Genomic DNA, 144,179 nt, shown 5'->3' with positions numbered 1-144,179 from the left:
GCAATAATAACTGACAAGGGTTCTAATACGTCTCCACTCAATCCAAAACTAAAAAAAAGTTTTGCCTTTAGTTATACTAACATTTTTCAGCTCCTAGAAATTTCCCAGGTTTTCAAGAAAAATAAACTATATCATGACTTCAATTCAATTCTTATAATATTTAAAGTGATTTGAGCTTTGGGTTTTGAATTATTATAGCATTGCTTAATTCCAAAATAGATGAAGAAAATAAAAAAAATGAAAGGGTCAAACCACCCAAAATGTCTATTTTAATAGGAGGTAGACCTTGCTGGACTAGCCCCAAGTATCATATTTTATATATTGAGATATCCCTGTCATAATTTATGTTGCTGTCCACCTTAGCATTTGAGTGTTCTTGCCCACCTTTGATGGTTCCTACATTTCCTGTTGCATTCTTCATTGGAATAAGCTCAGCTGTGTTCAGATCCTAGTTGAACCAACATGAAGAAGCTGTCACCAAACTGGGCCACAGCCACGCGTATAAAAGGGGCATGTATATGTGCAGCTGTGGGGCGAGGCGTGCCTTGGCCACTTATGATTAACCCAGTATAGGTGACAGCTTCTTGGCGGGCTCACACAGGTGGGTTCAGATTAGGATCTGAGCACTCTCAAGCTCATTTTCATTCCTTAAAGGGACACTAAAGGTTCATGTTTTTTCACCTTAATGCCCGAGCCCCCGTTTTACTTACCTGAGCCCTCAAAAGTCCCGCGCTCGCCCACGACATCTTCTTCGCCGCTGAGCCTGGCCGTTGATTGGCTAGAGTGGATGGATTCAAAGCAGCGCAGCCATAGGCTCACGCTGCTGTCAATCACATCCAATGACGAGGCGCGCTGGGGTGCAGGACCGAGTGATACAGTGAGTGACAATAGCCGCCGGCTGTATCAGGGGAGAGCGCCCGCAGGAACTCCACACCATGCGAGCTCGCTCGCATGAAGGTGTTGAGTTCTTGCGGGGAGAAGCCGAGACAGCCGCCGAGGGACCCCAGAAGACCAGGTTCAGGGGCCACTCTGTGCAAAACGAGCTGCACAGTGGAGGTAAGTATAACATGTTTGTTATTTTTTATTTTTATTTCTCTTTAGTGATCCTTTAAGCTAAAAAAAATTAAATCCAGCAGGAAGAACAGTTTTGGGAACTCAAATGCAGGAAACCAATAAAGTCCTTGTGGAATAAAAAAAAAAAAGCTGTCAGATGGTTTCATTCTCCAGTATCTACTAAAGGAAGAGTATGAATTTTGGTTGTAATGACACTTTAAAATGTTCCACTTGTGTATACAGGGCCTACGGTTCACCAAAGCAGTATGGTCACAATGAGCTTAAAAACAGCAATTTAGCAATAGTGTCCCTAGAAGTTGAACATTGTTGGCAGCCATGTAATTCCAATGTAATGTGTGCATTTCCTGTGTCTAACCTTCACTGGCTGACTTGGAGACTCTAATCCATCTCACATTCTCATTATCATAACATTTAATAGTTTCTTCCTAGTATGTTATTTTATTACCCCAATGTCCCCACAAAATAGACAACATTATCGAACAGCAGACTTCCAAGAGAAAATGAACGATGTGTGGGCAGATAGTTTGAGATGATCTATTTACTAAAGGCAGCCTCTTCATTCTTTGACATGGGTTCTCCCACACCTATACACTAAATACAGCCATTTTGTGGGTTAAATGAATTTGCAGTCTGTTCTTTCACCGTGAACTATGGACAAGTTCTCAGTGAACATACAGGCTAAAATTTCTAAAGTATAATTATAAAATATTGTGCCGCGCTGTCTCCCTATTATTCTGCTAATAGCAACAGTAATAATAACGTGCCAATAGTGCAATGATGAAAAATATAATACAAAAACTAAAATGAGGTGTACAAAAAATTATTACAGTGGCATATCCCGTGACACTTGTTACACCAACAAAAATCCACACACCTCAAATACATAGAATTATATCAACAAATGCTTGTAAATATAAGTATAATAATACTGTTATATAACATATAATGACTATCAATGAAGCCACTATTATATGTTTATGCCATATAAGTTGAACTGCCCCTATATGAATAGAATATTCACAATTTGTATGCACTATAGCACTTTATGTTTCATGTTTGAGTCACTATATATTATATAACAGTATTATTAAACTTATATTTACAAGCATTTGTTGATAAAATTCTATGTATTTGAGGTGTGTCATGGGATAATAATTTTTTGTACACCTCAATTTCGTTTTAGTTTTTGTATTTTATTTTTCATCGTTGCACTATTGGCACTTTATTATTACTGCTGCTATTAGCAGAATAGTAGAGAGACAGCGCGGCACAATATTTTATATTTATATGTTAATCACATGAGGTGTGATTAGTGCCAGCAGCTACCATTTTCACGTTATATTTATTTGATTTTTAGCAGGTAGCTCTCAAGATCCTCACAGTTTGTTAAAGGTTCTAAAGTGTAAAAATTGTCCCATTGTGCACTTGAGACATGTATATTGTCATATAAGTAGGTTCCCACAAAATGGTTGCTTCCACCATGTTTAAGCTTGCACTATAATGCTACCTCAGAGCTTGCAGTAGTCACACACATACTGCAACAAGATCATATATGGTGTAATGGAAAAGTGGAAATGTGGGGGGTGTGCGTTTTGTGTGGGAATGTTTGGTTCATGTCCCCCACCCTGTTTTTCCCCTTGTGCTGTTCAGACACAAATAACTGTATGGAGTATCTCAGTGGGAAGCTCTCAAAATGTGGTAAGGACCCTCCAGCTGTGTGCTCATACCTCTGCTGCTATTGCTATCGCTCCCCCCCTTTGCTACCCACGCAGACTCCCCTGCTCATAACAATTCCTTACCTCAGATTCCCACCCTTTCCTTAAACTACACGCCAACCAATGCAGACTGATATACATCTCTTACTATACATACATATCACTACACAAGAGGGGCTTAACTTCGCTATAGGAATGTCAAAGAATTCTGTCCATATCCAGATTTCACCCATGTTTCTCAAAATTAAGGGGCTGTGTGGCTTCGTAGATACTGTAAATACAGACGATGGTTGCACAATATTACACAAGCTTGTAAACATGTTTTTTCTTCCACATACAACACGATGTAATGTTTAAACACAGTAAGAATATAGCTTCTTTAAAACAGAGAACCCGTGGATCATCAATTGACAATTTTCAGCTGAATTAATCCCTAAGTAACCATTTTTGTACCCCTTCCAAAATAGTATCTAAATTCTATGAAATCTGTTGGATGATTGGCATCTAATATGCGTAGTTTATACCTATGCCTTCATTGGTAATACACTATATTAACAAAGTATGTGGACACCTCTCCAAACTATTAAATTCTTGTGCAAGAAGTAAAGTCCATAATAAAATGGTTTCATAAGTATGTGTGGGGGAACTCAAGTGGCCTGCACAAAGCCCGGATCTCAGTCCTCTTGAACACCCTTTGAGAAGAATTGGCCCATCGATTGTAAGTCAAATGAACCTGTCCAATATCAGTATCCTGCCTCCAAAATACCCTCTAGGCTGAATTGGCATAAATTCCCACAGGCACCCTCCATAATCTTGTGGAAAGCCTTTACAGAAGAGTGGGGGTTGTTAACAATGCCAAGAAAAGGGGGGCTCTCATATTACATTTTTTAAAGCCAAAACAGTTGTTTTGTTTTGGATAGAGTGGAGAAGGGTTAACCTTTTATTTATTTTTTAATCTATGTCTCATTAGAGAAATTTACCTTTACTTTCTAAAATAATATTTTTGCAATATGAGCGATACAGTATCCACTCTTAGACAGTTGCCACAGGAACCAGTATAGCCATTGGAGGATTACCCTTGTTCTTTGACAGCTAAAACATTTAGAATTTACCCTCACTTTTAATCTCAGTGACATTTTTTCTCAGGACAATTAAAAATAAACAATTAAACAAATTTGAATTTCCCTAATAGAGACACAAAGCAATACAAACTTGACAGCGGTTCTAACTTTTAACCAATGTATCGAAATCTAAAATAAGTTTTGCCTTAAGTTACATTTTAAAGTGGTTGTAAACCTCAGACATTAAATATGAACAAAGCATATTCTTCTATAGTGTGTACTTGTCTTAATTAAAAGTACTAATGCCGCGTACACACGGTAGGAATTTAACGATGGAAAAAGTCCGATGGGAGCTTTCCATCGGATATTTCAACCGTGTGTATGACCCATCTGACTTTTTCCATCAGAATTTCCAACGGACTTTAGTTTTGCCCGGTCAAAAGTCCGACCGCGTGTATGCGGCATAAGTGTAATTTCTGTCTGCTGCTTCATTCCTCTGCCATCAGCATGAATTACTTCTGACAAATTTTCCTGACACCAAGAGAAAAACGGTGACGAGGAGGGAGCTCCAGCTGATTAACAGCCCCAGTTTTGTTCATGTGTAAAGAGGGGTGTCTCTTGCCTCCAATCAGCTCTCAGAGCTCTCCTCCCCCTCGCAGAGTGTAAATTAGGCTCTCCTCCCCCTTTTTCTGAACTCTTAGCCAAGCTTAAAAATTTAGGACTTTAAATGAATGTTTGTAGAGAAGACTGCAGATAGACAGATACAACTTGTGTAGGAGGATTTGTTTAATCTCTGTGTATCACCTGAGGATAGTCCCTTCACTGGGTATATGGAAAGGTTTACAACCACTTTAATGTCCATGAATATGGTCTGGTGCCCACAAACTTTGTCCATGTAGTGTAAGTACAGCCGTGAGTAAATGTTGCTGAACCTTAGGAAACATCAGAATTTTTTCACAAATGGTTTTATTGTGATCAGATCTGTATTTGTCAATACAATTTTACTAAACTAACAACTTTCACAAGATTTTACATTATGATATCTATGTTAAAAAATGCTTTTAATAATCAAGGTCATTGATGAAAAAAGTAGATGAACCTTGGGGAGAATGAGAGATTGACAACAATGTATTGAGAGTCAAGTATTTCAATCAATGGGTAAGGTGTTCTAGTCGACTAAGGTGTAGAATTGGCCTGCTCTGCTGTAAAAATAAAAAAATATATTTACCTGTTTATTTTTACAACATGGTTCTACTGATGTGCAGTACGGTCTGATTGAATTTTTTTTTTTAGAAGATCTCAGAAGAATTACTGAAACTCATAGGATTGGAAAGGATTACAAATGATTTTTTAAAGGTGTGAGACTCCATATATCTACGGTCAGCAAGGCAGAGTATAAATAAGGGAAATTCAGCACAATGCTGCTCTTTCTAGGAGGAGGCTGTGTACAACGTTTAGTGTGGGGGTGTGAGGTACACTTCTGAGACAGATGACAAAGAACTTTAGTGTGGCTGCTTAGAATCTGGAGGCATATCTTACACTTTAAAACACATGTATACATGACATGAGTATACAATCAGCATTAGGTTTGGAGAATACAATACACCACATTCCAGTACAAAAGCAATATACCAACTGTGAAGAATGGTGGGATGTTATGGGGCTGCTTTAGAGGCTGGATAGCTTGCAAAAACATAAGGATCAATACATTTCAATTTGTAGTATGATATTTTCTAGTAAAATGTCAGGGCCAAATCCACAAAAGGGATACGACGGCGTAACTGCTGTTACACCGTCGTATCCCTGTTCCTAACTATGGAACTGATCCACAGAATCAGTTTTCCATAGTTAGGCAGAAGATCCGGCATGTGTAACTGAATTACACTGCCGGATCTTAGGATGCAGTACCGCATCCGCCGCTGGGGGCATTTCGTGTCGAAATGCCGCCTCGGGTATGCAAATTAGCACTTACGGAGATCCATGAAGCTTTTCAGCTTCGTTTTTTCTCCGTAAGTTTTAGTTTGCATACGCAAAATTAGGGCTGCTTTTACAAGGTGTAAAGTTAGTACACCATGTAAAAGCAGACCTTTCTGTCCAGCGACGCAATTTTTTTTTAATTTTTAATTATTTTTTTCCCGCCGTATCTTTTTTTTTCCCGACACAACTTTATTGACCCGTCGCAATCCACAAAGCTCGACGTAACGTAATTTCGCGCTATGCACGTCGGGAAAATGACGTCACAAGCATGCGCAGTACGGCCGGCACGGGAGCGTGCCTAATTTAAATGGGAATCGCCCCCATTACAATAGGAACGCCTTGCGCCGGCGGAATTTAAGTTACACAGCCCAAAATTTCTAGGTAAGTGCTTTGTGGATCGGGCACTTAGGTAGAAATTTTAAGGCAGTGTAACGTAAATGGAAAAATTTACGTTAGGCACGATCTTTGTGGATTTGGCCCTCAGGTTTTGAGTTTGTGATCTGGAACTCAGAAAGTTGGATCACATAAACACAGGAGTAAATCGAAAGCAAAATGGCTCAAAAGTTAGAATACTGACTACATTCCAACTGGAATTCCATAATAATATCTGAAGGAGGCTTTCAAGCAAGTCTTCCCAAGAATACATATTTTTGATACAGGAATGTCTCCTAGATCCGGCACAGGTCTGATTAACAGATATGGAAAGTGATTGATCAAGGATGTCGTAACTAGCTGGCTAACATACTTTATCCATCGGTGACCTTGCCTTTGAAAAAAAACATTTCTTTAACATAGAGATGGTAATTTCCAATGTTTTATGATGTTTTCTAAAACTAACTTTAGAAGTTACCTTTTTTATGACTTAGATAAAGATAGGATCACATTTTAAGAGTTTTAAAAACTTCCAATGGCTTGATGGCTTTTTTTCTTATAGCTATATTTAGATTTGGATGCCTATATGTCCATTTTCTTTATTAAATGATATTATGACATTAATCGATTCCCACAATTACAGACTGAAACCAGCTGTGATGGAAAGTGGCTCAACCGCGCTCATCCTCTTCCCCTACTTGTCAGTACAGTTGCTTGCAACTTTTTGGCTTGCTTGGCTGCCATATTTTTCCAGCTTCAGCTGGTAGCACAGAAAATCTTGTATCCAAGAAACATGCAATGCCCAGCCCAGTTTTGCTGGGGTAAGACTGCTTTCTCAGCAGATGCCTAATCTAATCGGGGAACATTAAATTTAGTAGTCAGTAATTTTCTTCTTAACACATGCGGCTGTCCTATTGTGCCCACCCCTGTCTCTCTGTCTCTTCTCTCTTTCACTCTTCCTCATAAGGTTCCAGGTTTTCTTTTTGTGTCTTTTTATCATCCACTTAGTGTTCCCTTCTGTTAATGTTGCGCCTTCATTTTCATTCCCTTGTCATCTTTTTGCTTCTACATGATGACTTTAGTCTTCTCCATTTTGGTCACTCCACTGGTCATGGCTTCTAGCCCTCATTTCATTTCCTTCAAAAAACATGTCAGCAGTGAGTTCCATCACATAACACTTACATTGTCCTTACAGTTTATGTGGACACAAAGTATTACTGTTTTGGCCCAGCACTTGAAACATGAATGCGAAGATAGTCTTCCCCAAAAGGGCTCCTTGTATAAAACTGGAGGAGAGGAAAAATGGAAGTATGACGAGCAGTAGAAAAACCCATCAGAAATCTGATTGGTTGTTGTGGATAGCAATGCTCTTTCATTTTCCTCCATTTTTTATAAATGAGGCCTAATGGATAATTGAAATAAGTGTTCTTTATACTTCTGCTATGGAAGCAGCAATCTGAATCCTTCTCATGTTGCTTGTCCTGGGCAACAAAGTCATTTCATAATCACATGTTTTATCAACACATGCAAATTTCACATATTCATAAAAATTGTAGCTGGGCCTGATTATATAGTATGGCCCAGTGTTTAGGACTACAAACAAAGTGACCCGTATTTGTATAAAGTGTATCTTTTGCCTGTGTCTTTGTGCTTGCAACTGTTTTAGGCCCCGTACACACGACCGAGTTTCTCGGCAGAATTCAGCCAGAAACTCGATCGGAGCTGAATTCTGCCGAGAAACCCGGCCGTGTGTACACTTTCGGCCGAGGAAGCCGACGAGTTCCTCGTCGAGCCAAATAGAGAACATGTTCTCTATTTTCTCGTTGTTCAATGAGGAAAGTTGGCTCGCCGAGATCTTTGGCGGCTTCACACAGAACCTGACGAGCAAAACGATGAGTTTTGCCCTTCGAGTTCCTCGGTCGTGTGTACGGGGCCTTACACATTCAGTGGTTTCCAGTAAAACTCTTTATCGTCTAAACCAGGGGTCTCCAAACTACGGCCCTCCAGTTGTTCAGAAACAACAATTCCCATCATGCCTAGTCATGTCTGTGAATGTCAGAGTTTTACAATGCCTCACTGGAAGTGTAGTTCCACAACCGCTGGAGGGCCATAGTTTGGAGATCCTTGGTCTAAACTTTGCTTGCACTGCATGTAGGTTATAGATACACTTCAGCACAATAATGTGAACTGGAACAGAAAAACGATAGAGGATTTAGTCTGTTCTGTAAGTTTTGATACAACAAAGGTGGACAATTCAATTACATATCATATTCACTCTTACACATTGGCCATTTGTGACTGCAGAATTTACTGCATTCTCAAAATATCTTTGAAGTTAGTTCACCTGCAAATAACATTCCTTTATTGTTGCGTTTGGGCCATAGTTTTTATTTTAAGAACACACATGCCATCCGTATAGAAAGATGAGTTAAAACAGATGTTATAGTTTAATACTCATGAGTCCCTTCCTATCCAGATACAAAGATAATACGCAGAACAAAGCATTACACATTTATGTGTGCAACAGAAACATTACTTTGCCCTTCTACCCATATGATTTGCTGGCTTTGGAACCTTTTTGTTTTAAAGATATTAATTTGATTTCCTCACATAAGTTGGCCACATACATTACAATCTAATTGCACAAACTCATTTAGGGCTGGTTCACACAAGGCCGGTTGGGTAGGGTTGACCAATGCATTCCCAACAGACAAGGGAAAAAGTCCTGCTTTGTATAGGGATCTTCATACCAACATGCTGCAAGTTTATCACAGCGCTATACAGTGCACTGTAACATATCACAGTGCACTGCAGCAGTACATATAAATTGAGAAAAGAAAAAACTAGGCCTGCAATGCATTCCAACACTCTGCAAAGCAGTGCACAGTGTTATGTGCTATGCACTGCTGGGCGGTATGGTGTGAATCAGCCCTTACATCAACCAATATCTTTATAGCACAAGGGCTTAAATACATACAAATTGGATTGTATTTGTAGGCCATATTATAGCATAGTTTTAACTAAGTACAGAGGTAGATAGACCATCACAAGACAGTTTTATCAAAGTACAGAGATTGCACAATCAGACTGTAAAGTGTATGGCCAGGTTTACACTGCACACTTGTTACTCTACCTTTGAATCCACAAATGCCACATATCCCAGAATCCTTTGCAGGCTTGAACAAGACACACTATATAATCGGCTCCTGCTCTGCTTTCTTCACCCCATTTGCTGCTTTTTTCATTGCCAACACTCTAATGTAAGTCTTTCCTTCTCTCACGCCTCTAATCGCTTCATGTGTCCACCTGTCATTCAGCTCAATGCCTTTAAACACTACAGCATATTGCAGCTTTCTATGACAACGAAGCTGATAGATTGCTTGTAAAATGTTCCATGCACAGAATACTCTGAATGATTTGTCTTCATCTGTAACTGTCATATTGTCTCATATCTGTCTTTGGCTGTCTCTTCATATCAGTGCCTCTTGCGCAAGCAACATCTATCTCTCTTACTGCTCCTCTCCTATGTCTTCTAACCTTTCTTTTGTCCTCCTCACTTTACCATATTCCTTATGTTTTACTGAGCTGTGCTGGTGCAGCTGCTTTCTGTTTTCTAGAAGTACTTGTCGCCTGGCTATTCTGGATATGACAGCTTTATAGAATGAACCAAGATTGATCATACCAATATGGTGAAGAACCAGTGCTATTACTGCTGTGCAACCAATTCACAATACCAAACCTAATTTAAATGAATGGGACACCCATAGCAGAGAGTTTGTTTTTGTAATTTCCTTGGCGCAGGTTAGAAAATGAAAGCAAACATGAAAGCTATGAGCAACGCTGCCCAATAAGAATTTGCTCAATCTAAGTGCAAATGCTCTTATGACCTTGCACTGTGTAGGTCTCTCTCATACTCCAATAGGTATGGGTGAGGCTGCACTGGACAAACATCTTAAAAATAATAAAGCATAGATGTGGAGTCAGTATTTAAAAAAGAAAAAATTATTTCTTAAAATGGCTAGTTTATCGCCACTTCAAATAGTTCCATTCTCTGCGTTCTTCAATAGACAGCTAATAGAACCTCACAATTATCACCATACAGCTAGTGAGGGACAGTGTGATAATATTTGTGAATAGACCCTACTACATTGTATACCAGTTCAGGCTGAGACTAATGCCTTGTACACACGATCGGAATTTCCAATGGAAAAAGTTTGACAGACTTTTTCCATCGGATATTCCGATCGTGTGTAGCCCCATCAGAGTTTTTTCATCGTAAATTCCGATGAATTCCATCGGAGTTTAGATATAGAACATGTTCTATTTTTCTCAGATGAAATTCCGTCGGAATTCCGATGAGATTTGGCTGGGCAAAAGTGTGTATGCGGCATTAGGAGCTCATTTAAAACCCATCAGTATAGTCCACCCCTGCTGCTACTACTACAAAAAAAAAACTATATTAAAAATCAGTGATATGGCTGCACTGCCTCTGTAAAAAAAAAACAAAAAAAACACAAAAAAACTAAGAAAAATACATGTTTGCATGTGAATCAGAGGTATGGCCAGACTGCTGCTGTAAAAAAGAATACACATTATATTAAGAAGCAGTGGTACGATCGAGCTGCTGGGGTACAAATATCACCAAAAAGTTAATTTATTTCAGTGATTGAATTAAAAAAGTGGAACTTATATATTATATACATTCATTACACACAGAGTGATATATTTCAAGCATGCCTGTCTGCTGGTGTTGGTTCACTGTGTTTTATCAAGTCCAAAGTCAGCACAGCCCTCTACCAGGAAAATCTAGAGCACTTCATGTTTCCCTCTGCTGACCAGCTTTATAGAGATGCGGATTTCATTTTCCAGCAGGACTTGGCACCTGCCCACACTGCCAAAAGTACCAATACCTGGTTTAATGATCATGGTATCACTATGCTTGTTTGGCCATCAAATTCGCCTGACCTAATCCCCATAGAGAATCTGCGGGTATTATCAAGTGGAAGATAAGAGACATCAGACCCAACAATGCAGACGAGCTGAAGGCCAATATCAAAGCAACCTGGACTTTCATAACACCTCAGCAGTGCCACAGGCTGATCATGCCACACTGCCAACATTTCTGTATTAAAAATCCTTTTTTTATTGGTTTTATGTAATATTAAAATTTTCGGAGATAGTGAATTTTGAGTTTTTAAAAGCTGTAAGCCCTACTTATCAAAATTAAAAGAAAGAAATGTTTGAAATATATCACTCTATATATCATTCTGTGTGTAATAAATATATATATGAGTTTCACTTTTTGAATTGAATCTAAGAAATAAATTAACTTTTTCATGATATATGATAATTTTACAAGATGCATCTACATCTATATATATATATATATATATATATATATATATACATGTGTGTGTGTGTGTCTGTGTATATATATATATATTTATGTGTGTGCATATATATATATTATATAAATAAATATAAAACCAGTGGTATAAAAAACTATAAATGTGTGGTTTTCTTTTGGAGAAGCAGTGGTATGGCTGGACTGCTGCTGTAAAAAAATAAAACATTATATTAATAAGCAGAAAAAAAATGATAAAGAACAAATGGAAAAACAGCAATTAAACTAAGACCCGGTTCACACTGGGGCGACTCGTCAGGCGACGCAGCCGCCTGACAAGTCGCGTCCCATTCTAGTGAATAGAACCGTTCTAATAGGAGCGACGCAAGTCGCTCCGACTTAGAAAAAGGTTCTTGTACTACTTCGGGGGCGACTCGGGGCGACCTGCATTGACTTCTATACAGAAGTCATTTTGCAAGTCGCCTTAGATGTCGTCTTCATGGTGCCTGGCCGAGTCGCCCCCGAAGTCGTGCCGCCCCAGTGTGAACCGGCTCTAAAACTTGCTATTTAAACCCAAAAAAAAAAAAAATAGCAGTGTGCTTTACAAATGTGCTCTTCTGCTGACTTTGGGACTAAGTTCAACAGAACTGGAAAAAGTCAGGAGTAGAGCCTGGACATGAGACTTGTCAAAAGCCAACTACACAAGGTGAGCAATTGGGTGAAATATTGAATCAAACTGGCATGCAAAACACTCTAGACAACTAGAGTGTATATGTTTAATTATATTTTTACAAGCACTGGTTCATCCTACAAAAATGTCATCTCCAAGTGAATAGTAGGAAACAAATTTACATTAGCAGGAGCTTTATATACTATCTGTAATTTGTGTTTTTATGTTTATTTTCTTTATAATTTCTATTATGTAAATATCAGCACAGATAAACTAAAGATCACTGCAGATAATATTGATCAGATGACAGGACACAACTTCATGGAAACCAGAAGCTATTCCATAGCTCATTAATATGTTAATATTTAGTGTAGTTACATACAACCGTGAAAAAACTGTCTGAATTCTGAAAATTTTAAGTCCGCTAAAATGACTTCTAAACTTCATCTAACTCCTAGTTATAAATAAAGACAGCCTTGTATAACAAAAACACATGGGGCTTGATTTATCAATACTGGCTCTCAGCAAAGCAGAGCAAAACATAGTTAAGGAGACATTATTGAAAGGACTGATAACGGCCTTTTTCTGCCTCTTAGAAATAGAACTAGAACACCAGTAGAAAAACAGGTTTAAACAATCAATTTCATTTATAAATAACAATAAAACAAGCAAATGCTTTTTCTACCTGCGGGTCAGACTTACACACGATTAGGCATTTTGGCCTATTCCTGTATACAGATCTGTTCATATTTTAGTTTTTTTGTATGCTTCGATTAAGTAATCTACTTCAGATCATGCCACAGCAGGAAGAATATTAATAGTATTATTCCATCTGAACACAGTGTTCCTGATTGGAGACTGATGGGGGTCCCACATCTCTAAAAAAATCTTTATTCAATTCTCTGCAGTGCGACAAGCATCAGAAAACAACATCCAAAAGCCTAATGTCCCAAAGAAAAGGCTAAATCATGGAAAACCAAAAAACAATTTGTTCAAAATATATCAATACTGAAACATCAAAAAAAGCTTTATGCAGTATGTATATCAAAATGTAAGCTTTATAATATTTTGTATTATTATAAATTATAATTTATTTTTGTTTTGTTCTAATATAAAAACTGGGTAAAGCTTTGATTTTTCAGTAATGATATATTTAAAAAATAAATAAAAAATTCCACCCATGATCAGTTCCTTTCTTTGGGGTCTTTGTATGTTGTATATTTGAAAGTCGATCCATTATTAGACTTTGACAAAGTATAATTTTTTTATGTATACACCTTAGCCCCAAAAATCTGCTCTAGCCTTTAAATGACAACTTTTAGTGAAGTTACCTTCCCAGACACCTTCCTTATGCCGCGTACACACGATCGGTCAAACCGATGAGAACGGTCTGATGGACCGTTTTCATCGGACCAAACCAATCGTGTGTGGGCGCCATCGGTTATTTATCCATAGGTTAAAAAAAAGCAATCTTGTTTTAAATTTAACTGATGGATACCTAACCAATAGAAAAAAAACGATCGTTAGTAGGCACGACCATCGGTTAAAAATCCATGCATGCTCAGAATCAAGTCGACGCATGCTTGGAAGCATTGAACTTAGTTTTTTTCAGCACGTCGTTGTGTTTTACGTCACCGCGTTCTGACACGATCGTTTTTTTAACCGATGGTGTGTAGGCACGACTGACCATCAGTCAGCTTCATCGGTTAACTGTACACACGACCGAGGAACTCATCGTAAATGAAACATCATTTTCCTCGACGAGTTCCTTGTCAGGCTTGTGGAGAAACTTGACAAGACTATTTTGCGTACACACTGTCAAGACAAAATCTCCTCGTTCTCAAACGCGGTGACGTACAACACATACAACGGCAGGGGAAGTTCGATTCCACTGGCACAACCCTTGGGGCTGCTTTTGCTAATCTCATGTTACTGCGTGTTAAGTAAAGGTTTGGTAAGAGATGATTTGTTACAACGTGACAAATGTGCTATCTCCATTACAAACGCTACTTTTACCGAAGGTGCGCTCCCACCTCATACTTTATTCTGAGCATGCGCGGGTTTCTTAGCATACACATGAACGTGTTTCTCGTCGAAAACCAGCCCGATGAGGAACACGACGAGGAAATTGAGACTCCCGTTGAGGAAAAAGAGAACTTTTTTTCTCGTCGAGTTCCTCGACAGTTTTCTCGATGAAAAACATAAACACGACCGTTTTCCTCTGCAAAAAAGCTCTGCCACCAAGTTTCTTGATGGATTCTGTCAAGGAAAACAGTCGTGTGTACGAGGCCTGATAAATTGATGGACGTGTGAACACATGCGAATTAAGAGGACCCAGGGGAAAACTTAAAGGACAACTTTACTAAACCTAAAATTATCCTGAAATGTCCTCTGAAATTCTGGTATGAAGAGAAGGTATTCAAAATGATTATTTTCATATAAAGCAGAACATGGAAAGCCCACCCCTGAACTGATTAAGTAATGCCAATTACCTTTTTTCAAGATGTCATTACCCTAAAGGGTTCATACACTAGTTTTCCTGAATGACCTTTTTTTTTTTTTTAAAGGTACATTTTCCTGAATGACCTTGATTGTTTAAACCATCTATTTAATAAAGATATAGTAATGAAAAATGTTGGGATTGTTGCTTGTTGAGTAAGACATTTTTTTTTCATTACCCTAATTTAGATCTTAGAAGCCATCCAAGCAGCAATCCAAACTTTTTCTTACATCTGTATACAGTAATACGACATGAATTGATTAAAAAGTAATTATTTGCAACAGTAATAATTTAAAAATAAAATTAATTACAAAATCGAAATATATTAAAAAGCTACAAAATGTTATATAATGGTAGTTTAGTAAAACTGAACCCTAGGCAACCAGCTAAACATAGTTAAAACTACATATCTGTGAACTCTTACCTCCCAAATGATTAGTCATTTTGTTCAGCCATTCTTAGGATATAGACACCCATGTCATGTCAGTGACAATAGTTTTCCCCATTGTAGTTCAGTAATACCCTTTGCTAACTGAACAATGACCATCATGGTGGAATTATCACTCTTCTCACTCCATTTACTTTAGTGTTAAACTGACTGGGCACTGCAACACAACCTCCATCTCATCCAAGTTAAGTTCCACTGTGCTGGAATTTAAAATCAGCTAATATAAAAAAAAAACGGATTAATTTTATATATATATATATACACACACACGCGCACAGTATCTCACAAAAGTGAGTACACCCCTCATATTTTTGTAAATATTTTATTATATCTTTTCATGTGACAACACTGAAGAAATTACACTTTGCTACAATGTAAAGTAGTGAGTGTACAGCTTGTATAACAGGGTAAATTTGCTGTCCCCTCAAAATAACTCAACACACAGCCATTAATGTCTTAACTGCTGGCAACAAAAGTGAGTACACCCCCAAGTGAAAATGTCCCAATTGGTGCCAAGGTGTTAATATTTTGTGTGGTCACCATTATTTTCCAGCACTGCCTTAACATTTTTGGGAATAGAGTTCATCAGAGCTTCATAGGTTGTTGTTCTCTTCCACTCCTCCATGACGACATCACGGAGCTGGTAGATGTTGGAGACCTTGCGCTCCTCCACCTTCTATTTGAGGATGCCCCACAGATGCTCAATAGGGTTTAGGTCTAGAGACATGCTTGGCCAATCCATCACCTTTACCCTCAGCTTCTTTAGCAAGGCAGTGGTCATCTTGAAGGTATGTTTGGAGTCGTTATGTTGGAATATTGCCCTGTGGCCCAATCTCTGAAGGGAGAGGATCATGCTCTGCTTCAGTATGTCACAGTACATGTTGACATTCATGGTTCCCTCAATGAACTGAAGCTTCCCAGTGCCGGCAGCACTCATGCACTCATACACTCCCACCACCATGCTTGACTGTAGGCAAGACACACTTGTCTTTGAACGCCTCACCTAGTTGCCGCCACACACGCTTGATACCATCTGAACAAAATAAGTTTATGTTGGTCTCATCAGACCACAGGACATGGTTCCAGTAATCCATGTCCTTAGTCTGCTTGTCTTTACAAAACTGTGGGCTTTCTTGTGCATCCTCTTTAGAAGAGGCTTCCTTCTGGGATGACAGCCATGCAGCCCAAGTTGATGCAGTGAACAGCATATGGTCTGAGCACTGATAGGCTTACCCCCCAACCCTTCAAGCAATGCTGGCAGTACTTATACGTCCATTTCTCAAAGACAACCTCTGGATATGATGCTGAGCACGTGCACTAAACTTTTTTGTTTTTTTGGAACCTGTCCTATAAAACAGCCGTATAGTCTTGGCCACCATGCTGCAGCTCAGTTTCAGGGTATTGGCAATCTTATAGGCTAGGCCATCTTTTTGTAGAGAAACAGATCCTCAGAGAGTTCTTCGCCATGAGGTGCCATGTTGAACATCCAGTGAACAGAATGAGAGAGTGAGCACGATAACACCAAATTTAACACACCTGCTCCCCATTCACACCTAAGACCTTGTAACACTAATACGTCACATGACACCAGGGAGGGAAAATCGCTACTTGGGCCCTATTTGGACATTTTCACTTAGGGGTGTACTCACTTTTGTTGCCAGCGGTTTAGACTTTAATGGCTGTGTGTTGAGTTATTTTGAGGGGACAACAAATGTACACTGTTGTTATACAAGCTGTACACTCACTACAGTACATTGTAGCAAAGTGTCATTTCTTCAGTGTTGTCACATGAAAAGGTATAATCAAATATGTGAGGGGTGTACTCATCTTTTTGAGATACTGTGTGTGTATATATATATATCATCATTTAACAAAAAACTAAATTAAATAGCAGCCTCTCTGGTAACAAAAATAAATACAATTAAATAGCAGTACCTGCTCAGTTCTAAAAAAAAAAGTAAATCATTTCCTAATTACAGTCACCATTTTCAATGCTGTAAATAAAGTAGGACAATTCAGCTGTTATATAAAGACTTATGAAATAAAAATGTTAATGGAATATTCCCAAAGCAATAATGTTAGTAAAATACTCTTCTGTGAGCGTTAATGGTTATTTATTTTGAAAGTGAATAACTTATTTAAAATTGATTATATAGAATTAAACCTATACTTGTCAGGCTAGTCTTAAAAGATGTAGCTCCCTCCCTATACATTATTATGTTCTAATGTACAGTAAAACCTTGGTTTGTGAGCATAATTCGTTCCAGAAACATGCTTGTAATCCAAAGCACTTGTAAATCAAAGCATTTTTTTACAGGGCATAAAAGAGAAGAGAGGCGCCTCTAAGTGTGGCAATAAGTTGCTAAATGTTGTACCTTCATTAAATGTAACCATATTGCTACACTTAGAGGCTCCTCTCTTCTTTTTTTATACTCAGTTGTGACATGACGTTAATCTTATATCAAGACATCGCTTGTATATCAAGGCAAAATGTATTAAAACATTTTGCTTGTCTTGCAAAACGCTCTCAAACCAAGTTACTCTCAAACCAAGGTTTTACTGTACATTCACATCTAAAATATGACCACTATTTACTATTGTGCTGCCTTTCAACTTACTATATTTTATAGAGCAGAATATTATGTTCCCTTACCTTTTTTGCTTACACCAATCCAGTATTTAAATTATTTTAATTTATTTTAATTTGCTTGCTCCTCGTCACTCTTGCTCGCACCACTTCCTCTGCATCTCACCCACCCCTCACACAATTTCTTCTTCATCCCTTCTGTAAAGTGCACCTGTCATTACATGGAGGCAGCCATGGTCCTGAAAAAGAAACCTGTTCAATTTTTCAGAATCTGGTGACATCATTAGGAATGCAATCAAGGAACCCAGCGAAAAGCAAGGATGTCACATTGAAAAGAATGGCTGCTTTCATTTAAGTGATGGGCATACTTTAATTCTCCCCAACTCTCTTCCATTCTGTCTTTCTTCCTTTCTCTCTCTCTCTCTCTCTCTCTCTCTCTCTCTCTCTCTGCCTGTCTCTTACCCTTCCCCTCCTCTCTCCCTTCCCTGTTTTTCTCTCTATCTCTAGGCCGCCCAATCAGTAACTTCTTTGACGTACTTAAACAACTTTTTTCAGACGAGAAGAATGGTCACGCTTCTCCCGCCCCTGGGCCCCACAGCAAGCAGCGTTCGACTGATAATAAGGAACAGGGGCCCCTGGGAGCCAGCGGGAAGGAAAAAAGCAGGAAAACCAGCCCCGTCATCACTCAGGAGACCCCTGTCACTGCTTCTCCTAGCAAACAGGGCACATAACAGAGGAATATTCCTGCTGTGACCTCAAGATGTCACTAAAGCCCAATGATACCACAGGGAGTATGCCCTGCAATATACTCAGTGAACACAAGATGGCAGTGTCACAGAGTGATACGATAGGATTTTGGCCTGTAAAATACACTCTTGTGACATTTTTTTTTTTTTGTGCTGGTTGAACATACCCAACATAACCCATTAAGGACTTTCAGAAAAACAAAAAAAACATGGAGAACTTTTACTGTCACAGTTCAGTGGTTTACAGGTGGTAGTAGTATTATAGTGACAGGAAGGTGCGATTTTCCTATGTATGTCTTCAGAAAACATGTACGCTAGAAATCTGTAGCTTTTCCAACAATTGAGGAGCTACAGATCTCAGCATGATTATTTGTTATGGAACATATTTCAGCAATGACATTGATCACTGGGACTGTATTTCCATCGCCATTTCAAAATCAACAGATAATTGATGAACATACAATGAGGTGCAATTGTCTTGATAATTATTTATCTCACAGCCTTGGGATGAGACCATCACCTTGTCAATTGCAAATCATTTTTTGTACCATCATCTCCATTTTGGAGCCAAATGCACAAATAAGCTCTGAGATTTGGGTTCTCGTTCACCCTCCATGTCATGCCAGATTGTAGATATTACCACACTATGAATTATGGATTTATCTTACATATACATATATATATATATTTATTCTGCCATGTAAATACATATATACGTGTGTATATATTCTTGCACACCCTTGTACCTGCAGTATTAGTACTAAAGATAGAAGTGCATCATTTGATAGCCGGAATACTGAATGTTTATGTATATAAAGCTATAAATATGTATATAGAGAGCTCGGAGCACAATCGTTATTGGATGCTGCCTGCTTGGTTCCAGCTTCCTAAACTAATGGTTCTCCTTTCCTGTTCTATATGTTTGTTTGCCATTTCACCTCTCTAATACATCTTCTTATGACCTCACTTCTGTTTTTCTTCCCTTTTTTTCTTTTATCACATGGTTTTTTATATTGCCTCTTTTTATTTGCACTCTTTCTCTCTCTTTCTCGCATGTGTCTTCTCCCTCACTTTGCCCCCCCAGGAATTATCCCAAAAAGCTAACCAGCCGCCCTTCTTCTTTCCTTGTCTGCCTGGCCAGAAGATGACCCTGACTCCACCCTGCGCCTGCCACCCAGTATGGAGCCTGCAGCAGGGACATCTCTCTCTCCGAGATGGGAAATAAAGCACACAGGAGTTGGGTTACCATCAAATAATAGTACAGCTGACAATGATGTTGGGAGTTTACATTGGTCCTTGCGGGACATTGCAAGACATAACAGTTGTTATTAGCTTAATGATAACCCTACTCCTGAAATCCTGCTTAGCTGCACCACCCAAGAATCGTAGACCCGTACTTGAATGCCTAGGGTTGTGTGTAGCTTCCTGGGCAGGAAAGAGTTCCATAGAAATATATTAAGGGTTTTTAATGCTGAATGTATTTAAGGGGTTAAATATGTTTACACACAAACACACGCATACAGCACACACACTACAGACTGCTACATGAAGAGAGGGTTGAAAAGAGGAGCTGCGTTCTGTACTGAACCCCTATTTAGGGCAGTGCCCTATTATTCGGCTCTTGGGGGGTTGGAATGATTTCTGAGGGATGTACACAGGGTGGGTAGGAGGGGGTTGGCATGTCCTGTTGCATAATGTGAAATATCGGGGCTATTTTTATAAGGTTTGTAAGTTCGGGGGTTGGGTGTTAATCCTTTGTGTTTAAATTATTAACTGCTAACTGCAAGATTGGCCTGTGGATCAGTGTTGTGCACGGTGGGTAGAGACACAAGAGTGCCCAGCAGCACAAGTGCATTGCGCCAGTGTTTACATATGTTCTTGCCTGTATATATAGAAGCACACAGCGCTCTGCAGAGTGCCTAAATGTCAGAGCTAAAAAATAATGCCCCCAAATGTGGATAAAGAAAGCAAAAAATAAGGCAAAAAAAAAGATGGAGGCTGGATAGTTTCGAGTTCTCACAATACTTTTATAATACAATCAGCCATATTGCAAGAAAAAGATGGAGACTAGATGGTTCAGAGTTCTCACAATATCATTGATAAAAGCAGCCATATTGAAAGAAAAAGACGGAGACTAGATGGTTTGGATTTCTCACAATACCGTTGATAAAAGCAGCCATTTTGCGAGGTAAATCACCTTTCAAGGTTAAAGTTTGACTTCTATGATGTGTCTTCGGTTGTTTTACCATACCATTCTTTACAGTCACTAATGTGCATTACCACACAGTTCTACAGTGTGATCGAACATTCTGTTCCTGATTTTCTTCGCCCCCGAATAAAGAAGAAATGAGATAAGAATATAAAGTAATGGGAAAAAGCTGTGCTTCTCCTATAACCGTGCCACCTTTTGGCCTGGTCTGATTTAGCCTTCCATAAATCCATGCCATTTCCAAGATTTTGGTGCGCAACTTCCCCTTCCCAGTTCATCCTCCTAATGTGTTCACAGTTAAGATTAAGAATATACCACAAACGCAGGCACAAAATATCTGCAATTAGGAGATCACATTTATTGTGATTTTACAAGCTAGATTATTATTAGTGTTGGCAAAATTTAAATGTAATGACTGCCTCCAAGCATTGAACACATTACAAAGATCATTGACAAGACGAAGATCGTTTTAAAATACTGATCATTTTATGACAAACGTCCTTGATGTACATTTTACAAATCAAATTTGTTGATGGCTACAAATAGAAATTGCATTAAAGTAAATGATTACATTCCATATTAAATTTTAACCGTAAATGTAGACATGAATTGACTTATACATCATGGATTTTGTGCATGTTCATGTTCCTTTTAAGTTATTCCAGAAAGTATACACAACCAGCATTTCTGGAGGTCTAGTTCACTCATTCATACATTTTAGGCCCTGTAAACACGATCGGACAAAACCGATGAAAACGGACTGAATTTCAGTTTCATCGGTCCAAACCGACCGTGTGTGGACCCCATCGGTCAGTTATCCTTCAGTCCAAAAATTTAGAACTTGCTTTAAAATTCAACCGATGGACACCTAACCGATAGGTCAAAACCGATGGTTAGTACGCAAAAGCATCGGTTCAAAACCCGCGCATGCTCAGAATCAAGTCGACGCATGCTTGGAAGCATTGAACTTCATTTTTCTCTGCACGTCGTTGTGTTTTACGTCACCGCATTGGACTCGATCGGTTTTTGAACTGATAGTGTGTAGGCACATCAGACCATCAGTCTGCTACATCGGATGGACCGACCGTGTGTACGCGGCCTTAAAGTTTTTTTGAGGCTGGTCTTGTTTAACAATACTCACTTTTCCTACTCTAGCCTACACGTGGGATGGCAATAGCAGAACCACTGAAGCCCTGTACACACGATCGTACCTTTGTCTGACCAAACTCACATCTGAATTCCGACGGAACTCCATCGGAGTAAAAGAGAACATGTTCTCTATCTAAACTCTGAATTCCTCGGAAAAAAAGTTCGATGGGGCATACACACGGTCGGAATTTCCGATGGAAAAAGTAAGTCGGACCTTTTCCATCGAAAATTCTGATCGTGTGTACAGGGCTTTACTGTTTAGTGACTGATAACCTTTTAGTTCAGAGCTGAAGCAGCATTTCCCACATTTCAGTTTTAGCTGTACATACCTCCCAGGATGTTCAAAACCTGAGTATTTGGATTTGCAGCCTAATCAGAATGCACTAGAATTAAAATCTTTCATAGTAGGTGAGGTTGAAAAAAGACACATCAATGCCAACCTATGTACCCTTTCTTTTGAGTAAACCACCCTTTCTTATTTTTGATAGAACCCTTAAATTGATATAAAAGTTCTGATTGCCTTACCATAGTATAACAATTATCTAAACATGGTATGTGGTCAAATGTATGCGTAACCCTTCAAAATGATTGCGTGCACATGTTTTAACCACAGCCATTGTTAAATCACATAACCATGCAAGGTTATAGTTAATGCTACAGCATTCAAAGTCATTTTAGATGATTCCTTGCTTCCAGCCTTGTGGCAACAGTTTGGCAAAGTCCCTTCTTTGTTTCAGTATGACTGTGCCCCTGTGCACATCATCAGATCCATAGAGACATGGCTTGAAGAGTTTGGGTTGACCTACACAAAGTTTAAATCTCATCACCTTTGGGTTGAATTGGAACACTGACTGGGAGCCTGGTCTTCTCATCCAATATCAGTACCAGGCGTCAAAAATACTCTTTAGCTGATTGACGACAAATTCCTATAGACAGACTCCAAAACAGGTGTCATTGGCAGGTGTCCACAAGCATTTGGCCATATAGTGTAAAGAATAAATGACTCTCTACCTTGATTCCCAAGTTGATAGGCCTGGATATGGATAGTGGAAGAATAGTCTGAAGCTGGAACACTGTTGCCAAAACAACTACCGATACTCCATCTACAAATGAGGGTAGAAGTCAATAACCTATCTTCCCATAACCTTCAGGGCTCTGCAAAGTGCATGTATGTACTAAAAATTCTGCAATGCTTGAAGAGGTACTGTATACAAAAGCATGCCATAGTCTGCGAGTTGTATGCGTACCACACTGCACTCACTGTCCTCTTGGCGTCTGTACGTGGCACAACGTTCCACAGGCCTTTCGCACAGTGCGTGGTGTGAAAGTCTCTGTTATTTATAAATACAATATAAATATATATATTTAAGCTATTAGCTGTACAAGGATCAAGTTTGAGATGAATGATTTCGTTGGTATGTAAATAAACAGTTTTACTGAGCATATGTCCTGTGAATGGGAGACAGCACAATACATATTTATGGTTCAGCAGGAGAAAACACATCTTACCGCCATCTAAATGCAACTTAAGGTTCTTCATGAAAAACAAGGCCTCAGTCTCTTTATCCTCCTAACTCCTTCCCTGTTCTCTCTTGTCCCCATGGTTTTAAATTCCATCCCATTTGTTGTATATACGTCTGAAGCAAATGACGATCAGAGGGTATTATGTACTGGTGCTGAATTTCTGGGGCAGGAGAGATGTAAGGGCAGGGCTTGTGACTTCCGGTAACCCTTTCAATGTTACCGGTTCCCTGAAAGGGTTCATGTCAATGTTCTGTTGAACTCCTGTCTTTTTACACTTGCACATTTTACAGTATTACGCCCCACTCAACTGCCGAAAAACCAGGCGTACCCAGCTCTGTGGCAGGAGTGACGGTGGTAGGCATATGGACAGCAATATTCTCCTTGTGTGTTTTGTAAAGCCAGCGGGCGCACACAGCGGCATGTTACCCACCCGCATTGGCGTTCAAAAAAAACAAAACAAAACAAAAAATGAACGTCAGAAAACAACCAATAAAATTGTTCAGTATGTACACAAACTGTTCTGGTGTCATTATTACACAATGTATTCTTATAAATGTTTTGCATCTCAAAGAACAAAGGCTGGATAATGGGAAATTTTACGGAGGAGGCATGCAGGACACATTGCTGATCTCTTACTTTTGAAAAGAAGAATTCCCTAACTGATAATCAGATTTTTTTATAGCCAGCAGATCAATGTTGTGCTTCAGTCTGTCTTATTCACACGCTTGTCCTGGGTGTCTGAAAGTTAGCATTGAAAGTTCCATTCATCTCCAGCTCGTAAAAGTTGAACACAGATGCTAATGTGCTGATTGCCACTTCAAACAAGCTGCTAGCAGGCTTCAGCACTACATGACGCTTGTTGAAAGCCTGCTGAGGCTGGCATTTACAAGCTGGAGCTGAAGGATGTTGTCACTGCTTTAATACCGGGCACTTTTACCCCCTTCCTGCCCAGGCCAATTTTTAGCGCTGTCGCACTTTAAATGACAGTTGCACAGTTATGCAACACTGTACCCATATTATTTTTTCCACATTAATAGAGCTTTCTTTTGGCAGTATTTAAGTACCACTGTTTTTTTTTTATTTGTTATAAGTAAACAAAAAAAAAGACTGAAAATGTTGGAATAAAATGAATTTTCTTTATTTCTGTTATAATATTTTACAAATAAATAATCTTTCTTCATAAATTGAGGCCAAACCTTATTCTGGTAAAAATAACCCAAATCAGTGTATATTACTAATGCCATGTACACACGGTTGGAATTTCCGTCAAGAAAAGTTAAATGTGAGCTTTTGGTCGGAAATTCGACCATGTGTAGGCTCCATCTGACTTTTCCTGTCGAAGTTTTCGACAGGAAAAAATTTGAGCTGGTTCTCAATTTTTCCCACAAGAAAAGTTCTTGTTGGAAATTCCGATTGTCTGTCTAAAATTCCGACGCGTAAAATAAATAAATAATCCTCGGAATCAATTTGACGCATGTTTGGAATCATTAAACTTAATTTTTCTCGGCCCATTGTATTGTTGTACGTCACCGCGTTCTTGACGGTTGGAATTTTGTGTAACCGTGTGTATGCAACACAAGTTTAAGCCAACATTCTGTCGGAAAAAAAATCCACAGTTTACTTGTTGAAATTTCCGATCGTGTGTACACGACATTAGTCTGTAGGAAAGTTATAGAGTCCACAAACTGGTATATATCTGAAAATCGATCAACCCTGATGTAATTTCTTAAAACCTGAAAACACCAGGACAGTACAAACATCCCCCAAATCACCACAAATAGAAAGTCCAAAGTATTTAGTATGAGGCATGGCAAGTTTTTTGTCACAATTTTGTGGAAAATAAAGTAATAAAAAAATATATATATATACTGTATATAAGATATATATATATTTCATATTGTCGCCACCATCATGTAACGGGTGTGGCGGTGATCAGGGACACTGATTGGTGAGAGTATGTAAAAGGAAAAAAAAAAAAAAGTTTTACATTTTGTTTTATTTTTTATTATTTTTATTTGTTTACATAGTGCCCAGAGCAAAAGTTGTTACCATAGTAGGTAGTCGCTAAGCTCATTATAGATGAGTACACACTGAGCACTTCTTTTTAAATGTGGTTTTGGACGACATTCATTACAAAGGAAAGGGAACCCTGGCTGGAAGGTAGGTTGATCACACAGGTTATATATATATATACACACACGGTTTCACTTTTCAAGGGAATTATCCCCAAGGCTTAGTGAATGTTTTACTATTTGTTTTCTTCCTTGCACATGGTTGGGTATTCTTTGCAAAGCGAAATGTCACCACATTCACTATGCTCTGTGAAAAATGTCCTTGCAAAGTGGAACAGTCTATTGGCATTTAGTAAATCAATCACATGGTGTCTGTATTTATAAAGAAAATAATAATTTTTCCTCCTAATGCTATTCAGCAAACACGACAACTGCCACTCAGTTTACTTTAATCCACCACAGCCAGGTGATTGGAGGTCCTCACATATGGTATGGTTGCGTCCGCTTACTGTACTCTGTACCCTCCTCTTTTGTACCTCCAATCACATTCAAACGGCCAAAGCAACCAGTGGCTTTCAGGAATGTCGGAACACTGACTGTGCAAGTAGCAGTTTGAGGTTTGAGAATTTCCTACATTATACTCAGGTAAGCAAAATGGGTCACAAATCACCCAATTACCGATATGAGGGAATCATTGAGCACTACAGTAATGTCTGGATGAAAAAGTCAACCAAGAGAAATTAGAAGCACTGCACCGTCTACCAGCGAGAGACCAGGAATTTGGAGCACCCAAGCTGGACCTCACTCTACATCATTCCATTGTGGCGCAAGGTATCCCACGGCTGCTTTTCAGTTTGAACATTTTATTCAAATAGATACTTTTAGCCCGTTTAAACAACTATTCCTATGGTCAGTTTATTGATTGCTAGCATGACTTTTACTATGTATACCCCAGGAGAACATCCTGAATGTACATTATCAAGATGTGGTAAACTTGGGAAGACAGTTGAGTTATGTACGAGTTGATTAATATTTCATGTATTTTGAAAAACTGTTTGCACCTTACAGGTTATATAGATCATTTACTAAATGTTTTATTTTGTAGCTGAAGGTTTAAAGCAGTATTTTAAATTAAGGTTAAAACTTACCAGCTTTCTCCATTAAGATTTATGAATGTACACGATGTTTGATCACAGTTCTCCTTGACAATCTATGCTCACTTTACTCTATGGTATAGGCACCAAAGCTGGCCATAGATGGATCGAAATTTGGCCAGTTCAGAATGGACAGTTGAATTTCGGTCCATGTGTGGCCGCTTCCGCTTAATAGAGATCGATCCAACTATCGACTTCTGTTGAGAGGGCTTGTTGGTACATTGTTCTTGATCTGCAGCTGTGAATCAGTGTATTCTGACAGCGGAGGAGTCCTGCAATCAGAATACAATGAGTGTTATTTACTAAAGACAAATTCACTACAGGTACAAACTACAAGTGGAAAGTACACTTGAAATTGCAGTCGCTGTAGATCCGAAGGGGGACATGCAAGGAAAATAAAAAACAGCATTTTAGCTTGCACATGATTGGATGACAAAATCAGCAGAGCTTCCCCTCATTTCAGATCTACCCCTCAGATCTACAGCGACTGCACTTCCAGTGCAATTTGCACTTGTAGTGCAAAGTGGATTTTCCTTTCATAAATAACCCCCAATGCCTCAGCGGGGAGAATTCCACTATCCACCTTGACTGAGTGGATGGAGGAATCCGTCTGTTTTTTTCCCCCCCATTTAGTTCTCTGGCTGAATGAAAAACAATTATAATCCATCTATGGCCAGCCTAAGATGAGCGACTGAACCTCATTATTAGATTTTTCCTGAGCTTTTATGGTTGTTAGACCCCCAAAAAGGTTTTGGAAATGGGAACTACACAGTTTTTCATAAGATTACGAGATTTCATTACCCACATTAGAAAAGCAGGGTATTCTAACAGTGATTCAGCCTTTTTAGAGATCATTTGCTTCAAGAGACTAGTCTGTTAAAATGGTTCTAAAGGCAAAAGGTCTTTTATCTTAACACATTCTCTGCACTGGGGTAAACAAAACATCTGCATGCAGCTCTCCCCTATACTTACATGAGCCTGATCTCGACCCAGCGATGTGCACAAAAGCAGCGGCTCCATTGGCTCTCTCCCTCCTCATTGGCTCCTGCCAATCACAGCCAATGAGGGGAGATTAGGGGCTTGGAAGCAACCACGCATGAATGCCAACAGAGCCTGTGGTTTACTACCAGGGCACTCAGCAGGGGACAATGAGCCAGGATCGCCAGCGGGGGATACAAGAATAGGTGGATTTGGGGCTGCTCTGTGCAAAACTATTGCATAAAGCTGGTAAGTATGACATGTTTTTATTTTAATAATAATAAAAAAAATCATACCTTTATTACTCTCTTTAAAAACCTCCTTATTCCACTCTAGACATTTTCCACAATTTTATCATGACTGAAATGATGATAAAAGAAGAGGAATAATAACTGCATTTAAGACCTTACCTATAACAATTATTTTGTTAAACTATATGTAGAGATTTTCTTTTACAATGAACCTGGTTTCACTCTTTGGTACCTCTAATTTTCCAAATGCACACTGGTCTAATTTATTCTCCCACTTTTTTTTTTTAATTGCAAAACAAGCCAAAGGGCATTGAGGTAGTTTCTGCCATCTAATCCTGGATCTCCAAAAATTAGACATCTGAAAACCTTCCATGTTCCTCTAAAACAGCAGTCTCCAAACTGGCCAGTAGGCCAGATGCAGGCCTTTGTTTGCTTTTATCCAGCCCTTGAGGTCCTGTTCCTTCCACTGACACCAATGATGGGGCAAAAATCCTTCCACTGGCACTTACAGTGGGGCATAATTCCGCCCAATGTTATAAACAACTAGCTGAATACCCGGCGTTGCCCGGTCTTCCTATCTTAACCTTTTGGGGAGGAAAATCATAGTAATATAAATATACCCATCTTTTATATAAGGGTGTAAGTAAGGGTTAATTTAACTACTTACCCCCCGGACCATATTGCTGGTCAAAGACCAGAGCACTTTTTGCGATTCGGGACTGCGACGCTTTAACTGACGTGGCTCCCAAACAAAATTGGCGTCCTTTTTTTCCCACAAATAGAGCTTTCTTTTGGTGGTATTTGATCACCTCTGCGGTTTTTATTTTTTGCGCCATAAACAAAAATAGAGCGACAATTTTGAAAAAAAATAATATTTTTTACATTTTGCTGTAATAAATATCCCCCAAAAATATATAAAAATTTTTTTTTTTCCTTAGTTTAGGCCGATACGTATTCTTCTACATATTTTTCGTAAAAAAAATCGCAATAAGCGTTTATTGATTGGTTTGCGCAAAAGTTATAGCGTTTACAAAATAGGGGGTATTTTTATGGCATTTTTATTAATATATTTTTTTTACTAGTAATGGCGGCGATCAGCGATTTTTTTTCGTTACTGCGACATTATGGCGGACACTTCGGACACTTTTGACAAATTTTTGGGACCATTGGCATTTTTATAGCGATCAGTGCTATAAAAATGCATTAGATTACTATAAAAATGCCACTGGCAGTGAAGGGGTTAACACTAGGGGGCGGGGAAGGGGTTAAGTATGCCTGGGTGTGTTCTTACTGTGGGGGGGGGGGGTGGCCTCACTAGGGGAAACACTGATCTTCTGTTCATACATTGTATGAACAGAAGATCAGCATTTCCCCTGCTGACAGGACCGAGAGCTGTGTGTTTACACACACAGCTCCCGGTCCCCGCTCTGTAACGAGCGATCGCGCGTGCCCGGCGGCGATCGCGCCCGCCGGGCACACGCACGGGAGTCGGGGGCGAGCGGGGGGCGCGCGCACGCGCCCCCTAGTGGCGGCTATACGATAGGACGTATAGCTACGGGCTTTCGCCCAGGAGAGCCGACCTGCCGCCGTATAATGACGGTGGCTGGTCGGCTAGTGGTTAACTGTCATATATTTTTATTTGGCATATAAGTAATATGTGTACCAGGTATTATTGAAATATCTCCAGGCGTACAGAAGTTATGTGGGAACATACATTTCCCATTGATTTGCATGGGACTTTAAACAAAAACCCTGACCCTCACAAATGGGGGTAGTTAAGGGATAAATTAACTATCATATAGTTTAAGTGGACATATAAGTAACATGTGACCAAGTGTTATCGAAATATGTACCGCCGTTTGGAAGTTATGAAGTAACATGTATTTCCCATAGAGTTGAATGGGACTTTAAAGGAAAACCCCGACCATGGCAAATGGGGGTGGGTAAGGGTTAAACCACCTATCCTATGTTTGTTGCTGACATATAAGTAACATGTGTGCCAAGTTTCATGTTAATATCTTTAGCCGTTTGGACGTGATGCTGGAACATACATACATACATACACACACACACACACACACGTTGAGTTTTATATATATAGATGGTGCGCTATTCCTCCCATAAAACAACAACAAAGTGGCACCATTCCTCCCGCTGACCCCAAGAAAGGGGAACTATTCCTCGTATTGACACCAATGATGGGGCACTATTCCTACCACTGACACCAACAGTGTAGCATAATTCCACCCACTGAAACCAACCATGAGACATATATCCTCAAACTGACACCAATGAGACACTGTTACTCCTACTCACACAAATGATGGGGCATGATCTCTCCCCACTGATACAAGAGATGGGACACTATTCCTCCCCCTGCTGACTACAGGTGCTAAGTAATTTTTCTACTTCCACTGACTACCAAGCCTGAAGGTCATTGTTTACTTCCACCGAGTATATTTTTGTGTGTTAGTTTTCCTCCCCTGTTCACAGGAAGACTCACAATGCTGCGACTAGAGGCCACATTATAGCAGGAAACAAACAGCCGCAGCAGGTTTTGGAGCCAACAAAACAGAGCCTAATTTTCTCTTGTATGATCATGATAAAAAACAAAAATAGGCACAAAAGTATATGCCTGAGCTACAAAATCAGACTGTGCTGGAGAATTGATTACATGGGCACTAAGGCCTGGTTCACACCTATGCAGGCTGCAGTTTGCATTATCCATTTTTCAAGTCTACGGAACCACAAACAGGAAAAAAGTCCCTGGTCCTTGCCATAAAATGCACAGATGTGAACTACATCCATAGGAAACCATGTTAAATGGACTGAAGTGCGTTTCTGCAAAGCTGAAAATGCACTAAAAAATGCATAGGTGTGAACCTGGCCTAAAAAAAAAAAAAATGTGCACATTTTCACATGTTTTGTCTCTAAATAAAAACTGCAGAAAATTACCTGATGAGCCCAATTTCCTGTAGTGTGCAGACAACATCGTCTCTGCTGCTCTGTAATCCTAAAGAGTTGTTAGCACTACCCAAGTTCCTCTCTATTGGACTATACCATTTTTTTCCCAATATTATGGAGATATAGGGGGATTGTTCAGAAGATAAAATATCAACACCCATAACTGAAAGTTAACAGCTCACTAGATTTCTGGCACATCAACAGGTATTTTTCTTTACTTAGAGTATGTAAAGGGATACAGCTTTGGTAAATGTATTGTCGAGATGCATTGATTTTTTTCCACCTGCATTATATAAACATGTATCTGTTATAAAAAACACTACTGGCTAGGAAATTAGCTGACCGTACCCTTACATCTACCCTGCACCAAACTAAGAATAAGTTAGGCTGCTCACTATTAGAGATGGCCTGGTGGTTCGCCCGGCGGTCGTTCCGCGGTGAACTTTGCTCGTTCGTGGTCTGCCGAACAGGCTGACATCTGGCGATATTCACGGCGGTCCATCATTTTACATTGAGAAGAACTTTGACCCATGACACATCCATCAGGTGGTACAGGACAGCCAATTGAGAAATTTCAGCACATGGACATTCCCCCTACCTTATAAATAGACCTGATCTGGTGGCCATTTTAGATTCTGCTTTTTGTCAGTGTAGGGAGAGGTTGCTGTTTGGAGCAGGAACAGGCTGTATTGAAACAAATAGCTATCTAAAAGGTCCACAAAAGTCCTTTAAGGACTGGTATAGGTGTACTACTTTATGTGCAGTATATAGGGGTGTAATACACTTATATACTTTTTGTCATTGTAGGGACAGGTTGCTGTGTGCAGAGCAGGGACAGACTGTAGTGACACAAATCGTTACCCAACAGGTCCACAAAAGTCTTTTCAAGGACTGGTACAGGTGTACTATTGTTTGGTGTGCAGTATATAGGGGTGTAATACACTTATAATATACTTTCGAATATAGAAAGCATATTATAGTGGATTTGTATTGTGCAGCATTGTGACTGGTGGTGTATTTGGGTACTCCAGAATTTTTGCCTCTTTCGCTGCGTTACCTCAGCTACACACATTGACAACATTTCATGAAAAAAATGTTTCATAACTTGTGCGATAAACCAGTGGCCCCCCCAAAATGACAGATTGAAGCAGGGTGTTATCTAAAAATATACTTTCATAATAGTGTATTTGGGTACTGCAGAATTTTTGTTGCTTTCGCTGCATTACCTCTGCTACACACAGTGACAAAATTTCCTGAAAAAAAAGTTTCATAACTGGTGTGATAAACCAGTGCCCCCCAAAACGGCAGATTGAAGCAGGGTGTTATATACCTTCTTCCACATATACTGCGCTTCTCTAGAGACTTGTCACAGGGTCATTTAAAAAATGACAGGCAGAGGAAGAGGCAGGTCCTTCCGCAGGGGTGGTAGGGGTAGGGCAGGAGGACCAGGCCGGAGCCAAAGTGGGAAGTGGCACAATGTTCGTCCGATTACGTCAAAGGATGCACCAGACTTGGTTGAGTGGCTCGCCACCAACACCACCACCATATACCCTCTGCTTGAGTCACAAGAATTATTTTCTGATCCATCAGAAGACATTTCCGATGCGCAGCCATTCTTGGCATTGGATCAGGAAGAGGAGGTAGCAACAGCCGGCACTCAGCAGTCTGATGACAGTACCCAGATCAGTCCAAGGAGGTTGGTGCCCGCTGTTGCTGCTGCTACCTACTCCGAGATCTCTATTGCTAGTGACGGGGAAGGTGACGTCGATGATGACGTGTCTGCAGAGGTCACATGGGTGCCCACAAGAGAGGAAGAGGAGGGGAGTTCAGAGGGAGAGATGGACCAGCAGATAGGGAGGAGAAGCAGGCTGAACTTGCACAGGAGGGACAAAACAGACTTCTAATGTATCAGGAGCGAGCCATCAACCATGTACAGTCACATTTGGCGCTCCCAGGACTCCGGCCCAAGGCTCCGCAGTGTGGGCTTTTTTTAACGTGTCCGCTGCAGACTATAGTTTTGCCATCTGCAGCCTTTGCAGTCAATGCATAAGTCGCGGTAAGCCCAACACTCACCTAGGGACGACCGCCACCTGGCCTCCCATCACCGAGCCCAGTGGGAGCAACACCATCAGAACCCACAAAGCCACACTCCAGGCTCTCACCGTCCAGCCTCTTCTCCTCTATGCTCACAATTGTCCTCCACGCCACCTTCCATCATGCCGTCCTCACGTTTTTCTGCAAAAAGGCAGGCTTCCGTGGCCCAAATGTTCGATCGTAAAAAAAAACAATGACGCCGGATAACCCTCTTGCCCAACGGTTGACCTCTGGCTTGTCGGAACCGATAGCACGCCAACTACTGCCATATAAACTGGTGAAGTCGGAGGCCTTTAGAAAATTTGTGGCCATTGGAACACCACAATGGAAGGTCCCAGGAAGGAAATATTTTTTACAGAAGGACATCCCAGAGCTATATGGCCATGTTCAGCGGCAAGTGAATGTATCCCTGGCACACAGTGTGGGTGCCAAGATACATCTGACCACAGACACATGGACTAGCAAACACGGGCAGGGAAGGTATATAACTTTTACTGCCCACTGGGTGAACCTTCTGACGGCGTCAAGCATGTAACCCGTGGCACCCATGTAGATTTGGTTTTACCGCCACGGATTGCATGCAGGCCTGCCTCTTCTTCTCCTCCTCCTCCATCCTCCCTCTCCTCCTCGGCTGACTCCTCCTTTTTCGATGCTACCGTCTCTTCCGCTGCACCGCCCAAGATCCCCAGAACCTTTTTGACATGCCAGGTGAGACGTTGCCATGCTGTGCTGCGTCTGTTGTGCCTGGAAGACAAGAGCCACACTGGTCCTGCACTCCTTTCATCTTTGCGTTCACAGGCAGATCAGTGGCCAACACCGCTCAATTTGACAGTTGGTAAAGTGGTGTGCGACAACCGTGCCAATCTGCTGAGCACGCTGAAACAGGGCAAAATTACACACGTGCCATGCATTGCACACATCCTGAACTTGGTCGTGCAGCGATTCGTTGCCAAATACCCTGGGCTCCAGGACGTCTTGCGGCAGGCCAGGAAAATCTCGGCCCATTTCAGAAGATCTTACACGGCCATGGCTCGCCTTGCGGACATTCAGCGGCGACACAACCTGCCCGTCAGACGTCTTATTTGTGACTGCCCGACGCGATAGAACTCAACCTTGTATATGCTTGATAACTGCACGTTTCTACTGGAGCAGCCTAACGACTACCTGTACGAACTCTTCGGCAGGACAGGTTCTGGGGAGGTTGGTTTTTGTTCACCGTGCCAGTGGCTGCTCATGCAGACTTCTGCGGCCATTTGATAAGATCACCAAACTGGTCAGTCGCAGCCAGGGCGTCATCAGTGACATCGTACCCTACGCCTTCTTTCTGAAGCATGCAATGCACTGCGTCATTGATCAAGCCATTGAGGAGCAGGAAGACGAGGAAGTCGCAATGCTGGATGAATTCCCAGGGGGGCTACTCCACCTGAGACAAGTCAACAACGAGAGTCTGAAAAGGAGTCAGAGGAGGATGGTGCCGGGGCGGAGGAGGAGGAGCAGCAAAAAGAGCATGCTTTAAATCCTTTCTGGGATCCCTGGTGTTGTCCGTGGATGGGGGGAGGAGAACGAGGACGACATTATCCTGGATGATGAGCAGGAGCCAGGCCACTACAGCACTTCCACTTTAGTGCAAATGGGGGCCTTCATGCTCCAGTGTTTTAAGAAGAACCCCCGTATAAAAAGCATAAAGGTCAAGGACCAGTACTGGGTGGCAACGTATTTAGACCCCCGGTACAAACAAAACATGGCGGAAATGTTACCACTATCAGAGGGTACTTCTGTATCCGGTGAATGCCTAATGTACCACCAGCCACAGAATACAAAGTTGTTTGCCGTCGGGTAAACGCCTGTGGCCGTGGGCTAATTTTTGGGGCCTGTAATGGTCGACACTTACTTCTGTATCCGGTGAATGCCTATTGTACCACCAGCCACAGAATACAAAGTTGTTTGCTGTCAGGTGAACGCCTGTGGGCTAATTTTTGGAGCATGTAATGGGCGACACTTACTTCTGTATCTGGTGAATGCCTATTGTACCACCAGCCACAGAATACAAAGTTGTTTGCCGTCAGGTGAAAGCCTGTCGGCTAATTTTTGGGGCCTGTAATGGCCGACACTTACTTCTGTATCCGGTGAATAGCTTAATGTACCTCCAGCCACAGAATACAAAGTTGTTTGCTGTCAGGTAAACGCCTGTCGGCTACTTTTTGGGGCCTGTAATGGCCAGCACTTACTTCTGTATCTGTTTTTTCGCTTAATACTTCTGGTAGGTCAGTGTCCATGTTGTGGGACTATTTGTGCACAGCTAGTAAGTATTTTGTGGCTGCAATAATGACCTGCAGGTTTTTAATGTTAGCTTGCCAAGTCAATGGGGCCCGCCGCGAAATGAAATGAACTATTAAATTTCTCGATTAATCTTTAATTTTTTTGATCGATCAAAATTCTTTTTATTAGTACTCACCTCTCCGTCGGTGACCGGGTCTTTAGGGAGTTCCGTCGGATATCCGGTGATGACAGGCACCGGCGGGGCTTTCCGTGTCCATCTGAAGGGCTCCTTTGATGTGCCTTCATATCTGCATGCCGGCGGGACCTTGCTATCTGCCACAAGCAAGGGCTGTTGCACTTCCCTCTATCAACCTGGGATTCTACAGCCATCCACTGGGAGTTATGATACTTCCCTTCACGGGACATCTACATGCCGACAGACTGATTTTAACCCCTCATCTGGATTCAGCAGTGGTATCGTACACATTTTTATACCAGTATCATACTTGGCTACATGTTTTTATGACTGCTTTTGCTCGCACCATTTTTACAGGTTATATAGCTACATCGATTTTATCTCCAGTGCAATATTTATTTTGTTACCTATTTGAAGACTATAAAAGTTTAAATGCTATTCCCACCGAGCGCTGCCTTTGTGTGTTTTTTGTATCCTGCTATCCATTTTTCCAGTGGTTGGTAGCTTCACTGGGAATCAGCCTGCAAGGAGATCAGCTAAAAGTAGTTGGGTCTGTATGTGCATTTTAATTACTTGATTAAAAAAAAATCGATTAATCGAATACGAAAATTTTAATCAATAACAGGTACAACATCTTTACACCAACCCCACGTTACAAGTAAAGACCCCTTTTTCCCTGCTCGTCCTCCTTTCCAGTCACTAATGGTACTCGCCAGGGCTGTCCGCTCTCCCCTTTGCTATTTGCTTTATGTGTAGAGCCCCTGGCAGCGACAATTTGTGGGAATCTGGACGTTAGGGGTATATCAGTTAGGGGAAAAGAATTAAAATTCTGTATTGGAGACTCCGTTTTGAGTCAGAGCATCTGTATGCAGCACTGCAACCTTTTTACCATTAAAGCTCATCTTAAAAGGGAATACTGCACCATTGGAGTTTCTTTATTTTTTGCATATTTGCACTTTTCGTTACTGGGGGTATCTGCTCTGATCTGACCATCACCTGGTCTACGGCGACTTCCAGCAGGAGACGCCCAGAACATCCAGTTACCCCCCCTATTGGAGTATCGACCCAACTAGCGCTTCCGGTAAGCCTTCTACCTCACTGTGGTGACAGGTATCACAAGGTCAAGCACTCGATCCAAGGAATTTTTTTCTCTCATCCAATTTCTATGAAATTTTTTCACAGTTTTTTGGCACTTTACACGTCATTGCACTCTATAATATTTAATACTATTCTGTATAGTGATGCTCATTTGTATCACATGGCAATCAAATTTGCACTATTGCACTTTGATAGCTTATTTACATATGTAATATAATTTTGAACTGAGCGCAGATATTATTTTACATTTATTAATGAATTCAAAATCTCACTGTTTGCGGTCAACATCATCCTCACATTGACCCAGCCCAGGATCTCCCTACTTAAATATGGGGCGATTTTGGGTTACAAAACAAATGCCATAGCCCTCCCAGAAGATGAAATCCACCACCTATGGTCTGGTTTTCCCTATAATTGGGAACATACTTCTTTCAGATATGTCCTTCACACACTATACCAAGCTAATTTCCCCCGCTTATACAGGTCAATTAGGGAACTAGTCCACAATGGAAAACCCATCATATCTCTCTCCTGGGGCAAATCACATTTGTCCTGATTGCAGTGCGTGCTGGTGGGGGCCTTCCCCAACCAAGTTAAATACTACCAGGTGGTCCAGCTACGAGCAATAGTCTCCTGGCTTTCCCAAAGTTCCGACAATAAATGTACAGAAATAGAGAAGATTTGGTTGGCACCTGTACACCCAAACATCCTTCTCTGGAATGTGAAAGGGGAAACCAATCGGCTATTAGGGTCAATGTCCCAGCTTTGGCGGCTATGGCGTAAGCTATCTCACAAACATAAGCTAAAATCTGAAAGATCACTGCTGACCTCCTTTCTCTGCAACCCTAAAGTGCCTGCCAGCCTTACCCGACAGATGTCATGGCCCTGGGCGTCACGGAAACCTGTTCCATTTTGGACACCTAGTAGATCCTAGATCCCGTAAATTGATACCATTTTCTGAACTCCAAGATAAACACGACCTACCCCACCAGGTAGTCTACAGCTACTTGCAGATTCAACACTATGCTCAATTAGAGGGTTCTGCACGTTGAGGATTGATCTCAGATATGTATCAGATCCTTAATACATACTCCATATCAGATCAGGGCAAACATGCTTACATGCTATGCTGGGAAAGAGCGGGGAGAAGAAATCCTTGTGGAAGCCTGGCAGGCAATGGAGTCAGGCTTCCAAGAGTTTTATATACTCTCTTACAAGATTCTCTACTTTTGGTACCTGACTCCGGACGTGCTCTATGTCATCTACCCCTCCAGCTCTGACCGCTGCTGGTGCTGCCAGCGGGACAGAGGCACTCTTCTCCACATCTACTGGACATGCCCTCAAATAGCCCCATTCTGGCGTTCGACACAACTACTGGACTCGCCTCTTTGAGGTGCCGATCCCCATGACACTGAAATTCTACCTGTTAGGCCTCTCCCCACTGAAAATAGCCAAACCCCATAAGAAATTACTCAGACAAATCCTCACAGCTGCACGATGCCTAGTTGCCCTTAACTGGAAGGAACGCTCACCACCTTCCGCAGAAGCCTTGTACTCTAGGGTTAAGGATGTTGAGCTTATGGAGAAGATGACCGCTAGGATACGGGACAAGCTAGACAACCACAATAAGGTCTGGGAGCGGTGGCACCTTTGGGAGGACCAACCCTGAGTCGGTAAAAAAAAAGCCAATGCGGTAACCCTCTGCTTTCTTCCTTTTCTCCTCTCCTACTTACTCTATTCTTTTTTTTATTTTTTATTTCTCCCCTCTTGGATATTCTCCATGCAAAGTTTTGTATGATACCAGTTTTTAGGTACTGCTCACTATTGTTATAAAGAAATGTCACCATTAAAGTTGAAATGTATAATGCAAAAATATGAGGACGGTGCCTCCCTTCTCAACGGTATTGCGTTTTCTCACGCATTGTCCTTTTTCATTTTCACACTTGTATCTGTGTAATGTTTCTTTTATTGAGACTAATAAAATCGTTATTTGGAAAAAAAAATATTTATTGTATTGCAAACAACATGGTGTTGGACAGCAAAATCCACTTCTTGCTTGATCGACACTGGGACGAGAAAAAGCTTCTTCTACTTCCTCTTGATACCATTTGAAATGGGCGTTGACTGCCTGACCAACAGTGCAAATTTTGAACCATAAGGAGTATACCATAAGTGTTTAGAGGGTTCTAGTACTAAGTCCAGGAGCTGGACTGATCAGCTGCTGAAATTCTGATCCTCCTACAAAGTTCTCCAGTGGATCACTCTTCTTCCACATGGGAGAATGGGACCACAATGACTTACTTAAAGCAAACGTAAACCCATCCATAAAACAGTTTATTTTCCAGTATGTGTTGGAAATGTAACACTCCCATTGGTTGTGCTCTCAACCAAACTGTCAAACCATCCAATGGCTGGTGTCAGAACTGATCACATGTGCAGCATCATGGCAGTTGTAGATTAAACAGAGGCAAAGATGGCAGCTTAATTGGCTGAAAACGATAAGGGGGATTTATTAACACTTTAACATTTACAGTTGAATTTTAGATCTGGACTTGTTGCTAGTCAGTTCAGTACTCTCCGGTGCTTTGCCTTAAACCACTTCTGTGTGCTTTGGGTCATAGCCCTGCTGTAAGACCCCCCGTGATCTCTGACAGAGACCCAACTTTCTGACACTGGGCCCTACATTGCATCCAGAATTCTTTGATAGTCTTCAGATTTCATAATGCCATGCACACGGTCAAGACATCCAGCGCCTGAAGCAGCAAAGCAACCCCAAGACATAAGTGAACCTCCACCATGTTGGACTGTACTATTTTCTTTAAAGGCCTCATTTCTTTTTCTGAAAACAGTAGGATGATGGGCTTTACCAAAAAGCTGTTTTTGTTTGGTCTGTCCACAGCATATTCTCCAAAAAGGATTTTGGCTTCCTCAGGTAAGTTTGGGCAAACTTCAATCTGTCTTTTTTTAGGTTTGTGTCAGCAGTGGGGTCCTCCTGGGTCTCCTACAACAGCATGCCTTTTGATTCAGATGGTGACGTATACTGCAAGCTGACACAGTTGTACCCTGTGCCTGAAGGTCAGTTTGAATTTGTCTGGAAGTTGATCAAAGTTTTTTATCCTGTTATATAGATCCTACTTCACACCATGCTTACTGTTCAAACTGAGCAGAATCCCCTCAGCGCTATGCTCCCGATGCGGCGCGGCCGATGGCACGTTCTTTCATATGATGTGGGAGTGTGCTCCGATTAGGAAGTTCTGGTCGGAGGTCACGGCCTTCATTAGCTCGCTGACTGAGATACCCAATATATGTAATCCTCTGAGGTGTTTACTGGGCCACATTGATGACGAGACTATATCTAAGAATGTGCAAACCTTCCTGCGGATAGTACTGTTCTATGCTAAGAAGTCTATAACCTTCCATTGGAAGTCTCCATCCTTACCTACCATTGTCTTCTGGCTCACCACCATCAATCGTGCTATACCGCTGTATAAGATGACATATGAGGCCAGAGGGTGTCCAAAAAAATTCTTGAAGGTCTGGGGCTCTTGGGTTGATTCCGAGAGCACCATACCTCCTGCTCCTTGAACTTTGACTGATACCTCTGCCCGTTGAATAGATCTAAGTGAGTAAATTAACGATTCTGTTGTTTTTCTCCCACCTTTCTCTGTGTGTTTTTATGAAAATGCTCAATGTGTACCAGCTACCAAAGTTTTGTAAAATGATGTACCGGGCGATGTTCGCCTAGGATGTGTGTTTGTTGTATTGTCTGTTTTGTATGTACAAAAATTTCAAAATAAAAATTTACCTTTAAAAAAAAAAAAAGTTTTTTATCCACCATTCGAACAATCCTTTGTTACATTCTTCGATCAATTCTTCTATTTCATCCACGTCCAGGGAGATAAGCTACAGTGCCATGGGTTGTAAACTTCTTGACAATGTTGCGCACAGTGGACGCAGGAACATTACGATCTCTGGAGCTGGGACTTTTTTGCTGCGTTTTCTCTTCTCCATGCGCCGTATGGCACACAGACACACAGCAGAAAGGCTGAGTAAATTTTCAACATTTTAACTGGTTGTCGGTGTGATTTCTATATTGTCAGCACCTGTTAATACAGGTGAGCTTAATTACAAATTACAGGAGCATCGCCCAGAGGCGATTCAGTTTGCATGTGTTGCGCTATATAAGTCTCTCACTCACAAACTTTTTTTTTCTTACTGTGAAAAAGTTTTAGGCAGGTGTGAAAAAAAATGCTGTAAATTAAAAATGCTTTCTCCTGGGCGATCTGAGCGGAGGTGGGAGTGGGTACCTGTCGGAAACTAAAATTATGGAACTATGCAAACCTCAGGAGCCCTTTTTGGTTGTTCGTGAAGGGGGTTTTATGCACCAGTTTTAAAAAAAAAGTCTTTATAATGTCTGTATTAAAATAAAAAATAACACAGAAAAAAAAAAACCCATCAAATATGTTTTATTAAATCATGCTGTACAATCCCAGTTTAGTTCTTTATTTGCTGAATTCAAATGTGTTCTCTTAAAGAAAGTTCTAAGTAGTTCAGACTTGACAAAAAAGTGGTGACAAGCCTCTAAGGCCACTAGCAACTATCCTAGCTGAATGTTTTTGCTTTAGAATCTCCAACAAATTGCTCCAAGCATTTGCCATCTCTGATGTCAATATCTTGGGATAAAGTAGAAGACACATTGGTTGCGGATGTTATAAGTGTGGCATATAACCTAGCACAATTTAAATATATCCATTGCTTTTAATATACACCAGACCTAGTTTAAATGAGACTGCAAACTAAATGCTTCAAGTATGTCTTTCTACCTGTACATTTCTTTAATTGTACAGTGGATGTGTCCTGTTATATAAAAGTACTGAAATAAAGTGCATAACTCACCTGTTTGCAAACTTATTATTGCTGCTCCTAACAACCAGAGTTTTACTTTCCCAACGTGCAACTGATGACAACGGATTCAGATTACATCAGTTTGCACATCTGTCTTCGGTTCATATCAGTTCAGTTTATCGTTTTTTGTTTTTGTATCAGAGACCCTCTAAGGGCCCTTTCACACCAGCGGACGAACGGTCCGCTTTTCATAAGTCCGTTTACGGACTTACAATGGTTCCCTATGGGATCACGGCCGTTAGCGGATGGAGTATCCGCTAACGTCCGTAATCACCCGCCTCCGTCAGGATCTGTTTTTTTTTAGACGGAAGAAAACCCTATTTTTCTTCTGCCTGACGGATCGGATGAATACGGACAGACGGTCCGTATTCATCCGATTCCCCATAGGGGAGAGCGGAGGAAAGACAGGGTGGTCTCTGCACTGTGTGCGGGGACCGCCCTGTCAGCCGACAGCTCAGCGGGGATTAACGGAGGAATCCCCGCTGAGCCAAACGGGCTAACGGAGCGGACCAATACGGATCCGCTCCGTGTGAAAGAGCCCTTAGAGATAAACGTAATGGATGTAAATGGATGGCATCGGTTTTCATCAGTTCCATTCCGTTTCAATAAATCTGGACATTGGATATTCAGTTAAAAAAAAAAAACAGCACTGAACAGGTGCGAATGTAAACAGATGATCTGTTTACATCCATTTGTCCAAAGAAATGAATTGCTGACAGAAGGCCCTTGGCAAAGGGGCCTTAATCTAGAAGTTTAGCGTGACACATACTCAGAAATCCTACTCTGATCTTATTTTAAAGAGTCACGTTTCCTATGGAGGCCAAAGTGACAGTGTGTTTGCAAAGAGCCCCCCCCCCCCCCCCCCCAACTCTAGTTATACTTCCCTTACCAGCGCTCCCTCGCTGTTTCAGTCTCCATCACAGCCAGGTGCAATACTTTGTGTGGGGAGAAAGTGACCCCCCCCCCCATTCCCTGTGACAATGTTTAGATCTGAGCAGTCACATGACTTGAGGGATGAGAGGTCATGGCTCCTCTTAGCCTCCACCTCAGGTTTCAGGGTCCGCTGTGGAGGAGGAAGGAGCTGTGAGGATGTTGAGGAAAAAGGCGTATAACTGCAGTGGGGTTAAACAAGCACTTGCCCTGTAGGGGCAAAAGATAACAGGATTTCTTTAAAGTGAAGCACTGAAAGGCTTGTATATAGACACATCAATTTCCAGGTAATTCCAACCACAAAATGTGCAAACCACAGAGCAGATAAATTCAATATAAAAAGCAGGTGATGAAAACTGTCTGGTAATTTCCTTATGCATGGTCAGTATTAACAATGACTCAAGACCAATCCAACACCAATTGTTATTTTAAGGATTCCAAGGGCATATTTTCTGTTTCCATACAAAACAGAAACTCGACTCCACAATCTGATAGAATCTGTTTTATTATTAATATTATTATCATCATTATTTAACAGATAAACTAAAAGAAGCCGACATTATTATTCCACCCCACCGAGGGGTGAGCACCCAGCATTCCTCCAAAAGAGCGAGGGAGGGGGAGAGCCGATAACCATATTGGATGGTGACACAGGAGTCTCAATTCATTCCAGAGCAAGGGACGACACGTGACCGCTTCTCCACTCTTACAGTCCATCCTACCCTTGTCGTCTCACCCCCCGCCCACTGAGGTGCTTCAAACATTCCTCCAAAGCCACGGCAAAATAAAATAAAAACGCAAATATTTTCTCTCATTAGGATAATAGAATTAAGCCAGTAACGGCAGTGCCACCCATAAAAAGAAAAAGGAAGGGAGGAGTCAGAAAAGAAGGAAAATAAAAAGGAGAGGAAAAGAAAAGAATGGGAGGGGGGAGGGGTCATAAAAGAAACAAGGAAGGAAAAAAAAAAACTCAAGACACAAATAAAAATAAGGTGATACTCGGTGCAACGTCCTGCTAAAGATAAGAGCGAGGTCTGCTCCCCTTCAGGCTGGGGTAATGCAGGCAGGGCCCTCCCCCACCTCCAAAACTGGCAGCGCAGTTCCTATAACCCCGTTTCCCCTGTGCTTTGAGCTGGGAGCTTAGCCAGCGCTTTATAGGGGTTAGGGCACGCTGGGAGGGGGCAGTGGAAGGAAAGGAAGCGGGACATTGTGGTGGAGAACTCATCTCTCCTTCACATGGTTCTGTTCCCCTCCTGTGGCCCCTGCTGCCTCCCTGCTGTCCTCCGAGAAGAGCATTTCAGACAGGTCGTCCAGGATGGCGGTCTCCTTGGTGTCCAGTAGATTAAACTCCCTCACAAACAGGAGGAAATGAATAAACAGAGAGTTTAAATGTCCGTGTAGCTCCATGGCGACGATCTCTTTGAAATGAGCTGAATAAATGTGAGCAACAACATGGAATAGGTATCTGCAGATCTTTTTCACCAATGAGTCAAAAGAGCTTGGAAAATCCCTGCCTGCAAAATAAAAAGACCAACTGTGAAACAAAATGGAGAAAGTACTACAAAACAACATAATGCAAAACACAATCACATATTAGTGCTGCACTTCAGCACTTTTACCTTACTAATTCTTTTAAATGGATTAAGGCCTCAAAATGGAACCAAAGTGTGGTCAGCAGAGGCGCCCATTCAAAAAAAGGTGCTTCCAAGTGGATTCTTCAGGAAGGTTGGCGTTTATTAAATTATGAAAACAAGGTAAAACACCAGCAACGTGTTTCGTGCTCTTTAGTTGCCACTTCATCAGGAAAAGATGTATAGTACACTTTAGGCTGGATTTACACTGGTGTGATGCAAGGAAAACCCTCTGAGAATCCTGTGTGGGTTCCGCATAGCACCTGAATCGCAGACGGTTTACACCGGTGTGAACACCCATGTGATCCGATTCCAGTGCGGAACAAAAAAAAGATCCTGTACCATTTTGTTCTGAAAGGGATGCAAATACAGCCATACAAACTGTATGGCTGAATTTGCATCACACAGACATCACATGTGATCTGCACAACAATGTGAACCCAGCCTAAGTGCGTGGGATCTGTGTGCATACCTTCAGCCCAGAGCATGCTTTTTTTTTATCTGCAACTTGGAAGCACCTTTTTATTAAATGGGCGCCTCTGCTGGCCACACACGGGTTCCATTTTGGGACCTTATTTCATCTACCATTGTTCATCACAACTGATAACATCCTACCGTGGTGCAAGAATTTCCAGAAAATCCTGACAAACATCAAGTGTGACCGCTTATACTCTGCATGGAGACAGTCATATTGTCCACAAGTGCCAAACTGGCTCTTTGACCGAAGAACGGGTATCCAGCAACCTTATAAATGCAAGTATAAGCTTACTGTACTTTTTGACTTGCATTTCTCATACAATCAACTGATTAGTACCCTTAAAAGCCCTCTCTCTCATGGCTTTTAACCCCCCCCCCCCCTGTTTTTGTCTTCCTCCTCGTCTCTGCTCACCTGGAGCAACACTGTTACCAAATCATTTTAAAGCTAAACTCCAGGAATTCAGCCACTGTAAAAAATGTGCAGGCAAACTCTGGGTTAAGCCTGTGGTGCATGCCACCTTGTGGACTAAGCTTTAATTTCTGATCATTTTATGGAGGTTTTCTGAAGAAAAGTTATCACTATAGTTCTAGAGCTCCAACACTGGACCTTCTGTTCTCAGCTCTATTAGCAACAGTCATATGCAGCAGCTGTGCCTGTCTTTCCCCTCTGCTGCCCATTCACAGAAGCCTTTGTATTCTGTAAACTCATTCACAAAACACAAAAACTTCTGTGAATTGGCAGAGGAGAGGGGTTGGCAGAGAGGCTGTGTGTGAAAATACAGTGTCTCTACTCTCAGAGTGAATCCTCTAGGTCGGAGAGCCATAAAACTAGCAGATCTAAATTTAAGAAATAAGTTAATGAGGTGGTATGCACTTTGTTAGACTTAATAGTGTGCCTATTATCAAAGTAGCTGAATTCCTGGAGTTCAATTTTAAAGAATAATTCTAGGCATGACAATTTTTTACATAGTTACAAGGATCCAGCTTGGACCAGCATAACTATGTATATACCATACCTCACTGAAGCCCCTGGAACCTGGAGATTACTGTAGTAGACACGGGTACTTCAGTGATCTCCACTTACTTCTATGTCCTGTGTTGAGCGGCTGGCCTGATGCATTGTGAACACAGGAGCTCAGGCTTTCAGCTGGACATAAGGAAATAAAAATATACCATACCTAGAATTCATCTTTATTCAAAAAGTGGCAGTCTTGTCTTTTTGTTTTAGATGAAGCTCAGATTAAAGATAATCTCAAATACAAAGATTGGATACATATATGGGAGTGGCTTTAAATGCTAAAGGGTTTGCATTTTTGTCAATCCATATATGCGCAGTAGGGAACTAGGAAGTGAAGCCGCAAGGCTTCCCATACCGAGGATGGCAGCAGGAGCAGCCCAGAGCCGACTGACAGATCCGCTTTAGCTGCCGACATAGCGGGCGCCCTGGACAAGCAAGTGTCCATATATTAAAAGTCAGCAGCTGCAGTATTTGTAGCTGCTGGCTTTAAATATATTTTTTCCGGCGGACCTCGGCTTTAAAGAAACACTTTTTTTTAGGGCCTGTCCTTCCCAAAGACTGGACAATGAAAATAGAAGTAGCAGATTGATGAACTACTCTCACTGTTACTCCACTCGCTTCTCTTATCAGTAAAGCTCCTTGTTAGCCAATGCATACCGCAGCATAACTTATTAGATCCTTATGCTCCTTCTCCTTCCCCTAGTTTGAAATCTACTGGCTCTATTACTAAGTGGGCAAAAGGTTTCCCACATGAAAAAAATCCAATATGTATCTATGGGAATTGCGTTTGCATTTCTTACTTGGAACTTTTCAAATGGCTTCACACCATAGTTCACCCCTTGTGTAATCACTCACCGTATTTGGTGGGGAAGATATCCTCGTCCGTCACCAATTTCTGTACAGAACTCATAACAAAGTCAATGTACTGAGGAGCTGTACATTTTATCTTCTTCCCCCGCTCGTCATACCAGTAGTACTGTCTGTAATGAGGAATACGTTTCATTTACAAATTAGCACGCTTGTCTTTACATATATCAGTGTGTGACTGCTGCCAGCATTCAGTAAACCCAGTTTGCCTTCTGCTAGTCAGTAATTATCCAGCTCATCTGAAAACATACCCTGTTTCCCTATCGTGATTTTCGAGGATGGCTGCAATATAAGCCCTACCCCAAAAATAAGCCCTCGTTAAAGTCCTTGTAAAAACATGTAATCCGTTTTGTAAAAAGATTTTATAATATGCAGTGTCTCCTTTTGTAACTATTGTGGAAAATACCTTATTTACAGCACTGCTGGGTGCTTACGTGACCCCCTGGAGATCTTCTCTTCTCCTCCCTCTGCAGTGCTTGGAGTGAGGCTCACATCAGTGGGGATCTTGGCCCCTTTCTCTGCAGTATTCTGAGCAGGAAGGAAGATCTCCAGCGGGTCACGTGAGCACCCAGCGGCGCTGTAAATAAGGTATTTTCCACAAGGAGACACTCTGCACATTATATAATCTTTTTACAAAGCAGATTACATCATTTTACAATGACTTTAACCAAGGTAATAAAATCCAGCATCTCGTGTTATGCGGTGAATAATCCCGCCACCAGGCTCAACCTCTACGCGTTACATCACCAACGCACATGGCTTCATGGAGATAGGCACTTTTCAGTTATCACCTCACCATATTATTGAGGCAGCGCAACCACACATTTCATTAGTGATTGTACTGTGGATGTGGGAGCATATTTGGTGATTGCAGCAGCTGTAATTTGTATGTATTGTGGCCACTAGGTGACAGGATGTGTGGATGTGTGTGCAGTGGTGGTCCAGGCACAGGTATCTTACTTTACCCAGTTTTATGTCTATTATTTGGAGTGCAGCAGCATTCTTTTTGTTTGTTTTAAAGTACAGTAAAACCTTGGATTGCGAGCATAATTCATTCCAAAAACATGCTTGTAATCCAAAGCACTTTTCCCCATAAGAAATAATGGAAACTCAAATGATTCGTTCCACAACCATTTATTCCATAAGTCCTTCAGTTTATGGTCCATATAAAAAGATAACAGCAATGTGACCAGGTTGTGTAACCATAACATGTCCATCCACAAATGGAAGCCTCCACAAGGGGATTAGATGCAAAATCCAGCAGGAGATACAGAGTATAAAAGACAAAAGGCACCTCTAAGTTTAGCAATATGTTGCTAAATGTCGTACCTTCATTAAAATGTAACCATATTGCTACACTTAGAGGTGCCTCTCTTCTCTTTTATACTCAGTTGTGACATGATGCTACTTGTATATCAAGACATCTTGCATGTCTTGCAAAACACTCTCAAACCAAGGTTTTACAGTAAATGATTGCATGTGACATATGGGAGATTTTATTAGAGAAGCTAAACACAAAATATTAATGTTGGGCTTTTGTCTGGGCAATGTAGATCATTGCAACCAGTCTACGTATGTAAGCATGTATGTATGATGTGGTCAAATACTGCCTGAGCTTGCTGGTGAGAAGAACATACAGAGCAGTAAAGAGCCCCCAAGGCAGACAGACATACCCTCTCTATAGCTGTAAACTTACGTGTTGCAGGCAGCCATAGTCTGGCAAGTCTCCCCTGTGCAGAACTCTGAGATGGTGCTGTACTGAAGGTTGATGTGGTTAAAGAAAGTGGTAACTGAAAAGGAAAAACAGCTACATTATAAACTGAAAACAAACAAGAACTATAAAAATACTAGATCATCTACATCAGGGCTCAAAAATTCTGAGCTACTAGTCAGGCCTCAAGGGTTACTCGCCACCAGTTGTCCCACTCAGCCATGAGCCCAGCCATGTGCCCAGTGTCTACCATGCAGCCGTGTGCTCACCAATACAGTCTTGTGTCCACCATGCAGCCGTGTGCCCAGTGCACACCAATGCAGCCTTGTGTCCACCAATACAGCCGAGTGCCCACCAATGCAGCCGTGTGCCCACCAATGCAGCCGTGTGCCCACCAATGCAGCAGTGTGCCCAGTGACCACCAATGTAGTCTTGTGTCCACCTTGCAGCAGTGTGCCCAGTGCCCACCATGGAGCCTTGTGTCCACATTGCAGCCTACCTGTGCAGCCGAGGAGAGGAACAGGAGAGTCGCCCAGGTGTTCAGAGCGCAGCGGGGGGGGGGGGGGGGGGGGGGGGGTTGACGACACAGTGATAACAGCTTTAATTTCAATAGCTGTGCTACTGCCACGCAACGTCATATACAGCCCCGCCCCCTGGCTGGGGAATTTTGATAGACAGATCACCCGTCCAATCCCAGTGACGGGTGATCTGTCAATCAAAGTCCCGGTCCAGGGGGCGGGGCTGTATCTGACAGCGAGTGGCGGGGAACACGGCTATTGAAATGAAAGCTGTCATCACTGTTCCCCCTGCTGCGCTCTGAACACCTGGGCGGCTCTCTCCTTCCCCCCCGTGATCACTGGGAGGAGAAGGACTCCCATTTGACACAAGCCGACGGCTCGCCCCCCCCCCCCCCCCCCCGACTCCCAGGCAGCCCTTCCTTGCCAGCCCTCAAAATCCATTCGCAAAATGCAAGCAGGCAAGTGGATTTTTTGAGGGCTGATCTACATTGCAAGAAAGCTTTTGTGAACCCTTGTTTAAAGTGGATGTAAACCCACTCTCATCCTTAAACTACTGCTATAGTGGTTATCTATAAGCCCTCTTCCACATAGACGGACTCCGTTGCTACGGAGTGCACCTGCTCCAGCCGGCTCAGTAGGAGATCTCTCCGCTGAGCCGGCGGATGACAAGTCCCTCTCTGCTCACTGAGTGGGGAGGGGCTTGTGCAGCACCGCTGTCTCCTATGGGGAGATCTGATGAAAACGGACAGCATGTCCGTTTTCATCAGATCTTACCCGATACGATATGGACGGATGGGGATGTATCACCATCCGTCCGATTTTGGCGGATCGGATCGGGTTGGATGTCAGCGGACATGTCTCCGCTGACATCCGACGCTCCATAGGACTGCATAGAGCACCCATTCAGGTTCACCGTCAAAACTGACAGGCAGACCTGAACGGTCCGATCGTGTGGAAAGTGCCTAAGGATATACATGCCTCCTGCCTTGTTAAAAAAAAAAAATCAATATCACAATTTTTGGTTTTCTGCTCTCAGCTATGTAACCTCCAAAGCTGCAAGCTTAACATTACTACAGGAAAGGTATACAGTATAAGGCTGCATCTACACTAGGGCAGTGTGGCAACGAGTGCAACAATTGCAAGATTTTTTTATTTTATTTTTTGTTTGTTTGTTTTTTTAAGTGTATTTTGTGCGTGTACTCGAGAGAGGAGCCAGACTGCAGGAGTTGGGAGTAGGCAGGCCTCCCCCAGAGGCAATCTGCCACCTTTCTCCATGCCCCGGGTGGCAATGGCGGGTGTGTGAGGGGGTCCTCCCACACAGCCCGCCCTACCTGCTCCGCTTTGAAGCCCAACGGGGCAGAGGGACTCCCCTATAAGGGAGTGAGAGGATTTGCCCGCTCAACCAGCCCCGTTAGTCCTTCGCCTCTCTTTTTTAGAGACCACGTGGTCAAAGTGCGTGCATGTTAATCCAATTTCGAGTGCGTGTAAGTGTGGTGGTTTTTGTGGGAGGGGGGTGGGCGTACTAAGCGCAGGCTTACCTCGCATAGCACACCCACCGGGAGCCGGGGTAAGACCACCAAACTCAATTCACATGTAGCCGAGAGCGTGATCCGAACCCCTAGCTGCAGAGGTGAATGGCTTGTCAGCGCAGTGCCAATCGCGTTGAGCCACCGCAGCTCCACAATTGCAAGATTTGCATGTGTTCACATAACAAGAAAAAAGGAGGAACATTGTGTGTGATCACCGGGGGTAAAAACAAGCAAGAAATCCAAGCTGGCCATACATGGATGAAAATACCAGCAGTCCAGCAGGGACCAGACAAATTCTGATTCGTGGGTGGACTCCCCGACTCAACAGTAGTCAATTGTTTAATCACCCTCTGTCAAGGGGACATTTAAAAAATATTCTGTCAATCTGCAGCCACTGATCAGCCCTGAGCGGGTAAGGGAAAGGGGGAGGGGAGATTTCACTATTAATCTTGCTTATGTGGATGGAGGAATCAGTTAGCCAACTTGTTGAAAAAGAAAAAAAAGAGCAATGTATGGCCAAGCTTTACACTAGTGCTGAGATGTGGCAGGAGTTGCTCTTTTCTTTCTAGAGCCAGTCTCCGTCTCCCTATATATTTAACAGCGTCACAAATATATTAATACACATGTGTCAAACACAAGGCCCGCGGGCTGAATCCGGCCCCCCAGGCCATTTCATGTGGCCCTCGCACCTCTCCTGCAGGTGCAGGAAAGCTCCAGCCCTCCTCTGGTCCTCCGCCAGACCCTTACTTTCTGCTTTCAAGCAATGCATTCAGCTTCTTCTCAGCAGCAGCATAAGGAAAGGGGGTGCACTGTGATGTAAGGGAGAGGGGGGGAACTCAACTTCTGATGGTGGGGTGGCTCTTGACATCTAATGTAAGGGGAGGGGATGCACTGGACATCCAACCTCGCCTGTAAGCGAAACCTTAGCCAAACGCCACACTGACTTGTTCCTAACCATTACTATAAATACCCAGCATTCCAAAAAGTACTGGCGCATATAATGGTCAAGGGTTTTGTTTTTAACATATAGGGCGTATTTATTTAAAAAAAAAAAGCTTAGCTTATTGATTCAGGGAAACTACTAGTACATTCAGTGGAAATGGGACAAAACTGTATGTTCTCAGCATATATTCTCTACAGGTTGAATGTTATTTATGAAAAAAAAAAAAAGTGGTTCAAGAAACGTTTGCATTGGGCCACTAGATGGAGATGGTAATCATAGGTCTTTTTCCTGAACCTCTTTTTTTTTTTTTTTTTAATGACGAACAATCAACCTGTAGAGAAAATACAAAAAAACATTATTGTGTCTCATTTAAACATTTTCACAGCAGTTTTGTTGGACAGTTCGCTTTGCAAATCTAATCAGAAACACGCCCCTTATAGCTACTGTGGGCATTTATGATTATGTTACGGAAAACCGTTTTATTGCTTATTGTTTTTCTTGCCGTTTCACACCAAAGTCCACCTGGCAATTCTCCAGTTTCCCACAGTGCTCCTCTATGGGACTGACCGGCTATCTGATCAACCTCTGTGTGTTATTCCTTCGTACACGCATGGAAACCCCGCTTATGAAAATGAAACCTACTGTTGCTGGCCATCCACTCGTTGAGGTCAATCTCTTGCGGTAATGAGACTAGTTGCTTAAATTCAAAGTCTGTGACTCGGACACGAGTGTATTCGGGCTCCAGGTACAGCTTCTTCTCTTCGGAGGCTGGTTTCTTACCATTGGGCTTCGCCTTTGATTTTCTGCAGGAAAGACAGAAAGCAGGTTAACAATTTTACTAACTAGAGGCAATATTAACCCCTTATGACCAGAGAAAATGCAGCCTTCAAATGATGTAAATTCAACACCTAAATCGTTCTGTATAACAAAAATGACGTCACTTTACCAAAGACAGGTTTGGCCTTCTAGAATATAAAAAGTCACATTTTAATGCATCGTTATGTAAAAAGACGCAATTTTTTGAATACACGGATCCCATAGTATGGACGAGTCACTTTTTATTTACTACTTGGTCCCTAAATAAGCATGAATGTTTTATATAATAATAATACAAAAAAAATACTCTGCATTTTGGCACTGAGCCAAGCGCGTTTTGCAATAGCCATTTTTTGTGCATTTAGGAAATACGCAAAAATGGCTATTGCAAACAGCGCTTGGCGCAGTGCCAAAATTTGGTACAAGAGCTTCTTTAGTGCCCTTTTGGAAGGAGGGAGGCCCGTTCTAAAAGAATGGTGCCTCTCCAAAAGCATGCTATAAAGACACACTTGGGTGTGAATGGAGCCTCAACGCATTTCAATTCCAATAGTGGATATTTACGGCCAATTCATACTGCAATGCAGAGCACCAATGATCCCTCCAATGAAGTAACCGGTGCTTCTGCTTCATGTCAGTATGTTGTATTGGAAAAGAGCTGAAGACAGACATATGTTGCGGCAAAATCACAATAAAAACGAGCGACTTTCTGCCTAAAAACGAAACGCTCAGGTGTGAATGCAGCCTTACACATCTCTGCCACACAGCCTAGCCCTGTCTAGTAGGGCAGAAGACCTGATTTTTCTCTTCTGCAGTGTTCCAGCAACACTTACAGGTCTCTTCCCCACCCCCTGCCACACACAGGATAGTGAAAAGAGGAGCCGCAGACTGAGGTGCTCATTTGTCACTCTGCTCTCTTCTCCTATCAGAATGTTCTATGTTAGCATATATGAGCCTTGCGTTGCTTCTCCCTCCCCCCAGTTGGAATTCTGTATGCCAGGGGTCTCCAAACTTTTCAAATTAGTTCATTTACTGTCCTTTAGACTTTGGGGGGCCGGATTAAGGCTAGTGGGGGTAAAAAATGTCCCGGGCCCAGAATAAACATGCCTCAGGGTTGGTGGTCAGGAGGAGGAGGAGGAGTGGTCCCCCAGCACCTGTATTAGTGGGAGTGATACAGGGTTTGACAAATTTGCTTGGAATCTAGGAGCCAGCTAAAAAAGTTAGGAGCCAGAAAACGCGCCCCGTCCCGACGAGCTTGCGCGCAGAAGCAAACACATACGTGAGATTTTAAAGGGTAAAAAGGGATTTTAAAGGGTAAAAGTTTGTCGGCATTCCACAAGCGGACGCAATTTTGAAGCGTGACATGTTGGGTATGAATTTACTCGGCGTAACATTATCTTTCATAATATTAAAAAAAATGGGGATAACTTTACTGTTGTCTTATTTTTTAATTTAAAAAAGTGTAATTTTTTCCCAAAAAAAAGTGCGCTTGTAAGATCGCTGCGCAAATACGGCGTGACAGAAAGTATTGCAACGATTGCCATTTTATTCTCTAGGGTGTTAGGATAAAAAATATAAAAAATATATATAATGTTTGGGGGTTCTAATTAGAGGGAAGAAGATGGCAGTGAAAAATAGTGAAAAATTACATTAGAATTGCTGTTTAACTTGTAATGCTTAACTTGTAATAACAACGGCCACCACCAGATGGAGCCAGCCACCCTTCCTAACCAAGTCGTCGGGACCCTATTTCTAGTCGCCATGGCGACCGGGATTTGTCGATCCCTGGAGTAATAGTACCCCAAATCTGGTGTCAGTGAAAGAAACAGTGCCCAATTGTTGGTGTCAGTGGGAGGAATAGTGCCTCGCATCATAGGGCCCCACGGGTCAGATAAAGGCTAGCAAAGGGCCGCCGTTTGGAGGCCACTGCTGATGAAGATGGCTCTGATGAAGTACTCCATAAAAAGAAGACAAATACAGGTTGTCTCTTTCGGAATGTCTAAAAGGTTCCAAGTCTTTGGGTATGTCCTTCATAAGCACACCGATTGGCTCCCTGTGCTGCTTCTCCCTCCTCCAGTCTGATCTCTGCTGTGCAGTGGACCACATGAGGCCGATGACGAGCTCAATTCAGGCACTTGCATTGCTTCCATTAAGAAATATACACGCAATGATGATGTATTGATAAACAGAGCTGCATTCATTTGTGTCGTTTAAATCTTCCTGAAGTTCTGCTTTACAGATTATACTTGGGAATTCAGTTCCAATTTTAGTCCTGCTGAAGCGAAGGACGACTTCAGTATTTCAACAGCTCTTCTACATAAAAACAGTCTGCCGATTTTCCAATACAAGGGAGTTTATGTTGAAAAAGGACCTGTCACTAGCCTAAGTGTTTCAATGCATCATAATGGGCGACTGGTAAGCAGTGCCAAGCGTCAGCCATACCTCCTCCTCCTCCTACACCCCGGGCGGCAGCACCCAGCAATGGTCCTTACGGTTCTACAATGCTGCAAGGTGAAATGTGACTTGTTGCTGGGGGTTACTGAATGTTAGGAAAACCCTGTATGTAAAGCTGATCTGGAGGGGGAGGGGGGGGGGGGGTATGATGCAATCAAAACGGCATGGCAGGGAATGAACTTTTATCAAGACTTCAAGTCTGCCAACTTCTCAGTATTCCTGAGAGTCATGAACAGGGTTAAACCAGCAGAACCCTTGCCAGTCTGGTTTCCCGATACTCTCGTTCTCACGGAGGAGTCTTTGCCTTAAAAGGAATCCCTGAGCTCCCACTGAATCCTGGAGATAGGGGGGGGCGAGGAGATGGGGGCAGTGCCCAGGCATGTTATACATACCACAGCAAAAATACACAGGAAACAGACGGCTGACAGCTCAGGCTGGCACAGGGGCAGTCATGTCACCAGTAGCCCCGGTGGGCAGAGAGCAGGCGGCAAAGGTGCCAACAGCACAGGAAGGAAGCAGCAATGCAAGTCTTCCTGCAGGCACAAAGATTTATATACTCAGAGTATATGACAGACACATCCAGGCTGAATACCAATATCTACTGATCTGGGCAATGCGTACATGTGGGGTTGGTGACTTTAAGTACTAAATAAATGAATATCAAGCTGATTCAGCTATGAAACATATCCTGTATTATCACCATCATTTCTACATGAGCCTGGAGGCAAACCCTGAACTCCCAGGTGATCACCTGGGACACGTGACAGGTCCCAGGCGATCGACTGCCCATTCAGGTAGCGCAGCGAGTGCCCGGGAAACTTAAAAGGGAAACTTTTTTTTTTTTTTCCTGAAAATGATATTTCAATATGTATTCTTAACTTTTTCTTTTTTTTGCTGCTGCTGTGATCTGACTTCCTGTTAGAGGATGGCTACGTTTGTTCTCCATGGACCCACTGTATGTAGGAACTTAGGCCCAGATTCTCGTACGAGTAACGCCGGCGTATCTCCAGATATGCCGTCGCAACTCTGAGTTTGAGGCGTTGTATCTATGCGCCTGATTCTTAGAATCAGTTACGCATAGATTTGTATTAGATCCGACCGTCGTATCCAAGTTGCATATTTACGCTGGCCGCTAGGTGGCGCTTCCGTCGATTTACACGTCGAATATGGTAATGAACTAGATACGCCGATTCTCAAAACGTACGTGCAGCAGGCGCATTGTTTACGTCGTTTGCGTAAGGCTTTTTTCGGCGTATAGTTACCCCTGCTCTATGAGGCGTAGATGAGGCGTACCAATGTTAGGTATGGACGTCGGAACAGCGTAAAATTTTTCACGTTTTACGTCGTTTGCGTTAGTCGTCCATGAATGGGGCTGGACGTAAGTTACGTTCATGTCAACTAGGCATTGAGTGGGCGCAATTTAATTTGAAAATTCAACGTAATACTGAGCATGCGCGCACATCGCACCGTTCGATAAAAGCTTAATTTACGTGGGGTCACAGTAAATTTACATAAAACACGCCCACATCTTCCACATTTGAATTAGGCGGGCTTACGCCAGCCAATTTACGCTACACCGCCGCAACTTACGGAGCAAGTGCTTTGTGAATACTGCACTTGCCTGTCAAAGTTGCGGAGGCATTGCGTAAATACGATACGCTACGCCCGCATACAAACACGAGAATCTGGGCCACAACGTTCTTTCTTGCTCGCTCCTGAGATGGGACTATGGGATTTGCATTGCGCACATAGCAGTGCACATGACAACTAACATGCACTGCATGGTCCAAACAAATGGAGTGGGAGGGAAAAGGAAAGGTTTGCAGTAAATGTTACAAGAAAAATGCAGGCGAAGGATTTCATGAGAAAAAGTTTTAGAAGATCATTATAGCTGAGCTCCACCTTTAATGTCCCATTAAATGTTTCATTTAGGCCAAGCTACCGGAAATTACAATTTTTTCCCCATGTTGGATAGAGTAAGGGAGGGTTAAAGCCCCTGTCAGATTTTTTTTGCCATCTGTGTCCCATTGTGGAGATTTCCCACCACTTCCTGTCCCATAGCCAAACAGGAAGTGAGAAGAAATCCCTAGGGGTCCCCCAGGTCACCAGAACTAGTGTCCTTATTGGAAGATTTCCCCTCTATTACTTCTCTGGGGACAACCCAAAATATGGATTTTTTTTTTACTTTCAATGATAAACAGGTCAAGTAGAGAAGGTGGATCTCCCTCAGGCTCCATGTACACGGGACGTTTTTACAACGGCTCCTAAATTATTAAACTTGACAGATAGTAACCAACGTTTAAAACGTCCGTTTTGCCGCATTACAAAATTCTCGTACGACAGAAAAAAAAAAACGTGAGCGATTTCATGTGTTGTAATGTATTTGTATTTTCGGATGACAACTATACTGACTAGACTAAAATCGTACGATCTGGTATCGTAAGCGGGAAATCTTCAGCTCTCGAAAGTAGCGTACACAAGATCCGAAAATCGTACGATTATTCCTCGGACGACAGTTTGTCCGATATTCGATCGCGTGTACGGGCCACAAGGCAGTGAAACCAATCAAATCACCTGTGCAAAATAATAGAAGGCCTGAAAACATGACCTGTTGGGGCACCTTGAGGTCTGGAGTTGAGAAACATTGATCTAACATGGGTAAAGACAATCCCATACCATGTCTGACCAATAAGACATATCTTCCAAAAAGTTCTATACCAGCTGTAAGACTTTGGGTACACTGCCTGGCACCAGCGGCTGCTCCAGCGCTTCACCCGCATACCCCACAAAGGTAACTGTTTGAAAAGCCTTTTGGTCATTGTACTGTAAATCATCTTAACCTGTTTCGTGATGTTTTTCCTTCATTTTCTCTTCCAAAATATTGTGCCTGAACATGTACAGACAAGTCTGACCAGCTGTGCAAACTCTATAGAGAGCCATGTGTGACATCTGGTGAAGGAAACCTGCCGGGGCGGCTGTGAGCCGGCACAACAGAGACTCGCTCAATGAGGCTGCTGAAGCTTCATTCACTAGATTCCAGTTGTTCGAAAAGTAATTGAAAATTGCCTTAGTCCCCTTTCACACTTACACGACTTGTACCACGATTTTGGACAAGTCATTCTCCATGATTTTCAATGACGACTACTAGTCGGATCAAAGTCGGATTCCGTATTAACAGATCCGACTTTGGCATGCGACTTGTACACGACTTGTGCATGAAGGGGAACTCCTCGCCATTTTTTTTCTTTAAAACGGCATGGGTTCCCCTTACGGGCATTATGAGCCCATAGGTCTGGCATAGATTTTAAGGGGAACCCCCCACGCCGAAGAACGGCGTGGGGTCCCCTCCAAAAGCCATACCAGACCCTTACATCGTACCCCACCTGGGGGTGGATTGGGGGGGAAGTGTCAAGAAAAAAAAAAAAACACACTACGGGCCGCCGCTAGTTAAAGAGCTGCAAGAAGATAGCGGAGCTCGGCAGAAGGCAGAAAGCAACGGAGAGCGCGGAGAAGAGGGCGGAGAGTCAGAAGAAGACCCCCGAAGTCGAAAGACCCCCGAATTCGCCTAATAAATTACTTTAAAAACCTGTGTAGTGTGTTTTTTTTTCCTTGACACTCCCCCCCCCCCCCCAAGTGAATGGGTAGGGGTACGATGTACCCCATACGCATTCACATAGGGTGGGGGCCGGGATCATCCACCCGCAGACCCCGATAATGCAACCTGGTACGGCTCGGGGGGGGGGGGGGGGCCCCCCCCCGTCCCCACCCCCTTTCCTAACCGGCCGGGCTGGTGCTCGGATAAGGGTCTGGTATGGATTTTGGGGGGACCCCACTCGGTTTTTGCGGCGTGGGGGTTTCCCTTAAAACCCTTACCAGACCGACGGGCCCGGAATGCCAAGTAAAGGGGGAACCCATGCCGTTTTAAAAAAATAAATAAATAAATATTGGCGTGGAGTTCCCCCTAATAATTGGGGGATCAAAGTCGGCATCCCTGCTCATTGAAGTCGTGAGGCAAAGTCGGATCCACAGTCGTATGACTGTCTTGTTAAAATCGCGGCAAAGTCGCATAAGTGTGAAAGGGGCCTTAAAGTTTCCATGTGTACGACTGGAAGAGGTTGTCTGAAAACAAGAGATCTACCACCCATGAGTCTGATCCACCTAAATTCAATCAATTGAACTGGGCTATAAGCTGACAGCTTCAATACAAGTCATTGGAAAGAAAATAGAAACAAAAAAAAAAAAACCTACACCATTTATTTCACAATCGTTTTTTTCTGGGTTCTATCAAGGCAATTTCGATCTTGCAGTTGATCAAAACCACTAAATTTCTATATCTGACCACTTGAAATGTTAAAGTGTTACTAAACCCAGTCCCCTGCATTCACTATATCTGGTCGCACACAGAACACAGAAATGCAATTATTTTAGTAAATATAAACTGCTAAATACCTTTTCTCATTAGCAGTATATAGCAGTCTTGTGACTTCTATCAGTTCCTGGTTAAAGTTTGTAGAAGGAGTTTTCATACTGCACTGGCTGTCCTATCAAGATGCAGGGCCCCTGACTCTGTCTGGACAGTGCTGATTGGCCCTGTGCTGATCGCATGCACCATCCCAAGCAAAAAAAAACGCTCTAGTAATACACACAAAACTGAGCATGTGCAGCCTGACTCCAGTAACTCTGTCTTATCAGGATATGTTTTGGAGACAATGCAATAAGGGGAGGATCTGTGCATACAGTATCAAAACAGAAGATTAACTCCTTAAAATCCACAGTGAGTATAACAAGTATGCATAACTGCATATACAGACTGATTTTATTGTTGTGGGTTTACTACTTCAGTACGAACCCGATCTGACCCTCCACTCTCCTCTATGGAGTGGCATGTGTTAACGGACATGTGTGTTGACACTCGCCAACATCCCATCCTGTCTGCTAAAAACTGAAGGTGCACCCCCCCCCCCCACCCCCATGACTAATCAAATCATAAATAAAAAAGGAATCCATTTAAGGTCCTAATAGTTAACTCTAAACTGATAACCCGTAAGTGCCGGTTCACAATACCGCGACTTGGGTTCCGACATGTGTCGCCCCAAGCCGCGCGACAAAAACAGACAGAAATTCAATTGAAGTGAATAAGAGCCGTCTTAGACCCCATTCACACCTAGGCGTTTTTACGCCTGTAGCGCTACGCCGCTGCCGCCAGAGGGCTGAAATCAGATGTCCCTCTATGGAGATGGTTCACATCTCCACGCCGAACGCCTGCCGCGTGAAAAAAGGTCCCGGACCTTTTTTTCAGGCGTCTTCGAGCGTTCGGCTAGGAGATGGGAATCATCTCCATAGAGGGGGTCATCTTGGGGCACATCTAGGCGGACAATACCGGCGTTTTGTCGCCGCAAATCGCGGTACAAAACGCCGCTATTTTTACCACGATTTGCGGCGACAAAACGCCGCGATTTCGTCCGTCTAGATGTGAATGCAGCCTTAATGTGCACTACTGAAGTCGCTTCATAAAAGGTTCCTGTACTACTTCAATGGAAGTCGCCTCAGAAGTCAGATCAGTGTCTTAACTGAAGCAACTTTACAGGAAGAAAAAATAGTTTATGCAGACAAACCCCTCCCTCCCTCAGAGCTGATTATTCTGTGATTGGCCACAGCCAAAATCGCCTGTCCTGGAAGCAACTTTAAGTCATGTTGTAAGTTGCTCCAAGTCGCGCTGAAGTCGCCTTGCAAAGTCGCATTGTAAGTCTGTTTGCCCCTGTGTGAACCAGCACTCAAGGCTTTTAAAAACTATTTTTGTTGGTATATTTTACTTACAATCAACATTTAAAGCAGTTAAAGAAATATTTTGCAAAATAACAAATTGCAACTACCACCATTTTATTCACTGTGATCTCTGCTTGTAGAACATATATACTTTTTTGGGTTTAAAGAATTTCTCGCAAAAATGTTGATTTTTAACGTGCGCAATTTTTTTTTCAATTCCCCCGGGGGAAAAGGCAGTTAACCAAACAGGCAGGTTAGAAAACCTTGGCTGCTTATATGCCTGCAGGCAGTCCTATCCACTTCAAAGGGTCTCCTAAACAGCAGGCATGACACAGTCTATTGTGCCAAATAACACAGTACACGCGTGGCAGGTGGAGGTGGTGTGGATGTTTGAAGAATACCAGCAACGTTTCAACCAGGGTCCACTGGTAGAGTCCCCAGTTTTATATAAACAAGCCTGCTCTACAAAAAAAATGTAAACCTATTAAAAGCTGTAACCCTAAAATTCATGTTCTGCAATAATCTGCATACAGAACTAACATATGCCATCTCATACGGCTGGAGACAAGAACAGACAAAAAACAGGAAGCTAACCAATGATGAAACAAGGGACTGTATCATAATACCAGCCCACCCCTCACCATGTACACCTTTGTGAGAAGATCAATAGTGTTTATGCTCCATTACCTTCCAGAAATTAAGACTGTTGGTATAAAAAGGGTAGGAGGTGGAAAGCAATTACATCTGAGAATTGGTATTTGAACCCCAACGTCTCTCCGAAACCAGATTACTAATCCTTTGTTTATGGATTAAATGGTGTCTCTGATCATGCCAACATGCTAGTTATATTTATTCATTGGGATCTCATTCATATGGAAAACATTAAAAAACACACATTATCATACAAAAACACATTAAAAATTGATACACATTTTGGTGCACATTGACTGTATTTTTACACCTTGTGCATAACATACATTACTTTTTGTCACTCAAAAATAAAAAATAATAATTTTTTGTTCTATTACAAAATCATAAAAAAAAAAAAAACACAACAACAAAACACAACTTAAAGCTTAACCCACTCCTCGCCCCCTTACATGCCACAGTTGGCATGTAATTTTCTTGGGGGGGGGGGGGGGGGGAGTGGGGGCTTCAGGAGAAGGGGACTTCCTGTCCCACTTCCTCCGAGGGGCTGGAAAGGCGATTAGCTTAATCGCCTTTTCACAGCCCCTCCCTGTAGGCGAGCGCCTGTCCAATCAGACGGCGCCGCGACGCTCGCGCATGCGCAGTGGGTGCCCGGCCGTGAAGCCGAAAGCTGTCACTGCCAGGTGCCCACACTAGAAATGAAGACGCCGGCCGGGGAGGGGGGGGGCAAGGAGCGGAACCCCCGGCCGGCGTGTCGCTGGAGCCGTGAAGCAGGTAAGTGTCAGTTTATTAAAAGCCAGCAGCTACACTTTTTGTAGCTGCTGACTTTTAATAAACTTAAAAAATGGGTGGAAAACCCCTTTAAAGTGATACGAAGGCTCCTTTCACACGAGGCGGACTCCTTCGCTACAGAGTCCACCTACTCCCGCCAGCTTAGCGGGAGATCTGTCCGCAGACTTCCGATGAGCCGACGGATGACAAGCACCTCTCTGCTCACTGAGCGGGGGAGGGGCTTGTCGGGCGTCGCCGTCTCCTATGGAGCGATCTGATGAAAATGAACACCATGTCCGTTTTCATCAGATCTTACCCGATCCGCATTGACGGATGGGGACGTATCGCCATAACGTCTGATTTTGGCGGATCGGATCGGATGTCAGCGGACATGTCTCCACTGACATCCAACGCTCCATAGCGATGCATGGAGCGGCCGTTCAGGTTCGCTGTCAAAACTGGCAGGCTGACCTAAACGGTCCGTCCGTGTGAAAGGGGCCTAAAGCTTCAATTATTTTTCTATTTTTAAATAACAAAAACACGTCATACTTACCTCCACTGTGCAGTTTGTTTTGCACAGAGTGGCCCCGAACCACGTCTTCTGGGGTCCCTCGGCACCTCCCCGCTTCCGATAACCCCATCTGGGAAGTGCTCTCCCAAGGGGGTTACCTTACGGGTGCGGTCCCAAGTCCTGTATTCAGCGTCCATAGCCGCCAACTACAGGACTCGGCCCCGCCTCACGTCATTGCCGTTGATTGACAGCAGCGTGAGCCAATGGCTGCGCTTCTATCAATCTATCCAATGAAGAGACCAGGCCGATATCAAGCGCGTTCTCGTCGCGGGACTTAGAAGGGCTCAGGTAAGTAAACCGGGGGGCGGTAATCATCAGATGTTTTTTCACACTAATGCATAGGATGCATTATGCTGAAAAAACATGAACCTTTACAACCCCTTTAAGGGATGGTTGACACTGGTGTGATGGCAGGCATCGCATGCGATTCGCATTGCTGTGTAGATCAAATGAGATGTCTGTGCGATGCAAATTCAGCCACACAAACTGGATTTGCATCACATTCAGACCAAACTCGTGTACATCCATAAGAGCCGATTAATGTCCAAATTCACAGTTAGTCCTGCGATTTGCAAACAGATCTGGGTGGGGGGGGTCATTAACTTTGTATTGACACCCGCATAGGGCAGTGTGAACCTCTGGCGATTCAGGTGCAATGCTGGTACTGCACTGGATTTGCAGAGTTTCCCGCATCGCACCAGTGTGAATCGGCCCTAAAACAGAGTTCCAGCTTGTAGAAAAAAAGTAAAAAAAAGTCAGCAGCTACAAAAACTGTAGCTGCTGACTTTCAAATATAAAAGGACACTTACCTGTTCAGGGATCCTGCAATGTCGGCACCCCAGCAGATTTGTCTATCGGCTTCAGGTGCGGGCGCCGGTGACTTGTCCTCATAGTTCCCCTAACAGGGAAGTTCCTTCAATGACTGCACAGGTGCAAACTTCCCGACGGAAATCTCTGAACCTCGCCCGGCATCCAGGCTCATTCTTTAACATCCCCGTGGATTGGAGGATGTTAAAAAAAGAGCCAGGAGGCCGAGCGAGCGGAGCGAGTGAGGCCGACTGGCCACTTACCTCGAAATCCACGTCGCCCTGGATGGCGGCCGAGGTTCGGAGATTTCCGTCAGCAAGTTTGCGCCTGCGCAGTCCTTGTAGGAACTTTCCCGTTAGCTGGAACCGTCTCAGCACATCAGATTGCGCATGCGCTGGAACTTCCAAGATAGCTGGAACCAGCACGGCAAATCACCGGCATGTTCACCAAGAGAAACATGCACCAGTCACGCTGTGCTTTCTAAATAGTCCCACTGTCTTCCGGAACCTCCGTGTGTCCCAGAAGGCAGTGAGGGGAAGGAGGAGGGGCTGGAAATTTGGTAGATCATCACGATTGTTTTGCGGCGATCTTACACAGAAATGGGAGCGGGTACCACCTGGTTTTGACAGGAATCGGTTCCCCCACCCCCCAAAAAGTGCCAAGAGTGGCAGTGAAGGGTGCGAACAAGCAGAGCTTCCACTTTTGGGTTTAGCTCTGCAGAGCTCAGGGACACACCCTCCTTCACACAGCAACAGAAATGAGGCTGTCAATAAGCTGAAGATCCCCCCCTCTGTCTCCATTTTTCTCGTGGTGTCAGAAAAACTTGTCAGAGGAATAAAGCAGCAGACAGAAATGACACTTAGTGCTCTTAATCGAGGCAAGCACACACTATAGAGGGAAATGCTTTGTTCCTATTTTATGGTTGAGGTTTACAACCACTTTAAATGGATGTCAAACATCTATAATACTCCTAGTCTGCCATAGGCCATGTGATCTAGGCTGCCTAGGCTTTACATCACAAGACAGGCTGAGGAGGCCTGTTTGATCTTCAACTGCCTTGATGGTACACATGTGATGATTTTTGACTCCAGCCATTTGATGGTTTGACAGTTTGGTTGATAGCGCAAGCAAATGGGACAGTTATATTCCCAGCACATGCCAAAATATAAAAGAAGATTCTGAAACTGTTAGGCTGCTTTCACATTGAGGCGTGCAGCCGCGGTGACGGTATAGCCGCGCTATTTGCGTTGCGGGCGGTATTACCGCGCTTTCCCATTGATTTCAATGGGAAGGCGCGGTATAGGAGCGGTGAACACACCGCTCCTATACCGCGGTAAAGATGCGGCTAGCAGGACTTTTGGAGCGCTCCTGCTAGCGCACCGATTCAATGTGAAAGCCTTCGGGCTTTCACATTGAACACTACAGGGCAGGTTTTTTAGCGCTGTACCGCATGAAAAACGCCTCAATGTGAAAGGGGCCTTAAATCGATGGGTTTAGTTCCACTTGGTTTAGATTTCTGCCTGGGGGGGGGGGGGGGGGGGGGACACCCCAACAGCTGCCACTTTAGCTGCAAAGGCAGCAGATGGTGGCGTTTACATGCAGTCATAATGCTTTGCTTTACATTTATTGCCAGCAGTCTCTAAATGACTACGTGGTCCCTAGTTGCGCACATTCAAGTATTCAGCAGTGAACTACCTAACCACTGGCATTTTTTAAAACCTAAATTGCCATCTAAAGTAAAGTAAAATGACATTTTATTTGGAACGAGGAACTGGAGGAACCACTAAACACAATTACAGGAAAGGAAACCACTAGTTCCACTATTCTCATACCGTGTCACACAAGCTATTCCATATTACCTTACTATCTCACTCTTATTCTATGATTTAATAAGTTATAACCTGCTGCTGTCCAACAGATAATTTATCAATGTAAAACATGGCGAAAATCCTGAACAGAATTGATTTTATTTTTCGCAAAAGAAAAAACTGAAGTTTAATTTAAACCAGGGTTTGACACATTTGCTTGGAATCTAGGAGGCAGCTAAAAAAGTTAGGAGCCAAAAAACACACCCCATCCCGCCAAGCTTGCGCGCAGAAGCGACCGCATACATGAGTAGCGCTCGAATATATGTAAACGGTATTCAAACCACACATGTGAGGTATCGCCGCGATTGGTAGAGCGAGAGCAATAATTCTAGCCCTAGACTTCCTCTAATTTTTTTTAAAGTCACCTATGGAGATTTTAAAGGGTAAAGGCTTGTCGCCATTCCACGAGCGGACGTGTTGGGTATCAATTTACTCGGCGTAACATTATCTTTCAAAATATAAAAAAAAAATTGGGCTAACTTTACTGTTGTCTTATTTTTTTTAATTAAAAAAAGTGTATTTTTCCCCCAACAAAATGCGCTTGTAAGACCGCTGCGCAAATACGGTGTGACAGAAAGTATAGCAACGACCGCCATTTTATTCTCTAGGGTGTTGGAATAAAATTATATATATATATATATATATATATATATATATATATATATATATATATATATATATATATATATATATATATATATATATATATATATATATATATATATATATATATAATTATAATTAGGAGGGAAGGAGATGGCAGTGAAAACCGTGAAAAACACAGAACTGCTGTTTTGCTAATTGTAATGTAATGTAACCTGTAATGCCAACGGCCACCACAAGATGGCGCCAGATCACAGAAGGAAGCCGAGGCCTGCAGAAGGCCGCAGCCTCCCGGGCCCGCGCCGGCCGGCAATTGAGGCCGCGGCTTTGAGCCTTCTGCAGCCCTAAGCTTCCCTAGGCGCCAGGTCACAAATTCTTGTCGCAATTGCGATCGGGCGCCCGGATTTTGTCGAGGCATGATTTTTTTTAAATTTATTTCACAATAAATGTATTGAGCTTTTATTTAGTGATATACAACAAACTCGTTTATGAGACATGGGATACAAAAAACACAAATTGTGAGATACACTGGGAGGGGAATGCCTGTTCTATAAAAACCTTAAAAACATATAAAGCTTCGTAACCTGAGGGATTACAAGGGTTTTGTATGATCATAAAATGAGAGCGCAACGTCCCATGGGATGTCTCGTCAACTGGGCAGACCAATGGTACAAAGTGGGGTATAGATGGGGGTTCGTAGGCTGGTGTAGGACTGAAATGGAGGCTGGGCTATAGGGTTTCAAGAGATCCCAACAACTAGCAAGGCCAGTACCTACCATCCTGAAAACTTTCTCTGCCCACCCTTACATTATATCACACTGACGAAATTCTGTTTTCGCCATGCAAAATAAGGAACATGCAGATTACATCCAGGACGCTGGATTATTTTTACTGGTTCAGAGGACACAAAGACTGAGAAAGAGGAACTGTCACAAAAAGGTCTAATTTTTTCCATACTCCACTGTAAACGTCATGAGGGACATGTAAAGTTTTTGGTAGGTAGTCAGTTAGCATGCTTAGAAGAAAAGCAGAGGTCGTCTGATACAGAATGTACTGCATCATCATCCACTGGTGGGGTGGCATGACGGCTCTGATACTGGAGTGTGTCAGCACAATGCTTAATAGGAAATGTTATTAACAGCCAATGTCACGTTGAACTAAAACAATGATATTCGGAATGTTTACAATTACGTAATTTGCTGGAAAGTCACAGGCCCTCATACTTCCTTGGAAACAACATGCTGCAACTTGTGGCTTAAAGAGATGAATAGCTGGAGGGAGCAGAGAAGAGCTTAAGAGGTTAATTTACCTTTTCAGAAAAAATGAAAAGATGACCACCCTACCGATCCCCCATAGTCCACGCTGTACTTACCTTTGCAAGACCTTTCAGTGTCCACACAGCCAATGTAAGGGTCCTGCGGATTTGAAATACCTGCTCTTCTCCCTCTTTTCTCTGCAGGAGGGATCAGAGTGATTCTGATTGGTTAGCGCTGGCACAGAGAATTATCACTCTGATCCGTCCCAGAAGCCCTGCAGAGAGAAGCGAGAGATAAGAGGGAATTTCAAATTCCCAGACCGCTACATAAGACTACTGTGTGGGCAGCTTATTACCAATATATGCATGAACAACAGGGACTTGGGGGAAGTTTATTCACTTTTTTGTTTTTACTGAAAATGTGAACTTACACTTTAAAACTGACTGCAGAACTGGACAAAACACCCAAAATACACCCAATAAGCATTAGCCCAAACATTTCACCACCATTGACTTATTAAGCATTAAACTCGAGGAGAGAGGGTTTGAAGTAGTTGTAACCTTAAAAAAGAACTTCACTGTCAGCCCCTGTTTTATGCAGCCATAAACACACAGTTTAAGTGTTTAAAACAATGCCGCTAAATACCTTTTATCTGATACCTTCAGGCCAGTCATGTGACTCCTGGTCTGATCCATGGGCTACAGTGGGAGGGGCCGAGATCTCCCTCTGAAGGCAGCCAGGGAGGTCATGTGATCGCTGTGCTGGCCTCTCGGCCCCTCCCACTGTAGCCCTTAGATGGGGAGGAGAGTGGCCAGGATTCATGTGACCTGACTGAAGGTATCAGGAAAAAAAAAAAAAAAAAGGCATTTAGCGTCATCATTTAGGGGGAACAAAAAAAAAACACTTGCACTGTGTGTGATGGCTGCATAAAAAAGAGGGGCTGGCAGTGGCATTTTTTTCCATTTTCTTTACTACTTATAGTAGCAGGAGGGGGAAAGGGAGCAGACATGGCTCACACAGATACATAGTGGCTGACAGGCAGAGAGGGAGGGGGGGGGATGGGGAGAGAGGAGATCTGTGGATGACGGAGGCACAAACTGACCACAGTAATCTGGGATCAGCAGCCATGATTATCATGGCCGGTACATAGAGGGGGACATGGGAACAGGCAGCATGCAGCACATGTACCATCTGAATGAACCACCCGAAATGTCAACCGAAAGAAGCTTCCACCCAGCTCTCTAGGACATTTCATCATTGAAGTTTTACCCCTGCTACAATCTAGGTGGTCTAGAATTTCTAGGATTCCAACTCGAGCTTCCCCTCCTCTGGCAAAAACACTCGCCATGCAGCTGGCCTGGCAGGTACGGACCTCAAAAGCAAAAAGCCCCTAGCACCCCAGGAGGCTAAAGACCTTCCAGAGGTCATGCCAAATATGTGTCTCCTTCCCAAGCAGGCACCACTGGTAATAAACCTCCCAGTGGTTGACCAGGGAGACAAATATTTATAACTTATATTGCTTCCCTTTACACTTTTTCCAAGGACACTCCACACAGCAGGTAGAAGCAAACAATAATTCAGACACATTAACACTAAGCTCCTCTATGTAATGTGGAAGGCTGACAATAGGGACGAGTTGCATAGAGCAGTGGCGTCACCCATCGACATCCACTACACTAGAAGTTGCTGGCAAGGAAGAGATTTCCAGCCATACCAGGAGTGTGAAAGCTGAGCTTGGAGGTCATGTGACTGCATAGGAAAAACTCTAGAAAAGGCATTTATATTGCAGTTTAATAGGCCATGAAGGGGAACATTTAATTTAAAGAGTTTTTTAATTTGTTTTTTATTTAGATTTACGGATAGACCTCCCAGCTTAAAGGGGTTATAAATCACTGATTGGCAGGCATTATTGTTTGGCACCGATTGGCATCCATTAGTACAACACATTACAGTACATCAGTGCCCATCTGTGCCACCTATCAGTGCCGCCTATCCGTGCCGCCTCATCAGTGCCGTACCATCAATGCCCATCAGTGAAGGAGAAAACATACTTATTTACATTGGCCCAGATTCAATAAGATTTGCGCGATATTTGCGTGGGAGCAGGGCAACGATTTTGCCCTGCGCCCACGCAAATATTTTGCGCTGCCCTCGATTCACGGAGCAGTAGCTCCGTGACTTGCGAGGGCGCGCCGGAAAATTTGCCCGGCGTAAGCGCGCGCAAGTTAAATGATCCCGCCGGGGGCGGGAATCATTTTAATTAGGCGCGCTCCCGCGCCGAGCGTACAGCGCATGCTCCGTCGGGAAACTTTCCCGACGTGCATTGCGGCAAATGACGTCGCAAGGACGTCATTTGCTTCAAAGTGAACGTGAATGGCGTCCAGCGCCATTCACTAAGCACTTATGCAAACGACGTAACATTTGAACGTCGCGACGCGGGAGCGGCGGTATACTTTAGCACAGGCTGCCCCTGCTATTAGAAAGGGCAGCCTTGCGCTAAAGTAGCCGTACGGAAACTCCGTACCTGGCTTGCGCGGGGCCCGCGCAAGATTGTGAATCAGTGGTAGTATGCAATTCGCATACTACACGCTGATACACAATGGGAGCGCCCCCTAGCGGCCCCCGCAAGAATGCAGCCTAAAATCTGCGAGGCATAAGAGCCTTATGCCGCGCAGATTTTAGGCTGCAGCCGGTGTAACGAGGTTCCTGAATCAGGAGCACTCGTTACACCGGAGCAAGTAAGCAATTGCGCCGTGTAACTCATGGTTACACGGGCGCAATTGCTTCTTGAATCTGGGCCAATGTTTTGTAACTGAAACAAAAAAAAAACTATTTTTTTTTCTAAATTTTCGGCATTATTTTTTTAGCAGAAAATAAAAATCCCAGAGATGATCAAATAACATTAAAATAAAGCTCTATTTGTGGGAACAAAATGATAAAAATTTAGTTTGGGTACAGTGTAGCATGACCGAGCAATTGTCATTCAAAGTGCAACAGCGCTGAAAGCTGAAAATTGGTCTGGGCGGGAAGGTGTATAAGTGCCCGGTATGGAAGTGGTTAATGATTCCCATATTCGTAGTACTAGGTGAACTGTACCCGTTGGCGTATTCTCAGACTTGCAGTATTTACCGTGCTCCTGTTACATGACCTATCTACCGCAGATTCTTAGTATCTACAGTTGGCAGGACAGTTCACTGTACACTGTCCTATACCAACACCTCCACACAGAGTCCTTTATACACGGCGTTCTCCAAGCCGGATGTGCCTTTTCCCTCCTCATACAAGTCTACATTTGTTCTACACACAAGTCTGCCAGGCCACAGTTCTTCAAAAACCTCACATTAACAGATTCATGCCAGAGACTCCATACCTCCAACATCTGACAACCATAGAGAACTAAACCAGTGGGCTGCATATACATCAACAACGGGCCGGACCATAAGCCCCATGGCCACCATCCTATAGTCTGCCCCACATACACTCCACGGTAATTGTTGGCTATTTGAACAAACACGGAATTTATAACAAAAGGTAACTACAGATAAAATGTGATATACAGGTACTTGGACAATTGTCACATAAAATTCACACGGTGTATTCCAGCGTTTCTGAATCTCTTTGCAGCCAAGGCACCCTTTACAATTATTCATCACAAGGCACCCCATTCTAAAAGGAACAAAACGATACTAAAAGTATTGCATAATGCAGCAACAGCGGCACATAGGACACCCAACATTTAGACCCCTTTCACACTGGGGTGGTGCAGTCACTAGTTTTATGCCATACCACTGTTACACCAGAAGGGGATAAAAAGGAGTTTAACCACTTAAGACCCGGACCAATATGCAGGTTAAGGACCTTGCCCCTTTTTGTGATTCGGCACTGCGTCGCTTTAATTGACAATTGCGCGGTCGTGCGACGTGACTCCCAAACAAAATTGGCGTCCTTTTTTACCCACAAATAAAGCTTTCTTTTGGTGGTATTTGATCACCTCTGCTGTTTTTTTATTTTTTGCGCTATAAACAAAAATAGAGCGACAATTTTGAAAAAAAAAAATCTATATTTTTTACTTTATGCTCTAATAAATATCCCCAAAAAAGATATACATTTTTTTTTCTCAGTTTAGGCCGATACTTATTCTACCTACTGTTGGTAAAAAAAAAAAAAATCGCAATAAGTGTTTAACGACTGGTTTGCGCAAAATTTATAGCGTTTACAAAATAGGGGATAGTTTTTATGGCATTTTTATTAAAAATTTATTTTTTACTACTAATGACGGCGATCAGCGATTTTTTTCGTGACTGCGATATTATGGCGGACACATCGGACAATTTTGACAAATTTTTGGGACCATTGTCATTTTCACAGCAAAAAGTGCTATAAAAATGCATTGATTACTGTGAAAATGACAATTGCAGTTTGGGAGTTAACCACTAGGGGGCGCTGTAGGGGTTAAGTGTGACCTCATATGTGTTTCTAACTGTGGGGGGGCGGGGCTGGACTAGTGACATCATTGATCGTCTTTCCCTATATCAGGGAACAGACGATCAATGACAGTGCCACTCTCCCCGTTCTTCAGCTCCTGTAAACGATCGCGGGACACCGGCGGCGATCGGGTCCGCGCTTCCCGCGGCGCTTCGGACCGGGTCACGTGCACGCGAAGGCGGCGCACGTGACCCACGGCTGGGCTCTTAAAGGCGACGTACCTGTACGTGCCTGTGCCCAGCCATGCCATTTTGCCAACGTATATGTGCAGGAGGCGGTCCTTAATCGCTTTGAAAGCAGGGCTCATTCATTCCAATGGGCAGGGGCGGTGCGGGAGTGGTGTAGACACCACTCCCAAACCACCTCAAAGATGCTACTTACAGGACTTTTTTTTTCCTGTCCTGCAAGCACACCACCCCACTGAGCGCACTCAGACTTTCACACTGGGGCTGCAGAAGAGGTAATTTTACAGGCGCTATTTTTAGCGCAAAATTGCCTGTAAAGCACCCCAGTGTGAAAGGGGTCTAAAGGGGATTTATGGTTTATTCTTCCAAAGGAAACACACCTTTGCACACTGGTACTTACTAGCATTCCAATAGTTCTCTTCTCCCTCATTAATCTAATATGATATCAGTTCTGACAGAGAGGGGCAAGCAAGGATGTTGTGCAGGCACCCGACGTCCTCCTTATCAACCAATGAGGACATAAGTTGTTAGGATGCCAGTGGCTGGAATGTTGCACAATGAAAACCTGCGGCTTTGTGTAACTTAAAGGCAGACTTTCTCCACCTGCTGCCTTATACACAATGTTTGGGCAGTTTTTAGGGATTTTGCCAAGGCACCCCTGAAGATACCTTAAGGCACCCTGGTTGAAAAAATGCCCTTATAAAGGGCTTGTGGAAACACGGGCACAACACGTATTAGAGTAGAGCTAGTAAAAGAATTATACTCTTCTAAACGCTGTATTGACCTTTAAGCATCTAAATGTACATGAATGAATGCATGAAGTTTACATGCCATTACATGCGCTTTTTTTATGCCAGATGTTTCTGCTGTCCAATAAGAACATTAGAGTAAGACTACAATAAGATAAAAGTAAAACGCCAGGTCTTATGGAACAAAGTGCTGTCGACTGATGCAGCAAAGGATAACTTGTTTGGTAAAAGTTAGGACATGTTCACACAGGAGCATATCACTGGATACCCCTTGTGAGAGCCGTGATTATCAGCATAGGTGTACCGTGCATCCCCCCCCATGCAGGCAGTCCCCCGATGTCTATTGGGATGCAATAGACACAGCAGCTGATCTCAATTTGACATCTTTACAAGTGCACCGCCAAGAATGCACACTGTCTGCATTTCTAAGTGACCGCAGATGATTGGTTTTCAGTACTCATAATATGTACTTTGCATAGAAAGCAATGCTTCCATAACATTTCCAGCCACTAGTATGACCACAGCACCCCCTTACATTGTAATAATCCGAGCATTGGTGCCGGTTCACACTGCTGCGGCGTGCGAGATCGCAGTGCAAATCACATGAGATGTACGTGCAATGTGATATCAGCCATACACATAGTATGGCTGAAATCGCATCGCATTCGGACTAAACACGCACAGGACCCTTTTTTGGTCTGCACCAGAATCGGATCGCATGGGTATTCACACCTACGCAATCCGATCCAGTCTGAACTGACAGCTCACAGTGCCATATGCGAGCTGAACTGGGGGTGTCATAACAATGTATTGACACTCCCCGCAGGTCGCATATGGCAGTGTGAACTGCCGTGTGAGTCAGGTGTGATGCAGGAACCTGCAGTGGATTCGCAGGGTTACCGCATCGCACGAGTGTGAACCAGGGCTTACTGTGATAGTATAGGTTGACATAAGTACTATGGGTTGGGTTCCGTTTGAGGGTCAATAAGGGACTATTGCTTGCTCAGGTGTGACAATTTATTTACCCAGGTGTGTCGGAAAAGTTTGTGATGAAATATGTGTGCCAAAAACTCCCACTCTAAAAAGCAGCAAGCCAATAATCAGAAAATAAACCTGCTAAGGCAAAGCACCTGAAAAAAAAAAAAAAAAAAAAAAAAAAAAAGGCATAAAAGGCACAATTACATCTTATTAAAAATATAATAAATAAATAAAAAAAACATTTACAGAGAGAAAAACTGTTTCCCATAGCGGACCTCCTCCAAAAATGCTAGTTGCCTGGCTGTCTTGCCAACATTGAATCTTACAGACCTACAAGTATCAAGAGTTCTGACTTCACATGGATTATCCGATACATGCTTGTTCTAGATCAGGGAATGACTATTAGGTGGATTCAGATAGAGTTAGGCCGGCGTATCAGTAGATACGCCGACCTAACTCGGAATCTGCGCTGTCCTAAGTTTAAGTGTATTCTCAAACAGAGATACACTTAAACCTATCTAAGATACGAGGCTTGCGCCGTCGTATCTTAGGGTGCGATATTTAGGCTGGCCGCTAGGTGGCGCTTCCATTGAGTTTGGCGTAGAATATGTAAATCACTAGATACGCCTATTCAGGAACGTACGCCCGGCCGACGCAGTACAGATACGCCATTTACGCAAGGCATTTTCAGGCGTATAGTTATTCCATCAAATAGCTGGACTAGTAAAGTTAAGTATGGCCGCCGTTCCCGCGTCGAAATTTGAAAATTTTACGTCGTTTGCGTAAGTCGTGCGCGAATAGGGCTGGACGTAATTTACGTCCACGTTGAAACCAATACGTCCGGGCGGCGTACTTAGCCGCCATGCACACTGGGATTTGTACACGGACGGCGCATGCGCCGTTCCTAAAAAACGTCAATCACGTCAGGTCAACCCATATTAACATAAAACACGCCCCCTCAGCCTATTTTTAATTAGGCGCGCTTACGCCCGCCGCATTTACGCTACGCCGCCGTAACTTAGCAGGCAAGTACTTTGTGAATCATGTACTTGCCTCGCTAACTTACGGCGGCGTAGTGTAAACACGATACACTACGCCGCCGCAAAGTTAGGGCGGTCTTTCTGAATCCACCTATTCGACTAGAGACAGCCAGTCTAGGTATTTTCAGAAGCATGTCAGCCTCCAGGTTTCCTGTACAAATACCAACTGTTTTCTCAAAGCTTCTTCCTAAAAAAAAAAAAAAAAAAATTCAGCATGCATAAATCCCAGATTTGCACACACACACTCTGCCACACTCTGTAAGGTATGGGGCACTTTTTTGAAAGGCAAAGCTAGATGCCACTTGTGTACAATACATCCGGGGCTCCTGGGACACTCAGGAGAAGCGTCTGAAATCTCTATGCAGACACGCTGAGATGACCTTTTTATCGTTCTTGACAAGTTTGTTTTAAAGTGCTTCTCCTTACATGTACATTGTTTTTTTTAATGAACTGCTAATCCTGTCCAAAGTTTGACATCTATGCTAACATAAGTAAGTCGGCTCAATGCGGCTTCCCTTCATTTGATAGGATGCAGAGCGCTAAACCAGAGAACATCCCACTTTCATATCACTTAAAAAATAATGATTCTGGTAAACAGAGCAGTGGGCTACATAACAGGCTTGAAATAACTAATCTGCAGCTATGCGACTTTCAATGCAACATTCTGCATGGAAACTGGACCAATCAGCGAGCACCTTTAACTTGAGTTTTTTGTTACCGACGTCAGTAAAAGGAAGCGCATGTGCCCTGGAGCCTATGTGCCCGCTGGCTTATGACAATTTCTACATTAATATTTCCTAGGCTGACATACATACATATATTTGTATTTTTAATTCAGCGTGTATATAAAGACCTTTCACAGAAACACCTACATTTTGTATTTCATTTTATGTCTCTGCAGAGTTCCCCACAACCTTCCTCCCAAAACGCAAATGCATTTTTTGGAAAATCTGTTCTTTTAAGGGTACACTCACCTTGGAGGCGGGTTTGAAATCGCACAAGTCCAGCCAAACTCGCATGATTTCAAACCTGCATTTCAAAAGTATGCTGCCAAATCAAACATTGACATCAAGTCAGTAACTGTATCCAATGGGTATTTGTGAATGCATACACCAGTAAATACTCTTTAAGTTGGTCATTCACCGACACGAGCTGAACAAAAAAAAAAAAATATTTCTCCATCCACCCTGCAGCTATTGTACTAGGACAGCCGGCTGTGACAGCTGTCAAAAAAAAAAAGAACAGTGCCTGCAATTGATTTGATGTTCTTTGATTCTTCATTTAAAGAAGGTCTAGCAGGGGGGTGCTGAGCGGACCACCTATGAACTGGATTTTGACTGAGATTCAAAATAGAGTCCATGTGTGGTCAGTTTTAAAAATTTAGAAGCTATTAAAAAGAAAAAAAAAACAAAAAAACACTACAAAATATCACCAACTTACTGCGACTATCACAGCTGCATTTTCAAGCTAAGCACCTGGACATCTGATCAAGTTATTTGTCCTTTTGTACCTGCTCAGGTACATAGTTAGCCTGGTTTAAATAATAATAATAATAATAATAATAATAATAATAATAATAATAATAAAAAGAAAGAAAAAAAAAAGTCTGTCTAGATCAGGGGTGTCCAAACTTGTTTCAAAGAGGGCCAGATTTGATAAAATGAACATGCGTGAGGGCCGACCATTTTGCCCGACAGTCTATGAACCATTAAAATATATTTTGTGGCCCCAACGCATCCCTGAGCGCTGCTCAGGACTAAGGATGAGCTTGGGCGTGTTATTTAGATATGAAAAAGGCAATATGAACCCGCGCTATGGAAATTAGTTTAAAAATATATGCTGCAAGTGGGATCATAGGTAAAATACACTACAAAAGGTACAGAAGACGAATAAATAATAAAAATATGAAATGTGAAATGGTATACTGCAGTGGCTTTAGATAAACCAAATTTATCAGCGTATAACACACACCTTCACAAGAGGGAGGTTTCAGGAATTTTTTTTTTATTTTATATGAAGAACTGTGAAGAAAAATAAGGGTCAGTGCCCATCTGCAGCCTCACATGTGCCATGAGCGCAGCCTCACATGTGCCCTGAGCGCAGCCTCACATGTGCCCTGAGCGCAGCCTCACATGTGCCCTGAGCGCAGCCTCACATGTGCCCTGAGCGCAGCCTCACATGTGCCCTGAGCGCAGCCTCACATGTGCCCTGAGCGCAGCCTCACATGTGCCCTGAGCGCAGCCACACATGTGCCATGAATGCAGCCTGATCGATGCCCATCTGCAGCCTCGGAGGGGGGCGGGACGAGCGCCAACAGATTACATACAAGAGAATCTCCTGTTTACTTGGCGGCCTCTTTAATACAAAGTCCCATCTCCTACAATAGACAGAACAGTCATGCAATGGCAGCCCAGGTGATGGGACTTCCTATTACAGCCGCCGCTGAGTACACAGGAGATTCTCCTGTATGTAATCTGCCAACGCTCGTCCCGCCTCCTCCCTGTCCCCTCCGAGGCTGCAGAAGGGCATCAATCAGGGATCATGCACTATGTCCCCTCCGAGGCAGCTCCGATAAATACGGTATATATCTTTTGTGCCCTCCAGGGCCACAAAAGATATACATATCCAAATCACCAGGGGGGCCATATTTAACCAGAACAGGGGCTGCAATTGGCCTGCGGGCCGGACTTTGGACATGCCTGGTCTAGATCAACCAATAAAAGGGGAAAAAATCAATCAATTATACAATCCTGTATACATAATCCTATACCCACAGGTAATCCAGAGAAAGGCAAAAAACACAGCAATGGTATTATTACTGGTACTTATATCGCCATTAATTTCCGCAACACTTTACATATACAGTAAAACCTTGGTTTGAGAGTAACTTGGTTTGAGAGCGTTTTGCAAGACAAGCAAAATGTTTTAATAAATTTTGCCTTGATATACAAGCGATGTCTTGATATAAGAGTAGCGTCATGTCACAACTGAGTATAAAATAGAAGAGAGGCGCCTCTAAGTGTAGCAATATGATAAAATTTAATGAAGGTACAACATTTAGCAACTTATTGCTACACTTAGGAGGTGCCTCTCATCTCTTTTATACCCTGTAAAAAAAAGTGCTTTGATATACAAGTGCTTTGTATTACAAGCATGTTTCTGGAACGAATTAAACTCGCAAACCAAGGTTTTACTGTACATCATACAGTCACATCAGTAACGTGGATGAGCTCAGGCTAATGACAGGAATCTCATTTCTATGGAGTGGCCTAACACAGATGTTCCCATATTCCCTGGACTGGAAGATGCCAATCAGCATCTACCAAGAGAGCAGAGCAGCAATGGGCAACATACAAGCAACTCATGGAAAGGCGCCTCTGTTGCCGATGCCCAGGCAGCCTCTAGTGCCGGTCAGAACCGAAAACAAATAACTTTTCTTGAACTCTTTTTTCCCACAACATTGAAGCCTTAGTTTTCCACTTCATGGTAGTAAAAGCCAAGCCGGAAATGCAATGCCATCACAGCGAGATGAGCCAACGTGCACATTGCATAACACGTATGCTCTACAAGCCCCAACCTGCGAGCTGGTATTGCAGATGTTCCAACTCTTACAAAAGGTATGGCACAGCCGACATTAACTAGTTAACCTTCAGCAAAGAATTCTTCACGGGACAATGAAAAAAGGAGAGATCAGCCAGCTGCAGCTGACATACCATAGCTTTAAAAAAAAAAAAACCCGTACCTCAAGACTCTGCCCACCGCCTGCAGGACCATCTTGCAACTAAATCCAGATTTTGGGCTGCCCGTTAGCAGGGTCCTGTCTGGAGAGAGTGGAGTGGGGTCTCCCAGCATTCTCACATAATAGACAGACAGCACAGTGACAGGACCTGCTCCAAAACTTCCCAGCACATACAGTAAGGGGGGGGGGGGGCAAGCCCTCCCAGGCCCTCCTCCAATAGAAGAGCGAGGAGGGAAAAGGGAGGGAGGCAAGGAGGAAAACAAACAGTCTGAAAGGTCTTATTCATAGAGAGGAGGAGGAGAGCAAATCACATCCAAGATCCCCCAAATACCAGCGCTAGAAGATGGCACAGGCAGCTCATCCATCCCCAGATGACATGTCTACTAAACACCCAACTTTATCCCAACAGAAAAGACAAACATTTCTATTACTTCTCCACCTCTCTTTCTTTTCCTTTATATGTCAAATCAAGAGATCTTCAACTAGTCTGGCTGGATGTGAAATCAAGTTCTCCTAATTCTCTCGCTGCTACCTGAATCTAGCCCAATGTTCTTTAGCAGAGAACATACATTCCATAAAAATCTTATTTATCGGCGTATACCGCGCACTTTTTTGCCCTGAAATCAGGGCAAAATCGTGGGTGCGCGGTATACGCCGATAACCCACGCTGAGTTTGAACTGCGCCGCCGACATATACCGAGCGCAGTACACTCGGGTACATTCGGCCAGGCACGGCTTCGCTCGCGGTCACGCTCTGTGACGCCTCCTAGCCTTTATGCGTGAGAAGCCGAGCGTGGCCGAACGTGCCCGAGTGTACTGCGCTCAGTATATGTCAGTGGCGCAGTTCAAACTCAGCGCGGGAAGTGGGGATTCGACTGGGAGACAGCGCGGGAGGACACCACCGAGGCCGCAGACGGACGCCGGACCGGACAAGGCCGCCAATGGACGCCGGGCAAGACACCAACAAGGTGCATTCAAACTAAGTATTTTGTTTTCTAAAACTTCCCTTCTAGGTTGGGGGTGCGCGCAATACCCCGATAAATATGGTATGCTACCAAACTTATTCCGGCCACACATCAAATACCAAACAATTTGAAAAACACACCTTTAAATAATCTTTAGTAGAGCTACAGCAACGGCCAAGAAGTCCGAGTGATCAATGCTGGCACCATCGGATTACAAAATGTTTCATTGACAAATCGCTCAGATTTTGACTCGCGTATGGCCTGCATTAGTGCGTGTTGGAAATTGCCTCCAGCAATGCTCCTCTTTCTTCTAGCTGGAGGCTGACATTTTGCTGAAGCCCAGAGCTCCTGAGCAGCAGTAAATCTTTATGCTGTCAGCAGATAAGTCTCTACATTTTCAGCACAGTGCCTAAAAAATGGAGAGCAACTGAGCATATGCAGAGCAGGGGGTGATTTATCGAAACTGGAGAGAGCAAAATCTGGTGAAACCAATCAGCTTCCAGGTTATTTCTTTTTTTTGTCAAAGCTTAAATTTAACCCCTTCACGCCGACCGTAGGCAAATATGCATTCTCTGTTTGAAGGGGTTATACCGGGGTGATGCATGCAGCTACACACATCACTCCAGGACTGTTTTTTAGAGCCAACGGTTGGCTTTTTAGTGATTGCAACCGATGTGGCAAAAAGCTGATCAGCGGCTATCCGCGGAAGCGGGGGGGGGGACTGAGCCGCTGCAGCTGTTCCACCAGGGGGCCCGAGCGACCAGCCAGAACGTCTGCCGGCTGGCCGAAGACCAGAATGAAGCCAAAATCGACTTTGATCGGGTCTCCGATTTAGTAACCCGGAAGTGATGTGATGACATCACTTCCGGTTTACTCGGCTGCCAATGGTGCCAATTTAAAAAAAAAAAGACCCTAGTATTCCAAAACGCAGATTTTGGCGTTTTGAATACTTTTAAGTGCAAAGGAGGGATTTGGGGTCTTATAGATCCCTCCATAAAGAGTACCTGTCATCGCCTATTACTGTCACAAGAGATGTTTACATTCCTTGTGACAACAATAAAAATAATCAGATTTTTTTTTTTAAAGAGACAGTAAAAAAAATAAAAAATAAACTGAAATAAAATGCTAAAAAACATTTTAACGCACCCCGTCCCTCCGTGCTCGCATGCAGAAGCTGACGCATGCGCAAGTCGCGCCGGCAAATGTGAGGTATCGCTGCAATCATCAGAGCTAGAGCTATCATTTCTAGCACAGGACTTCTGTAACTCTAAACTGGTAACCTGTAGAACATTTTAAAGCAGGGATATGCAATTAGCGGACCTCCAGCTGTTGCTGAACTACAAGTCCCATGAGGCATAGCAAGACTCTGACAGCCACAAGCATGACACCCAGAGGCAGAGGCATGATGGAACTTGTAGTTTTGCAACAGCTGGAGGTCCGCTAATTGCATATCCCTGTTTTAAAGCATCGCCTATGGAGATTTTTAAGGATTAGGATTTTCTGACTAAAGTTCCACTTTAACCTCTATTTTTTTTATTTATTTTGTATATCAAATGTACCCTCTGCAGGTTTACAACATAATGAGCTAGTATGCACTGCATATACCTCTATTTTTTTATATGAAATGTACCCTCTGCATATAACATAATGAGCTAGTATTTACTGCATACAAGCACATTATGACAGATTTACTTGTAATAAGGTGCCCAGCTCTGCATGGTCAGCGCTGCCGCTGGTCGCAAACGCTTCCATCTTCACCTGGTCTTCCTTCCAAGTTCCATCTGTTCCACCAGTTGAATTGCCAGCGGGCAATGAGGTATCTCTCGCGCATGCGCAAGAGAGTCACATCACTACGCTGACGGCCATTTATGACAGAACCACTGATAGGGAGGCAGTTTCCTCAAGATAAGTTGACCAAACTACCTGTTGGCAGATGCAGAGGTCTCATTGTGAGCTACACAAATTGTTTGCATCAATTTCCTCAAAAGGTTGTTGAGGACAATAGCAGGTTAAGGATCCCATCATTTTGTCCATGCCATGTTCATTTTTTTCCTTTAATATTCAGTTGAATCAAAAATCAAAAGCAATGTCTGATTTTTTATTACATATAAATAATGATGGATGCCAGTTACTTTGGTCAGATTCAAGTCATTTCACAGAAATAAGTTCCTTTTTTGTTCACATTTATAAGTTTAAAGCCCAAACATTGCTTTCCCTCCTCCTGTCTATCCTTCAGGCTCTTCTTTGGAATGCACAGTATTATTTAAACATACAATGACAGGATGCACGCTGACTCTCACTAGCATGATGGCATTCAAAGCATTTACAAAGACAAAGAAAGCGGTGATTCTAGCGCCTCTCCAGCTGTAAACAAATTACATACAGCTAGAGCAAAACACATATAGCTAGATTCAGGTAGCCCCGCGCAACTTTAAGGCGGCGTAGCGTATCCTATTTACGTTATGCCGTCTTAAGTCAGAGAGGCAAGTACTGTATTCTCAAAGTACTTGCCTCCTAACTTACGGCGGCGTGGCGTAAATGCGGCGGGCGCCAGTGCGCCCAATTCAAAATAGGCTGAGGGGACGTGTTTTATGATAATTTGCTTTGACCTAAAGTGATTGACTTTTTTTGGAACGGCGCATGCGCCGTCCACCTACATTTCCCAGTGTGCATTGCGGCTAAGTACGCCGCACGGTCCTATTGATTTCAACGTGGACGCAAATCCCTATTCACGGACGACTTAAGCAAAATTTTCGAATTTCGAAGCGGGAACGGCGGCCATACTTTAACATTACTATTCCAACTATTTGATGGAATAACTTTAGGCCTGATAAAGCGTTACATAAACAGCGTATCTGTACTGCGTCGGCCGGGCGTACGTTCGTGAATAGGCGTATCTAGTGATTTACATATTCTACGCCGACCGCAATGGAAGCGCCACCTAGCGGCCAGCCTAAATATTGCAACCTAAGATAGGACGGCGCAAGCCGTCGTATCTTAGATAGGTTTAAGTGTATCTCTGTTTGAGAATACACTTAAACATAGGTCGGCGCAGATTCCGAGTTACGTCGGCGTATATACTGATACGCCGGCCTAACTCTACCTGAATCTAGCTAATACTACACATAGAAGCACCGTCTGGCAGAACCGGCGGTAAGTCCATCTGACAGCATGATGGGCCTAAGGTAGAGAAGTACTGAAAGTGCTTATATGTCACAAGTCACTGGTTTAAAGGTTAGACCCCTTTCACACTGGGGCATTTTTCAGCCGCTTCAGCGTTAAAAAAAAAAAAGCGCCTGTAAAGCGCCTGAAAGAAGCTGCATCTGCAACCCCAATGTGAAAGCCCGAGTGCTTTCACACTGAGGCGCTGCTCTGGCAGGGCGTCAAAAAAAAGTCCTGCAAGCAGCTTCTTTGCAGCGCTTTAGGAGCGTTGAATACACCGCTCCTAAAACCCCCTTCCCATTGAGGGAGCTTTTTTAACGCCAAAGCGCCTGAAAAACGCCCCAGTGTGAAAGGGGTCTTGGCGCTTTACCAGCGTTTTTCGCTGGCAGTGTGAAAGGGCTCTGAAAGCACCTGTGTTTTACATTGGGATTAGAGATGAGGCGCTCTACAGGCTTTTTTTTAACGCCAAAACGCCCCGGAGTGAAAGGGGTCTTGGAACTGCACAATTAATCGTTAAAAAAATTGTGATCTCGAATCAACCCCTCCGACGATCTCCAATGCAGAGTTTGCTGATTCTTTCATATAACAAGTGGAGAGACTTATCAGCTGTCAAAAGAAAATCAGTCTGCCAAGTTTTTAACAGGAAACATTGTAACTAATGCTTCCTTCTTAGATCAAAGGGATAAACTTCCGTTTGTGTAAAGAAAAAATCATGCAGTCTGCCAGGTTTTTAACAACATGAAACATTGTAACCAACTTCCTTCTAAGATCAAACTTCTGTGTGTAAATGCAGGAAGTTTAACTACTTAGGCCCAGATTCACGCCGCCGTAGAGTAACCAATGTACGCTACGCCAACGCAGCGCAGAAAGGCAAGCAATGCATTCAGCAAGCCAGTGCTCCCAACGCTGCGCCAGCGCGGCATGGGATTCGAAGGCGTACGCCGGCGTAGGTGGAAGTGGGCGTGACCCATGCAAATGATGGGCCGAGCGCCAGACAGATACGTATCACGAACTGAGCATGCCCCGTGACGTGGACGCATCCCCCTGCGCCTGCTCACAACCACGTAGGTAAAACTGCCTAAACTACGCCGGATCACTGCGTACGGTGTAAACGTAACCTACACCCAGCCAGACACACGTCCAACGTAAAATACGCCGGCTTGTGTTCCCTTGTGCAGACTTTGCATGTCTGCTGCTGGGTTGCACCTCCTTTATGGGGAATAACTTTACGCCGGACGTACAACTTACGCGCACCTCGAGTAACCTGCGTCGGGCGCATGTAGGTTCGTGAATCGCCGTATTTCCCTCATTTGCATGTTTGAATGGCTAATCAATGGGAGCGGCACCATGCACCCATCCGAAATGTGCGCCCGCCCTAAGCAAGTTACGTCGGCGGGGTGTAGCCTGGTTTTAGGCGCATATCTGTTTGTGGGTCTGGCGCACATTTGCACTTACGTTGGCGCAACTTGTTATACGTCGGCGTAAGTGCTTTGTGAATCTGGGCCTTAAAAGTCTAAGGCCCCTTTCACACGGTCGGGCTGTTCAGGTCCGCCTGTCAGTTTTTTCGGCGGACCTGAACGGCCGCTCCATACATCTCTATGGAGCGTCGGATGTCAGCAGTGACATGTCCGCTGACATCTCATCAAATCAGACGGATGGCGATACGTTGCCATCCGTCCATGGCGGATCAGATTGGATGAGATCTGATAAAAACGGACATGCTGTCTGTTTTCGTCCGATCTCTCCATAGGAGACAGCGGCGCTGGACAAGCCCCTCCCCGCTCAGTGAGCAGAGAGGGACTTGTCATCTCCCGGCTCAGCGGAGAGATCTCCCGCTGCAAGCAGATCCGTCCCCGTGTGAAAGGGGCCTAAATCTTTTTCGGGCACTTGTTTAAGTTAAAAACAATATTTTTTGCTAGAAAATTACTTGGAACCCCCAAACATTATATATATTTTAGAAGAGACCCTGGGGAATAAAATGGCAATTGCTGAAATATTTTATGTCATACTGTTTTTGCCCAGCGGTCTTTCAAATGCAATTTTTGGGGAAAAAATACACTTCAATGAAAAAAAAAAGAAAAGTAAAAAAAGTAAATAAGTAAAGTAAGCCCATTTTTTTTGTTTTAATGTGAAAATGATGTTACGCCGCGAGAATCATGAGAGAATTGTGATCTATCTTCTAAGCACAAAAAGAAAAGTCCTACAAGGCACTATCACAGTATGCATTGCATACTAGCACATTATGTGAATCCTACCTTAAAACAAAGCCCTCCAGCGATGCGCTGTCACCGATAAAGGCGCTTCCATCTTCACCCGGTCTTCATTCCATGTTTGCGGATTCAAGCTGCGCAAGTGGCTAGAGCCACGGTGACGTCACTCCTGCGAAAGCGCGCAGGAGCCACCATTCATGGCAAAGGACTCTGAATGGACAGCACAGTATGCCGTTCCATCAGAGCGCACGGTGATGTCCCTTGGCAGGGAAATAAAGAGGAAGTAATGCCCATCAGGGTTTACTTCCTCTAAGTTTCTAAGGCTTTTACATATGAAATTCAACTGCATTGGCCTTGTTGTGCCCATTACAGGATTCCCGAGTTCATACTCATACACTAACATGAAAGGGAATATTTTTGTTTTGTGGTGCTCAGATGCAGTGAAGATCCGTTTTAAACAGTCAAACAGGCCCAGTGACGCAATGGCCCCAGACATGCTCGCACTTTGTGAGCCATAACAAAACTTTACAGAAAGACATATGTGAACGATACCTAAACATAGTCCAAATATAGACCCCTGAAGCCTGCACCTGTTTAGGTAACACAGAAGCCCCTTTGTTCTAAATGGCAGCCTAAAGACAACTGACTGGATGTGAAGTTATCACTCGAGACTTCCAAAGAAAAGCAATGATACAGGCTTCTGAATATCACACAGAAAACACTGAGAATAGGGCAACAGCCAAGAATGCCTTCAGCTACTTATTAGCTATATGGCCACTGAAGTGCCCACCATCTGACCGCTGGGTCATACTACAGATGAAAGATTGAGGTGCAAAAATACTTTGAGAGAACACCACTTACATAGAGCTACGCCTATGTCTGGGGAGAAGACTGCAAAAGTATTTAACCACTTCCTATCCAGGCCATCGACAATTGACACCCACACAAGGTGGCTCTACAATTTACGGGAAGGTTTCGACAAAATCCGGGCGCCCGGTCGCAATTGCGACTAGAATTGGCAACCTGGCGCCCGGGGAAGGAAGCTTAGGCCTGCAGAGGGCCGCAAAGCCGCGGCCTCAATTACCGGCCGCCGCAGCCCGACGCGATCGCGTGGCGGGGGAGTGCACAGAGACACAGGATACCCCATCCTGTGTCTCCGTGTGCCCCCACCTCCCTCTCCGCGTGATCGCGTCTGGCTGCGCCGGCTGGTAATTGAGGCCGCGGCTTTGCGTCCTTCTGCAGGCTTAAGCCTCCTACTGTGATTTGGTGCCATCCTGTGGTGACCGTTGGCATGACAAGTAAACCAGCAATTCTAATGGAGTTTCCCCTGTCTGTTTTCACTGCCATCTCCTTCCCTCTAATTAGAACCCCCAAACATTATATATATTTTTTTATTCTAACACCCTAGAGAATAAAGCGGTCTTACAAGCACACTTTTTTGGGAAAAAATACACTTTTTTAATTAAAAAAAAATAAGACACCAGTAACGTTGACCCAATTTTTTTTATATTGTGAAAGATAATGTTACGCCGATTAAATTGGTACCCAAAATTGCATCCGCTCGTGGAATGGCGACAAACTTTGACCCTTTAAAGTCTCCATACGTAACTTTAAAAAAATTCTACAGGTTGCATGTTTTGAGTTACAGAGGAGGACTAGAGCTAGAATTATTTCTCTCGCTCCAACGATCGCGGCGATACCTCACATGTGTGGTTTGAACACCAAAAAAGCCGGCGCTACTCACATAGCCAGGGACGTGGATCTCTGTGTGTAAACACAGAGATCCACGTCCTGCCAGGGAGAGGAGATCGATGGTGTGTCCCTTGTTCATAGTCCCCCAGTCAGTCCCCTCCCCCCACAGTAAGAATCACCTAGCAGGGAACACATTTAACCCCTTCCCTGCCAGTCACATTTATACAGTAATCAGTGCATATTTATAGCACTGATCGCTGTATAAATGGTCCCAAAAATGTGTCAAAAGTGTCCGATGTGTCCACCGCAATATCTCAATCCTGACAAAAATCGCAGATCGCCGCCATTACTAGTTAAAAAAAAAGGGCATAATTCTATCCCCTATTTTGTAGGCACTATAACGTTTTGCACAAACCAATCACTTTACGCTTATTGCGATTTTTTTACCAAAAATATGTAGAAGAATACATAAATCGGCCTAAATTGAGAAAAAAATATATTTAAAAAAAAAAAATTAAAAAAATGGGATATTTATTATAGCAAAAAGTTTTGTGTTTTTTTCAAAATTGACGGTATTTTTCGGTTTATAGCGCAAAAAATAAAAACTGCATAGGTGATCAAATACTACCAAAAGAAAGCTCTATTTGTGGGGGGGGGGGCGCGCAATTGTAATTCAAAGCGTGACATCGCTGAAAGCTTAAATTTCGCCTGGGCAGAAGGGGGGAAATGTACCCAGTAAGCAAGTGGTTAAATAGTAACTCCTCTTTTGCTGAAAAAAAAAAACATTCCCTTCTGGGTGATCTGTGTACATTGCAGGGACTTTAACAACTTTGTTGCAGATTCCTTCCCTGTATTATTCTGAAGAAATAGCTGTTTGTATGTGTCCATGTGAACCTGTATGAGAGTGACCTTATAATCAATCAACTGCTGCACCTGTAGGGTTCTATTGAGAAAAGTGTCAGTCTGCATCCCTGTAGACGTGGTTTCCCTTTGGGAGTATCGCACCAAAAAATGACATTTACTTTGCATGGGATGACATTTTTAAACAGAGATAGATAGATAGATAGATAGATAGATAGATAGATAGATAGATAGATAGATAGATAGATAGATAGATAGATAGATAGATAGATAGATAGATAGATAGATAGATAGATAGATAGATAGATAGATAGAAGAAAAAGTAATCACACATTTTTTTGAATATTAAAAAAAGAAACTAAACACTATATTAATATAGGAAACTGGAATAGCCAATTATAAGCTGATGAAGAGAATTTGGCAACTGGCAAGCTAGAACTGCAGCCAAAAGTGATACAAGTATTATTTAACTAATCTCTAATGTTTACAGGAGCTGCTATTAAGTACTTAAGATACTTGAGATAATTTGCTGATATTCAGGAACACAGGATTTTGGGAAGTCATTAAATGGAGGACTTTTTTGCAGAAAAAAAAATCCAAACAATAGACGATGTTTAATGGAGATGTCCATTATCCTGCTCAGAGGTAGTAGTACAGCACCAATGCAGAACATGCCTCTGATCACTTCACTGAATCCAGTATTTGGGTTTAGTGATAACCTGAGGGAGGTTTATCAGGCAAGGTACTGATAGTAACAGGTCCTATTTGCACTAAAGTGGACCATTGGTTGCATTAAGACAACCTAATCATTTAAATGGGGGCAGCCTAGCTCATTACAATTGGACCAAATGGAATGGACATTTGCAAACCGCCGAGTGTGTCAGTGTAAAGTTAATGACACCCCCAAATCAGTTTGCAGATCGCACTGTGAACTATGAAATGGTACAGGAATCCGATCGCATAGGTGTGAACCCAGCCTGACAGTTAAGCCTCACCTCAGACCGACACATAAATGTGTGCAAAGGGACGTCTTCAGGTGTTCAATGCAGCAGCCTGCATCAAGGACTCTCCAAGCAAATCCCCAAACATAGATCTGTGCAGGACAGATGTACGGATCAGAATGAAGTCTGTCCGTTCTGATCTGTGCATTGGTGGTCCTGCATGGATGTAGTTATGGAAGTGCTTGGAGATCTACAGTATGCAGCAGCCTGCCTGTAATTGATGTGAACAAGCTGTCTGCATGAACATCTGTGCATCCTGCATGGGCGAAGATGGGCACCTGTGCATCCTGCATGGGCGAAGATGGGCACCTGTGCATCCTGCATGGGCGAAGATGGCCACCTGTGCATCCTGCATGGGCGAAGATGGGCACCTGTGCATCCTGCATGGGCGAAGATGGCCACCTGTGCATCCTGCATGGGCGAAGATGGGCACCTGTGCATCCTGCATGGGCGAAGATGGCCACCTGTGCATCCTGCATGGGCGAAGATGGGCACCTGTGCATCCTGCATGGGCGAAGATGGCCACCTGTGCATCCTGCATGGGTGAAGATGGCCCTTCACACAAGTGTATAGATTGATACGCCTGTGTGACTGAGGCCTTATTCACACTTGTACAACTCTAAAGTCACACGACTTTGGAGTGCAACTTTGACACAACTATCGATAGATGCGACTTTGGCTTTGACCAATGATAATGGACAACTGTCGCATGTAAAACATTCAGGTGCGACTTTTGAGGGTTAACATTAAAGTATATGGCCCTCAAGTTGCATGAAAGCCAGACCAAAGTAGTGCATGAACGACCAAGTCGCATAGATATGAATGGTACTGATGGCAAAACATGGGGTGCGACTTATGTAGCTTTGATGTCCAAAGTCGCATGACAAAGTGCACAAATGTGAGTAAAGCCTTATACAAAGATCCAGAGAAACAGACACACAATAAGAAGTGGTCAGAGCCTTGTATTATACTGGCCCAGTGCACCGATTTGAACGCAGAGACACAAGATGCACTGCAATGGATGCGTTTTCATGCGTTAGGCAACCCATTCAAATGTACAACATTGTAGTGTATGCTGTGCACTGCAGGGCTCGACAAATAGGCACCAGATTGTCATGGCGACTAGAAATTGCACCCCGACGCCTGGGCTTTTGTCAGCCCATTCACAGTTGTGGGGATACACCATCTGTATCCGTTCCAGGCAGGTTGTATTTTTTTTCTACACTTTCTCACTTGGTGGAAGCAGTCAGGCGACTCTGCTGCGGCCCGATTGTTTCCACATATGCAGGTAAAGTCGCTCCTCCTGCCCATCCGTGAGCGCATTTCGTCCGATAGCGGGGCGGTTTTACCCCCTGCTAGCGGCTGAGAAAGTGTTAAAACCACCGACAATGCACTGCTGCAGCAGCGCATTGCCAGCGGTATAGCCGCCGCTGTCCCATTTGATTGCAATGGGCAGGAGTGGTGGAGGAGTGGAAAACACACCACTCCTTCACTGCTCTAAAGATGCAGCTAGCAGGACTTTTTTTTACCGTCCTGCTAGCGCACCGCTACAGTGTGAAAGCCTTCAGGCTTTCACACTGGAATGAATGGTGCAGCTGTTTAAGGGTGTTTTGCAGGCGCTATTTTTAACGCTATAGTGCCTGCAAAACGCTCCAGTGTGAAAGGGGTCTAAAGAGAACCTAGAGAAAAGATATATTTGTGCTCAGATCTCAACAGGTTTCATCCATATGTTCTGGAGATGTCATAAGCCATCCAAAATTTGTAGTATTAAAAAGAACCTGTCGCCAAAATAAAATCATCACATTTTTAAGTTAAGGTGGTTGTAAAGTCGGAAGTTTTTTTTATCTTAGGCTCCATTCACATCTAGGCGGACGAAATTGCGGCGTTTTGTCCTGCGAATTGCGGCGGCAAATAGCGGCGTTTTGTACCGCGATTTGCGGCGACAAAACGCCGCGATTGTCCGCCTAGATGTGCCCCTCTATGGAGATGGTTCCCGAACGCCGAAAGCTGCCTGAAAAAAAGGTCCGGGACCTTTTTTCAGGCGGCAGGCGACAGGCGTCCGGCGTAGAGATGTGAACCATCTCCATAGATGGCAATGTGTATTCATCCCTCTGGCGGCAGCGGCGTCACACTACAGGCGACAAAACGCCTAGGTGTGAATGGGGGCTTAATGAATTTTATGCATTAGGATAAAAAGCCTTCTGTGTGCAGCAGCCCCCCTTGACCCCCCTAATACTTACCAGAGGTCCCTCTCTGTCCAGCGATGTCCACGAGTATCACGGCTGTCCAAGACTCTCCCGCTGAGACACAGCAGTGGCACCATTGGCTAGCTGACTTTGGAGATAGAGGTGGCCATGCAACAGCCCGTCAGGATGGGCACAGGGAGCTGTGACTCAGCTCAGATGCCCTCATAGCAAGCTGCTTGCTGCGGGGGCACTCAACAGGAGGGAGGGGTCAGTAGCACTGATTAGGGACCCAAGAAGAGGGGGATCTGGGTTGCTCTGTAAGTTACACCCAAGCACATAAAATCCCCCCCACATTTACGCATGTACAAACGTGAATGCATACGTAGGGGTGACTGGGCATGAAAAAGTTGATTGCGCTACACGTCACGTATCGCCTCGAACGCGCACAAACTGGCTCTCCCCCACCTGTATAATGAATTGTACGGCAATACTCATACAGCACATTACTACAACACGCGTGTGTGAACCAGCAGAACTTCTCATTACCACCATTATACATTTCCTCACTGTGCAGCCAGATTGATATCTCAGATCTCTGTAGGGTCACAGTTGTCTTCCCAGGATTCCAGACTCATAAATCTGTTTCCTAAATGACAGTCTAATTGCGCCAGACTCTGCGTCATGCTAGTAAAGGGTCAGATAAGTCCCCTTCAAATCATGAAGCCCTACTTATGAAAGGCAAAATAAGAGTCATATTAACAGCAAACTTCCATTTACATCTTCTTAAAATCAGCCAAATCCCAACTCCTATACAAAGCTGAGATGGTTTTCTACCAAGGAGAAGTAGGTGGTTATTTACCCCCCATCCTTGACAGCAGAATGGATTTGCAATCATCTGCTCTATAACAATGCAAAACTAAGAGTGTAAAAGCCAAAAAGTTTTGAAGGAAGGAAGTGCTCTACATGCTGAATAAAATGCTCAGCACACAATAAGCACTGCGGACGCGGGATGTGGTCACTGCATACCGCACGTCTTGTAATGTCTTCTCTAATTAGGACTAGATGAAGACACCTGCTAGAAGATAAAGCAAATACCAGCAGGCACTTACCTCCTGAAACCTGACACGTGCGACACATCATAGAAGGAAAATACCATTTAGCATGAGATAGCACAGGGCAGGATGCAGGCGCACCAATTACAATGTGTAATACCTTAATAATGAACCGCTTGTTTATAAGGGTCACAGGCATGAACTGGTGCGTCTTGTGTTCATGGATTCTATGTATGCAGGCCGCAGGCATTCTGGGTGTTTAGCCCCGCTGCCCCTATGCATCATATACTGGCGTTTTTATGTGCCCGGGAGGCACAGATGCAGTGAACAGTCCCCGCTGACCACGGTCTATCAAAGTCTACGATAGGCTGAACTACGCTGCCGCTGGAAACTGTACTGAGTGGTACTTGCAAGTAGGGTAGGGTGCGCACCGATATCAGTATCAGTGCCAATACGAAGAATGTGTTAATGCAAAGGATCTGTGGTGCGATATGAGCCCATACAAAATCAATGGCCTCAAATTGTGCAGCAAACAAACACATGCAATTTGAACAGAAATGTGGTGCAATTCCTGTCTGAATCGCATGCGGTTTCCCCCACCGCTGTGTTCTGGGAGCCGAGTGTTTCCCAGAACACAACGGGCGGGGGCGGGAAGTGACGCACTACCCGCAGAATCCCCGCAGAGAGGGCTCCCGGAAGTGGGTGCAAATACCTGTCTTTTGACAGGTATCTCACCCCCCTCCCCCTTGAAAGGTGTCAAATGTGACACCGGAGGGGGGGAGGGTTCCGATGAGCGGAAGTTCCACTTCAGGGTGGAGCTCTGCTTTAACTGAACAAGCTGAAGTTAAGCTGATTGGCTACCGTGCTTCAGTAAATCTCAGTGTCAAATGTCTAGTGTGCACGGGGCCTTAAAATATACCTAAACCCCAATCATTTACACCAGATGTTGGAGAAATGCACATTACATGTGCTCATTGTGTTGTGGTGCCAATCAATGTGAACAGCACCTCAATGCACCTACAAAAGCCTGTATATTGTCTGTGCTACACTGTAACTCAGGGGTGCCTCACCAGTGGCCCGCGACCTCCTGCTTTGAGATGGAATAAAATAGAATACCGTTATTAAAGGTACGTTTATTACCAAGGCTGCATTCACACCTGAGCGACAACACGCCTGAAGCGCGACGCTCATATACGCTGGAGGGGAGAAATAACATTAATCTCTATAGAGATGGTTCACATCTCCACGCCGATCGCGTGAAGCTCAATCAAGTCCCGGACCCTTCTTTGTCGCGCGGCTTCGGCGTTCGGCATAGCCGACAATGACCTGTTAAAAAAAAAGGCGGTTAAAAACGCTGGGTTTTGTCACGGCAAATCACGGTACAAAACGCTGCGCTAAGGTTTGAATGCAGCCTAAAATTTGTGTATATTTGGGCTCATCTGTTTTGCAGTGGTTACTGGGCTGCTTTTAAACTGACAGCAGGTACAGAGTAGGTTACCTGCATAGTGCAGGGTGGGGGGGGGGGCATCTATAGTGCAGGGTGGGGGGGGGGGGATCTATAGTGCAGGGTGGGGGGGGGGGGCATCTATAGTGCAGGGTGGGGGGGGGGGCATCTATAGTGCAGGGTGGGGGGGGGGGGCATCTATAGTGCAGGGTGGGGGGGGGGGGCATCTATAGTGCAGGGTGGGGGGGGGATCTATAGTGCAGGGTGGGGAGGGATCTATAGTGCAGGGTGGGGAGGGATCTATAGTGCAGGGTGGGGAGGGATCTATAGTGCAGGGTGGGGAGGGATCTATAGTGCAGGGTGGGGAGGGATCTATAGTGCAGGGTGGGGAGGGATCTATAGTGCAGGGTGGGGAGGGATCTATAGTGCAGGGTGGGGAGGGATCTATAGTGCAGGGTGGGGAGGGATCTATAGTGCAGGGTGGGGAGGGATCTATAGTGCAGGGTGGGGGGGCTCTATAGTGCAGGGTGGGAGGGATCTATAGTGCAGGGTGGGGGGGCTCTATAGTGCAGGGTGGGGGGGCTCTATAGTGCAGGGTGGGGAGGGATCTATAGTGCAGGGTGGGGAGGGATCTATAGTGCAGGGTGGGGAGGGATCTATAGTGCAGGGTGGGGAGGGATCTATAGTGCAGGGTGGGGGGCTCTATAGTGCAGGGTGGGGGGATCTATAGTGCAGGGTGGGGGGATCTATAGTGCAGGGTGGGGGGGCTCTATAGTGCAGGGTGGGGGGGCTCTATAGTGCAGGGTGGGGGGGCTCTATAGTGCAGGGTGGGGGGGCTCTATAGTGCAGGGTGGGGGGGCTCTATAGTGCAGGGTGGGGGGGCTCTATAGTGCAGGGTGGGGGGGCTCTATAGTGCAGGGTGGGGGGGCTCTATAGTGCAGGGTGTGCTGCCATCCACTCACTCCGCTCATTGTGGACCACGACTGGTTACCAAGTCGCTTAAGTGGCCCTTGCTCTTCAAAAGGGTGGGCACCCCTGCTGTAACCCAAGGTTGATTCCCAAAAACTGGTTTCTGCTCTGAGCAGAAACCAAATCAGCTGCCAGTTTTTTTTTTGCCAAAGCTTAATTGAACAGGCTGAAGTAAGAAGCCGATTGGCTACCATGCAAAGCTGTACCAGATTTTACACGCTTCATTTTTAGTCAAATCAACCAGAGTGCCTAGTGGCCATTGCTATGCTGCAATGAAATGCAAACACCTATTTGTGCGTTGATGCGAGTTGCAGACCGTTTATAAACAGGCCGTCTTTCACAACACAGGAAAACACGAGCACTGCGGGCGCAAACAATCTATAAAACTTGATTATGTTAATTCAACATCAAAGTCATTTTCAATGTTTTTAGATCTTCAGCTTCCACTGAAATAATATCTGGTGACCCCGACATTATGGTTCTGGTTTAGGGCCTTCCAGTTACAGGGCGACATTGTACGGCCCATGCGTTTCAACTGTGATTCTGCGTTGTCATTCTGTGACATGGACTTCCAATGGAGACTAAAAATGAATGTTTAAACACACATTTGGCATCCATAGCCCACTGCTGTCACCATTAGGAAACCCATGCAGTAATCACTGGTGTACATACATATAGACAAGAAGTGTCTGCAAAGAAGTTACAGGCAATCAGCAGCACAGAGATACCATGAAGGGTTAAAAAAACAAATCTCTGTAAAAAAAAAGCAAATCTAATGTCCAAAACAGAAATGTAAGTTATTTAAAGTGGAGTTTCCATCCCAAAATGTTCTTCATTATTGTGCTCATTAGACCTAAAAAAGAAAAAATGTTTTACTCATCTGGAAATGCCTGTTGCCATTCTTTTTTTTTCTGCTGGCAAATCGTTCCCAAAAATCGCAAAAAAAAAACAAAACAAAAAAAAAGGTCCCACGGCTATTAGCCAATCCTGACCCAGCCCTCGCCATCCGTCACGAATGCTGGCCATACACACTTTCTGCACTAGGTATATGTAAAAAAACGAACCAATTTTTTATTTTATTTATCTCCACTGAATGATTTATCGGTCATTACATGATAGCACTATCTCACATCATGTGCCATCATGTAATGACCGATAAATCGTTCAGTGGACATAAAAAAAAAAAAACGCTTTTAGGGCCAGTTCACACCAGACGCAGTTCCGTTCAATTTTGTGTGCATTTTTTCTGCACTAAAAATGCATGCACAGTGTTTTCCATGTATTCCAATGGCTCTAGTTCTCACCATGCAGTCAGTTTCTGGTGCAGAAACTGACTGCATGGTGTGAACTAGAGCCATTGGAATACATGTGAAACACTGTGCATGCATTTTGTGCAGAAAAGAAGCACACGCAACTGCGTCTGGTGTGAACTGGCCATTAAGCTCGATTCACACCTACGCATGTTGCTTTTGAGCGTTTTTGCAGTGCTTTTTGCGGTGCTTGCTGCGTTTTTCGACATGCGTTTTTTTTTTTTTTTTTAGCTGGCCATTTTAAATTTTTTTACATCTCCTTTTAACAACCAGGTTAAAAAAAACGCAAACCGCTGCAAAATTGCGGTACTTGCGGGTCCATTGAATTCTATTACATGCAAAACGCTGCTTTTTGCGGGGAAAAAAGTCCCCGACCCTTTCCAAAAACGCAGAGGCACAAAAAAGCATTGATGTGAACATGTTCCAGCAAAAGGCATCAAAAAACGCATTAGTGTGAATGGAGCCTAAAGGCTCATATACACAGTCACACATCCAACAAACTTTCCTTGGATTTTTGTCTTAATTGATTTGTCCGGTCACACCCATAGCATACACACGCTCAGACTTTTCTGCAAACTTTTCTAAAAATTACCCAACATCACGTGGTTATTCTGCTCTTTACCGCCACCCTTTGGTTACCTTCTGCTATTGTTGGTTGATTTTAACATTGGTTCTGAGCATGCGTATTTGCACTTTGTCCAAAAGTTGGTTGGCTTGCTGTACACACGGTCAGACAAGGCACCGTGCCTGAATTAGCTGCCGAAAAGTTGGTCCGTTTGCAGACCCAACTTTTTGTCGGATGAAACCCGAAAAAGTTGGTCCGATGGAGCGTACACACAAATTAGAAAAGTTGACGATTTTGAAGTTGGTTGGCAAAAAGTGTGACCGTGTGTATGGGGCTTAAGAGTATAAAGGCGTGCATAGACACAATGGGGGAGATTTACTACAACGGGAACGCTCAGAATCTGGTGCAGCTGTGCATGGCAGCCAATCAGCTTCTAACTTCAGCTCGTTCAATTAAGCTTTGACAATAAAACCTGGAAGCCGATTGCTTTCTATGCAGAACTGCATGAGGTTTTTCACTCTCCAGTTATAGTAAATTCCCCCCATAGGATAACACTATTTCTATAGAAAAAAAATGCTCAAAAACTGCTGCTAGGAGCATTTTAGCTTGTGTGCATGGAGCCTCAATTTTTATGCAATCAGGCAGCCCCTGGATTCACACCTATGTATTTTTTTGTGATTTTTGCACTACAGTCCATTTACCATGGTTTCCTAAGGAACACGTTCTGTAGTGCAAATCTGCACAATGCAAAAATCACAACAAATGCCATAGGTGTGAATCCAGCCTTACACTACATCGTTTTACATAGGAAATTGAATAAGAAAATTGTATAATGTATGGCCAGCTTTAGACCTCATGGTACATGTGATCACCTACATCCCACATAAATCATGGCCACATAAGACATTGGCAATGTTGCTGGATGTGAGGATCGCACGTCTGACCAGATCCCTGGCCATGTACTCAGCTCAGCTGGGGATTTGTAAGCTGCAGTTTCCATGTAAAACAAATCCCATGTGCCCCAACACATCTATACTTCAATTTACATGGGACAAGGACGGACGCCATCTTACTTGTTGACTTTATAAGAGCCAGTGCGCCTGATGCTCATGCTCAATCTAAGCAGCTTCACAAACCGCTCCAGATTGAAAGCTCTCCCTCTCTCTACTCCCCAGACACCATCAGATCTTCATTTCAGGGTCAATTATACTTAATTACATCACTTGTTCCTGGGTGGGAGCATTGAGAGTTGGATCTGCTGTACTATACAAGGACTCCTGATGAAAGGCTCAAGCAGCTCATAGAGGGGAGTGAGCTGACAGCAGTGACAACAGAGCACAGTTGTGTGTTTAGAGGCACAGCATGGCACAGTGACGCACACGCTGGCAATCCATGGAGAGGGACAGGCCAGGAGGGGGTTAATGGAGAGAGGCAGGAAGCGGGAGGGCGGGGGAGGCGATGCCAGGCAGGGAGGGACACACCCCACCTGCTATAAATACTGTGCAGCAAAATATAGCCAGACACAGACCTGGAGGGATGGGAGGGAGAATAGCCGCTACTATTCAACACCTTCACTGCATGGCTGAATCACTGCTCTCCCTGTTGTCAGCAATCGTTTTCCATGAGATCAGCGACCGGCCCGACTTTAGAAAAGCTTTTCTCAGCTAAAAATAGCAACAAAGAGCGCTTTCTCCAGCTGCAGAGTATTCCTGCTATAGAACTTTACAATGCTGCAGGGTATTGCACCTTACATACAAGCTGCTCATCCTGGTAATATGTAACCTGTATATCCCAGCACCACCTGCACTTTATTTACCAATGGCCGGTACACAAGATCCGAAAATCTGACAACAAATATCGCTTTTGACGCATCGAACGATAATCTGATTGTTAGTACAGAGCTTTCAAGAGCCGATCATGACAATTCATCCAAAATTAGATTGGACAAGCACCAATATTTTAGTTGTACGCGATACCAGAGGGTATGATTTCCATTTAGTCAGTACAGTTATCCTCTGAAAATACATCTTCTAGATTGTAAGCTCTAACGAGCAGGGCCCTCTGATCCCTCCTGTATTGTGACTGTACTGTCTTCCCTGATGTAAAGCGCTGCGCAAACTGTTGGCGCTATATAAATCCTGTATTATAATAATAATTACAACACATGACATCACTTCCGATTTTTTTTTTTTTTTTTCCTGTCGTACGAGAATTTTCACGACTTTAGTAACCTATTCAATTTCTACTTGCGACTAGTAAACGAAAAAAGTGGTCTGCTTTTCGGATCGTGTGTACGGGATTACAAGCCAAGTTCATAATCTTCTCCCTGCAAAGCTGATGTTGGGGTCGGTATGATTTCTAGAGTAATATACATTAAAAAAACAAGGCTATTTAAAATGAATGAGCTGCCGCAAAGCTCCCAAGAAAACAAGGCTGCCTGAAATCACACACATGCGAATTGGATGCAGCTTTTTCCTCCACATCCAATTCACATGACATGCGAGTGTGATCGGTTCTCAATGGAGCCGGTTCACACATGTCCAGGGCGGCCGCGGTCTGGATCGAAAAAGGGTCCTGTGCATGTTAGGGCTGGTTCACACTGCACTGGAGTGGAGTGCAAATCACATGCGATATTCGTGCACTGCAAATTCAGCCATTTAGACAGTACGGCTGACTTTGCACCACATTTGGACCAAACTAACAGGACCCTTTTTTTTGGTATGCAGCAGAATCGGATCGCATGAGTGTTTATTACCCATGCGATCCGATTCCTGTCTGAATTTGCAGATCGCATGAACTGTTTTGGGGGTGTCATTAACTTTTAATTGACACTCCCAGCAGTTTGCATAGGACAGTGTGAACTCCCGCCGGGAAATATGCGATGCGGGAACCAACAGTGGATTTTCAGGGACCTTAGGGTTCAGGTGCTAATTCAGGCAAAAATTTGGACCCGATTTACACCTGAACCAATGAACAGACACGCACTGGACCTCAGGCATTAACCCGCGGTCGCAGATACATCAACCCAGCCCTAATCTAACTCCAGGGGAAGGGGAATATGGTGTAATACTTACCTCTTAATACATTAATTGGGCTTTAATGCCTGGGAGTTTCCATGGCTTCGTTACCATGTGACTGACTCTTGCAATGGTCACATGATCAGGAACTTGTTCCCAATCAAAAGCTCAGTCAACGCGCAGTAAGCATGCTCGGTCACAAGAAATTAAAATGTCCATACAAAGATTTATTATGTTTAGCTGCAAGCTGGCCTAAAAACATGTAAACAGATTCCTCCATCCACACTAAACTGCACAGGTGGATGAATCTCCCACTTTAACCTGCAAAAAAAGTGATATCCTGTTCCCCTATAGCTTGTGCTGTCTAACCTGTTCCTCTCTAAGCTGTAAAAAAACTGGCGGACCCTGCCACTTCCTGTGTCTTGAACACGATAATCATGGCTGCTGAGCCCTGATTACCGTGGTCAGGCCACTCATGTGCAATGGAAATTAAATTGTGGTTTGCGATGCAAGGATGTTCTGAGCAGGCGGTCCCATTTATGTCAATTGGGATGCAGCGGCTGCTCATCCATGCAGTTGCGGATCCCAAAACGCACACGGTCTGTGTTCGGAACCCTCATGCACACACACAAGGCTGTCAAATTGTAAAAAGTGTCTGTGTCCGTAAAGCCACTGCATCCCAACTGACATGAATGCAGACATATACAGATCTTAAAAGAGCACTGAAGTATGCCTGTGTGAACAAGGCCTTAGATCAGTGGTTCTCAACCTCAGTCCTCAAGTACCTGCAATAGGCCATGATTTGGAAATAGGGATGAGCTCCGGCGTGTTCGCACAGTTCACGTGCAGAGCCCGCCAGGAAGTCTGCATGGCGCTGCGCTAACTACAGGCAGGGAGATATTTCCCGATCTCTGCAGCCGCGCATCGGGAATATGTTTACCTGCCTGTGATTAGTGCAGCGCCATGCAGACTTCCTGGCGGGCTCTGCACGTGGACTGTGCGAACACGCCGGAGCTCATCCCTATTTGGGAACTTCCCTTCGATAAAATAGCTCTCATCAATACCATGTCATCAATATTTAAAGTAGCTGTGCAAAGTAAAGGAAAACCTGAAAACATGTCACTTTGGGGGTACTTGAGGACTGAGGTTGAGAACCACTGCCTTAGATGACTGAACACAGCTTAAATTTTGTTTACCAAGCTCAGTAGAAACTGCCAAGACCCCTTTCAAACTGGAGGTATTTTAGCCCTAAGAATCGCCCCTCCCCTGCCACGGTGCACTTGCACGACGGAAAAAAAAAAAGTCTTGCAAGCAGCATCTTTGGGGTGGTGAGGGAGGGGTCTATACACGGCTCCCAAACCACCCTGCCCATTGTCTTGCAGGAAAAAACATCAAAAATGCAGTCATTGCATTTTTGATGCGCTTCCAGTGAAGTCTATGAAACCAAAAACGCAACCTGTTGTGGAAAAAAAAATAAAAAATCCTTGACCCTTTCCAAAAAACACACCAGTGAAAAAGGCAGAGATGTGAACGTGATAGGAAACCATGTATATGGACTTTAGTGTGTTTTTGCAAAACTTACAACGCACTGAAAAACGCATAGGTGTGAACCAGGCCTAAAACAATTATTATTTTGTGTTGGCACTGCGTTTGTCGTGTCTGTTTTTGTGGATACCCGAGAACAAACCTCACAGGCAACATTTTCTATCCAAAAATATCCAAGCACGACCTGATGGGACTTGTAGTTTCACAACAGCTGGAGGGCCGCCAGTTTGAGACCTCTGCATTAGATGTTTTGTTGGCTTTAACATATAAGCAATCAGACTCCACATAACACAAACAACTTGGGCCATCACAGTTTAAAGCTGAATGTCACGCATACAACTTTCATTTAAATATGTTCCTCGGCAGCCACAGTATATAAATCCATGTTGTGTGCACCATATTCCTTTGCAAACCAAGATATTACAATGTAACAACAAGAGTGACATTATCGATGTGCTGTTTTTTTGTTTTTTTTGAGCTGGCGCCATCTGGTGGTGGCTGTTGGTATTACAAGTTAAGCATTACAAGTTAAACAGCAATTCTAATGTAATTTTTTACTATTTTTCACTGCCATCTTCTTTCCTCTAATTAGAACCCCCAAACATTATATATCTTTTTTATTCTAACACCCTAAAGAATAAAATGGCGATCGTTGCAATAATTTCTGTCACGCCGTATTTGCGCAGCAGGTCTTACAAGCGCACTTTTTTGGGAAAAAATTACACTTTTTTTAATTAAAAAATAAGACAACAGTAAAGTTATCCCCATTTTTTTTTTATATTATGAAAGATAATGAAATGTTACACCGAGTAAATTCATACCCAACATGTCACGCTTCAAAATTGCGTCCGCTCGTGGAATGCCAACAAACTTTTACCCTTTAAAATCTTCATAGGCGACGTTTAAAAAAATCTACAGGTTGCATGTTTTGAGTTACAGAGGAGGACTAGAGCTAGAATTATTGCTCTCGCTCTACCAATCGCGGCGATACCTCACATGTGTGGTTTGAACACCGTTTACATATGCGGGCGCTGCTCACGTATGTGTTCGCTTCTGCGCGCAAGCTCGTGTGCGTTTTCTGGCTCCTAACTTTTTTAGCTGGCTCCTAGATTCCAAGCAAATTTGTCAAACCCTGCACTACAGGAGGGGTGGAGCCAAGACCAGTCACCCTGCACAAAGACAGAGAGCAGCAGTGACCGGTCCTTATTGCAGGAAGCTACTCCACAAGTACACGAGTCCTTTCACACTGAATCACTTTGCAGATCCTAAGCAGGAAGAAATACACAAAAAGTTATAAAATACACATGTAATTTGCCAAAATTTGTTTGGCGGTCCAAAAGCTTACTTGGACGGTGTCTGGATTTGGCCTAGAGAGACACTCATAAGAGCAGTCTACTCCACCAAGGCTGGAATCAAAGCCATTCCAAGCATTGCTGCACTTACACCACCCTTCCTGCTGCTTTGAAACAAGAACACAAAATAAAGAAACAATGTTATTGTGCAGTGACAATCCGAGGCTGCAGAGAGCTTCCTTCCAGTCTAGCAGATGATGGACATTGCCGCCTGGGACTGCCAACACACAGGGGGTGCCGCCAGCCCCCCTCTGATCACCAATCATTTCTACTTCATTGCAGGAACATCAATCCAATCAGGTATGCACCCCCCCCCACTGAAAACTGTTAGTAATGATTATGTAGACATATAACTAACCATTACAATTCATTACAAAGAAGCACACTAACATTAGAACTGCTTTTAGGAGACAATCTGCTAAATACACATAAATAATATATTATTACCAGGGTTTGACAAATTCGCTTGGAATCTAGGAGCCAGCTAAAAAAGTTAGGAGCCAGAAAACGCGCCCAGTCCCGCCAAACTGGCACGCAGAAGCGAACGCTTACGTGAGTAGCGCCCGCATATGTAAACGGTATTCAAACCACACGTGAGGTATCGCCGCGATTGGTAGAGCGAGAGCAATAATTCTAGCCCTAGACCTCCTCTGTAACTCAAAACATGCAACCTGTAGAGTTTTTTAAACGTTGCCTATGGAGATTTTAAAGGGTAAAAGTTTGTCGCCATTCCACGAGCGGACGCAATTTTAAAGCGTGACATGTTGGGTTTCAATTTACTCGGCGTAACATTATCTTTCATAATATAAAAAAAAATTGGGCTAACTTTACTGTTGTCTTATTTTTTAATTAACCACTTGAGACCCGCGCTATAGACGAAAGACGTCCACAGCGTGGCTCTCAAGTGCCGGGTGGACGTCCTGTTATTTACATTCCCGGGGTGCGCAGCAGGGAACACTGTGCCCAGCGCATCGCTGGTAAGCCGATGCGCGTGCCTGGTGGTCGCGATGTCCGCCAGGTACCCGCGATCGGCGGTGACAGCAGGGACGAGGAGCTCTGTGTGTAAACACAGAGCTCCACGTACTGTCAGGGAGAGAGGAGACCGATGCTGTGTCCCTTCTACATAGGGACACAGCATCGGTCACCTCCCCCAGTCAGTCCCCTCCACACACAGTTAGAACACACCCAGGGAATACATTTAACCCCTTCCTCACCCCCTAGTGTTACCCCCTTCCCTGCCAGTCACATTTATACAGTAATTAGTGCATTTTTATAGCACTGATCGCTGTATAAATCAAAGGTGTCCGATATGTCCGCCGCAATATCGCAATCTATCCCCTATTTTGTAGGCGATTTAACTTTTGCGCAAACCAATCAATATACGCTTATTGCGATTTTTTTAACAAAAATACGTAGAAGAATACGTTTTGGCCTAAACCGAGATTTTTTTTTAATTTTTTTTTTTAAAAAATTGGGATATTATAACAAAAAGTAAAAAATTGTGTTTTTTTTTTTTTCAATTTTCTGTCTTTTATTGTATATAGCGCAAAAAATAAAAACCACAGAGGTGATCAAATACCACCAAAAGAAAGCTCTATTTGTGGTAAAAAAAATGATAAAAATATAATTTGGGTACAGCATTGTATGACCGTGCAATTGTCATTCAAAATGGGTCAGCGATGAAAGCTGAAAATTGGTCTGGGCACAAAGGGGGTTTAAGTGCCCAGTAAGAAGTGGTTAAAAATTGTATTTTTCCCCAAAAAAGTGCGCTTGTAAGACCGCTGCACAAATACGGTGTGACAGAAAGTATTGCAACGACCGCCATTTTATTCTCTAGGGTGTTAGAATAAAAAATATATATAAAATGTTTGTGGCTCTAATTAGAGGGAAGGCAATGGCAGTGAAAACACTGGGAAAGCTCCATTAGAAGTGCTGGATTGCTGGTTTACTTGTCATGCCAACAGCCACCACATCACAGAAGGAAGCTTAGGCCTGCAGAAGGCCGCGGCCTCAATTACCGGCCGGCGTGGCGGGGGAGCACGGAGACACAGGATGGGGCTTTCTGCAGGCCTAAGCTTCCCCGGGCGCCAGGTCGCCAATTTTAGTTGCAATTGCGACCGGGCGCCCGGATTTTGTCGAGCCCTGTATTAATGAGCTGTTTGTCTGTCAAAGGGATCTGTGTTTCTGTCCATCCAGTACCAAGATTTGCTCAACTTTGCCACTGAGCAGACCTGTCAGGTAACGGAGGGGTCTGATCTTTCTCTGCTGCAGTTTCACTTTCACTTACTGGCCTCCTCCCAAGCCCCAGACAGTGACTGGGCAGTGAAAGGAAGTGAAGCACGCTAAGGCGGAGTACACACTGGCATTGAGAGCAGGCATCTGAGAGGCATTAAAATGCCTATGCACACGATACAATAGACAGCACATAGTGCTGTTCACACTAAGCGTTTGCGTCGCTTCAAAATTGAAGCCTCATGTTGAGTCAGGAGGCATTTGAAGCCTTTCAACGCCTCCCATTCAAATCTATGGCAACACCTTGCAAATGCTCTGGCAGGCAGTTGTGGAGTGGTTGCGGGGCATAAACATTCATTCATTTACTGTAATGTAGTAGGCGCTTGTGGAGCAGGTTTAACGCTCGTCAATCGCTTCAAAACTGCCAATAGGGCGTTTGCAGAGCATTTTTAACTCCCCATGAATGCTTGTAAAAATGCCCGTCTAATGGCCAAACTAAAGCTCATTGACACCTGTCTGACGCCATACAAACGCTATAGGAGAGTTTGTTGAGCGTTAGAAATTGTCAAGTGTGAACAAGCCCTAATTCACTAATTTCTCACGCTCTCCATGCTTTTTTTTTTTTACCACAATGCATCGGACCATCTCCTTCCCCCTCTTTGAGAGCTGTAGAGGGACTGCAAGAAGCAAATAGCAAGCTAAATTTGGGTACTAATCCTGTTTGCTTTCAAAATAAGCGTAATGGTGTAATAATAACTGAGCTGCATTAAAGAAGTAGTAAACCCTCATGGGTTTTACTTCCTCTTTAGCCCGCTGCTGCAGCCTGCAAATGAAAAGCATAATGGGCTAGTATGCATTGCATTCTTTTTTTTAAATAATAAAAAATGTAAATAAAAAAAAGAAAATAAAAACAAACACACTGAGAATCCACTCCCCCACCACCCCTAAAAAAGAAAAAGAAAAAAAGAAAAGCCTGCCATAGACTGATAGAATGCCTGCAACAGGGATGGACACTGAAGCCGTCCTACCCAGGTTAACTAAAAAGCCGAGAGGGACGCACTACTCATACACAGCCTTGTGTTCAAGGCCCTTAGTAGAAAGTCAGTTATAACAGCGTGTAACAAGGAATGCATTATTTGCCAGTATTCAGCAGATAAAGTTCTACATCACTGACAGATAAGAATCCTGGTGCTCCTGTGTCAGTCGGAGATGTTTAGGAAAGGTGAGCCGCGAAAACGCGATGGTGTCTAGATAAAGTAGAACTACCAAGCTTTAAATGTCATTCTATACGGTCAGGCCAGCATCTCATTCAGGAAAGAATTGCATTACCTAAAACAGGCCTATTCACTAAAAGAGTGCAAAGTATGGTTACTCAGAGCAAACAAAGTTCATCTTTTATCAGTCCGACTTCAGCAAAGCAAATTCTGACTGAGTAATAGGTTTTGAGCTTTATACTGTAATGCCTCCGCCACGGTCATAAAAGCCCCATACACAACCTAAGCAAATTTAAAGCCTAAACTCTGGATAAGAAAAATAAAAAGACGTCATTCTTGCAGTGTGTAACCCCCTCCCTGTACTCCCTCAACCTTGGGGAGATGCAGAATAGAATACTGCAATCACTGAGCAGCAAATGATATCACCTGTCATGTATTTTAGTTATCTTACAAACCTGGCCTGTTAGTTGGGCCCTGAGGACGGGGTTGGTGACCACCACTATACTGCTAAGCTTTATTACTCGTTAAGACCGCTTTCACACTGAGGAGTTTTTCAGGGGTTTTAGTGCTAAAAATAGCGCCTAAAAACCGCCTGAAAAACTCCTGCCCTGCAGCCTCAGTGTGAAACCCCCGAGGGCTTTCACACTGGTGCGGTGCGCTAGCAGGACCGCTCCAAAAGTCCTGCTAGCAGCATCTTTGGAGCGGTGTGTTTTCCCTTTGCTTTCAGTGGGAAGGAATGGTAACCGCGGTAATACCGCCGGCAATCCGCCTCTGCAGAGGCACATTGCCAGCGATATTTACCTTTTCGGCCGCTAGTGGGGGTTAAAACTGCACCGCTAGTGGCCGAATACTTGCGCAACTCCGACGGTATAGCGCCGCTATACCGTCAGCGCACCTCCCGCCCCAGTGTGAAAGGGGCCTTAGTCTAGGGGTAGAGGTATAATGTGCAATACTTACCTTATTTCTTGCTTTAGCAGGTTCCCTTCATCTGTGCAACCTTTCCACCAAAGCCTTTTCTGGAAGGCATTCCATCCGGCGGTCGCATGACGTACAGCGCAGAACTAATAGCCCTGCATTGTACTCCAGGACACCAAGGGCCCACGCACAACCCAGAAGTGACAAGGTAGCAGTGGTGGCACCATCTCTGCAAGAGAATGAAGAAGGGACTTGATGGCCATTGGACGTTGGTATTCAACATTCTATTACAGGATAGCTTTGTTTGCATTTCTTACATGGCAAAGGGCCACTTTTAGGGCTTATTTACACTTGTGTTGAGGGGTGGTAAAAACACATAGCTGAGCGGCTTTTTTAGTCCCCCCAACTGCTCCTACTAAAGTGGAAAAGGCAGCGGGTGGGGGTGAATATATGCAGCGGCTGCAGTGCTTTGCAAGTCAACGCAGTAAAATGTATCCCCGCCGATGCACTTGACAGGCAGTGCCGCAACATGAATGTGACAGAGTGCAGGTCTTTTTTAGGTGTTAAATCAGACGGTGAGGAGGTGACATAACACCTCCTCACTGCATGTCAAACGCCCCCTGAAGGGTGATCTGCCGCAGATTGTTCTTCAGAGGGCAACACAGCCTTTACCGCAATGGTGTCATCCACCTGGCTGTGCTGTATATATCTCAGAACTGGATGGACAGAATTACAAATTCTTTTGGTTTCTAAAGCAGCTTACCTTCAAAGTTTTCTCACCTGTGTATTTCATGATTTTCCTGGCATTCAGGTGTAATGCACACAGGTTTAATGCCGGGCTTTTAAGGGGAAATCCACAAATGCAGAGAGAATGTACCAATTCTATTCATATGGTGGGAACTGAGCCCAGAACTTTAGTGCTGCAAAGCTACCTAATGTGCCAAGATAGGAGCATTATAAACTCTTGAAACCATGACATGCAATGATTTGTAGAGACTAATGCATGTAGCACAAGGACCACCTGCGATTAATAAAATGATCTAATATACAAAGTGGATTTTCCTTTCCAGGCTCCTTACACATTGATTGTAGGTGGGGGGGGGACCCAATGTATGACAAACGTTACACATCTGGGCTTCCCTACATTGAAAAGACCCCAGTCTGGGAACACTGCCACTCACGCCAGTCTCTAAATATAACTCAAACCGGCAACGCCACAGACGCCCGATGACATCACTTTCCAAATATAACCGAGCCCACCTGATGGAAAAGTCAAGTAACCAAGTAGTTCCAAGTACTTTGAGTGGTACTAAAGCCTCAACACTTTATAACAAATACATCCCTCGACCATCAATCACTGGACAATCAATAATCATATAAAGGCCTCATTACACACTTATATTTTATGGTCACAGCTTCCCCAAACTTTGGTTGGGATTGGAAGTGTGCATCTTGAATATACAAAGTCTCCTGTTTACCGTTCTTGGGACTACATGTCCCATCATTCCTGGTGCTGTCACGCATTCACACCCCCATCATGATGTACCCGTTTCTACTACTCTGGGCTGCCTGTGCTGGTCCACAATGGGCAGCAGCTGTAGGTATTCTGTGAGCGCACATGTATGGGGGGTTCCAGCTGCGTTCTACAGGACCCTGCAAGCTAAGGAGCCACCCATACTACAGAAATTGTGGCCATTGTTCAGGGGACCGAGTCATAAGGGAGGATATATATAAAAAATAAATAAAAAAAAAAAGCAGAACGTAATGCAAGTCCTACCTTCAGCTTCTAAAAGGGGTTGTAAGGCTTCGTGTCTTTTCACCTTAATTCATCCTATGCATTAAAGTGAGAAAACATCCGATGCTTATAAAGCCCCCCCGGTTTACTTACCTGAGCCCTCAAAAGTCCTGCATCATGAACACGCTGGCTACTCGCCCGTCTTCTTGGCTCTTTGTTGGAGATTGATAGCAGTGCAGCCATTGGCTCCCGCTGCTGTCAATCTAATCAATTATGCAGCGTGCCGGGGGCGGGGCCGAGTGATACACTGTATCACGGGAGCGTGCCTGCAAGCTAACCCCCTTGGGAGAGCGCTTCCCAGAATGGGGGTTAGCTCTTGTGGGGAGGAGCCGAGACAGCTGCTGAGGGACCCCAGAACAGGAGGATCGGGGCCACTCTGTGCAAAACGAACTGCACAGTAGAGGCAAGTATGACATGTTTGTTATTTTAAAAAAAAAAATAACTTTTACAACCCCTTTAAATAGAAAAAAAAAAAAAAAAAAGAAAGCAAGATAGGGTCTATTATCACTTTAGGACTCGAGCATGACAAGGGGGCCGTACAGTGAGCAAGAACATATACCTGCGTAAAGCCGCATCCTGTAATTGTCTTCTATAGGGGACTGTATGCAGCAGCTGAAGCTTCCAGGGAATATTTTACAAAGGTTGTGTGTTCTTGCTTGTAGGACAGCCATGTGAATGAGCCCTTAAAGTAAAATTGTAATAACTATAAGGCCGGGTTCCCACCTATGCGAATTGGTTGCGGCTTAAACTGCATCCAATTGGCATAACATAAAATACATTGATTTTAATGAGGCTGGATAACATATGTGCGATGCATTCGCACTGCGCATTGCCCAAAAAACGTGTGCGTTTTCTAGGCATTGCGGTGCAGCTCAGGTGCCAATTCAGGCCCATTATCTTCTATGGGCACGCATCTGATTTGCAGATGTGTTCAGCTCTCATCATGATTTCTCTCCTTCTCCTCAATACACTTCCCCCCTCCCCCTCCCCTCTCCCAGGTCTCCAAATTCGCAGCTAAAACGGAGATGATCTGCTGAACAGTTCTCTTATCTCTTTGCAGAGATAACAGAGCTGGAATTCGCACCGCACAAGTGTGAATCCAGCCTAAAAGTTATAAACCGTGACTAAATAAAAGTGTCCCCACAATGCCCCCCCACATACACACACACATACAGCAGAAACACAGAAAAGTGACAGCAGAAAAAAAGAACAAAGTGGTCCATTTAGTTTGCTCCAATTCTTTTTTTCATTGCATCAGATTTTTATTTAACTTTTTTTTTTGTCTGAGTACAGATCCCTGTCTATATCTAAATCCATTACTATTGACCGACTCACTACCTCTGCTGGAATTCTATTCCAAGTGTCAACTACTCTTTCAGTACAAAATACTTTCTAAGATTCGTTTTGAACGTTCCTCCTGATAGTTCATCATGTCCCCATGTTCTTGATCTCGGCTTCATATAGGAAATACTGCCCTCACCCCCATAACTTCCCTGTGCTGCTCTCTGTTGATCATTTCTAAAATGACTACAGGTATGTAAAACTCAACAATGAACTTCCCCCATTTGCTCCCTTTTGGTTTGTGAAAACGGAAATAAAGTCCCGCCGAGACAAACTGCAGGGAGTTCAAGTTTTTTGGCTAAAGAAATATGCAAACTCTCTTTTGCAAGAAAACCTTTGCCCTGCACTCTAAATAGCAGAAGTCTGAATTACAACTCCCAGAATGAAGCAGAGCTCCGCACCCTCCCTGCTGGATTTATCATTATGGAGATTGCAGCAAGAGAAGTGACACTTCCCGCACATGAAGTCCTCTTGCACATGATACTCCTGTTTGAGCATCTACTTTTTCAGATGTAAAGTCAGACGTTTTTTTTTTGTATGCATTTGCACGTATATGCCTTTGCGCATTTTCGCAAAAACTTTTTATTGCGTCATCGTTCTGTACAATATACACATGAGGCGTAAATTAAAATTGCAGATTTTTATTACTGAAAAAAGCGCGGCTCGTTTACGCGCCTGTGTGTATAGGCACATTACAATTATTGGGTTGGATTTTAGCTCCATAAAAAATAAGCTGTACTGAGCTTTTTCAAGCTGCGGTGTGCAAGAGGCCAAAAGCAGACCCCCGGCACGTTCTCCATCCATAATGAAGTCTCGGTTTAGGATGGATCAATAATTTCAAAATCCAATGTAAAAAAAAAAAATCTTCATCACCAGTTTAAAGCTAATCACTGGAATCCCAAATAAAAGCCTCTATTTAAAGCTTCATTTACACGGCCAGAGAGAGCCCTGCAGTGTACAGCGGAGTGTATTTCTGTGTCCGGGAGTCACAGGTATTTGTGAACAGAGGCGGCCCTGAATGCCAACGGTCTAACTCATGGGCCACTTATTTATCCCTGTACTGATATAAAAGCTTGGACACGCATACAGCCATGGCATGTTAGCCTGCCATTGATTTGTACAGGCTGCTGCCCGTAAACGCCAGCGACTCCTGCATCCAGAAATAGTGATTTTTACTTGCAAGTAACAAATGTCACAAAAGGTTTCGTCTTTAAATGGTTAAAGTGATTGTAAACCCTTTACCACCACTTTATGCTATGTAAACCTATATTAAGGCTTACCTGTAGCTACCCAGGATATCTTCTAAACCTGAACGATTTAGCAGATGTCCCTTACATGTGCCGATGTCATTGGCGCACTGGGGCAAACTGAAGCAATGGCACCTATGTGCTGTTGCTTCAGTCCATGTGGCAATACCGGCCGCTCTTACACGGGAGAGACATCATCGCGGCTCCGGCCAATCACAGCGCTGGAGCCGCGATACCCGGAAGTAGGGATAAGTCCAGGCGTGTTCGCACAGTCCACGTGCAGAGCCCGCCAGGCGCTGCGCTAATCACAGGCAGGGAGACATTGATCCCGATGCTCGGCTGCAGAGATCGGGAAATGTCTCACTGCCTGTGGTTAGCGCAGCGCCGTGCAGACTTACTAACGGGCTCTGCACGTGGATTGTGCGAACACGCCGGAGCTCATCCCTACCTGGAAGTATTCCCTGGGAGAGATGTCGACTCAGGAGGGGCGAGGACTGCTGCGGGGGCTTCAATCCAAGGTAAGCAATGCATACTAGCTCATTATGCCTTTATCTTGCAGGGTTTTTTTTTTTTTTTTTTTTTAGGGTTAACAACCACTTTAAACTTCCTTCATCTACACGTGGGAGTTCTTTCCTTTGATAAAAGAACAAAGAGATACTTTGTTTCTACTTATTTTCCTGTTGTAATAAAACTTGTCAGGCTGCTGGATTTTTTTCCCCCAGCTCTGAGAAGTCTCTGCACTTGTTAGAAAGATCGTGACATGCTGTTTTGAAGATCGGGAACGGGAAAAAGAATTCGGATCTTACCGATTAATCTTGCAGCTCTAATACAGTGTAGTGAGTGAGCGTCGTCACCACAGCACAGGAAGTGTGTTACTGGCAGGATCACCAAGTGGAAATAAAAGAAAAGAAAAATACTGAAAAAATTAAAACAAATGCAGCCATCACATACAGTATAAGGACTGGTAGGCTGCAATTTATTACATTTTTATTTTTGGATCTCTGTATGCTTTAAGCCATAAGTCAATTTTAAACACTAAACATTACAAGGCCCAGTCCCAACAACACAATCACGCAAAGCTCCTTGCCAATGTAACATGACTGGTTTAGGCTTATATGTTCAGTAATATAGGATACCAGGGGCGGACTGACCATTGAGGCACTCGGGCACTGCCCGAGTGCCCCATGCCACTAGGGGGCACATCAGGGTTGCCAGGCTCATTAAAACCAGGGACAGTATGTAAAAATCAGTTTTTTTTTACATCTGTCCCCGATATGTCCGAAACCGGCATGCTTTTGATGTGAAAATCCTGAGATTTAAGCTGCCCTGCCTCTGCACTGCCTCCTGGCATGGTGGCCATCTGTAAGCCCGGGGGGCCCCATAATCATCTATTGCCCGGGGGCCCCATGAGTTGTCAGTCCGCCCCTGCAGGATACCCGGGGAGGGGTACAGCTTTTATCAGTTTACAACAACCAGATCATTTATAGCCCATCTGTAAACCTGCCATAGTGAGCACCAGAGGAGTATTAATAGACCATATTATGTTCAACGTACTTCTTTAAAAGCAAAGCCATCAAGCTTTAGCCACCTGAACCTTCTATACAAATATCCTAAAATTAAACAGCATTAAAAAAATGAATAAATAAATATTATTTTCAAAATGCAGAAAAAGGAACTCTAGAATGACCTGGAGAAACCAGACATCATCTGACATCACATGTTGCTTTTGGCAATCCCTACAATATATATATAAATTGGGCTAAGACTTATCTAAAGCTGAAATCCAGTTACATTGGTCCAGCTTGAATTGTTATGCCCTGTACACACGAGCGGAATTTCCGTCGGAAAAGCCTTGGATGTTTTTTCCGACGGAATTCCGCTCAAGCTTGGCTTGCATACACACGGACGCACAAAAGTTCTCGTAACTTTTGAGTGTTAAGAACGTGGTGACGTACAACACTACGACGAGCCGAGAAAAAGAAGTTCAATGCTTCTGACCATGCGTCAAATTGTTTCTGAGCATGCATGTTTTTTTCCCCCTTCGGAATTGCATACAGACGAACGGATTTTCCGATAGGAATTTTTTTCGGCGGAAAAATTGAGAACCAGCTCTCAAACTTTTGCCGGCGGAAATTCCGACAGCAAAAGTCTGATGGAGCCTACGCACGGACAGAATTTCCGATGAAAAGCTCACATTGGACTTTTGCTGGCGGAAATTCTAAGGCATCTAAGGCATTGGCTGTTTTTTTGGGCAATGGGACAATCTATAGTATTATTAATTATATGAATTCTGATATTTAAAAAAAAAAAAAGGTAATCACATGGCTTATGACAGGATTTCAAACATCCACAGCAACTGACAAGCAGAATATAGACAGCTTTGCCTGCAATCTGACCTGATCACAATGCAACTGGATGTGTCTAGTCTGACCACATCATATGCATACAGGCTTATGTCAGCTGCAGCTCTTCCAATGTAAATTACAAGTATGAGGTTATGCTTGGATCACGTTCCCGAGCAGGTTAGATCATCATAAAACAATGGCTCTATCCACGGGGGGATGTCACTTCCACAAAGGGGTGCATTTCCTGTTTACTTTAGAAATATATATATATATATATATATATATATATATATATATATATATATATATATATATATATATATATATATATATATATATATATATATATATATATATATATATATATATATATATATTTAACGAACACAGCGAAGAACAGTGAGGACGGCGCAGCGCTGATTCCCTCACCGATGATGGTGGTGGGGGCAGCCGAGAGATGAGCAATTGCTTGTCTTCTGCTGCCGACATCGCTGGACTCCAGGACAGGTAAGTGTCCATTTATTAAAAGTCAGCAGCTGCAGTATTTGTAGCTGCTGGCTTTTCATTTATTTTTTTTTTTTATAGCGGAGCTCCGCTTTAAAGTGTTACTAAACTCACAACAGTAAAATCAGTCTGTATTTGCAGCATAGCATGCTTGTTATACTCAACTTAACTAGACTAAATAACTTAAAGTGCAAAAACTTGCTAACCTTCTACCTACTTTAAAAAGGAGAAGTCCAGCCTGAGCTTTTTAGGCTGGGCTTCTCCTATGGGTCACAGGAGAACAATTTGTTTTGCACTCCTGTGACCCGTTTTCAGCGGAGATCGGTTTGAAGTCTGCTCTCCGCTGACGTCACTGCCATCAGTCGAGGCGTCATCCCGACTTCAGAATTCTACATCCGCCTACTGCCTTGACTGATGGCAGTCTCAGCCTTTCAGCGAGTCGCTGAGATGGCCGCTCCCCACCCCTCCACAGCTCAGCGCTATAATAATGGGAGGAGCAAAAGGTCTCCTCTAGACTAAACAAGCAATTAACCCTTGCAGTACAGGGGTAGCCCCCATTGCAAGAGATCATTTTAAGGCCTCATGCTCAGGGTATAAAACACACCACTTTTATAGAAGTTTACAATGCCTAAAAAAAGTATTCATACTAGAGCTGCACGACTCTGGCTAAAATGAGAATCACAATTTTTTTCACTCTAGATGTGCAAAGCTGGTAGAGACATCCCCAAAAAGAATGAACATTCTGGTCAATGGAATCTATGAACGCAAATGCTTTACGCACCTACATGCATTTGCAAAACGTGGCATTAGTCATGTCTTTTTTAAGGCTCTTTTTTTCCTGCCAGGAGTAAAGATAAAAAACATCCTGTGTGCATGAGGCCTTAAAGTGGAGTTCCACCCTGAAAAAAAAATGTTTAAACTTACCAGAAATAGCGGTTGCTATGCGGAAGTCTGTAATCTGCCTCTTCATCGTCCGCGGTGGGTTTTCTTCCTCTGTCCTCCTGCAGTGTCTTCCTGCCTTCTGGGTACTGTGTGTATCCCAAAGAGCAGCCGGCCCATTCACAAAGAGCTGCGCGGCTCGTACGTGCGCAGTAGGAAACGGGCAGTGAAGCCGCGCGGCTTCACTGCCCGTTTCCCTTACTGAGGATGGCGGCGCCGGGAGCTGCTAGCATGGAGGAATCGGACTTGGGGCAGCTGACATTGCAGGTGAGTAGGACAGGTAAATGTCCTCATTAAAAGTCAGCAGCTACAGTGTTTGTAAAAAAAAAAAAAAAAAAATCGCAGGTGGAACCACGCTTTAAAGTGAATGTAAATGCTCTCCTATACCCACAGAAGTGAATAGTATCAGATGATAAACAGATGAAACAAATCTCCCTACATGAGTTTTACATGTATATCTGCTGTCTTTTCCTTTCTACACTCTTTGGAAAGTGCAGTTTGTGTTAGAAACCTTGTTTTCTCATTCAGCAGTGGGTGAGAAATCTGGGCTTACACTGTGTGAGAGCTGATTGGAGGAAAAGGCACCCCCCCCCCTTCCTCCACATAGGCAGAGGAACCAAGGAACATGCAGGAACTAAGGAACATACAGGAACTGTGAATAAACAAGCTCTCTGCTTATCTACCTCTAAGCTCCCTCCCGACACAAATTCAAGTTGGAGAACGTGACAGAAGTGGCTGTGCTGAGAACAGAGGAATGGAGCAGCAGAAAGTAATGGCACTGAGAGCTTTGAAGAGAGATAAATAAACACTACAGATATATGTGCCCAGGTCAGATTTCATGAATGGGGTTCACATCCACTTTAAGTTTCCCCTAAATGGGACTTAAAGTGGAAGTAAACCCTCCTATTGTTTTCAGCCAAGGAAGCTGCCATCTTGGCCTCTGTTTAATCTGCAACTGCCATGATGCTGCACATGTGATCAGTTATGAAACCAGCCATTGGATGGTTTGACAGTTTGGTTGAGAGCACAAGCAAATGTGACATCTAGCATTTCCGGCATGCCGGGAATGTTAACCGTTTTTTTAAACTATCAAATAGATGGGTTTACTTCCGCTTTAAGTGAACTAACTACATTATAAACGCATGTGGTGGTTTCACCTCAAGCACTGAGATAAAACAATTGATAAAAATAAAGGACTGCACATCTATACTTTGATGAGAAAATAAAATAACGGACATCGTTAAACAATCTCTTTCCTTGCTGAAAAGAGGGGGGGCAAAGAAGACCCTCTTTGCCATAGTACCATAATCCCCGAGTTCAGGGGATGGACGATGAGTGAGCCCAATCTGGGAATCAGGAGAACATTTTAGGGAGTTGGGAAATGTGAGCTTCTCATAAAAGCATCAGGGAAGAAAATGGAAATAAAAAATAAAAAAAAGGGAAGGTTAGCCGCATTGTACACCTTGTTCCTGGGAACTGTCCAGTCCTGAACACACATCCTTCTTCTAAAAATAAATGACACTCTCTGAAGGTCAGCTCAACCCAAAATTGATATTTCAGATTTTTGATGACTGTTGCCAAAACAGAATCGCATGCTTCATGAGGACTCGTTACAAGATATTCCCAAAATATTTCCTAGTTCCGCCAAACTGTCCCAGCCATCACACTCCCACCACCGCAGCTTCTCCTTACTGTAACCTGCCAGGGAAAAGGTGGATGAGCCAATCCAAAGGGCTCATGAGCACGGCGTACAGTATAAAATACGCCTGCACTTGTGGTGCCTGGGAGCCCCAGATGCTGTGCGATTCTTCCCATAGGAGTGAATTACATGTGCATACAGACATAAAACACCAGTACTTGTGTTTACAGGAACATATGTATGGGCCAATGCGTGTCCATCTGTAAACACAAGAATCAGTACAGCATGTTTTTTTTTTTATTCATTCCTATGGGCAGAATTAAGCCAACAACTGGGGCTCCACAATAACAGGCACACTTAAAGTGGAGCATCTCTCCTCCAATCAACAATGATTACTTTTAATCCTCATACTGTTCGCATTAGTAAATAGATAGGAAAGTATATCATATCTACTTATTTTATTTTGTTTTACATTTCTTCAAGCACTTCCTGGTTTCTTGCCTGGGCAAATTATGTCATACATCCCAGGAGTCTTCAGGAGGGTAGGAGAGGAGGAGGGGTTTCTCAGCTAAGCACACCATCCTGCCCGCATGCTTGAGCTAAGGGCAGATGGATTCCAGGAAGTAAATGCTACATGAATCATTTAACCTTACTCAAGATGGCCACAGCCAGAAATGCTTGGGGGGGGGGGGTGTTTTTCAAAGTAATTTAACAAAAAACAAAGCATAGACACATGGATGGATGGGGGAGTTTGCTTTGAATATCAAAAAAATAAAGTGATTGTAAAATCTTGTTCAAAAAAAAAAAAAAAAAAAAAATGTTATATATTCCAGTGTTTCTCAACGCCAGTCCTCAAGGCGCACCAACAGGTCTTGTTTTCAGGCTTTCCATTATTTTGCACAGGTGATTTTATCAGTTTCACTGCCTTAGTAATTACCACAGCAGTTTCATCTGAGGGAAATCCTGAAAACATGACCTGTTGGTGCGCCCTGAGGACTGGAGTTGAGAAACACTGATATATTCACATGCTCTGTTGCAGTGGTTTTGCACAGAGCAGCCCCAATCCCCCTCTTATGCCTCTTCAGCTCTCCTGGCCCCTCCCTCCTGTCGAGTGCCCCCACAGCAAGTAGCTTGCTATGAGGACACCCGAGCCGAGTCACAGCTCCCCATGTCCAGACACGGACCTGCGGCCCGTCCCCGTCCTGATTGACCGCAGCGGGAGCCAATGGCACCGCTGCTGTGTTTCAGCCAATCAGGAGGGAGAATCTCAGATGGCAGAATCTCATGGATATCACTGGACAAAAAAAGAGGGGGCTCCGGTAAGCATTAGGGGGGGTGCTACACACAGAAGGCTTTTTATCTTAAGGCATAGAATGCCTTAAAGCGGAGTTCCACCCACTCCACTGCACCTGATCCGATGGATGGATCAGCTTCTGGGGGGCCGACAACGAGGGCTCCCTGGACAGGTAAGTGTTCTTATTAAAAGTCAGCAGCTAGTGTTTGTAGCTGCTTACTTAAAAAAAAAAGAAAAAAAGTTTGTGGCTGGAACTCTGCTTTAAGGCCCCTTTCACACTGAGGCCTATTTCAGACGTTTTAGCGCTTAAAATAGCGCATAAATAATGCCTGAAATACTTCTGCCCCAGCATTCTCAATGTGAAAGCCCGAGGGCTTTCACACTGAGGCGATGCACTGGCGGGAGAAAAAAAAATCTCCTGCAAGCAGCATCTTTGGAGCGTGGAGAGGAGCGGTGTGTGTATACCGCTCCTTCCCATTGAAAACAATGGGACACCCTGGTAATCCAGGCGTATTGCCGGCGGTATTAACCCTTTTTCGGCTGCTAGTGGGGGTTAATACCACACCGCTAGCGGCCGAATACGGCCGATAAAATTAGCGCGCTATACCGCCACCGCACATACTGCCCCAGTGTTAAAGGGGCCAAAGGTAAAAAAACCTTCTGCCTTTAAATGGTGTTTTGGTTTGTGGTGCTCAGATGCAGTGAAGATACGCTGTACACATATACATCTGGAAATACATGTGTTCATGAGCCCTATAGCTTCATCACTACTAGGCCCCCCCCCCCTAAAAATGGCTCTACATAATAATGAAAGGGCCATCAGTAATGAACTATCATGTATGAATAGACCTGTTCCCAGTGATTCTATAAGCCAGCTCTCTGAACACCAAGTCGGATAGGCATTAGGTTACCAGGTCTTTCCTGAACCCTCCCCAATTGTTCGAATGTAGAATGTGACAACAAATGTGCATAGTCAATCTATAGAAACATACTGTACTAGGACCAATTTAGACAGCAGCCAATTAACCTACCAGCATGTCTGGAGCGTGGGAAGAAGACCAAGTACCCCTGTGCTACGAGGCATAAGCGTTTAATACTAACTGCTCAATTAACTGACTGGACCCCACATAAACAACAACTTGCTTCTCCAATTCATATTTTTGCATGACAGCCATGGTAGGGAGAAAAAGTAACTCCTGCAAATGGGAGTAACCGTTATTATGAGATCGTAAAAAGTGTGTGCTTTTTCTTAGAAAAAAATAAAAAATAAATTTTCCTGCAGCTCTATCTGGGTTGGGTTGTGTGGTCAGCTTAGTGGCGTCTATAGTTAAACATGCTGCATCCCCCTGCTTCTCTTCTCTACTATGCAGTGCTCAGGCACTAAAAATAGAGCAGATCAGGAGACAGCACATATATAAGATGACAACTCAGAAGAAAAGGTCACAGGTCCCCACATATACACAGCATGTCATGGAGCACCATCCTGCTCCTGTGTTAGGATCCACTACAGGTCTCCTTTCCTCTACTGGTCTTATAAAAACTAAAATACCTTGCTACAAGGAATCAGAATCCAGCAGCTTACGGTGGTCAGATTAATTAAAGCTCATATAAGACTGGATGCCCGGGACAATGCTCAAATAATACTGCTAGTAACATGAGAGTAGAACACCACTCAGGATATAGCAATGTGCCATGGCATGGATTGCTTCTATCTGCTGGACTAACAGACAAAACCTATCCACTACCCACAATGCACATAGCCAATACGTGAGATACATACAAGTGTTTTTGTTATATCTGTACTGTTCTTAAAGTGGAAGTAAACCCTCCTATCGTTTTCAACCAAGGAAGCTGCCATCTTGGCCTCTGTTTAATTTGCAACTGCCATGATGCTGCACATGTGATCAGTTATGACACCAGCCATTGGATGGTTTGACAGTTTGGATGAGAGCACAAGCAAATGTGACAGCTAGCATTTCCGGCATGCCGGGAATGATAACTGTTTTTTGAAACTATCAAATCGATGGTTTTACTTCCGCTTTAACCTCTTGACCACCGCCCCATGTCAAAAAGACGTCCTCTTTTTAAAGTTGAATATCTCGATAACGGCAGCAGCTGCTGCCACAACCGAGATATTCATCTTTTCAGGGGGCGGTGGTGTACACGATAACGGCGGTCTCCGCAGCGGATTCGCCGCGAGATCGCCGTTATCGGTGGCGGGAGAGGGCCCCCCCCCCTCCCGCCGCTCTCCCGCGCCCTCCGCCGCTTACCGGAGCCGTCGGTAGCGGCGGAGGGGATCGGATGTGTCCGGCAGCTGAGCGGGGACGGGACTGAAGGAGAAATCTCCTTCACCCGTCCTCATAGCTCTGCTGGGCGGAAGTGACGTCAAAATGTCAGTCCCGCCCAGCCTCTTAAAGAAACATTTTTTTTTTTGTCATTTGAAAAAATGACATTTTTTTTTTTTTTTTTTGCATTTAAGTCTAATTATGAGATCTGAGGTCTTTTTGACCCCAGATCTCATATTTAAGAGGACCTGTCATGCTTTTTTCTATTACAAGGGATGTTTACATTCCTTGTAATAGGAATAAAAGTGATCAATTTTTTTTTTTTTTTTTTTCAGTGTAAAAAATTATAAAACTAAATAAAAATAAATAAGAAAAGCAAAAAAAAATTTTTTAAAGCGCCCCGTCCCGACGAGCTCGCGCGCAGAATCAAACGCATACGCGAGTAGCGCCCGCATATGAAAACGGTATTCAAACCACACAAGTGAGGTATCGCCGCGATCGTTAGAGTGAGAGCAATAATTCTAGCCCTAGACCTACTCTGCAACTCAAAAAATGCAACCTGTAGAATTTTTTAAACGTCGCCTATCGAGATTTTTAAGGGTAAAAGTTTGACACCATGCCACGAGCGGGCGCAATTTTTAAGCGTGACATGTTGGGTATCATTTTACTCGGCGTAACATTATCTTTCACAATATATAAAAAAATTGGGCAAAATGTATTGTTGTCTTATTTTTTAATTCAAAAAAGAGATTTTTATCCAAAAAAAGTGCGCTTGTAAGACCGCTGCGCAAATATGGTGTGACAAAAAGTATTGCAATGACTGCCATTTTATTCCCTAGGATGTCTGCTAAAAAAAATATATAATGTTTGGGGGTTCTGATTAATTTTCTAGCAAAAAAATTGTGATTTTCACATGAAGGAGAGAAGTGCCAGAATTCACCTGGTGGGCAAGTGGTTAAGGTACATATGAAGCCACAAATGTTTAAATACTCAGCAGGTACCAACAATAAACACTCTTTTTTTCTCTTGAATGTCTGCAGATAAAAGTCGAATTCCAGCTTAAACCTAACTTGCCTTAAAACTGTCCCCTCCCTCCTAACATCTATGCTAACTAGCTTGTGCAAGAAAGGTGTATATACTTACATATTTTCAGGCCGCTCCAGTCTGGTCATGTGATCAGCTTCCTTGTGTCAGCTAGTGCAGCTGCAGGGGAGAGGAGGAACCACCAACACCGCATGGGCCATTGAAGTCTATGGGTGACATCACCACTCAAGGCTTTATTAGCCGCCGTCGGGCACTCTCTCCCCTCCTCTGCAGTTGCTGCAGGCTGACACAGCACAGATCACCTAACCAGACTGAGGCAGCCTAAAATAGGTAAGAATATACATCTTTCTTACACGGGTTTAGCATGGGTGTTAGGAAAGGGGAGGAGACAGTTTAAAGGCTAGTTAGGCATAAGCTGGAATTCCACTTTAATATCGCTCTTTTTTACGGCAGTCATGGGACCCCAGTTCTGCTCCCACCTGCATGCATGGGCTGTGGATAAGGTTTAAGCATCTGGCCACTGCCAGTCAGGTTGAGAGGGGTGCAGACTCGATGACAACACTACCACAGAATTAGGAGCCTGTCAATAGAGCTGTCACACAGTCACCAAAAGCCTAAAATAGATCGAAATCAAAGATCTTTTTTCGTTTTGAATAATAACAACAACAATAAATGTTTAAACAGCAATTAATTGTGCACAGTATTGTAGGGTCTGGCCTGAGAGGAACTACATTGACACAGTTAGCCAGCTTGAACATGTATTTCAGTTTATGCAATCCCAAAAATCTGCCCCACACTTATCTTGTCCTTCATGGTTCTAGCCAGCGCCTGTTCATTACCCGGCTGTCACCCTAAATGTATGCTTGGCCACAGGCACCTATACTCTCGCCTGTGTCACTGTCACCTGTAATAATACCGGGACACCAGGCATACCCAATCATTCAGGATAACCCCCCCCCCCCCCCCAATAACCTTTAATTTTAATTAATCACTACAAATCAGATATTCCCCTGTGTGTTATCATATCCATTGTATCAGATCCCTCTGCTCCCTACTAGCCTCTCCCCTCCTTATGACTGCCATTTATTCCTACAGCTGGCATTTCAACCCCTGTCAGACCTGTCCCCCGTCTTCTGATCAACCCACCTGTCACTACTGCATCCACCTGTCACTGTAACACATAGAGGTCGTATTGTCCCCTGTGTGTCATCACATCCCTTGTGTCAGATCACCCAGCTTCCTGCGTTATCTCTTCTCTATTGGCCATTGTGGTTCATCCATACAGTAACCCATGTCCACTATCTGGTCACCTGTCACTACTCCCCAGGCACCCATCACAACATGTCACTGTAACCTCTACAGGTCAGATGTCCCATGTCCCCCTGTGAGATCTCCCGGCTTCCCATGGTTCACAAATAAACCCCTGTCCTTGTATACGGCGCCCCCACCCCACATGATCACCCTGCTTGTCACTGCTGGAGCCCCCACTGACCTTTCACTGTAACACCTATAGGTCGTATTGTCCCCTGTGTGTCATCACATCCCTTGTGTCAGATCACCCAGCTTCCTGTGTTATCTCTTCTCTATTGGCCATTGTGGTTCATCCATACAGTAACCCATGTCCACTATCTGGTCACCTGTCACTACCCCCCAGGCACCCATCACAACATGTCACTGTAACCTCTACAGGTCAGATGTCCCCCTGTGAGATCTCCCGGCTTCCCATGGTTCACAAATAAACCCCTGTCCTTGTATACGGCCCCCCCACATGATCACCCTGCTTGTCACTGCTGGAGCCCCCACTGACCTTTCACTGTAACCTCAACAGGTCTTATTCTCCATTGCCCCCCTGTGTACGATCCCTATGTCTCCTCTGCTTATCACAATCCACATATCACCTCCTGTCCCTGATGACAGCCCTACCTGCCATCTCATCCCTCCACCAGTCACTACGTCCCCCTGAACCCCCAATAATCTCTCCCTCTAACCTATGTTAGCAGGTCATATGCCCCATTGCTCCTGTGTCAGATCCCTCTGCTCCCTGTCTATTCACCCAAACATATCTCCTCCTGTCCCTGATGACAGCCCTGCCCCCTTCGGATCTCTCCCTGTGACCCCTATAAGTCTTATTTGCCATTGCCCCCCTGTGTGTCACCCCATGCCATGTCAGCTCCCTGCCATTGTGCTTCATTCATACAGCCCACAAGCCCTACGGAGGCCCTCTCACCCCTGTGCCCCTTGCCCTTCATCTTGTCCTGCACTGTCCCAGCTCATCATCCTCCTGTCACCCTTCACGTCCTGTCACTTCTCCCCTCAGCCGTCACTCTACCCGGCTTACCCCATAAGCCACTCCATGTCTGCCGCCCCCTCCGGCTCAGCTCATCCTCGGGGTCTCCCGCTCCCCGGCTTCAGCTCCGGCTCCGGCGGAAGTAAACACAGCACCGCCCGCAGCACGCACACTTCCGGGTCCGACGTCACCCGGCGGAGAGCAGCATGGGAGGAGGAGGCTGCGCGGTGCATTGTGGGGGTGGCCGGGGACAGCTCTGCACGCTGTAATGTGCACTGTCATGGGGAGCTGTCAGCTTATAGGTGCTGATCAGCCTGAACCCTGAGCTGTCCTGTGTGCTCTCCTGAGCAGTCACCACACACATACATACATGAACGTGGAATAAATATGACATTTATCAGTGCACATGTGAAAAGGTAAACCCTCACCTGGATTCACAGCTATTTATTAAAATCGATGGAAATGCATTAAAACACGTCAAAGCACAGTACTTTGAGGATCCGTTCGCACCTGCGCACTTTAAATGCATGCAAAAATTGTGCGTTTTAAAATTGCTCTAAGAACACGTCACGTTTGATGCGTCGTTAAATGTTAATCACACCGTAAAAATGACGCCCTAAATGTGGCAAGAAAATGCATGTTTTGCTGCACAGAGAAATACACAACAAATGCAGCAAAACAATATAGAAAACATGCAAGGCTTAACGTGGCAAAATTCTATATGCAATGTAGCGCTACCCCCGAAGGAGCCGCTGATTTGTTTTGGGATCGGCATATTGAGTTACCCTAATGTGGCGTATGGGTGCAGTTGGAGAACAAAGCAGTGAGCGAAGGTCCAGACAGTGAATAAAGGGTTTTCCAATGCTTTATTCCATGCCAACATCAACATTAAGCACTTCCATACAGGGCACTTATACACCTTCCCGCCCAGACCAATTTTTAGCTTTCAGCGCTGTTGCACTTTGAATGACAATTGCGCGGTCATGCTACACTGTACCCAAACTACATTTTTATAATTTTGTACCCACAAATAGAGCTTTCTTTTGGTGGTATTTGATCACTTCTGGGATATTTATTTTCTGCAAAAAAAATAAAAAAATGACCAAAAATTTAGAAAAAAAAAGTTTTTTTTGTTTCTGTTATAAAACATTGTAAATAAGTAAGTTTTCTCCTTCACTGATGGGCACTGATGGTACTGCACTGACGGGCACTGAAAGGCGGCACTGATGGGCACCGATGAGGTGGCACGGATGTGGTGGCATTTATGGGCACTAATATGCGGCACTGATGGGCGGCACGGATGGGCATTGATAGGTGGCACGGATAGGCGGCATGGATGGGCTAGGATAGGCGGCACGCATAAGCACGGATAGGTGGCACAGATAGGCGGCACAGCTGGGCACGGATAGGCGGCACGGACGGGCACGGATAGGCGGCACAGACGGGCACGGATAGGCGGCACGGATGGGCACTGATAGGCGGCATGGATGGGCACTGATAGGCGGCATGGATGGGCACTGATAGGTGGCACGGATGGGCATAGATGGGCACTATTGTATGTGTTGTACTAATGGATGCCAATCAGTGCCAAACAATGCCTGCCAATCAGTGATGCCCATTGTAGGCACTGATTGGCATCCATTGCAGCTCTGATTGGCATCCATTTTTTGTGTCCTCCTCATCCCTGGTGGTCTAGGGTGGCATCCTTTTTTTTTTTTTTTTTTTTATTTCTGGTGGTCTATATGGCCATCCCTGGTGGTCCAGTGGGCATCCCTGGTGGTCCAGTGGGCATCCTCGGGGGGGGCTGTGCTGATGATCGATCAGCACAAACCCCCCCCCCCTGTCACAGGAGCAGCCGATCGCGACAGACGCGAGTGAGAAAAAGCCGATTACCGGCTTTTCCTATTTACATCGTGATCAGCCGTGATTGGACACGGCTGATCACGTGGTAAAGAGTCTCCGTGAGAGACTCTTTACCTTGATCGGTGTTGCGGGGTGTCAGACTGACACCCTGCAACAACGATCGCCGCAATGCGCGCCCCCGAATCTTGAGGACGTCATATGACGTCCAGTCAGGATTCTACAACCACTTTGCCGACGTCAATATGTCATTGGCGGGCAGCAAGTGGTTAAGTGGGAAGAGCAGGTTGATGAAAGAAAAAAAAGGAGAACCTTGCAGTGTCAGGCCTGGATATTAATTGAGCAGTACCTGCTCAATAGAGTACCAAATGTTATTCGTCGCCACAGTTGGAGTGGGTAAAGTGCCCCCGGACAGACCCCTCTCACAAGCCTGGCAGCCGAAGTGTCACTTAGGATTTTTCTGGGAGGAACAGATCTCTCTCACAGACCTGGCTCTAGGGTAAGGTGACCAGATTTTTAAAATGAAATCCGGGGACATATTTTTTCTTTACTAGTATTGGCAACAATCAGCGACTCTCTGCCCGTCACCGCCGGCCTCACAGCCTCTTAAGTCTTACTCTTCGGGCCCCGGCTACTACTGGATGGGGAGCGGAGGAAGATCACTCCGCCAGGGAAGGCAAGGAGATAGGCAGGTGGCTGGCCAGGATTTGAGCCAAGGCAGAAGAACATGCAAGAAAAGCTAAATGGCATGCGCCTGAAACTGAAGAAATATTCCCTCCGCTCCGACCAGCACATGATCATCAGAAAGGGACACAGATAATGGAAAAAATACAACCCCCCTATGCTAGTAGGCACGGCGGAGCAGGGGTGTGTAATTCTAATTTATTTATTTAAATTCTGCATTGATTGTCTTTAAAATTGCCCCGGCCCCCTATTAAATCCAATCTGGGGACAAAACCAGGGACAGACTTGGTTCGGGGACAGTGTCCTCAATCAGGGGACTGTCCCCTGAAACTGGGGATGTCTGGTCACCCTACTCTAGGGCCTCTACCACAGGCCAATTACTTTAGGTGAGCTAGATGGATAAACGGAGCGAATCCTCCCAGTAGGTTTTAGAATAGGTCACCGGATGACAGCAAAACGTACCTGTCAGCATTCCGGTCACCAGATCCCCGATTGGTTCGTTCAAGCCCTGTTGGACAACCTGCCTCCGGGTTCTCCTCAAGCCGACCCCCCAATCGAACGGCACACAACCCGGGATCCTTTCAATAGACCTGGGGATCCAGTAAGTCACTGGGGTCCCTTCTTACCTTCGGATGAGGGTTTGTGTAGACTGCAATTCTGGCCTGGTGGGCCTCTCTGGCGGGGTCCATGGATGCGCGCACCCTGAAGGTGGATGCCGCACCTGGAACCGGGACCCCGCAAAACTTCCTTAGCACATGACACCTGTCCCAGATATACCCCTCCCCAGCATGCCTTGCGAGGGAGAAACTTCTCTGATTGGCTGCTGGGAAAAGTTGCTCTGCCAGAACCCCTCTGGTGCCAACTGCTGGCCAGGGATGGTATTGCATCCCTGGAGTACAGACTGACCCAGTGGATGTTTCTGGAGTGACAGAAGTCCCAATTTTAGCAAATTTTGAATGGGAGCAAAGTAACTCTCCCATTCCCCACTAACTTTAGCGTAGTGCCCATACTGAAAGTAAGGGGGCGCTACAGCAAAAATTTTGAAAATAGCTACACTATTCCATATAGTGCAAAAAATAGTTTAAATATAATCATCAAAGTGTAACCAGTGCTTGAAATAGAATAAAGTGCTGACAGCTCCTAAAAATGCAAGCGGTGCTAAAATAAAAGTGCTCCTCTTTCTTTAAGCAATGGAAAGTGCTGTGCCTTGTGCAGAAATAGCAATCTTCGTGTCCTGTCACCACTCCAGTGTCCTCCTAGGACCAAACTCATCATAGGCTGTTGACCTGAGTTTACACTGAGGCAGGTCAAAACACGCTTAGTATCTCTGGTCAATCTCTCATTATGGTTTACCATCCGTACCACCATCATATTTCCATACAAGAAAACTAAAAAGAAAGTAATCGCATAACACTGTTTATTTGTTTAAAATACCACATGGTTAGGCCTTTTGATGACGTCCTTGGAATGAAACGCGTAAGAACACAGACGCACGGCACTCCATCACTTCTGTTTCCATTGGGTGGAATACACGCTGGCTCCAGCATACATTTGGAGACATGAAGCAACAGCGATATACCATATGTTGACAGCAGATAATTCCTGGTGCCGGGGGGAGGCACCTAACCATGTTAGCATATACCATTTTTACAGCAGATCGTGGGTGTTATGCAGAGCTCTTGCAGACCCTGGGTGTAAGCTGTGTGATCATACCCCGTAGAAGAATTACAGTATGTTACACATTGAGAGGAACTTTCAATGAACTACCACAGCGCTCAACAGCGATGTGGTAGTTTATTGAGAACTATAACCCGACAGGCGCTAAGGCTGTTGCTAGTTGTAGTTTACCATTCAAAGAATACTGTATATGAGTGACGCGGCTGGGTGGTTGGACCCCCGCCCGGGTGCGTCTTTTTTGAATTGTGGCAGCAGACATGGGGAGAAGATCCCCAGTCTGCTGTCAAGGCAGGGATCAGGGGGAGGGGGGTGCTGGGGCAGCTGCAGCACTAACATGTTACATGCTACACCCTGAATACTTATGGCTGCTGCTCTACGTATCCATTTACAAACAGAGCACAGCTGACTTTGCCCCTTCTCTCTACTCATTGGTTCACTGGCTGTGATTGACAGTAACAGGAGCAAATGGATCCCACTGCTGTCTCAGCCAATGTAACTGTTATGTATGAACGTACCTGGTAGTCAGAGCCGAGTTTGCAGGAGAAGGCCTCTCTTAGTCACTGAAGTGGGAACAGCGAGCTCAGGAGCACAGTGAGGTAGGAGTGCCGGAGTGGTAGTAGTAGTCAGGCACTGGATGATGATCCTTCAGAGATGGCTGGAACTGAGGACAGCTGGAGCGGAAGTGGTGGATCAGTGGTCCAGGAGCTGGCGAAACTGGAACAGCTACAGCAGGAGCTGGAGAGGTAAGCCAGGTTAGGTACAAGCAACAGACAGTAGCGGAGTCAGATGGGCCGGGTCAAGCAGGAAATCAGGTAGCTGATGCAGAGGGCTAAAGTGTGGTCAAAGGTTCAGGCAAAAAGATCTGGCAGCAGGTAGGCAGAGAAGGTGAGCAGGGTCAAACAAGCCAAGGGTCGGGGATCGGAGAGGTTCGGGTAGTCAGGCAGAGCCGGGTCGGTATTGGTAGCAGGTTAGACAGGGATTCAGAACACTGATACAGAGCTGCAGATCAAACAGCACTGTATTAGTGCAGCTGCTGGCTTTTTAAAGGCAAAATGGCGCCAACCCGTGTTAACGCGCACGCTCCCGATGCACGTACACTCGTCGTGCACACACGCGCCATTGGCACATGTGCGCGCGCATTTGGTGTGCGCCGACGCACAGGCACAGATGGGAAACTGCCTGTGACTCCTTACAGCTTCACAGCCAGCTTCCCACTGAGCATGTAAGAGCCGCACTGTACCCTGTGAATGGTCCTGCAGCCTCCTGGAATTTGTTCAAGAAGGTTGTGGGCAGGGAGGACGTGGGGCTCAAATCATCAAGGAGATCCAAGCGGAAGTGGAAGAAGGTCCTTGTGACAGACCTAGCAAGGACAGAGACTTTAGGAGAGGACTGAATGCTAGCCTCTTGCCTTGCGATAATGGGCCCTGGCATTTGGGGGAACGGTGCTCTTTGTGAGCTGTATGCCTGGGGACCCCTGAGGTGGTGTTACTTTGGATTCAGGTTCATGTCCCCCCAAGACACACAGACTCTGGGAACCCTGTATATGCCATATTAGTGTAGCACTACCCCCGGAGGAGCTGCTGGTTGTTTTGGGTGGTACATTTACCTCGTGGTTCTTCCGAATTCCTAGGGGTGAATGGTGCATATAGCAATAGTAAAAGAATGTCCGCAACAAGTGTCTTTGCTGTGCTCTTTATTACCCAGCCGGGTAAAAAACAATGAACTGGTGATGAAAGGGATAGAGTTTGCAGGAAAACGGAGAATAGCAGATTCAGGCGTAGTATTTGAAACAGCCCTGTTCCCATATGTAACACCTTCCGTACCACTCTTGCCTGAGTGGGTTTAACACCCCAGTACAACAGAATGACCCACAGCACAGCCAAGCTGGGACAGAGACCCTGTTTTAAGCATAACAATTTGGATCAGAGTTTAACTACACTCTGATCTCCCTTTAAATTTAAATAGCACCGGTTCTTCAAAGTAACCAGGCGATACATTAGAAATAGTGACTGGTTCTTAATGTTGGCACACATACTGTTAGGAGATGCTGATGTCAACTCCAGCCACCTGTCTGTCTGTTGTCTGCTATAATGTAAATGAGTCTAGTAGGGCTTGTCACAGCTTCTAAGAGTCTTTCACCCATTGTTGTTTGTGCTACCGTATTTGCCGGCGTATAAGGCGACTGGGCGTATAAGAAGACCCCCTAATTTTCCAGCTAAAATGTTGGTTTTGGGATATACTTGCCAAAAAAGACGAGCCCCTTCCCCCCTCACTGTGCCATTGCCTCACCTCACTGTGCCATTGCCTCACCTCACTGTGCCATTGCTTCACCATGCCATTGCCTCACTTCACTGTGCCATTGCCTTACCTCACTGTGCCATTGCCTCACTGTGCCATTGCCTTACCTCACTGTGCCATTGCCTCACTGTGCCATTGCCTTACCTCACTGTGCCATTGCCTCACTGTGCCATTGCCTCACTGTGACCCTGCCTTACTGTGCCATTGCTTCACTGTGCCATTGCCTTACCTCACTGTGCCATTGCCTCACTGTGCCATTGCCTCACTGTGACCCTGCCTTACTGTGCCATTGCCTCACTGTGCCATTGCCTCACCTCACTGTGCCATTGCCTCACCTCACTGTGCCATTGCTTCACCATGCCATTGCCTCACTTCACTGTGCCATTGCCTTACCTCACTGTGCCATTGCCTTACCTCACTGTGCCATTGCCTCACTGTGCCATTGCCTCACTGTGCCATTGCCTTACTGTGCCATTGCCTCACTGTGCCATTGCCTTACTGTGCCATTGCCTCACTGTGCCATTGCCTCACTGTGCCATTGCCTCACTGTGCCATTGCCTCACCGTGCCATTGCCTCACCGTGCCATTGACTCACCTTACTTTGCCGATCTTCATTCCTTTATGCCTGGCAGAGTAAGTCAGACTGTGGGCATCCATTTTTAAAAAGCCGCTCCTCCTCCTCGTGCTATTCCGTGATAGGCAGAACACTCAGTTTCCCAGAAGAGCCTGTGTTTCGCCTATCACGGACGTCCTCTCATCCGAGGCCGAGATGACGTCCGTGATAGGCGGAACACTGAACACAGGCTCTGCTGGGAAACTGAGTGTTCCACCTATCACGGAACAGCACGAGGAGGAGTCTCGGCTTTTAAAAAATGTACACCCGCAGTCTGCATCCGGCGTATAAGATGACCCCTGATTTTTTAGCCATATTTTTAAGTATAAAAGGTTGTCTTTACGCTGGCAAATACGGTAATTAACCCTGCAATTGTATGAAGGAGTTTTGTGTTGATGTGTATGATAATGTGTATTGTAGTTAGGGAGTCACATCAGCTGCTTAAAGGGATTAGGTTATTAGCTCATGTAATTTATGTTTCTGGTTACATGTGTATTGTTACAGTAATATGAGCAGGAGGTAGGAACCTCCTCTTTAACTATATAAAAGACTGTATTCTTGTTCTAATAAACTGTCTGATGTTTTACCCCACACTGAGCTACGACTTGTGAATGGGAAAGCTTAAGGGGTCTTCGATTGTGTGGTACTGGACAGAGGAGCGATACGGCGGACAGACTCATCTTGAGTATGTGGGGCCGTCACAGTACCTGTCAAAACTAGGTACCTGTGCTGCCCCCCCAAAAAGAGGAAGAGTGGAACTTGCCCTTTCAGATGAAGTTCTGCTTTAAGCTGCAAAGGCAGCAGACAGGGGTGTATACATGCCAGGACCATGATGCTTTGCATCGTAGACAACAAAAATGATATCCCCATCGTGTTCAGTGGGCAGAACCACTCGCTGAACCCAACCCATTCAACAAAATGGGGTTGTGCCCCAACCTCCCTGCAACTGAGTGCAATGCATGTGCTTGTGAGGGTTTTTACGAGTTAAAACAGGCAGTAAGGAGGCCTCCTAAATGCCTATCAATCGGCTCTAATAAGCGTTCTGTCATGCATCTCTCTTCAAGCTCTGTTAAAATATCTTAGCTGGATTAAAGCCTCATACACACGATCGGACTTCCATCCAACTTTTGCGTGGCCTTTGGTCCAAAGGGTGTTTTTTTCCCACAAATAGAGCTTTATTTTGGTGTTATTTGATCACCTCTGCGGTTTTTATTTATTGCGCTATAAACAAAAATAGAGCGACAATTTTGAAAAAAATTCAAATTTTTTTCTTTTTGCTATAATAAATATCCCCCAAAAATATATAAAAAAACTTTTTTTCCTGACGCATTCATGGCAGCACACACTGGGTTGTGACTCCGCCCCCACAACCTGACAGGATTGGTTAGCTATAAATTTGAAGGGGAGACACCCGGCATTATTCTCTTTTTTTATCCTCACCTGACAGGACGTGGACGTACAGCTTGTCTCCTACCGCTATCGCCCCAGCAGGTTCAGCCTCTCCTGTTTGGAAGTCCCCCTTGTACAGTCTCTAAACGAGCTTTATAGGGGGAACCCCGCTCTGGTGGTCTCAGGGGTTAAATCCCGGCATAAATTCCTGGCATATGTACAAGCTTTAAATAAGCTTAATCAGGCAAGTGTGGCTCCCTCTTTGCTCCCTGGGTGTTCTGTCCCATGTTATACCTCTAATTTTTGCCCAGTGGAACTTTATGGGGTTATTGCTCCGTTTTCCTCTATTTATTTTCAAACATTATCTTCACTATACCTTCTGCAGCGGGCTCTCTGAGCCATGTAGTCCCTCATAGCACCGCCGCGTCCCCCTAGCGTACTGCGCATGCGCGCAGCAGAATGATGATGTCGGCGGTCTCCTCGCCCTCATCCAAGATGGCGCCGGGACGCTACTGCGCATGCGCGCATTCTTTTTCCTCCCTAGGCTGCTGCTTTACTCAAATCCCACCGGGATTTTTTCCCAGGTATTTATCTGCCTCTCCCCTTCTAGGCTCTCCCTCTGTTTTTTGTTTTGACTTGTTTTTCACCATATTCTGCTTCCTTCCAGCATATCCACTTCTGCTGCTTTCCTGCACTTCTCATGGAGCCCACTGCCCTCGCAGACCACTACCAGCAAACGAGGTATGGAGGCCATCATGTTACTAGGTAAGTAGAGAAGAGACAAAAAAGAGAGCCGGCCGCTAAACACTGCCTTTTTGTTGCAGTCCCATCAGGCCAAGAGACGCAAGCCCACGGCGCAGGGAGAGGTCCAGGCATGCATCAAGCAGGAGGTCCCGTAAAAGTCGGTCAAGATCTTCCTCCCGCTACCATCGATCAAGGCATAGCCGATCACGCCGCAGCCGCTCCCGTCACAGTCGGTCTCATCGCGGACGCTCTCCCTCATGTCACCGCCAACGCTACCATACCCGTCCTGCAGCAAACGCTTGCTGGGTGTGCGGTGCTACTGCTTTGCCAGGAAAGCTAGCATGTCGTACTTGCTTCAATGAAGCAACTAGAGAAAAGGAGACGGACGCCAGGATGGCTACAGATCTCTCTTCCCGACACCACATTGAGGAGCCAACACAGGAATCAATCTGGACCGCACATCCTCTGGCCTGTGATGAGCCCATCCCAGGCACTTCATCCGCTGCTGGCCCATATGCCCAGCTAACAGAGGCTCATTCCGATCATGAGGATCGAGAGCTCGTGTCCGGATTTGACTTTGGCCTGGTCGAACCTTTTGCCCGCTCGGTTAAGGAGACAATAGGTTGGGAGGAACCTGTGTCGGAACCACCAAAGGTTGGGAAATACTTCCCCGAGTTAAGGAGGGATCCAGAACTGTTTCCCTTCATTGAGGAATTGGAAGACCTCATTAAGGAGGAGTGGGAAAAACCGGACAAGCGGCCCGGTCTGTCCAACAAGCTTGCTAAATTGTATCCTCTGAAGGAATCTAAGATCGCTTCCCTCATTAACGCTCCCATTGTGGATTCATCTCTTATGCGGCTTGCCAGGCACGTCACTTTGCCAATAGAGGACGCAGTCTCGTTCCGGGACGTTCTCGACCGCAAGATCGACCTGGAGTTGAAGAAAGCATACTCCACGGCAGGGGGAGCATGTAGACCAGCTATTGCCACAGCAGCTGTCGCCAAGGCCATTTCCGTATGGGCAGCCAGCGCTGAGAGGGCTCTCCTAGAAGGTACTGACCGGGGGGACATAATGTCCTCCTTGCAGGAGATCAGGCTAGCCGGTGACTTTGTGGCAGGGGCCTCGGTGGATGTCATTCGTTCTTCGGCTAGGTCCATGTTGGCCTCAGTTATGGCCCGCAGAGCCTTATGGCTGAAGCCTTGGGTCGCTGACACGTCTTCAGCAAAAGTCCTTTTGAAGTATTGCCTGCCCACCCAGCTCAGGTGGGCGCCAGGCTCAGCAGTTTCGCACAAATATGGTCGGAACACATAAAGGACCCATGGACTCTTTCCACAATAAGACATGGCCACAGATGGAACTTTATGGGGGCATTGCCTCACGCTACTTTCCAACCTACCAAAATACCATCTTCCCTAGACAAAAGGAAGCTACTCATTCAATACATCCTAGAACTACTCCAGAAGGAAGCTATCGTGGAGGTTCCTTCGCACCAAAGAGGCAGGGGATTTTATTCCCCTCTCTTTTTAGTACGGAAGAAGTCAGGGGATCTACGGCCCGTGCTGGACCTCAAGAGGCTCAACAGAAGGATTCAAATAGAAGCCTTCAGGATGGAGAGTCTCCAGTCCATTCTCATGGCAGTGAATCTCGGAGATTGGATGCTGTCGATCGACTTATCAGACGCCTACCTTCATGTGCCAATTCACCCCGCATTCCAGAAGTTTCTGCGCTTCTCCATCGGCCAACATCACTACCAGTTCCAATGTCTACCATTCGGGATCTCTTCAGCTCCCCAGGACATTTACAAAGGTCCTTCTCCCTCTAATAGCATTCCTCAGGGAAAAGGGGCTGCGGGTACATCATTACCTGGACGATATCCTGCTCTTAGCAGCAAGTCGGGAGACTCTACTCCTACAGCGGGAGATCCTAATCTCGTCCCTCCAGAAGTTCGGCTGGCTAATCAACTGGCGGAAGAGCAGCCGTCAGCCATCACAGTCTATGGTATTCCCGGGGGCAGAATTGGATACCAAACAGAACAGAGTACAACTGCCCTTAGAGAAGGTGGAGCCCTTAGTACGGAAAGTTCGGAATCTATTGTCCTCCAGTCTCACGTCATCCAGAGCCTGCCTCAGTATGCTGGGCTCGATGTCATCAACCATACCCATGGTACAATGGTCCCAATGGCACATGAGAACCTTGCAGAACACCTTTCTCAGACAATGGGACGGAACCTCGATGCACCAACCCATCAGCGTCCCCAGCCATGTAAGGCACTCTCTTTTGTGGTGGACTTGCCCTCCCAACCTCAGAAGATTCAGGCCCATAGCCCCTGACATCAGATGCCAGCGAGAAAGGTTGGGGGGCTCATTACCTGGATCAGACAGCCCAGGGTCACTGGCACTTCCCGGCTCGGGGGACAGTCTCGAATATACTGGAGCTCCGAGCGGCATTCCAGGCCCTCTTAGCCTTTGCGCCTCTTCTACAGGGGAAGAGCGTCCTAATTCGGATGGACAACAGGGTAGCGGTGGCCTACATCCAGAGGCAGGGCGGTACCCGGAGCCACACTCTTCTAGAAGAAGTTCACCCCATAATGGAATGGTCACAGGTACATCTTCTGGACCTGAAAGCAGTCTATGTTCCAGCAGCACAGAACACGCTAGCCGACTTCCTGAGCAGGGAACTTCTGTCCAACAACGAGTGGTCGCTGAATCCCCGGGAGTTCTCCATTCTGACGGAGACATGGGGGGTTCCGGAGATAGACCTGGCAGCAACACCAGCAAATGCCAAATGCTCAAGGTTCCTTTCCAGAGTACCCTTCCCGACAGCAGAGGGGACAGATTGCCTTCTTCACCCATGGGACTTCAACCTGGGATACATCTTTCCCCCGACTCCTCTAATAGCGAGGTTTCTATCTCGTCTCCGAAGGTCATCGGCCACAGTAATCACAGTAGTACCATTCTGGCCAAGGAGGCCGTGGTTTACCACGCTCCTACAGCTCAATACCCGACCTCCAATCCACCTACCAGCTGCAGCGGATCTCCTACACCAAGGTCTGTTTCTCCATCCAGCCCCAGACAGGCTCCACCTGACAGCCTGGAGGTTGAGAGGGCTAGACTAAGAGAACAGGGATGTTCCCAGGCGGTTATAGCAACTTTAATGCAAGCCAGAAAAGCCTCCACAAACACCATTTACTCCAGGGTTTGGGAAAGATTCGCCCAGTTGGCGCAACTTAAAGGCTGGAATCCCATCTCTCCCGATCCTTACCAGATCCTGGAATTCCTGCAAACGGGAGTCGACAAAGGCCTAAATTCAAGCACCCTAAAGGTACAGATCTCCGCTCTGTCTGCCAAAACTGGCACCAGATGGGCCTTGCATCCTCTCATCATTCAGTTTATAAGGGCATGCATAAAAATCAGACCGCCCAGAAAACCGTCCTTCCCGTCCTGGGATCTTTCGGTGGTCCTCGAGGCTTTTTCCAATCCACCCTTCTTCCCACTCGACTCGATTTCTCTATGGGATCTGACCTTGAAGTTATCCTTCCTCATTGCCATCACCTCGGCAAGGAGAGTGTCGGAGCTGCAAGCTCTCATGTCTAAGGAGCCATACCTGTTTTTTCGGCCCGACAGGGTGATACTGAGACCTTCAGATCGGTTCCTTCCCAAAGTTACTTCAGCCTTCCACTACGGCCAGGACATCGTCCTACCATGCCTTTCTAACGAGACTGGCGAACCTCATGCCTTGGACATTAAGTCTACAATTTCCAAGTATCTGTCGGTTACTACCCATCTTCGGTCAACAGACGCCCTCTTGATTATACCGCACGGGGCCAGGCGAGGCCAGGCGGCCACTTCCCGCACCATCGCCTCTTGGCTAGTCAAGGCTATTGAAAAAGTGTATTCCACTCAACAACTGGATATCCCGGAAGGCATCAGGGCTCACTCAACCAGGGCAGTGGCAACCTCTTGGGCAGCATATTGTGGTGTTTCTTCAGAAACCATCTGCAGAGCAGCAACCTGGTCGTCCAGGCATACCTTTATCTCCCACTACAGGGTGGACGCCGCTCTCTTGGCTTCTGCCGAATTTGGCAGATCTGTCATCAGGGCTAATTCTTCTGCTCTCTAGGGAATAAAAATCTTTTGCATTGAACCCTCCCGACTGGCGAGTTATTTCCCAGTGTGTGCTGCCATGAATGTGTCAGGAAAACGGAAAATTGTATACTCACCTTTCCGTAATTTTCCTTTCCTGACGCATCTTCATGGCAGCACACAGCTGCCCACCCTACTGTTTAATGATGATATTTACGGAGAATAATGCCGGGTGTCTCCCCTTCAAATTTATAGCTAACCAATCCTGTCAGGTTGTGGGGGCGGAGTCACAACCCAGTGTGTGCTGCCATGAAGATGCGTCAGGAAAGGAAAATTACGGAAAGGTGAGTATACAATTTTCCGTTTTTCCTCAGTTTAGGCCGATACGTATTTTTCTACCTATTTTTGGTAAAAAAATTGCAATAAGCGTTTATCGATTGGTTTGCGCAAAATGTATAGTGTTTACAAAATAGGGGATAGTTTTATCGCATTTTTATTAATCATTTTTTTTTACTACTAATGGCGGCGATCAGCGATTTTTTTCGTGATTATGGCGGACACATCGGACCATTTTGACACATTTTTGGGACAATTGTAATTTTTACAGCAAAAAATGCTATAAAAATGCATTGTTTACTGTGAACATGACAATTGCAGTTTGGGAGTTAACCACTAGGGGGCGCTGAAGGGGTTAAGTGTGACCTCATATGTGTTTCTAACTGTAGGGGGGCGGGGCTGGACGTGTGACGTCATTGATCGTGCTTCCCTATATCAGGGAACACACGATCAATGACAGCGCCACAGTGAAGAACGGGGAAGCTGTGTTTACACACAGCTCTCCTCGTTCTTCAGCTCCGGGGACCGATCGCAGGAATCCATCGGCGATCGGGTCCACGGGTCCCGCGGCCGCGGTCACAGAGCTTAGGACCGAGTCGCGGCCGCTGTCACGGAGCTTCGGACCGAGTCGCGGGCGCGCGCACGCCGTGGGCGTGTGCCCGCGACCCACGGCTGGGCACTTAAAGAGGACCTACAGGTATGTGCTTGTGCCCAGCCGTGCCATTCTGCCGACATATATGTGCAGGAGGCGGTCCTTAAGTGGTTAATGCATTCTATGCATTAAATCGGGGTTCCGGGCATAATTGTTTATTTTTTTTTGCAAGCTAAAATTAATCACATTAAATAATCCCTAAAACATATTATTAGTTTCCCAATCATTCCAAAAATCATTGAACACTTGTATTATATCCTCCAGCTCATGTTGTGCCCGTTTCCATCATATGTGTGGGCATGTGAAGCCCAGTTCCTTTTTCTTCCTGGTTTTCAGGGAGAGGTGCATGCTGGGCGATTTTTAGGCACAGTAATGCCCAAAGACTCCTGGGAAATGAGTGTCATAATTTCCCAGGAGGCAATGGGGTCTTAGGACAGGAAGTTGAACCACCTAGGACCAGGAACTAGGCAGATTACGAAATCTATTGGTTGTGAGTGTCACCGGCGCAAAAGAAAATAAATAAATAAATGTGAACTGTGATCTGCTGCAGTACTGTGTGCCCTTAGTGGGGGTCAATAGTGCTCTAAGAAGAAAAATGTTACTGCGCTGATCTAATTATCCAGAGGTATTTAATCTCTGGGAATATGGACATAAGTGAAATATCAGGGCCACAATGTACCCAATCTTAAGTGTGAATAACCTGAATACAAACAATAAAAAATATAAGAAATATATGAGTCATACAAATGTGACACAGTGATTTCAAACTTAAATCATATATCTAGATCAGTGTGTCAGCATACAATCCATATGCCACAGTGCTTCTATGAGAAAAATGGCTGTTGCTGCTACTGACCAACCAAATCGTGAAAACAATACGAAAGATATTACAAAAAAAAAATATATTATATATATATGTGTGTGTAAAAACCCAATATGCAGTATGCCAACTGCACCGTGAGTTGTCCAATAACCGATATTGGAACAAAATAAAATAAATATCAATAAAAGTGAAATAATTATCAAACAACCATACAAATGTGCAATGTGCTGGCTGCACTTAAAAATAGTCCAAATGACAGGCAATCTTGCTCTTATACAATAGGTTCCAGCAAACACAAGGTTCAATGTTGGTAATGCTGTGTACAGGAAAGTGCCGCTATCTCTTCCACCCGACAAAGATGTGCCACCATCACCAATGGTTAAAATCAACACTCACCAGACCCCAGATATTATTAGGCTCCAAAGTGGTGTCTTTTCTTTGTCGGTCAGTGGGTGTTGCCTCCTTTTCCCTTTTACAAGGTGTCATCAATTCCTCAAAAACAAGGGGCTCATCATGGTGTAGTATATTAAAATATGTATTTATTTAAAAAAGGTAAAAAAATATAACACTTACAATATAAAGTGCCTCTGACCGGCACTGAGTGTCTTTGGCAGTGTCAACCGTTAAAAGCCGCTGACCAGCATTTAAGTGGCGTCCTAAGAGGTGTGCTTGCCCCGCTGTGCTCCGCATGTATTGCTACAAGGGGTCCGTGCGCGCTGGTGTGCTGCACCCTCAATGTGTGTGTCCAAACAGCCTCTACGCGTTTCGCTAGTTGCGTTGTCAGGTGGTTGCTCTCCTGACGACGCAACTAGCGAAACGCGTAGAGGCTGTTTGGACACACACATTGAGGGTGCAGCACACCAGCGCGCACGGACCCCTTGTAGCAATACATGCGGAGCACAGCGGGGCAAGCACACCTCTTAGGACGCCACTTAAATGCTGGTCAGCGGCTTTTAACGGTTGACACTGCCAAAGACACTCAGTGCCGGTCAGAGGCACTTTATATTGTAAGTGTTATATTTTTTTACCTTTTTTAAATAAATACATATTTTAATATACTACACCATGATGAGCCCCTTGTTTTTGAGGAATTGATGACACCTTGTAAAAGGGAAAAGGAGGCAACACCCACTGACCGACAAAGAAAAGACACCACTTTGGAGCCTAATAATATCTGGGGTCTGGTGAGTGTTGATTTTAACCATTGGTGATGGTGGCACATCTTTGTCGGGTGGAAGAGATAGCGGCACTTTCCTGTACACAGCATTACCAACATTGAACCTTGTGTTTGCTGGAACCTATTGTATAAGAGCAAGATTGCCTGTCATTTGGACTATTTTTAAGTGCAGCCAGCACATTGCACATTTATATGGTTGTTTGATAATTATTTCACTTTTATTGATATTTATTTTATTTTGTTCCAATATCGGTTATTGGACAACTCACGGTGCAGTTGGCATACTGCATATTGGGTTTTTACACACACATATATATATAAAATATATTTTTTTTGTAATATCTTTCGTATTGTTTTCACGATTTGGTTGGTCAGTAGCAGCAACAGCCATTTTTCTCATAGAAGCACTGTGGCATATGGATTGTATGCTGACACACTGATCTAGATATATGATTTAAGTTTGAAATCACTGTGTCACATTTGTATGACTCATATATTTCTTATATTTTTTATTGTTTGTATTCAGGTTATTCACACTTAAGATTGGGTACATTGTGGCCCTGATATTTCACTTATGTCCATATTCCCAGAGATTAAATACCTCTGGATAATTAGATCAGCGCAGTAACATTTTTCTTCTTAGATTACGAAATCTGCCTAGTAACAGCCAGATAGAAGTGAGTAAAAAACATATATATATATTTTTTTTACATTAAAGGCAAGCTGTTAATAGAAAGTTCATTTTTAGGGTGGGACTCCCCTTTAAGGTAAAAAAAAAACTTCTCTGCTTCAGCTGCCCCCAGAGCCCTCCCTTTTTCTTACCTGAGTCCGTCTGTTCCAGCGATGTGCACAAGCCCAGTGACTCCAGCCGAAATCTCCATCCTCATTGGATAGATTGTTAGCAGCAAAAGTCATTGGCTCCCGCTGCTGCCAATCAAATCTAGTGACCCTGGAGCAGGGGGCGGGGCCGAGTCCTGCTGTCTGTGTCAATTGACGCAGTAGTGGAACTAGTGAGCGCGCCCACATGGGTGCTTCCATGGAAAGTAGGTCTTCTTGGGGGAACCCCATGAAGAGGAGGGGCCAGGAGCGCTGCCAGGGCACCCCAGAAGAGGAGGATTGGGGCCACTTAGTGCAGAACCCTTACACAGAGCAGGTAAGTATAACATGTTTGATATTTAAAAAAAATGTGAACCCTGCTGAAAAAGGTCAGACTTATGTCAACTGCTGATGTTACAGGGGGATTGAGGGAAAAAAACTGGCATGTTTAATACTACCGGAGCTTCTTGAGAACGCCTAGGCTTTTGGGAGAAACGCGTTGAGGTGGAGATTGGGACTACATCACTTCTGGTTCCTTCAGAAGTTACCTCCAGTTTTGAGCTCTCCCCCTGTGGAATGCAGGCTGCCTTCCAGCAGGTTGGAGCCGCGGCGGCAGGTTGCTTAGTACACGCTGAACATACTAGGTGCCGGAGTAGGCACATTCCCATGTTTTTTTTCCTCACCGTGTATTATACGTGTTCTTCTTCTGTAATAAATGTGTTGCCCAATGAGGATTATTTATTTTATTGCCTTTATGTTTATCTACACCTGGTGAGATTACCGGCTAGACGAGACATAAAAGGAAGGACCCACCCTCATGTAAGCGATTTATGACCCTAATCTGCAGGAAGGTCTGAAACTTTGTGAAGTTTTTTATCTATGTGGAGCACAGGTGGCTTTATTTTGTCTGAATAGGAATAACACTTCTTTTTGGAAGGTGGAAGGCACTGTGTATTAACACTGAAGAAAGCATTGACACTTAATACTGTGGCACAGACTGTTTATATGAGAAGGATCACTGAGTGTTTTAAGGTTCACACTGTTTGTGTCACTTTTCTCTTTTTTTGTTTGATTTACCGTAACACAATAATATGATGTACACTGTGTTTGAGAGCTTTTATGTAGAATTTATGACATTAAATTGGAGGAGATAGCGCAGCTCTCAGGTATATACAGTGGCGTCACTAGGGTTGGTGTCACCCGGTGCGGTAAAACATGGTGTCACCCCCCCCCCTCTGTCTAGGCTGCCCAGCACCAAGCAGGCAGCGCACGGGCACGGGGCGCACCCCAAACCAGCCCCTGTAAATGATAGTATAGGGCAGTATAGTGGCAGGTTAGGGTAGTATAGAGTTGTATAGTGGCAGGTTGCTCTAGTGGGGTGGTATAGGACAGGTTAAGGTGGTATAGGGCATGTTGGGGTGATATAGCGTAGTTTGGGGTGGTATAGGGCAAGTTAGGGTTGCAAAGGGCAGGTTGGGGTGGTATAGGGCAAGTTAGGGTGGTACAGGGCAGGTTGAGGTGGTATAGTGCAAGTTAGGGTGGCATAGGGCAAGTTGGGATGGCATGGGAAAGGTTGGGGTGGTACAGGGCAAGTTAGGGTGGCATTGGGCAGGTTGGGGTGGTATAGGGCAAGTTATGGTGGCATAGGGCAAGTTATGGTGGCATAGGGCAGATTGGGGTGGTACAGGGCAAGTTAGGGTGGCACAGGGCAAGTTGGGGTGGCATGGGAAAGTTTGGGGTGGTACACGGCAGGCTGGGGTGGTACAGGGCAGGCTGTGGTGGTACAGGGCAGGCTGGGGTGGTACAGGGCAGGCTGGGGGGGGGGTACAGGGCTGTTTGGGGGGTACAGGGCAGGCTGGGGTGGTACAGGGCAGGCTGGGTGATACAGGGCAGGTTGGGGTGGTACAGGGCAGGCTGGGGTGGTACAGGGCAGGCTGGGATGGCACAGAGCAGGCTGGGGTGGTACAGGGCAGGCTGGGATTGCACAGGGCAGGCTGGGCATGTTAGCTAAAACAAAAAAAAACGGGATGGTGTCACCCCTCTAGCGGGTGTCACCGGTGCAGACCGCACCCCCTGCACCCCCCTAGCAATGCCTCTGGGTATATACACTCTCCTGACGCTTTATTAGGCACACCTTTTCAATTGATTGGTAGCACTAATTGCTAATCAGACAATCACAGCAACTCAATGCATTTAGGCATCTAAACGTGGTGAAGAAGACTTGCAGAAGTTCAAACCGAGCATCAGAATGGGGAAGAAAGGGTATTTAAGTGACTTTGAACGTGGCATGGTTGTTGGTGCCAGACGGGCTGGTCTGAGTATTTTAAAAACTGCTGATCTACTGGGATTTTCATGCACAACCATCTCTAGGCTTTACAGCAGGGGTCTCAAACTGGCGGCCCTCCAGCAGTTTCCAAACTACAAGTTCCATGTGGCTGACAGTTACAAGCATGACTCCCACAGGTAGAGGCATGGTGGGACTTGTAGTTTCGCAACAGCTGGAGGGCCTCCAGTTTGAGACCCCTGCTTTACATCGAATGGTCCGAATAACAGAGCGTGAGCGTAAGGTTGTGTGGACAAGAATGCCTTGTTGATGTCAGAGGAGAATGGGCAGACCGGTTGGAGATGATACAAAGGCAACAGTCAGGCTGGGTTCACACCCCCGACAGATGCGGCTTACAGCAGGGGTCTGATGTGTCCCTGTTCTCAGTTTCAGGGACAAATCAGTGCCGAATCTTTGCCTGAATTTGGCGCTGAAACTGAGCCAAAGACACACAGCGTTCCTGTGCAAGCCGCTCCACAGCCGCAACGGAGATATGTGAACTGGCTCCATAGAGAGCTGGTCACAATCTCCTGTCATGCGAATTGGATGCGGTGGATCAATGGTTCAGGTTGGTGGTGGTGTAATCGTATGAGGGGTATTTTCTTGGCACACTTTGAGCCCCTTAGTACCAATTGAGCATCATTTAAATACCACGGCCTACCTGAGTATTGTTGCTGACCATGCCCATCCCTTTATGACTACAGTGTACCCATCTTCTGATGGCTCCTTCCAGCGGGATAATGCCCCATGTCACAAAGATCACCTCATCTCACCACTGGTTTCATGCACATGACAATGAGGTCACTGTACTCCAATGGCCTCCACAGTCACCAGATCTCATCCCATAGAGCACCTCTGGGATGTGGTGGAACCAGAGATTAGGGATGAGCCGAACACCCCCCCCCCCCCCCCCGTTCGGTTCGCACCAGAACCTTCGAACGGGCCGACCGTTCGCGCAAACATTTACTGTAGAACCCTATTGACGTCTATGGGACTCGAACGTTCAAATTCAAAAGTGCTCATTCTAAAGCCTAATATGCAAGTTATTGTCGTAAAACATCTTTGAGAACCCGGGTCTTGCCCGAGGGAACATGTATCAATGGAAAAAAAAGTTTTAAAAAAGGTTGTTTTTTTCAGGGCTTAGGCCGATACGTATTCTTTTACATATTTTTGTTAAAAAAAATCACAATAAGCGTATATTGATTGGTTTGTGCAAAAGTTATAGCGCCTACAAAATAGGGGATAGATTTATGATTTTTTTTTTTACTAGTAATGGCGGCGATCTGCGATTTTTTTTTGTCAGGCCTGCGATATTGCGGCGGACATATCGGACACTTTTGACACAATTTTGGGACCATTCACATTTATACAGCGATCAGTGCTATAAAAATGCACTGATTACTATGTAAATGTGACTGGCAGGGAAGGGGTAACACTAGGGGGTAAGGAAGGGGTTAAATGTATTCCCTGGGTGTGATTCTTACTGTGTGTGGAGGGGACTGACTGGGGGAGGTGACCGATGCTGTGTCCCTATGTACAAGGGACACAGCATTGGTCTCCTCTCTCCCTGACAGGACGTAGAGCTCTGTGTTTACACACAGAGATCCACGTCCCTGCTGTCACTGCCGATCGCGGGTACCTGGCGGACATCACGGGCGCCAGGCACGCGCATAGGAATCTTAGCGATGCGCCAGGCAAGTTTTTCCCCGATGCGCGCCCCCAGCGGCGCGCGCGGGGAATGCAAATTAAAGGACGTCCAGGGACGTCCACCCGGCAATTGAGAGCCGCGCTGTGGATGTCTTTCATCTACAGCGCGGGTCTCAAGTGGTTAATAATAATAAATAACAATAATAATAATAATATAAAAGTATTGATCCGGGTGTGGGGGTGGATGGCCAGGGCAGTTGCTTGTGTGTGTGTGAGTGTGGACAGGTGGGCATGTACTACAACTGATAGGTATTTCTACTGTTACTGTGTTTCTACGATATGGGGCCCAGTGCGGTTCACGATGAATACCCTGGAGCACTTGTTGTTATGGTTCCTTCGTTGAGGAACCGGGGTACTTACTCTCAGGGAAAAGTTGATGTCTGCTATGAAAATGTTGAATCTGCGTTAATCTATAAGAGCTGTAACCGTTACTGTGCCTTTTTGATGATTGTATTTGCAGAAAACAAATAAACAAAGTTTTAAAAAAATATACAAAAGTAATAATATTTATTATTATTTAGTTTTGTTCCATTTGTTTAGATGCTGCGGGCCAGATTCACAAAAGAGATACGACGGCGTATCTCGTGATACGCCGTCGTATCTCTATGATTCGCCTGTCCTAACTATGCGGCTGATTCATAGAATCAGTTACGCATAGATAGCCCTAAAATCCGACAGGTGTAATTGACTTACACCGTCGGATCTTAGGCTGCAATTCTAGGCTGGCCGCTAGGTGGCGATTCCATTGTGGTCGGCGTAGAATATGCAAATGACTAGTTACGGCGATCCACGAAGATACGCGCGTTCATCGCAATCTCTTACGTCGTCGCTAGTTGGTTTTTCCCGTCGCAAAGTTAGGCCTGCTTTATCATGGCTTATCTTTAGAACAGCCATGTTAAAGTATGGGCGTCGTTCCCGTGTCGAATTTCGAAAAAAAAATTT

At 44.4% G+C, this 144,179-nt stretch overlaps 2 protein-coding genes across 7 annotated transcripts in view; one reads left to right on the top strand and one right to left on the bottom strand.

Annotated features, from left to right (window-relative positions):
• The window catches only part of BRSK2 (BR serine/threonine kinase 2), a 265,934-nt gene extending 245,449 nt beyond the window's left edge, over window positions 1-20,485 (top strand). For 2 of the 4 annotated variants that reach the window (XM_040328495.1, XM_040328497.1), the window contains exons 19-20: window positions 2,725-2,772; window positions 18,304-20,485. In XM_040328495.1, the coding sequence (XP_040184429.1) occupies window positions 2,725-2,772; window positions 18,304-18,479 (224 nt within the window). In that variant the 3' untranslated portion in view covers window positions 18,480-20,485. Of the gene's footprint in view, window positions 1-2,724; window positions 2,773-18,255 lie in introns of all 4 variants that reach the window. The other 2 variants (XM_040328498.1, XM_040328496.1) reach the window with 2 other exon arrangements.
• Window positions 20,486-42,704: 22,219 nt separating this feature from the next.
• MOB2 (MOB kinase activator 2) lies at window positions 42,705-122,238 on the bottom strand. Of its 3 annotated transcripts, none has more exons than XM_040328494.1 (5): window positions 122,108-122,238; window positions 51,554-51,714; window positions 47,907-48,000; window positions 46,199-46,323; window positions 42,705-43,731 (listed from the first exon to the last, which is right to left on the bottom strand). In XM_040328494.1, the coding sequence occupies exons 1-5, from the start codon at window positions 122,122-122,124 to the stop codon at window positions 43,439-43,441; spliced, it is 690 nt and encodes a 229-aa protein (XP_040184428.1). In that variant the 5' UTR covers window positions 122,125-122,238; the 3' UTR covers window positions 42,705-43,438. The 3 variants fall into 3 exon arrangements, with proteins under 3 accessions (XP_040184428.1, XP_040184427.1, XP_040184426.1); XM_040328493.1 differs by lacking the exon at window positions 122,108-122,238 and adding an exon at window positions 96,135-96,352; XM_040328492.1 differs by lacking the exon at window positions 122,108-122,238 and adding an exon at window positions 77,648-77,808.
• Between the last annotated feature and the right edge of the window lie 21,941 nt (window positions 122,239-144,179).

Source organism: Rana temporaria, chromosome 11, assembly GCF_905171775.1.
Source record: "Rana temporaria chromosome 11, aRanTem1.1, whole genome shotgun sequence".
Lineage (NCBI taxonomy): Eukaryota > Metazoa > Chordata > Amphibia > Anura > Ranidae > Rana > Rana temporaria.
This window is presented reverse-complemented; position numbering and strand designations above follow the sequence as displayed.

Excerpts from the sequence above, each read along its gene's own strand:
- MOB2 (XM_040328492.1), bottom strand. The coding sequence starts at position 77,757 with ATGCTGGGAGACCCCACTCCACTCTCTCCAGACAGGACCCTGCTAACG. Across the intron at positions 48,001-51,553 it reads CGAGTGGATGGCCAGCAACA|TTACCACTTTCTTTAACCAC; the intron begins GTAGGTTTCATT and ends TTTCCTTTTCAG. Across the intron at positions 46,324-47,906 it reads ACTATGGCTGCCTGCAACAC|ACAGTACTACTGGTATGACG; the intron begins GTAAGTTTACAG and ends TCCTCATTACAG.